Below are 112,660 nucleotides of genomic sequence, written 5' to 3' on the forward strand. Positions count from 1 at the left end.
CAATAATGTTATAACTCAAGCTTCAGTTTTTAATATATAATTGGTTTATGTTTTGTTATCTCTTGTCTTTATTTCATTTTACTCCATTTACTTATGTTATCAACTTTTACTCATCATTTTAGTATTCTATTGTAGTTTAATCTGCACATTTTCTGGGGTGTGTGTGTTGTTTTAATCCTGCTCTAAATAAATTAATTTACGTTTGTGTGCTGGACCAGTTATTTCCCATGCACACATGGTCCTCTGTCTTATGTTGAATTGTGAGCTCTGTGTGTATGTGTGTGTGTGTACGTCTGTGAGCATGTGTGCCTGTGTCTTACTGTGAGCTAATAGAGAGCACACCTGTTCTCCTGTGAGAGTGCAGAGTCAAACATGATGCCTTTTTGGGAAAATGACAGGAGGGAAGAGAATCTAAAAGAGAGAGAGACAACACAGACTGTAAGAGTCAGGAAAATAAAAAGAGAGGTTGAGACAGAATTTGAGACAAACATGAGCTAGGATGCTACAGTGCAGCAAGAGAAAAAAAAGGAAAGCTGAGGTAGGGAAAGACAAAGATGAATGAGACAAGAGAAGGTTGGAGTCAAGGAAGAACAAAAGGCAGCAGAGGAATTGAGGAAGAATTAAAGAGATAAGAGGGCAGGAGAAGATATGTGATGAAGATGAGGGAGAGAGAAAAGAAGTCCTTGGCGTGTCTGGCAAGTTCTCAACAAAAGCATTGGGACCTCAGCTCTCAGTCTGTTTTTCTTTCCCTTCTTCTCTAAAGCACCAGAATAAGTCAATAGCTCATCAACCTTGTAAACACCTGCTGATTTTAAATGTGACAAACTCTTTAATTAGCTAAAGGAAAAATGATGGGAAGTGTTCATTTAACCATGTTGATCATATGTCCTGTCTTGCAGGAAAGTTTTGTTAGAACCTGTCCAGTTTTAATAAGTAAAGTGGCCTTGAAGATAGTGGAGGTATGCAAACAGCTCCGAGAGGTTAAAGGAATACTTCACCCAAAATCGATAACTCACCAATTGTCTCTCACCGTCATGCCAAGGAAGGGTTCGGAGAACTTTCCGAGTCATCAAAACGCTTTTGGAGTTCCAGGGGGGCCCGGCTGGCAATGGATTTTCATATAATGGCACTTTGGATGTTTCATACTGTAATGTTTGTTTTGGACGATTCAAAATTCAAAATACCTCCATACTGCTCGTCCATACCCAAGTGTCCTGAAGCCACGCCATGAAAAAGTTGTTCAGAAAAAATAATTTGATCTCTGTTTTTATCCTTGTTGTAGCAGTAGCTCCCTGTGCCTCTGTTGATGTTTGTGCGCATGGGCGAGATTTGCTGCGAGATGTTCATTCGTCATTGTAAACCATTGGATGTATGATGAAAACACGGAAGAACATCTCGCAGCAAATCTTGCGCATACGCACAAACATCAATGACGATTCAAAAGTGAGCTCTATCCGTCGCCATTATATGAAACTCCGTTGCCAGCCGGACCTTCCCTCCGAACCCTTCCTTGGCATGACGGCGAGTAGAAAATTTGTGAATTATCGATTTTGGGTGAAGTATCCCTTCAGGTTTCGAAAACATCTTCCTTGCAATGTAAGAGATAACGTGGCCGTTGCTAGGCAGTATGACATGTCTTATGAGTACTCTCCATTGTGCTTAAATACTGACTTCAAAACCCTGAGCATGATGATTTTTTTCACCCACAAAAAACAACAATATTATTGTCCTACAGGTTTAGTTTCAATCAGGCTTTTATAGTTTGAAGGCTCTAATATTTAATGTCTCAGCTCTTAGTGACTGAACATGATGGCTTGGGAAAGAGAGTTAGTCTTGCAGTCACAAAATTTATAAGGCTTAAATTAGTTGATGTATCTGAAGCAGTTTAATAGAAATGTAAAAGTCTGAAAGTGTGATTATGGGTTCACAAGAAGGTATGAATTGAAAGAATAACCATGAAAGAGTGCAAATAAAAGGTAATGATGAAGGGAGAATTAAGAAACTTGCCGTATGATGGGAAGAAGAGGGAAGCATATGATGGAAAAGGTGAAGCGTAATGGCTCTGATGAGGCAGTGATTATGAAATAGGTCGGAGGAGGAGCGAAAAACAGGGACTTTTGAAACAGATCATATTAAAAGGAAGAGGAGGAGAGGAATAATCGTTAAATTTGTGAACCTATACGACTGCCTCCCAAAGCTAGAAACAAAAGAGCAGTAAGAGACAAAACTCTGATCTGGACTTGCTCCACTGATAATGAATGGGAGAAATACTTTTTTTAGACACCATGTCAGCTTCCAGAGATTTCTGTGAACGGTTCTGTGCCATTTGCACCATCACTGGGGTGAAAATAGAAAATAGGTGTCGCGAAGCAAGAGGGAAGAACTCGCGAATTAGGATGCCACTGAGTTACTTCGGGAGGGAGTGAGGAAAAGGAAGAGTGGGGTGGGGAGAGAGTAAACAGATTTGGAGGAGGTGGGGATGATGAGAGCTTTATGAGCATGAGGGGGTAGCAGGAGGGAGAGAGGTACTTGTACAGAGGAAAGGGATGTAGGGGAGTTTGGTGGGTATTAGTGATGGTAAGGGATGATGAGATGTGGTTAAGTAAGAGATGATTTGCAAAAAGAGGGGGGAAGATGAGGGGGCAAGGAACTCCTCGGTTTTAATGTGGGGGAGGAGAGTGAAGGAGGTACTCAACAACAGAGAAGAGGACACTGGAGGAATGGAGGGAAGGAGTTGAAGTAGAGGGAGTGAGCAAGAGAGGAGGAAGAGAGGGTGGGTGAGGTGTACGAGTACACACAACGTGCTATTGACTGAAGGCTTTCCCCGTTAATTGCATATTCCCTGTGATTGCACTGTGAATTGCTGTGCTGAATGAGAATAACTTCCTCTCAACTCGTCTTCCAGATAGAGAGACAGACAGGCATAAGTGAAAGAGACAAAACGGACAGAATATACAGAGAAACGTCTAAAAACGCGGGGTTTAGCAAGGGAGATGAGAGTGTTATAGCGTACAAACACAAGGAGACACCTATCTGCTAAAAAAATACATGTTCATTTGTTTGTCAAATAGTTTTTTGCTGTCTGGCTCATGGGGTTGTGTGAGGTATACTATACATATAATATAGACTTACATTACCTGTAATACATTTTAATCAGCAGCCTCCCAGTTAAAGGGATAGTTCAACTTTTTGGCAAATTGGCCCATTGCCATACTACCTATAGTCTGAGGAGTAGGTTTGTTAGTTTGTACCTTTAATTGTCGGTGCAAGCAATTTTTAGAACAGCGGAGCAGAACCACAAGCTGCTCAGAGCTACGCTACGGAGGCTCATGGGATTTCTTGGTTTCCCTCATCAAACTCATCAAATACACAATCCAGGGGCGGTGCGTGGCGCAGTGGTTGGGGCAGCCGCCCCATGTAGAGGCTGCAGTCCTCGGCGCAGGCGTCCCCGGTTCGGGTCCCGCGTCGGGCGGACCTTTCCTGCGTGTCATTCCCCCTCTCTCTGCCTCCCCCTTTCCTGTCTATCTCACTGTGTGCTATCCAATGAGGGCAAAAAGGCCAAAAAATATACTTAAAAAAAAAAAAAATACACAATCCAATAACTCCAAAACGCTCTCATGGACAAGTTGTGACCTGCACATTCACCACGCTATGAGATAATAATGCAACGCTACGAGACGGAGTTGTTTTCGAGGCAAATGCAGAGATTGCTTGCTGAAAAACTGCCCTCGATGGGAACACGCATCAGCGGTTTTGCATGAACTTACCTCAAAAACAACTCTGTCTCGAAAAGTTCCGTTATTATCTCATAGCGTGGTGAATGTGCAGGTCACAACTTGTCCACCAGAGCGTTTTGGAGTTGTTGGAAGAAATTCCTAAATATAGCATGCACTGACAATTAAAGGTAACAAACCTACTCCTAAAACTATAGGGATTATGGCAATGGGCCAATTTGCCAAAATGTTTAACTATCCCTTTAAGAGAGCTGACTGGCAGCACCCGGACTAACAAGGTTATGTGTTAAAAAAGATATGTTTAAAACACATTTAAAAGCACCAACCAAGACTATTCAAGAACATTCACATGGAATATCAGTCATCTATAAAACATAACTCTCCTTTGGTATCACATTTGTTCAACCAATGAACAACTGTATTTCTACACACAAGCGTACAGGGGGCACTGTACTGTATTACGCAGCAGCTGCAGAGGTGCTAGTATTTATTTTCAGGGCTCCATGGTGGTCCCTAACTCAAAAATTTAGGAGCGCAAGCAGAACGTTTTGGAGCACACACTGTAAATCCACTTTCAAAACAAATATTCACATTTCCTTTTCATTCATGATCCTCACACACATTGGTCTAGGATACTGGGGGCCATTTATGGGCAGTTTGGAGCCCTGATTTTATTCTGCACTTGTACTGATGCTGCAATAAAGTTGGCCCAAACCTTTCTGCCACACCCAGTAGAGGTGGAGTATGGGATTACATATAATATACCTGGGACAATTATAGGGCCAACATGACATCTAAATACATAACATAAACACAAATCTGTTTCCCTGTGTAACAACCATAGACTGTATGGTAACAACAGAGAAACTAGATCCACAACACCAGTTTCATAGAAAGAGGACAAGACATATACCACATGTTTTATAAAGTCCTGGAGAGGAAGTAAACACAGGTGTTTTAGAGTAGATCTATACATAATTACTCAAACAATAGTGAGCTTTGTGAAATAAACATCTGTCTACAAAAGTGCTCAGGCTTTATAAACAGCAGGTGCTCTGTGTTCTGGAAATAAACATATGTCCACGAATACCTCAAGTACATTTTCAGCGTGCCTACGGATTTCTTTTATTCTCTAGACATCTTTGAAATATTGCAGAGTATCCTAAACTCTGTAGAGGATGGAGGATTTTGATTTGATTTGCGATTATAATTACAATGTTATCTCTATCAACACAGACACTCACGCACGCAATCAATGCACTAAAAATAAAATTGTTTCTTCAAGAAAATGGCCTAAGGAAATGGTTTAGATTTCAACATCCAGATAAAGACATGGATACATTTATTTTTCTCCCTTTTCATGGTACTTCAGTAGAAATGATGTTCAGCCAGAGGTCAAGAAAATTTCTTTGAGTTTAACCCAGTCAAATACTATTTGACCCAGCAGTAACAACCATCTGAAAATATTTGACCCTTATTAAACAGCATCTGACCGAGCTCACTAAGTGTCTCCCCGTTTCAGTCGATCGGCCTGATGACCCCACTCTCGCTCTAATATGCTTGCATGAACACAGACACAACACAAAGTTTAAACAGGTATACACAACCATGCACCTATATGCTTGACATGACAGCCACCGACACACACACACACACACACACACACACGCTTGTCTCTGAGATCAATTTCAATTTCAATTCTCCAGTTGGGGAGCAGATCAGCAGACGGGTCTTTCATCTCCTCAGCTTCTCTCACTCGTCCTCTACACTGCCCACTTCTCTCTATTGATCTCTGTCACTCACTTGTCTTGTTTTCCGTCTCCCTCTCTCTTTCTTCCTCTCTCTCTTTCTCTCGCTCTCTCTCCTCATGTTCCTTTTCTTTTTGCAGTTTTCTGCCCAGCTCCAATTCTTCCTCTTCAGCACATCTACATGCAACTCTGATGTGGTCTCCGTCTTCCTCAATCTCTCCTTTCTTTCTCCTCTCTGTTGTTTTTGTTTTTTTTACCACGCGCACACGCACCACATTAATAAGTTCATTTCCAATCAATGAAAAGCCATTGACCCTCTACAGAGGTTGCACACATTGTCAATTTATATTGAGCAGGGCATATCAGTCTGCCTGTCTGTCCGTTTGATCATCCGTCTACCTTTCCTGCAGCATGTCTGACTGACTTGTGTGTGCATCAAATGTGATGTGAGTTTATTTCTGATGATAGAAGTGGAATTTATTTTATTCCTGATGTTAGCAGGCAAATTTATTTACCTAAGCATGGTAATCCCTGAGTGTTTTTTCTCTTTTGGCATAACTTCTGGTGATAAGCTGTCACTGCTGTGACGTTTATGCGCTGGAAATCCTTCAGATCACCCATTAGTCAGAATGGGTAACATACAGTGATGTCTTTTTCTGTGTATACTCTGATGATCGTGTTTAAATTTCTGTGGCTGCTCATGCTAACCCTTCCTTCCTGTCCTACAGCTGTCATAAACAAAACCATCCAACGAGAATCTACTGTATCGGAAGAGGAGGCTAAGCAACGGGAATGAGCTCACTTTTAAGAACACAGACCTCATAAAATGCACTTAATATAAAAAGCAACACATCGTCTGAATGTAGAATGAAATGATAACAGTGATGGCACATCAGTTGTCTGAAGCCATTCTACAAAAAAATAGTTAAAGGAGCTTGAGGCAAGATCAAGGAATAACTCCTTAGCGATACAACGGCCGTAGCGGCCGTCAGGGTTACTGCAGCCATCAGCCAAGCTGGTGCGGGAGCGCGCATCAACTCGACACAGCAGTGCAGCTGATGATGTGACAGTGACACTGTGGCTGAATTGGAAACGGCATAACGTTACTATACCAGTGTTTTCCATTAATCAGCCGCCACAGTTTCGTTTGGGTCCGCCGCAGCAGTCTCTCACAGAAAAAAAAGAACATTTTTCACTATCTCTCATCTCTGCCAGTCAGCCCCTCTACCTGCTGTCTCTCTCACGACGCACACACACACACACACACACACACACACACACACACACACACGTCGTGCTTGGCTGTTAATAAACAGTAAATGCGCCATGCCGCGCTCATTGTACAGTGCTCAATTTACGGCGACACCCGGAGGTTGACCGCCCAGGCATCAGGTCAGCACACCGGCCACCGCCGCTGAGCTGCTGGTGCCGCTCAGCTGCTCTAGTGGCTCTGCACTCCTCCGAACACGTCGGAGAATTTCTTTACAGGCGTTGTTTGGATAAACTGACCACGGATGAATCAATCGGCTCATTGTAAAACTATTTATTTATTTATTGAAGTAGCCTAAATATGGTGATTTTTGTACGTACAGATCGAGCCCCAAGGCTGCGCTGCTCACACACACCTGAAGCTTCACTTTTCATTCAAATGAACTAATCCGACTGCCACAGTGCCACTGTTAGATTTCATCCAGCATTTATCTCCTAAAAACAATTCAACCAGCCGGCAGAAAACCTCTAAAAACCTGTGGGGAAGTTACTCGGCTCGTTTTCTTCCCTGGGAGGGAGGACAGCTGTTGCCCGGCCGATGAGCTCAGCTCCCCGGCTGCAGCCTCTGTGACGAGCCGCTGCTGCTGCCGCTCGTGTGTGGCTCTGCACCCCTCCGAAAAATGTCGGAGCAAATCTACTTACAGATGTTATTTGGATAAACTGACAACAGATTGGGAATCTAAACTGTCACTTTCTCGCATGAAAAAATATAAAAATTTAAGAAAGTGACGTTATTTCTCTACTCGCTGCTCACATAACTGTTCAGGCTGCAAGACATCCGCCGACCGCTGGTCGCAAGCGGTGGAAAGCTGTCGAGGACACGCATGCAGCGTCATTTGACGTCACATCCGCGGACAGCGCGGGAAATTCGGACCCAGAATTGCAGCGCATTTTGCAGCACACAGCCTGTTCAAGGCAACGGAGAGATACGCGAGTGGGCTCATTCTTTTTGGTTTTGAACGCTTCATCGCCCATCAGCAGTAAAAAACTTAAAACGCATGTGCATTTCTTCACAAATCTTGCCTCATGAACCTTTAACAACTCGGCATGTCCAAGCTTTGTTTTTGGTAGATAAGAAATGTTTTTGTCTCTGCATGATTTGTGTGTGTGTGTGTGTGTGTGTGTGTGTGTGTGTGTGTGTGTGTGTGTGTGTGTGTGTGTGTGTGTGTGTGTGTGTGTGTGTGTGTGTGTGTGTGTGAGAGAGAGGGAGAGACACTGATGGAGAGACAAATGGAGATAATTTGATAACCCTTTAAACACTTGATGAGACTTGATGAGATGCTAAAACACGAAAAATATTCTTGTATGTTCATGATGACACTTTCATCTTTGATAATATCATGTCAAGAGAGTAATTCATAGTCTGTATGAGCCCACTCTCTGCTAACACTACAATTTCAATCAATTCAATACTGTGACACAATACAATAGGAGTGGTTAACAATATTTGCACCATACTTAGCGGCATACAATATGACCTGTAAGAGTCATACTGTCATCTTGAACTCATGCAGCAATACATCGCAATACATGCTCACAATTGTATGCTGCCAAGTCAATTTCATCTACATAATGACAAATCATTATGTGTGCGTAAGAAGGGTCGTGTCACCTTTTTCATCATTACCAAGTGACAAAATAAGCCTACACTTGGCAGCTACGAAAAACTAGAAATGGTGTTCCCTGCCAGCTTGCTCCACAGGATTGCATCATGTTGCTTTTATGCTATACCAACCATAAAAACAGACATCTGAATTCTATATGAAACGGTTTCTGAAGTCAATAGCACAGCAGCGCTGAACAGAGTTACTTTCTTCCATGTGAATGCATGACTGCAATGGAAAATGAGTGTGGCAAGCTTTTCCCACACAGCACACAGTAAGTAGTGTCTTCTATCCATTTTATCCATACATTTCCCTTCACACTTTCCAAGAGCTCAAAGCGATTTCTTTAAACACCAATGTTAAAATTATCTTAAAACTTAAATGTATATTTGGTATAAAATTATAAAAACAGAGAAAAGTACCAAATTCCCTCATTTGTGAAGTTGGAACCAAATTATCTTGCTAGGATAAAAGTATTTATTATGAAAAAAATAGATTTAAAAAACTTGTCAATCAGCAATTAAAAAACGCTGTCAGATCCAACTATGTGATATTGTCTATTAGACATTTTTGGCATCACTGCGTTGTGATAATCTAATGTGTCATCAAATCAACCAAATTCAACACAAACATAATTCAATACAAAGGATTAAATTTGCTTTGCAAATCAAGTTGATTTGTTTTCACAGAGCAATGATTATCTCATTCTTCTACCACCCATAGATAAAAGAGGACTTACAAAGCAAGATGAGGACACCTGGGTTATAATAGAGCTAAAAACAGTCTTTTAGCAAATTAGAAAATATAATCTAACATGGGTCGATACCCCATCATAGTGATCAATATGAGACATGGCCAAGTAACCTCCTTAACCTCCTTTGGAGCCCACCACAATCATGTTCCTCTCTGATCTTTTTCTATTTATTAGAAAGCAATTTATACTCTCATACGAAATGGCCAGTCAATGGGAAAGAAGTCTCGCGTGTAATGATGCACAAGGTCATACAAACGGGCTTCCAGTGGGAAGATAAGAGGTATGTTTTCATAATATGGAAAAGAGCAGTGCTCCAAAGCATTAGTCACAGAGTGTGTGCTTGTGTGTGCGTAATGGCAATGGGGTTTTTCAGTACAAGTTCACGGCTGGTTAAAAGCATGTGAAGCCGGCAAGCTGACATACACCGAGTCGACATTCACTTGAAGGCACGACGCAGTCTCCACAGGCGTGAAAACAGTTAAAAAACAAAAAGTGAAACATCTTCTTTCATGTATTTTTTTTTTGCTGATGTAATCGATAGCAACGTCGTCTACTTCCTGGAAAGAATTTTGAAATATTAGGTGTGTAGTTTTGTTCGCATTTCTTTCAGACCTTCTCAGCTAATTATCGAACATTTAGCAGGGGCCTGTAGAAGTCCCTGCTGGGTTGAACTAATGGCCCTTGTGCACGAAGTATGACAGCCTTCTAAATTAAACCATTTGTTCAAAGCAGGTCAGCCTCAGAGGTAACCATGAGTGTTTAAAACACAACTGCTGTGTCTCTGCCTTCACGGCCTGAAAGGCTTCAAGTCTGATATCCGTAGAAGACAATTAACAAGATGATCCCTGGTACATGGCTGGACCAGTGTGCTCAGTGTGTGAAATTGAGGACACAGGTGAAAACTGCTGTGGGAGAGTCTGAAACCATCAAGTTTCATTTGCATTTTGTCAGCTGGTTTCAGCCTTTTATCAGCTGCTCTCCTGCTCTCTGTGCTCACCAACATTTTCAAGAAAAGTTCTTCTCGTTTACATGTTTTTCCCCTTCCTGTTGTGAGACAATGAAACATGGCCCATTTAAAACTACATGTTGAATTCCAAGCCATTTCCAAGCTGCTAATCTTGATTTTATAATCATAACATCAGTAAGTCAGTCAGTGGATATTTGTGATTATTGGGTTGGGCCTATTGTTGCAGTGCAGCAAAAAACCTTATATGTGACCATTTACTTTTATATAGGACATAAGTGAACCTCAAGAAATTATTTTTTTCTATTTTTCCTCATATCATGATCATGATTTAAGAACACATTGTGTTTAGTTCAGTCACTCACTTTAAACTATAATCCCAATTTTGCTCTGACCACTTTTGCTTTAAATCACACATTAATGTTTTTCATGAAAACTTAAAGGGATAGTTCAACATTTTGGCAAATTGGCCCATTGCCATAATCCCTATAGTCATAGCAGTAGGTTCGTTACCTTTATTTGTCGGTGTAAGCTATTTTTAGAACGGAGGAGCGGAGCGGCAGGCTGCTCAGAGCTACACTATGGAGGCTAATGGAATTTCTTGGTTTCCCTCATCAAACTCATCAAATACAAAATCCCAAAACTCCAAAACGCTTTCGTGGACAAGTTGTGACCTGCACATTCACCACGCTATGAGATAATAATAGAACGTTACGAGACAGAGTTGTTTTAGAGGTAAATTCATGCAAAACCGCTGATGCGCGTTGCGTTCAGGGACAGTTTTTCAGCAAGCAGACTCTGTATTTACCTCGAAAACGGCTCCGTTTCGTAACGTTCCGTTATTATCTCATAGCGGGGTGATTGTGCAGGTCACAACTTGTCCACGAAAGCGTTTTGGAGTTTTGGGATTTTGTATTTGATGAGTTTGATGAGGGAAACCAAGAAATTCCATTAGCCTCCATAGTGTAGCTCTGAACAGCCTGCCGCTCCGCTCCTCCGTTCTAAAAATAGCTTACACCGACAAATAAAGGTAACGAACCTACTGCTATGACTATAGCGATTATGGCAATGGGCCAATTTGCCAAAATGTTGAACTATCCCTTTAACCATGTGTCTTAGTTTGTGTTTGTAATTGCGCTTGTCAAGTTATGAGGTGACAAACATTTGTGTGGCCCCAGGCAACAATCTGGGATTCTCATGTGGCCCTTCAGGAAAAATAATTGCCCGCCCCTGGTTTATTTGCTATGACTACACACTCTTTCCCCTCCCGTCATAGTCAGTTTGATATTGTAGATGAAAGAAAATGTTGGCACTGAACATGAAAAAACATTGGCAGGAGCTATATTCCAAGGTTTAACAAAATCATCCAATATCAATGCACCTGTTGGGTTGTAAATTCAGTGTGTATTATTTTCACATAATTCATGTGTACAACTCTTTTCAGAGCTTGTGGTCATAACTCTGTCTTGTTTGCCAAAATGGCAGAAAGTAGTGAAGCCCAGCACAGATCTCCAATATTTTTAAATGCTCAGTGGAATCCACAATGAACCGATCTCATATTGGCATATCTGACTGAAATTCATTTGAGCATGGGCCCTGCTGTCTCACGCTCTCTTAATCCTACACTCTTCTTTTTTCTGTACACGTCCTTCATTTTCTACCATTGCTACCATTTAAATGTTGACTGACTTTGATTGCATGCTGCAGCCCCATGACTTAGATGAAGCTCAAACAACACAATCAAAACTTTGCAGATACCGCCGCCCTCCCTCCCTTCTCTCTCCCTCCTGGAGGTTGAGATATTTACGTTAGAGACGGTGACGGTGTTGTTGTATTGCTGTGTTGTTAGAAGTGTCTGCAGTTGGTTTTTATCATAAAGCCGATAACATTGATTTTAAACTGTTCGACTCCAGACTCTGCTCTGATCTCTGTGTCTGCATTACTTTTGCTTGGATTATTTTTGCTTTATTGCGTTGGACAATATTTACCTGTCACTCTCTGCTGCACTAAATATTATTATTGCAGATGTGTTATTTCATTGCACAAAAGAAAAAAGGTACATTCAACGTATGTAACATAAACCACTCCAACAGCCTACAAAGGATCACCACTGTGATTTGTGCCCACAATGGCACGCAGGGAAGTAATTTGAAGATTTTTTTGTATATAAATCTCTAAGTGATGAATTTTCAAAAGGCCCTAGATCCAAACATTCACAGTTTAGTGTAGAAACTGGAGCCATTAAAAGTTTGATGTTTTACTTACAAATGCCTGTAAATTAATTAATGGATCAGTTATGATGAGAGCAGCCAATTAGTTTTCTGTTGGATGACTAATCAATCAAGCTAAAATGGAATTGTGAAATGTTTTGAAGGTGAAAAGCCACTCTTTCCCTACCCGACCATCAAACTACTACATTTTTTGCTGTTTGATCAGTATTGAGTCCCTAACATAATTCCATATGCGCAGACCTCTATGGGGAAAGTAGTAGCGATATAGCAGTGTATCACCTCCCCAAGGAGAGAAGCTCTTCATGCTGAGACAGAGGGCAGTGGAAGTTGCAGTGGGAGACAAGAGACAGAAAAGAAAATGTGAAAAAGAAAATGGAGGTAAACTGAGGACAGGAATGGAGAGAAAACAGAGAGGTAAAGAAGAGAGAGTGAGGCAGGAAGGTAAATTGACTTTGAGGAGGTTAAACTCTGAGTTTATGCCCAGAAGAGACTGATTATGATAAGGAGAAGAAAGGAGAGAGAGGAGACACATATTTCATTAAGGAATGGGAGGAGGGAGGGTGAATGTTGTCTTTTTTTTCCCTTCTTCCTTTTCTTTTTTTACCTGCGTTGTTAGACAAGTTAATTAGGTTAGCAGCTAATTAGCTTGTTTTGATTCACTAAGTCACCTTGACCCACGCTTTGACCTATTGGCTACTAACTGAATAGACAAACACACTGTCAGGCAGACAAACAAACACACACACAAACACAAACAGACAGGCATACACAGACACACACACAGCAAAGCTATCCAAAGAAAAATACACATGTGCGACGCGTGCACACACACAAACACAATCACACGCACGCACACACCACTGGGATTGCGGTGTAAGTAGCTAGCAGACAGTTATATTGGATTTGTTTGGGAGGTCAGGTCCAATGAAAGTAATCAAGTTCTCTTCCACAAGTACAAAAAGTCTCTTGTATGCCTCTCTGTATACACCTCCTGTCTCTCTCGCATAAGCCTGTCTCTCTCTCTCTCTCTCTTATGCTCTTGCAAACACACACACACACACACACACACACACACACACACACACACACACAGACTTCCCAGGTGTTGCATTACTGTAAAGACAAGTTTATGACTCCCAAAGTGTAATAAGATCAGGTCTTATTGTAGGTGAAATCAGATTACCCATTACTGTAATTGGACGACACACAGATTGGATTACACTGTGAAAGAAGTAAGCAGACCACAGCTCAATTATTTTATGGATATCCTCGAGAAACACTGAGTGACTGAGTATAAGACAGGGACACAAATAGTAGGCAACAGTAGTGGTGATAAAGATAAGTTTACGTAATGCATCTACCTACTCACACCTTTTTAAATTATCCTACTCCCTACAACACTCTGTCCCCTAACCATTTTATCCACCTTATCTATGTTTCTAGCCACACTGTATTTTCTTTGTATGTATTCATCTATGTGCTATTGTATTTATATCTGTTTTTGTTTCTTGTTTTTGTCTCATTTCTTACATGTAAGGTGACCTTGGGTTCTTGAAAGGCGCCAACAAATAAAATTTATTATTATTACTGTATGGGATTCAAACCTGTTTCATGGAACATGGGTCTTATTCATGCTAATTAATTAATGCTTCTGAACAACAGAAACAACATATCGCCCATGGGGAACTTTTACAAAGTGTGTGAGACAGATCTGAAAACAAAAGCATGCAAAAAATGATCTGTATCGTCTCACTCATGGTTGATCGGAATATGTGAGAAAAATATATGTGTTTAATTTAATATAGAACTTTTCAAGTCTAAGCCAGTCTTGGTCGTCAACACTCGTAGTGGTTCTGGGTAGATGGTTCATCATCTGGGGCATTTTGGGGTTCAGAATCAGACACTTCAACAGAATTCTGCTGTAACGAGTAGGACAGCCGTTATGGTGAGTTGGGAAGTGGCGGATGCTAGTCGCCACCGCTAGCGGAAGTTAGCAGGTGTTAGCGGTGGTGGATAGCATCCGCCACTAGCACTCACTAGCATCCGGTACAGCTAGCGGAGCTAACAGCCCTCATACTCGTGCTGCTTCACCTGAGCTCTGAAACACAACTCTCCAACCAGAGGCGTCCCCATGCACAACAAAACAGAGCAAAAGACCAAAATAAAGGGGGGTGGAAGACGCTCTGCAGACAGAGTCACCACCACACAGGACTAGAAGCCCATAGGTGATGATTGAGACAGATTTCATTCGTATAAGTGTAGCGTTTATTTTTGAGGAAAAACCTCCAGACTCTACCTTTAATATCTCTGGGTGTATTAGACCTTTGCAGGGAATGAACAATTAATGGAAGAATAAAAAAATCTTCCACACAGTCAACTCTGTAAGATAACATTTTACATACTGTCCCATGACTAATTGTAGGATTTTATCAACACCTTGACTTCTCTTCATTTTGAGAGGAACCTGCTCATATCTCAGATCAACTTAAAAAAAATAATGTGTATCAAATACTCAAAAAAGACATTCTGTTCACCATTTCCTTCATCAGGTCCAACTTTAAAGGGACAACGAGGAGTTTTGGAAAAGCGAAGCGTAAAATTCTTTGACCGGCGCAAGACAGACTCATGTTTTCATTCATCAATAATTAAAGTCAGAGGTTCAAAGAGGTTCACATACCGTCGTAGTTCCGACCATAAACGGCGAATCGGCTACGTTATTCTCATGACTCGCCACGAAGGAAACGCTGGTCGGCTCAACCAGCATTTCCGCCACCACTAATAATAACAAAATAACGATAGAGACAGAACGATATATTTATCGAAAATGGGCCCATTAACAAGTGTGGGTAGCGGAGATTCATCCACATTAACGTGAGACTTTTTTATAACCGAATAGAAACTCCTCGTTGTCCCTTTAACTGACATTAAAATAAGGTATTCATGAAAATGTTGTTGCACACAGCTGCATCAGCTACATGTAATACATAAAACATTAACTTAAGTGGGAATGACCTTCACATTAATAAAGCTGCAACTGACACAAGCATGCACTCATCATCATATGTTTAGTCCCAACACACAAATACACAGTTTACAAATCAAATAATGCCATATATTTCACAAAGTCATCCACTGTTGTGATACTTTCCTGTGTTTGTTTGTATTTTCCAAAATAACGTATGTGTATGCCACCAAAGATAAAATATTTTTAAAATGGAGGCTTAACTGATGATTTAGAGAAACAGCCAGAGAGAGAGAGATGGAGACTGAAGCTATGTAATGATCAGATTTAGTTCACTTGTAAATAGCATCTAAGCAGCATTTGGAGGAGAAAAAAACAAAACAAGACTAAAAATAAGGAAGGGCAGAAACACAGCGGCATTTCACAGGAAAAGTGCCAAAAATGTACTATAAAAAAAACACAAAACTGCATTTGAGAGACAAATTGACAAACTGTTTCTTTTTTCAGCATATTTTGGAGGGGATGGTATGTGTGTGTGTGCTTGTGTGTGATCTACTCAAACTAGACTTCCTGGATCAACTACTCACTGGCACCTTATCACAGGGTTGTTCTCAATCTGAATGCCTCCTAATCCTGCACGACTCCACTCAAGAACTCTTTGAAGATGCAGAAATGGGAAGGGTTGGTACAACATTAGTCAGTGCTGACAGGACATACTGATAAAGCCCCTGCTGCTTTACTGTAGCTGTTCTGTGTCAGCAGGGCGATCCTAGACTAGCCAAGTATTGTACAACCCAAAGCACAGAGTGTGTGCTATTGTATTTGTGACAAAAGCCATTTGACATATAATGCATGTACTTTATGCTTCCCTGTTCAGTTTGATGACAAATTCCTCAGGAAGGTATAACCTAGTTAAAAAAAGAGTTACAACCTGAAAGTGAGAGGAGTGCCCTGCTTTTAAAGAAGTGAAGGGAGATGGATTAATGCCAGCCCCTTCAGTCACACACCCACTGACAACGTTATTCCTCAAGATCCCACTTACTGTAGTTTCTGACGGCATGGCAGGTGAACCACATGCCCCTGGCCTCAGCGATACCAAACATGGACACCATGCCCTGTGTGATCTCTGCGGTTGACTGCACTTTGCACCTGTGCCATCGCTTCCCGAAAATAAAGTCACACCAAAGACCTTGACCGAACTTCCCTCAAGCCATGTTTCATCCGTCTGTCAGCTTAATCATCAGCCAGTTATCTCCATCGTACATCATGTCTTCATCACATCATTTGTCTTCATGCTGACCATTTTGTCTTAGAAAGGGCAAGAACGGAGGTAGGAAACCGCTCAGTGGTGGCAGTGGAGTAAATAACATCCTACAGATCCCAGATCTACTTTTTGCCTCCCTCAAATGACCACAGAACGACTTCATTAGATATAATTTCTATTACCATTATTGTATTTTTCAGTATTTCGACATAGGACTGCAGCTTGTAGTATTCAGTAGAGCCTGTTCCCTCATTTGTGCCACAAAGAAAACAAGTAGCCTTCAACTGTGGTGGAGAAAGACACTGTTGAGCCACCATGAATATTAATTTGGTTGGTAGTCAACAAATAATCTGCAGGTGAATTGAGTGGAGGAGAGTGGAAATCCTAAGAGTCTGTGTAATGCTTCCTGCTTATATTACTCGCACTTCAACTGAATAAATAAAGTTGGATAAGATTGTCCTGCAAAACATGTAAATCTGGTTCCCATCTCTTCCGTCTGGTTTCTTTATGAGGTTTCTTTGCCTAAATAAATTGGATCACAGTGCTGAAATAGTGATGACCAATAAATTGTATTTTCATTGTTATATCATAATATGAACATATGCAATAAACACATCACAAATGACTGACTGAAATGCAATGAATTAGAAAAATCATTTTATTCACACATCCCAAAAAGAAAAGAGAAATAAAAACCCACATTTTGTTTGGGCAAGCTGCAGCCTTTTCTAACACACAGCACAGTGACGACTGACGACAGTGGAGACCAGAACTTTTTAGCTGTTTGGCTGACGCTGACAAGAACTATATGATCATGGTCACAACCTCAGTGAGTAAAAAGGCAGTCACCCGCTCTTATCACCATTTCCTGCAGCACAAGTACGAGAGAAGGAGGAATGACAAATTGTGATTTGCGTTCTTAATTTAGCAAAACTGTCTTTGTACAGCTCAATATTTGTTTAATTATCCCACATCATATTGAACAATGTTACTGCGCATTGCGAATTTTCCTTTCATTGTGCAGACCTATGCTGGAACCTGTTGTCGTACCACGTCTCACCCTACAGATATTGTTGTGCTGCCATTAGTGGGGATCTGGGCCTCTGCATGGTGCCTGTGCTCCTGTCTCAGCATGGACTAAAAACAGCCTTTGTGTGGGTGCTGTGTCTGGCAGGAATGCCAACCTTTGTATAGTGGACCTGTGCCCTATCCTATACATCATTCCCTGACACCTCATTGTGGTCTTCTGTGAGAATCATTATGACAGATGAGATTGTTTGCCAATGCAACCGCCGTATCAGGTGACTGCAGACCGCAAACCTCCCCTACTGTACATTGTCCTTCCACATACATATTATCATCTGACTAAAAGCCCCATTGCAGCTGAATTGTGTGCTCTACACTCTTGAGTAACAGGACATGTTGTATTGACTTGATTTCTTTGCAATAATTTAAGTTTGTTAAGTACGGCTGTCACTCAGCTGTTACCTTCACACACAGTTCTCCAAGAATATAATAACAGCCAGGCCCATTAAATGTAGGCTAAGAATAATGTGGATATGGGTAGGCTGCACTCTAGTACAAGAAAGAATCATAGAGCATATGGTACGATGCCTCCGTTCCTGTATCACTGCCTAATGGAAAAACACACGCACACATACAAAACATGTTTGTCTGAAGGCAGAAGCTTGTAAACTGTGATTCAACTTTCAGCCTGGATGAACAAGAGAGGCCTTTCCATCTGATTTCACTCTTTCATTCTGTCACTCTTTCAGCCTCCCTCCTCTCTTAATTTGTTTTCCTACCCTATCTCCCTCTCACACAGTCTTTGTCTCTCAAACACCTTCCACTCACCCAAGTCCATACCTTTCTCCCTCACTTGGTTTCAATTAGGCATCTTGTCCATTTCTTATCACCTGCCCTTAATTCCTCCTTCTCTCCCTTCATCCTTTCAATTCTTGCATCGTTTTTTAATTTTCCCCATTTGATCTTCTGTTTGCTGGCACAACTCCCCTCTCTCTCGTGCCTCTCCCTTTGCCTCATTATCCCTCTCTCCTTCTCGTCTGTCTGTCTATCCCCGCTCCCTTCCCCACTCTGTTTGTCATTCCTCTCTGCTTCTGTCCACCCCCGTGCCTTGATTCACTATGTAAACATCATTTCTCTGTCACCCAACCATCCATTTCTTAATTCCTTTTTTGAAATTCTCTGCTCAGTAAAGTTTGGTTTTCTGAAACAAAGCAAACCCCAAGTGGAATTTTTGAAACTTGAGAAAACTTTTCTTTTTATAAATCTACTATTTCTACCAGGAAGCAGAGCGGCTCAATGTTCCTCACCTCACAGCAAGAGGATCCTGGGACTTTTCTGAGTTTGCATTTCTCTATACAACTACATGGGTGCTCTACTTTATTCAGAGTCTAAAAACATAATTTAGTGTGGCTGAACTGAACACTTTTCAATGTGTGAAAGCAGTTATTGCCTGTATATGCAGGACAGACCCGTGACCTGTCCCCTGCCATTTTCCTAATGCACATTTGCATTGGTTTTTGCTTTCTCTGACCCTGGAGTGCAAGTAGGTAATCAAGTAGAAGGCTGAATTGCTGTTGGATCTTTCATTAGTTCATCAGATAAAGGGACATTAAATCCATGCATTATTTAAATTCAATAAAATGTATTTCAATTTAATCTTAATCAAGTAAAAAAGTAAATGTGTCTTAACTGCATGGACTCAATTATACTGAGAGGTTTTTCAAATATTTCATGATCCTTGTGTATGGAATAGAGGTAAAAAAAACAACAACATTACAATTATTTCAGAATAAAGGACTGACCACTTAAACACAGTTCTAAAAATAGATCATTATAAGCTTTACAAAGGGAGTAATTATTGCTAGACAGTCACTCAACCTTACACTTCACAAGAGCAAGCTCAGAGTTCAGTTCACGCAGATTAAAATGAACTACAGTAGTTCACAATTTTTAATATTGAACTAAATTCATGGGCCCCAAACCTGAAATTCACATTTAGATCTTCTGCTTTTATTATTGTTTAAATGAGCAGCTCCGGGCTATTGTTTTTCAATACAGTGTTCTCCTACCAATCCATCCTCAGCTCCAATCATTGCCACTTTCCAACCTAAATGAATTATTGTAGCCTTCGAATCAAAGACAGCTTTGATGTAATTAAACAGCAGAGTCCCCTGATCCACTCCACTTCTAAGTCAACAGCAAGGCACTAGCCGAGGCAATGTGCTCGGGCCCAAGGGTAAGAATGGGATGTAATTGTCACCGAGGGACCTGGCGCACATTCAGAGTCGCCAACAACAGTAGTCACCTAAACCAATCCTAAAGCCTTCCACGCAGCGTTGGACACCACCCCTCTATTGTTTGAACAGTCAGTGCTGATGTTCTTTGCTGCTTGGATTTTTTTGTACATTACAGACGCCTTCTCCCAAGAATCAACAACGCTTGTGTTCACAAGTTTAAAACTCAATCATTCAGTTGACCTTCCAACACCAACTTGAGCATGTTCAGTGTAAAAGCTCATTTAGTGCATTGAGGTTGCACTATTTTTGTTTGACACTACACACACACACACACAGGAGTCATGACATGAGTCTGAGGCAGAATGCATCATATTTGTAAATGTTTTGATTGAAGATTGCAATTATTTGCTCCAGCCGTGGTCCTTATCCTAATGGAATAACCTTGGTGATGTAATTTGTACAGCCGCATCAACAAAAGTTGAATTGAAAGCTAAAATGTAAGTTAAAACGCAGAGAAGTGTCAAGAAAATGACAACCAAGAATAATTTCTAACCGGGTTTTCACATGACTGCAGCAGGTAACTGGTGCAGTGACAAAAGTCATACTTTGACTGTTTGCTTTTGAAAATTAAAGACATACTGAATTAAGTGAGGTGAAAGAGGACAGAAGGAAAAGGACAGGTAAAAACAGTATTCTTTTTGTTTTTCCCTCACTTCAAAGAAAGTATGGAAAGTCTGTGGTGCAATAAAGGTAGAAAGTGTCAGTCATTGAACAATATTCAGACTGTGTTAGGTGTTTATACAATATGTCAGGGCTGAATCAATTCACTGTTACAGATAAAGTAACCAGTGATATTTGTTTATCTGCTAATCATGATGTACAATGCCACTGACAAGATCTGTCAACCTGAAGACTCTTCAGTTTTATAATAGAGTTCTGAAGGTTATGAATTATCTTTGTTAATGCAAGAGTTTAATGGGAGTTATGTGACTAAAAAATAAAAAAAGATTAAAAGAATATTTATTTTAAACTAAAGGATTAAAGCAGATATCAGTGGAATGTTTTTGTTAATATAAGTCCTAAATAGTCCTATTTTCCGTCAGCAATCACTTACATGAAGTATTTCAGCCTAAACACGAGTCTCTCCGTCACTCTGCTCTGCTGTAACCCGAGGAGAAAATTTTCCTTGTGGGATACAAGTGTTATCCAATGAGGAGAGAGAACGGCATGAAGGGCTGTGTGTGCAGCCAAGGGATGCGCGTGAATGTGGTGACGTAGCACGAGGACCAATTGATGCCTGACAAGGGCGGGGGCTGCTAACTCATGGTGCGTTCAAAGAAACTCGTATTTTGTGTTTTTCCTTCCTGTGAAGTCATACCAGTTCGATCTGGTACGAGTTCACGGGTCGGAAGTTACGAGTGGCCGTTATAGGGAACTTTCACAGACAACAGGATGGTAAAAACACGAGCTACGGGTTACCTGGAACGCTACCAAGTCGTAGTTGTGACTTGAAGCTGTAACTTACGGTTTCAAAAGCCTGCCTTGAACGCAGCATTAGCCGAAACGGCCGTGAAGCTGATATCTGCTTTAAGAAACTGGTTTTCACAACAGTGCACCTCATGTCCTCATGATATGATACAAACTATTGACCAACTTGATTTGGATTTGGCCAGTGTCGTAACAATGTAAACTTTGTGGGGAAAGTTTTTGTTTGGATTCATTTTTATTTGTATGTGGTTGTTGTTTGAGTTTGATGAAAAGCAAAGTTAATTTACCCAAACCTTTGTGAAAGGCAGAGGAGAGAGAAAAATAGAGAGAGCAATGCAGGTAGACATCAAGCAAAACACTGATTGGAGGATGTGCTACATGAATATCCTATTTGTGTACATCACAAGCTCTATGATATCATTCATCCAAATTCTTAAAAAAAAACAAAAAAAACACCTTCATATCATCGTATGCTGCGAACAAGAAAAACCTGATTCCAAACTCAAAGGCAGAGAGAAAGAGGGAAAGACAAACAAAAAACAGAGAGGTGAGTTAACAAGACAACAAAGCACAACAAAGAAGCTGATGCCATCTGTCTTATCATTCTGCATTACAGCTGTTACACACATACACACCCACAAATGCATCTCTCTCTGCAGGACACCAACAATATTTTAATGTGATTCTGTCCTCAGACGAACAGAAGGCGGAATGTGTCACTTTGGGACTTGATAGAATTGCAAATGACAGTGAGAGTAGACGGAAAGAGTGCAGGGCCGCACTCACAGCCTGCTCATGACTTGATCAGTGGAGTTCACCGAATGTACACGCAACGCCATATGACATTTGCAGGGCTTTTGTTATGGAAAGCTCAGTTTATGTCCTTGTTGATTGAGTCACACACCGAGCTGTTGTACGAACACACACCTGTGATGTGATAACATAACACAAGATACTCTTTTTTTTCACATTTCTCCAAACAGACAATACTAGCCCAACAATCTTTGAGTTTGCTTCCAGTCATGGCTGTGTTTTAGAAAGTAACTGAGAAACTACAGTCTTATAGGAAAAAGCATTGACTAATATGGATATATTAGTTGACTAAAATGCGTTATTAAACATTTGCAGTGCTTTTCTAATGATATGTTGCTGCAATGAGCCAGTTTACAGTCAATTTAGTGGAACCTCACCTCCTGCTGAGAGGAGAAGAGAACAGTAATAAACAGCCTCCTAAGAAGCTGTTGTGTTGCCTGGATTATGTTCAGAGGCAACATATAGCTATTTGAGTGAAGGAAGCAAAACATTTTAATGTACTGCAGCAGAGTCACAGAGGTGGTCGAAATCATACCTGGTGTGGAATCCAAAGAACAAAGTGAAAATGTCCTTTGAGCAAGGACGCACGCACAAGTTTGTATCTTTTTCATTCTATGCATTTGTCTTGCATTCCTTCCCTTGTGAAGTCTTTAATTTAATGAGTAATATTTGTTTAATGCTTCTCTCTTAAATTAAAATGTCCTACTGCCCTTTTTAAATAAATCTGAAATAAATAAAATTCTCTTTATCATTGTCCATGCTCTGCAGTATTTTCCTTTTGTTTGATCAGTGGGGAAAATGTCCACTCTCCAGAACTTCCATTTATAATATGAAAGTGATGCCTCTGTTTACCTGCAGCACGTCTACAGCAGGTTTGGATGTGACTATTAGCTATTCATTCAGCCATGTAAATGCAGAGAAAACACAGCAACCTAGACTCTTCCTCTTGTAAGGTGTTGCAGTGTCTACTATTTTGTTTAGCCATCATTTGTCATCAGCATCAGTAGAAAACAGACATGTGTGTTCAGTAGCAACAAACATGTTTAGCACAGTTTAAATGTGTTCAATTATCCTCCTTTATTGTAATAAATTACAATGTCAATATGGCATGAACATAGCAAAGGCATTTGTGTGGTTCATATCCTGTAGACAGTAGACCCCATGCTGCAACAACATGAAACACATTCCCCTGTGTTGGTGACGGTGCCTTAGAAGTCTATGGTTTCATTGATAATTTACTATTGAGTCTCAGTAATGTCTGAAGCAAGTCTTGAGTCAACAATGGCAAGGTGCACATTGAATCTAAAGCCGGTGTGCATGTAGGTCATCAATTTAAGACTTCATCTCACCCTAAAAACGATGGCATCACTGACCTGCTGCACCTGGAGTAGACTAGAGCAGTGTCTTGCTCAAGGACCCTTCCACATGCAGCAGATTTGAACAACCAAACATGCAATTACTGGAGGACCTAGTGTACCAGCTGACCTTGTCGCCTGTATAATTTAGTGTGAATTGAAGAAGTGAGGCCCAGTGGCAGTCAACCAACAGCCTCACAAATCCAATTAACAATTCTCAATAGCAGACTATTGTCTGACTAAGTCATTTTTTCCCCATTCCAAGACACAGATGGGTTTCATGTATTTCAAAAATTATTATGGAAGTTATCTTTAAATAAATGCACAAAAAACAATTCAAGAGAGCCAATAAAACTTGTGACTGGTTATCTCTACTAAGCAGTCGGATGCTAATCTTCTCTAAATTTCAGTTTGGCTGGCAGAATAATAAACGAAATGTAAAAAGGTCAGTTACCTGCTCTAGTTTTAAGAGCTTATTTTGTGATTAATGGATGATTTGTGCTCTATCAGAGAATTAGGCTCCCCTCTTCTCGCCCGGCTGTGAAATCATATCATAGAGGGGGGGAAACACTGTCTAGTGGGCCATTGAGTGAAGAAATTTAATCATGAGTATTTTGGGCTTTGGTCAAGGTGAATTATAGAGCCACAGCACAGGCTGTTACAGGCCAAGTGAGAGTTCTGCAGTTCTTGACAGCACATGTACAATACTTTCTGGTAATTTAAAAAATACACACTGTGGAGGCTTTCACTGGAGCAAGCACCCAGGATGCCCACAGAAGGGAATCCTCCGCTAAACTACTTACCCACTCACCTCCTGAAACAGTTCAAAAAAAATAAACCTTCAGTAATGTGGTTTGTAAGACTTCCAAAGACGGTGGTGGACAAAATCGGGGCTCCTCAAAGATCAGGATAACAGACAGAAGCTTCAGCTGAACTAATTAACATTGAAACACAGCTACAAGGCAGTGGACTGAAAGCAGGTACGGATGCAGTTCAGACTACAGTTGAGAAATTAGGGACTCGAATGACTGAGGCCAAGACTTCTGTGAAATTCATCAAGCAGCTCCAGGAGAAAAATAATTTATCTTGAAGATACCGGCAGTCGCAATAATGTCCGTATAGTGGGAGTGATGGAAGGTGCTGGAGGGTGAGATATGCAGGTGGGGGGGGGGGGGGTGCAGAAGCTTATCTATGATGCACTGGATATTGAAGTTAACCTGAATTTGGTAATTGAGCGTACGAGGCAGCAGAGGCTGACATTTACCGAGACTAACAGCATGGGGTGGTGGTGTTGCGAGCAGTCTGAGAGAAGGGACAAGTGACTTGGGAAAGAAAATAAGCTTTTTTTTCTTCCAGGATCCGTCACAGGACATCATTCACAGACCCAAGAAGTTTGATGTAGCTGCCGTGTCCAGAGTGGTTGCTGACAATATCCGACACACTTTTACCTCCCCCTGAGGAAGTTGGAGATATCCTTTTGTCGGGAGCCTGATAAAATGCGGGACGGTTTGATGACTGAGGGATCTGGACAAACCGTGTCCAGACCTGGATGTTAGTTTGGCTTTGGCAAAGCTGTAGACTTCAGGACAAATTATACTTTAAAAGCACAGTAGATGGTGCTCATGTCTCAACTACACAAAACCTCCTGGTCACAATGGCACTCATTTTAAGTGAAACTTGTTACACTGAAGCTTAGATAAATACAAATTCAGATGTTGGGGTTTGTCAGTCCTTTGATTCTGAACTTACTGGTTGGCCTATATTGGTGCAAAGTGACAACACAATACAGTTCAGAGTCAAGCTTTATGTGCTATAAGGCTCATAGCAGAGGGCTATTCAACTTAAAGGGTGGGGGTGTCATGGTCTACCATGAAGGGATTGTACCCTTGGACAGTTTTGACCCACTGGACTCTTGTTAACTTCCTGTTTTATTTTGAAAATATTTCCCCATGGTTGTTTTACTTCCTTTGTCTTTGTCTTTCAGATAACAGGTTATGATGAACCTTCTTATCTATTTGTGGTGACTAAAGGGATGAGTATGTTATATAAGAGTGGAAACCAGACTTGGCTTATAGTGCACATGTTCATATACACTGACGCCATACATCATGACAGATGGCTACACATAAAGCAACAGAAGGATCAGATTTATATGGCAGTTGTTATGTTTTATGACAGGAATGCTAAAATATCAAGGGAGCAAATCTGACTGTGAAAAAAAAACAATTTATTTCTACATCTAAAGAAAGTGGACAGCTATCTGAGGAGTGGCAACACTGTTTATCAAGACAAGCAATGAAGGGTTGCTTTCTAGAATTACAGACATTCAAAAAAATATGCATGCATCAAAATTGAACCTTTAACTTGAATTGAATCCTATACTGCAGAAGAAAGCAGCATTTGTATTGATCCAGCGCACACTGAGGTACTACAACCAGTGGGAAATGGCAGGAAGTTCTTGGCCCGAGAGAAAAACAGCAATCAGATGCCAGTATAGTGAATGAGAAAGGGGCCGTGGTGACAGACATGAGGGAGATTAATGAAGCATTTAGAATATTTTATCAAACATGGTATACATCACAGGGCACTTAAGACCAGGAGGACACAGATCATTATCTGGAGGATATTTGGGAGCGATATTACACTAGAGGAGGTCCAACAAGCCATAAAGAGACTACACTTTAGGAAGTCCCGACGGGGTGTTGGCTTCCCCACACATTTGATACTACAGATTTTTTAATACTGCAAAAAATATATATACACAGTGGCCCAGAAAAATAAAAATCTCCTTATGATCTACTGCTGCTCCAAAACAGAAATCTAATACATTACACATTTGTCAACTTCATCATAGCCCTAATGTAACTTATTAATTCAATTTCTCAACATCCACAGTCGCATAAGGACATTTATGAATTTCAAGTAAAGTGTAATTTTAAGTCAAGTAAATGTATGCCAGATTAAAAGCATTAACTTATTACCTCTCTGAAAAAAGACTGTGCTGATCTTCATTTTGTTTCAGACCTCATTCATCCACATTTACAGAGTGCAGCTCTACAACACTGTGATGACCTTGGTGTTTCTGAATACAGTACTTCTGCCTTGAAACATCTTTGCTCTATATAGAAATATGTCCATATATTGTTCTGGCAGACTTAAGACATAAACTGCAGCTGTTCCAGTTTTCAAACTAGATGTGGAGGGACACAATTTTAACCTTGTGTTAAGTAGTGCAGTTTGTAGAGATATCTTTATGAGACTTATCTTTTAGTGTGTAGCAGTGGTGACAACACAGAGACAACCAACGATATGCCTCTGAAGTGTGTGTGTATTGGACCAGGGGGAGGCTTATCTCAATTGATTCTTACCTAAATATATTCTCTCAGCACATTCAGAGCTGATCAACACCCTCAAGCCTATTTAGAGTTCTTGCTGAGCATAATTTTCAAAAAAAAAAAAAAAAAAAAACTCTGTTTGCATCTTCATGATTTCTCAATGCAGTGATCAACAGTGGCAGTGCAATCTTCTCCGGACCCTGAATGTATCTTCTGAGACAGTCCAAAGCTAAATTTGTGAGCACACTTCAATACCAGTGTCAAAGCTATAATTTTGACTGACAGAGGGGTTGAGAATTAACCCATGGCAATGATCAGCAATGTTCATTTATCAAGTGAATGAAGCGCCAAGTTATTGCCTCGTATTATTTATAGATCAAACAGAAGATGAACAACACGACCTCTGTCTGGTCAACTCCCTAACATATGGTATGTCTTATATTTAGTGTTACTTTAGCCTTGGTTTGTTCTAATGACTGCTGAGAAAACTATCTAGGTCCCCAGCTCATAATTTACGTCAGCGCCTCTACACCATTTCACTCTGGGCAGGTATTACACCATCGGGCAGTGTGAGCTTGTGAGCTGGAAGCAGCTGCCCACAGTCTTATGTAAGGGGGACTCAACCAAACACACCAGAAACAATAAGCTTAAAATGGCTTATAAACCTACATTACATGCAGCTGAAGAACGAACAGTGACACCAGCAATGTCAGACTTATAACTTTTCATAAGGAAAGGCTCCTTCTACACAAAACTAAAGTTAGAAATAAAATCAAACTTCTGCATCTTTGAAAGAACAAAGAGCATACTCGTTTCCACTCAGCCAATCTCGGGAGTTTGATTTAACATTTCATTCCTGACCCCACTCCTCCCATGCCATTTAACAGCCTCTGAACAGCCGATTAATAGTGAGCGTAAGCGTAGCCTCTCCATGTGTATCTACAGCAGGTAGTTATTCTCAACACACAGTCCATATGGCTACTAATTATAGTTTGGCACCGAGCATTTCAATGTGCCCAAATCAGCGCCAGCGATGGGTACCTTGTGACTGACCTTTCTGTAGATCTGAGAGGCATCAGCTGTGAATAGCAGTAACACTGCCCTCTGTGACATTACCATTGTGATGTGAGCAACATTTCACAGATCATGGAGCAGGACTGTGGAGCTGAGAAATGACAAGATGCCAAACTCCGTCTCTCTTGTCTGACACAACTTCTTTTGATCCGTTAGTCATCCCCATCCCCTTTAATGAACAATAAGAGATCGTTTTTGTTTTTTTAACATTTTATCTTGCAAATACTCTTGCTTCTCCAAATTAAAAACATAAAATCAGCTCTTCCCTGCCTTGCTGTATGTTATTATTATCAAACTGTTTTGAAACTCAACCACCTGAAGGTGGGGGGAGATACCACCGCCATGTTGACCATATGGCCAGCTTATTATGTACTGGCAGCGCATCTTAATGAGAGTCCACAACCTGACAGAGACATTCTTTCTGAGCCCACACCACACTGAAATGAATGCACACGCACGCACACACACGCACACACAGGTAGAGAGAGAGATGTAGTATTACAGGCATGCAGCCTCACAGATGCAAACAAACACACTCATTCTTGTGAAATATGTACACACAACACTAAAGACATGCATGATGAAAACTCTTTTGCATAGTCCAATGATTCTTCAGTGTGTGTGGTGTGAATGCATTTGTGTTAGAAAAAAGATGAAGCCTCGGCTCAGGCTCCAATCAAAGCTCTGTACTGGCACCCAGTGGTAGCATTAACACACTAAATTTGTAGCTGCCAACAAGGTCGGCACTTGACCTTGACAATAAACTGAGTAAAGCTTTTTTTGTTGTTTTGGTGTTGGAACAATATTATACCATTTTTACAGCACCTAAAATAACATGTTGCCTGTAGAAATGACATTAAATCCGACGGACTATGTTTAGAGAAGGCCAGAGCAAATAGGCGTCAAATAAGGGGCGTCATGACAGCAAATGTTTCCATAGTGATATTTGAGCTTATAAACATTAGGTTAACAACCATACAGAAAGATAAGGAACAGATAAGGTATCTGGTGCTTCTTCAGGGCTGCTGTCACAAACACTTAAATAAAACATAAAATATTAAAATAAAAACACTACAAAACACTACACTGTTCATCTTGGGGCCATATTTAAGGAAGAATAGTGAATCTTGGCACATCAGGACAAAAATGACGAAGCATTTATGAGAGATTAAAAAACAACTCCAGTGCCACCTCCATAGCATCTTTTTCACCTATGGTCATCTTTAGCACAGGGAACTAAACAGTGTTGACTTACTTAATTAGAAACACTTTGGACTGTGCGTGTGTGTGTGTGTGTTTTTGTCATTGCAAATGATCCTTGTACCTTTTTATTGCCCATCATAAATTTAAAACCAATAGACATTTTGGTCAGTGAGACGCTGTGATTACACACCCAAATCCCCAATCACGTACCGTACTGCTGGGTGCTTGAAGTATTTTATGGTTATTCATCAATACCTCTGAAACCTGCACACACTTCCTGGTTTACACAGCTACATAAACTATGACCAGACCACACCTGAGAGGGTTGAACCTGATGTTCTGCATGGGTGTTTCTTTCATAAACTGGTGATAACGCACAAACAAATAAACGAAGGACGAACCGACTGACAGACTCTCAGTTTGGCTGAGGCTGTGACACAACTGGTTTCCAACACCCCGTGTTTTAAAATGAAACCAATTTAAAATACATGCTTTTGTATTCATGACTTGGAATTTCATATCATTTCATTCTACTTTGAATGGTTCAAACTTCTTTCTTGTGGATAAAAAGTTTTCTGACATTTGAGCTTGGAGGACATCTTTTCAAGTTTGAGGCACTGAAGGGAGAACTTTTTTGAAGAGATAAAAAAAAACACAAATGGTGGACTGCCGACAACTTGAAGAATTATAAAAGGTACCTTTTCTCTGTTTTCCAACATTTTAAAATTACTTAAAAATTAAGTAATTGTGTTCTTCATCTTCTATTATACTACCAAAATAAGAATACTAATTCCATGCTCTGTTTGAATTTTCGTCCTTTTTGATACTCAACAAAGGTCACCACAGCCTTATCAGTGGAGTAGACAAGCAAGATGGAGGAACTCAAATACAGAGGAAAGAAGAGAGAAGGGCGGCACAGGTAAAAATGAACCCTTTGTTGCCTCTAGTTGCTTTTCTCATTCATTTAGTTACAGATGAAAAATAAGGATAATAAGCTGTGTTTACTTTGCAGCAAAAATCCATCCGCTTCACTTGTGGCTACGTCTTTACTTTGTCATCCAGCTGTCTTTGTGAGGCTTTTTGGGCAAAAAAAAAAAAAAAGTTCTGTACTATGGAAACATGATACATAAACAGTAAATAACATGGAAATATTGATAACATTTTTTTTTAATTTGGTGTTTTTAACCAACTTACTTCATGTGTATTTCACAATCATGGTAGTAGGCCTACAGCAGTTTGTATTCTGATTACAACTGGGATTAGGTGAAGCTTCCTTTGAATGATCTCTAGGCATCCTTAGAAAATGACTGCGCTGACACTGTTCTATTAAGAGGAATGATCAAAAAAATTTCTCCTCAACATTTTAACAGTTTCATCAAAAACTTCCAAAAACAATTTTCTGGGGGGGGGGGGGGGGGGGCATTGTGTCTGCCATTAGTCTTTGTGTGATATTATCTTAGAGACACTATATTTGTTTACATTTGTGACAGTGTAGATAAAGATCTGATCAAAAAATGTAAACACAGAAATTAAGCAATTTGTAGAATTTCTAAAAAGAAAAAAAAAAAACTTTTGATGGCATTAGGTTAAGATCTGGCCTCTAGATTAACTTTGACACTATACTGCAAGATGGGGAAAAAGCTAACTGGTCCATTACATATTTAAAAAGGTGAATTAAAGCATTGATAAAAGAAATGATTAATAGAGGAGGTCACTGATTGATTGAACCATCTCACTAAGAACTATTATTTTGAATGTACCCCACAAATTCAGACAAAGTTGGATGCTGTCTGTCTCTATAATAATCTCTTCATAATGGAAACCAAACCTCCTTTGTCATAGTTTAGGTTTAGCCTCAAGTCAGAAATTAGTTACCAAATGTTTATCCACATGATCCAGTATGAAAATAGCTGTTTTGCACCGTCATCATTTCCAGAGAGAAAATAAGCAAAGGTTACACTGTTTGGCAACGATCACTACTTGATCACAGCGATTGACTGGAACTGGTACAGGCGTACAGAGTTAGTTTATTTCCTTATTAGGGCCACTTTGGATTATTCTTTAACGAGCGATACAACCAAGTCAACATTTTTCATACCATCAAGTGGTGAAGTTGTGTCTGATTGGCTGTAGCCATGAGACAGATTTAGAGACAAATACATTCATTGTGCATCTTTGAAACAGCCAGCTGCTGCACCTCCACAAGTTTATTAACCTCTTCATAATTATTAGGAGGATGATTGCTAAGGAGATAGATATTGGTAATGGATATAATTATTAATTTATTTGTCCAGTGATATTTCATAGTCATCAAGTACTGTATTAGTACCAGGTTTATATTAGGTATAATTTACAATTTGAGGAAACGGCTAATTTCCCTGGTGCACCACTGTGCTTCTCTTTATTGCTGTGGCTGATATCATCCCAACAGATACAAACTGCTGCTAAGGGAGTGCTGCTCCATTTAAAATGTTAAATACATGCTACAGTTTCAATCACATTCTGCATATTTATACGCCTTAAATCAAAAGACTGCAGGTGTTTTTGGCATCAGATTGCTTTTAATTCATTATATTAAGCAGTGATGTATTTAACAAAAAAGGAACACTCAAAAGGAAAACAAATTTTAATTAGGTATGATTATAAAATAACTTTTAATAGTGTCAGAAAAAGCGTACAGTGTCTGTATAGCCTAAAATAAACACACTGGTGTCAATGAAATCTAAATCTAAAGAGTTTACCATGGAGCTGGCTAAAATTAATTATAACAGGAACTGCACGGACAATTAAATACAAAAGTGTTATGATGGATGCCAGAAGGTCCAGAGAGAGCGTTTAGCAGGATTAAAGATCAATTTCTTTACTGGCATTGCTGTCCAGTGAGTGGATTAGGTAGCATCAGTGTTAGTATTCTGTGTTACACTTATCTATGTGACAAGGTACAAATTCCTACTCTATTATAATATAATTGGTATTGATTATTCAAATTAAAAACAGCCCAGCCTCCAACATTTTAAAAGCTTAGTCCTTCTAAAAAAGAGCAGCATCTCATGGTTAATTACATAATGACTACTTATGCATCACTGACAAAAAGAGTGCATTACTGTTCACACACACGTCTCATTTCACATACGTAAACAGTTTCTGCCAACATGAGTCGTGCCACACGGAGCAGCTACTGTAGGCCTATGCTTGAAGTACACAACTGATAATATGATAGTTGCTATGGATAAGTCAAAGACCACGTGTGTTATCAATTCCTTGTCGAAAATCCAAACCGTCATACAGTAAATGACAATCAGCAAGCAACAGGGAGTGGCTGATGGATAATCAAAACATCCTAAGTTGTGTTTTCTGTGGAGGCTCACTCATCTATGATACCCGAGTACTAGAGTTCCTAGGTTGGATTATGACCCATACGTCATTTACCCTTATCGTCACTGTATTACCTTCCATCTCACAGCAACACAAATAAGCTGTGAACAACAAAGCACACTGACACACAAAATAAAAAAAACTGACAATTATTTTAGAGTTATTTTATATGTCTATCAATTGGTTTCACTAGCCTTCTGTCATGGATTTGCCATCTTGGTTCATTTACTTAACTGTACTGGTAACTCATGACGGTTAATATACGTATGTCCATGTGTACATTTCAGGGATACATGGGATCCATTCCAGCTGAACCCAGTGGGAGCAGAGAAGGAATCTAAGAGAATATGTTTCCAGCTAGCCCAGTATCTGGTGGCTGTAATTGTGGGGATTGCCGTCTTGGCCAGTGCAGTCGTTGCCAAGGTAGGATTATATACCCGTGTAACTGTCTACCTATAAATGGATATCTATTCTATAGAAGGGAGTAATACTAAGTAATACTATGGAGTTACTTTCTCTGGTTTCAGAGGGATAGAGCTTAAACTTTTGGGGTAAATTTTCACCTTAGGATCTTAGCCCTAGTCTTAGTAGGATATTATAAGTGTGTGTGTTTGAGGCTGTTACTGTCTATTTAAGATTATGCAATTCACAGACAAGAAGGGAGACTGAAGCAAGTGTATATCATTTAAAACCCTGTGATTGTCGCTGATCAAAACTGATGTATGATACATTTCTTTAATTGTATAACTTTATGTAGCTGGCATCTGAGAGTTATTGTCCCTGAAATATTCGACCAACCCTCTGAAACTGAATGCTTTTAAAATAAATCTAAGCTACACTCTTAATGTTAGATAAATCAACTATAAATAACCACAAACACCAAAAGCAAAGCACATTTATTTATGCGTTATTTAGACTGAATTGTTTTCAGTGCTGTGATTGTAGTTCATGTTCTATCAGGACTTAAACTGTTTACAAAAACGTGACTTATCTGTCATTGCCTGTCTGTCCACAAAGTAACAAGAATAATATTCCTGCCCTTTATAATAGGGCAGGTCTTACAATACTTGATCCCCTTGTACCCATCTGTCTCCCTTTGTTGCGTTATCTCTCGCTGTTTGTGGATCTGTTTCCCTCTTTGAAGACGTCATCTCCATTTTTCTCTCCGAGTCTTGTGTTTGCTTCGTCTATCTCTGTGCTTCTGTCCCACTCTCTTTCAGTTTTTAATTCTCCCCCTTTGGCCTTGCCTTTCATTCTGAGCCACAGTCAGTCTCAAAGAAATCATCTCCCTTGACACTACATTCTTCAAATGTACTAAAGAAATGTTTACTGCTTAACCTGACAAACTTCCTTATTGGGGTGACAATAAGGCTATTGATTGCCCTTACTATCTACAGTAGATGTAGCCAGGGGGAGTTATTAAATCTTAGTCATATTTATATTGATAGTAGATGGAAGTACTGTCACAAAGAGGACTTTGATCCCTGCTGTGTACTTACTCACTGTCGACTCTTTTTTAACCCACTTTCTGTATTTTAGTGCTAAAGAAAATACAGAAAGAGAAACACATGAACTGTAAAGCTATTATGACTGAGCAAATCCTAAATCTACATTTAATCATGTCTCATATGTGCAGACTTTGTTTTTCTTGTAACATGCTGAAGTTGTTTTTCCAATCAGGGCTCTCTCTTGGTGTTGTCAACGCTGTCCAGTCCGGCCTCCATGCGCAGCCCCAAGGAAAAACAATTCTACATGCTGATGTTGGTTTTCTGTTTGGTTTGCCCCAACTTCCTGGTGTTTATGAAATCACTGTGGAGATGTGCCTTCAAGAGCTTCGTACAGCCCAACATGAGGACCATGTCGTTTGTATGTTCTTCTAAAGCAGACTTATCCATTATGTAAAATGTTTGCATGTGATTATACTGTAGAAAGATTGTTCAAATCAGAAGGATATAATGAAGATGTGTTTTGTTTTTATCTTCAAGAAACACAATTTAGATAATTTGTAAAATAGGTCCACACAGTCAAATACTAGGCTACTACACACAAGTCTGTGTGTGCAAATTAGCACATTTTAACCATAGTATGTCAGTGGAAGATATCGTCATATTGTTCTTAGTCACCGTGTACACAATACACATCAATGAGAATGATGCTTCTTGTAGATTTTCAAAATTATGGCAGACAGGGAATAACCAATCTCCTCATCTGCCTCTATCAATACAGAAAATCGGCGTAACATTGTTAAAAATAAAAGAGAGAAGGAATTAGATTCCCTCATTGTTAAGCAAAACCTAAACATAGGTCAATTTATTCAACCACAAGAGTACGTGGACAGTATGAAGTTTGGCCACAGCTACAATGTTTTGACTGTTTGGATCTGAAACTCCTTTAGAGATTCTTGAGAGCAGACCAGGTATCTCACCGAAACATAATTTAACATAATGGTGTCTTTGTGTCTCTTCAAGGTCTGTGCGATTGAGTGTCTGGTGTCTCTTGGCACCTCAATCCTGGTGCTGGTCGTGATGCCTCAGTTTGACGTGTTAACTAATCTCTTCATCAGTGGAGGAGTCTGCATTGTGTCTGCCATTATGCAGATTGTGTTTAAACTACAGAGGGAAAAGTGGAAAATCATATTCCCAATTTGCTCCCTCATTCTTACAATTGCAGGTAACTCATTAATTGAAATCTGACAGTTTCTCTATTTCTAAAGTGCTTTGAGATCACGTCTGGTGAGAATTTACTTGACTTTACTCCCTAGCCTTAACAAGTCACTGCTGCATAAAAGCATGACATTTACCTTTAAAGGAGCATTATCGCAAATACAGCAGTAATAGCATAAAATAAGCTGACATATGTAAAAGATGGGTCGGGGGGAGCCATAACTAAATTTACAAAAAAAATCGCCAACAGTATAGTGTCCGTGGGGCAAATGCAGCATTTGTCTTTGTTATGATCCAAGCCGGCCCGGCGCTTGCTGCGTTAAAATGCACTCGGAACTCGCAAATCAGACCTCCGAACCGGACAAATATGCAACAGTAAATAGTAATGTAGCAGTGTTAGGGTGCTCACAGTCACTGAATCGCTGGTAGAACACTTTGTCTCCACGTCCCTGTGTCTTTCTTCAGCTGTCCTCTCAGCGTTATTAAGGAGGAGGACGTTTCAGTTGTTGTTGTCGTTGTTGTGGTTGTGCGCGACGTAGAGCTGCCGCTTCCACTAGCGAGTTTTCTTTTTCACGCGATTGCACGTTCATTCAGCCTGGCGAGGGAGGAGGAGGGGGGAGGGAGAAGGAGGGGGGGCGGGGGGGGACTAAACGAGGCTGCTCTCTCTCTCTGACAGCTGCCCACTTGTTTATATCTGATAAGCTCCGCCATGGCTCCATCTAGTGGCCGAATTTTGCGATAATACTCCTTTAAAAGACTGTTTGCTCAAATTTAATATTTAATAGCCACATTGATCCATATACAAAACTGGGACTATAATAGTGAGGGTAAAAGGGGATGACAGTTTGTTTTTCTCTTCTTCCCACAGCAAACATGCAATAATTTGATTCATACTGATGCACTCTCACTTGTTTTGAACACATTTCAGTCATAGTCTGTGCCCTCGGGTTTTTGACTGAACTGAGGTGTCTCTCTAATTATAAGCCCTGTCATTTCTTCCCATTGTTAAACAGAACCATCTGGTGCAGTAAATCTGCCATCCTAATTATGACAACTGTCTCTGAAGAATGATGCAAGATCTACTAACTAGCATAACAACTCTGACAGGCTGTGATGTGAGCAGTCAGAAACTAGTTTCTCATAGGTTGCAAGCTTGAGGTTTCATGGAGGAGAAACACTTCAATAGCTAAAAATGTGTCTATTCTCCAAGAAATTGCATTTAGCACAGTGGAGTCACAAGCAGGGGGGCATCCAAAATATGTCACTGTGACACCAGAGTCTACATCCACAGTCCCATCTCATTTAAGTTAAGCAAAGATTTGTTAAGACTAGGGAAAGGTTGGAGTTTCATTTAAATGTGAATGAAACTTAACTTCTCTTTTTCTGTAATTAATCAGACCATAATCTGTCCCTATATAACCATATCCCAATTGTGTTTTCACAAAATCACACTCTTCTTTATAACTTATTATGCAAATGTACTTTATATTAAAAATAATCTCAGGGATATCTGGACTGTGTAATTTATTGTCCAGTCACCAGCTGAAGTTGTCCCTAGTTGTCAAAGAACAGAACTAACCAACGAACTTACCAACTGCCTCACTACTTCACCAACTAACCAACTACCTACCTACCTACCTAACAGGTTACTGCCTCGTGGGACTCGACTACTATGTCCGTATATCATTATATGTGGACAGACAGAGTGCCGACTGCTTCATCTATGTTGGAATTGGAATTGTCTCTTCACTTCTGATCTCCCTTTGTTGGTGGGAAAATCCACTGCAAGCTACTAACAGCATGCAGGTCCAGTATTTTCTATAATGTGTTCTTTATATTCTCTTTTCACTGCAACAACAGAACTACTACTAATCAGTCACAATATAATATTGTAAGAGAACTGACTAACTTATTATTAAAAAATGCTTTCTCTTTCAACTTTGTAATGTTTTGTAATTGTACTGCCCACACAGCCAACTGTGTTTTTTTGTTTGTTTTTTTCATGTCTTCTGATTCAGCTTCAAGTGAACATCCATTGTGGGTTTGCATCTGGATAATAGTGACTTGACATTAACTGTGAGAGTCTTTTCCTTCCTTCCTGCAGGATACATTGTCAGAACTGGACGGTTTCAGGGACTTTGTGTTTGTCATCAGCAGCATTCTGAGGATACTTGTGATAGGTAATTATCTGCCAAAAATGTCTGTATCAACACACAAGACTCAAAAGCCATGGTTACACAGGGGTCGACAATATAAATGGCCCGGTGGCCCGGACGTACTTTTCAAACCGTCAGGGCCACCAGAACGCTCCAAACACTGGCCCGGTGGGGCCAGTGAAAATAATGCCTTGAAAAAAATATAACAAGTAAATAAATAAATCTAATTTCACATTAAATCCCTGTGGTTTGAAATGATAACTGTCAAATCGTCTCGGTAATTAGTGCTAAGAGATCCCGACCCGATCAACGACAGAGACATCTACTTTCTGTGCGCAGCCAGCGCTGTGCCCTGGCACGTCAGCACCACCTGCAAGCAGCTGCAGCTGCAGCTCACTCACTGCTGCTGATAGAAGGTCGTCACAAGAACCGATAAAAACCTTTTTCTTAACCATGAAACTTCCCTCCTCCTCAGCGCGTCGGGTCGAGTCCTGTCGGGACCGACGCGAACGTTACACACGGGCCAGAGCTCGCGCTGGGGCGCCAGCTGTTCGGTGTGCGCCACAGCGGTGGCACGTCACGTGACATTTAGACCATAATAACAACAACAAAAAAACGTGTGTAAACGCAAAACTGAGCTGAAAATGAAACAATGAGTCAGTTTTGCACCAATCTGTGGAAACAGCCTAAACGTGAATGAATGAGAACAACAGTTATATCACTGAACTACTTGGAGGATAAAAGTAATGACTACATAACTTCATGTTTGTGTTGAGGCATATTTACCATTTTAACTCTGTTTTTACTTCATTGTTAAACCACAGTGGAGGCTAAATATGTGAAACAGTTATTTATTTATTAAATAAAGTAGCCTGATGAATTTAAAAGCACTTTTTTTGACCTTCTTTAATGAAATTGAATGAAAAATATCTGATACAGGATATAAATCCTTTACATCAGACTCAAATAAATAACAACATACAAAAATTAAACACAAATATACCAACTCATACATAATCACTAAAATACATATAACAAAATAATCCCCCAAAATCTCAAGAAACTACAAGATCGTGGTATTGAATAAGTATCAAGAATGTTGGAAATTGACTAGTAATGGTATCAGAAAGTTCCAGCCTCGATGGCGAGACCGCAGGAATTGGCTGGGATATGTTGTTTTTCGTTAATATGGGGATCGATACCTATTGTCCTGGGCCAGTGGTTAGAATGGTGGGGCCAGTGATCTTCAAAAGCCCGGAGGGCCAGTGGCAAATTTCCCTTATTGTCTACCCCTGTTACAGAAACACACACACAAACACACACTCTTGAAATGTATTGTCAATGTCAACAGCCAATGTCAATGCGTTTTGCTTTGCTTAGACGGTGAAAATGTAATTTCCAACGTTCACCATGAGAAGAACTCTTGCTATTTAAAATCAGTACTTTTGACTTCATGCTAATCAGTTTGAACATATTATTTGTTTTTGTTAGTATTTGTGTATGTATATTTATACTGTTTATTATATTACCTTTTTACATCAACGTTTTTTTTTGTAGGTGGCGTGTACCTACTATACAACGTGTTTTTTCAGGAGTCTATCATCTGGAAGGACTTTAATCTGAAGGCAGAGGACTGGGAATTACTGCAAATAGGACTGGGGCTGTTTTTCTTACAGGTAGGAAGGGGAAAGACAGAATAGACAAATTTCCCATCAGGACAATTAAGTCTATCCTATTCTATCCTGATAGCAGTCATAAAGAGAAAGTATACAGCATAAAGTACAATATAACCTTGTCTTCCTCTATTTGGCTTGAAGATACACACATTGCATTGCTCTTTATGTACTTAAAGGCCACACAGAGTTGTAGCAACAAATAGCTAAACTGCGTGTAAGCACATGTTCAGGAGTCCTATGAGAACCCACAAGAGTGCATGAAATGCCCCACAAGAGAACTTGAAGCGGAGCCAACAAGGGCTGTGCTTTCCAGACATGAGTAACACATGCCATGAACAGTTCATCATCACATCTTAATTAATGGCACCTCATGGAAATCAGATAAACTGCAGCTCATTTACATGAGCAGTCCTAGCAGCTGCTAAACTTAAAATTTTCATTTGTGACAATGAATTGCTAATAAATATTTCCTATGTCTTCTGTCCTGTCTCAGGCCTTCTGCTCAGCAGCATGCCATTGGTTTGGGGTGGTGGCCTGTAAAATTCATGCAGTCAGGATGAGTTTTGCACTGCCAGTATGTTGCACGGGACCTGCAGTGCTCATGTTGGGCCTGATACTTTTCATAACCCAGGCAGAAAAATTGGACGGAGCAGATGTGGGAAACATCCCAGGTACATTTTATAATATAAAATCAATGAACATTTTTTTGTTATTGCTTTACTTCGAATGTACAGTGTAGTGCAACGCTTCAGTGATTCCCCTACCATTTTTGTTTATATACGCCAAATACCGTCAATTTTATAATCATTAAAAAATAATCACTTGGATCTGGGAGCCTTTGAGCTGTACTGCCGGCTTTCCTCTCCAGTATTTCAATTTCCAATTTGCACAGTTTAACTTGCACCAACACACCAAAACATAAAGATATGTTTCCATTGCAGCATTTTGTGAAAGCTTAGCCTACCTGAGCCACAAGAACACAACCCCTCTAGTCTTACTTGAGATTACCAGGAGTATCTGTCGGACTTCTCTTAACAGGTATGTATGAGTGAGTGAGTACAACACAGCTTCTGTGCTTCAGCCAACATTTTAAACTAACACAAAATCCAAGGTATTTGGTCATCTGCAAGGGGCGCGTGACGTCAGTCCGACTACCCATTTCTCCGACTTCCTATTTCTCCGACTTCTCCGACCATACATTTCTATATTTTTGCTCCCATTAGTCCGACTTCCCATTTCTCCGACAACCCCAAAGTCCGACTTCCCATTTCTCCGACCACACATTTCTATATTTTTGCGTCCATTAATCCAACCTCCCATTTACTCGATTTAAGTATGCCCGGTGCTCCGACTCCCAGTAATTACGACAGTGTATTAGCCCGACTAATCCGGCCCAGAAGCACCCCTGAACCAGGCTCTACAAACACTGGTGCGCATCATGCCACGTAGCAATGGCACTCATCGCTCATTATTAATAATAGCCTACTGCACAACTGAAAATATTGTAGCGACCCCGCATGTTCTTGTTATGATGTTTAAGTTATGTGATTTCATCGCTGTAGCCTACTGTATGTTCTCTGTGTGTGTGTGTGTGTGTGTGTGTGTGTGTGTGTGTGTGTGTGTGTGTGTGTGTGTGTGTGTGTGTGTGTGTGTGTGTGTGTGTGTGTGTGTGTGTGTAGGTGAGTGAGTGAGGGAGGAGGAGCAGAGGAAGAAGTGTCTTTTTTTCTTTCCGCCTATCACCTGTTTGATGAGGGAGTGATGTTCTTAATCTCAACAACTAAACTATCAAGTCACACACAAAACTGACACACATGATAAACAAACAGAACAAGTTAACCTGTGACCTACAGCGCCGCGGAGAAGTGCAGTTGTGAGCATCTGGGCTCTGGGCTTAGGGCCTGGGGCCTCATTTATCAAAACTGTAAGTAAGCAGTGTAAAACTGCTACTAAATTTTTGCTTAGGCCTATGGCGAAAAGACGAAAATGGCGTACACCCAAAATATTAACACCTTTTTCAGATCTATCAAACTGTGCGTATGCACAACTCTCCGCAATTCCTCTTTGATAAATCACACTGGACCCAAGAATGGTGCGCACGTGAACACACCACATATTCCGCCCCCGGACGTCTAGACACAACCATATATGGTCAGCACGTGCATATTAATTAGTCATGTGCGCTCTGTGGAGCGGCAACAAAGTGACAACAAAGTAACAACAAAGACAACGGGCGGAGGGCGGGGGAAAGAAAGCGAGATATACGGCGACATCGGGCAATAAATCAGTCAGAAAAATGATCTTGCATTTTAATAAGCTACAATAAAAACAAAAACCTCCCAAATCTCAACAAAAGTGAGCAGAAAGAAGAATAATCGTATGTCGAATCTGCCCCTTTATCCCAGAAAAGAGAGAGAGAGAGAGAGAGAGGTTATGTCAGATGAATTAGTCCTCTAACAAACTACAGTTTGACTTGTCAGTAGTTTTTCCAGTAGGATGTAGTTAACGGGCAGGGGTCTGGGTTGTTTACTGCTCCACAAAATGACACAAACAGGAAAGCCGGTGGCGAAAAAAAAAGAAAGGAGGCAAACACATAAGCCGTGAGTCTCCTTCATCTCGAGCCTCTCCAAACTGACCCAGAGCCGGTCCCGTCCAAAATCGGAATTCTGGAGGGTCGGATTTAGCCCTGGTCGCAATATAGGGATTATTTTAGTCGGAGCAGTGGGCAGTCGACCCAATGGGTCTAGAAAAGTCGGATTAATGGGCCGTCGGACTTTTGGGTGGTCGGACTGACGTATGCTCCCCATCTGCAAGCATCTATGTACTCGTATTTTGACCTGAATGTTTATTTATTATTATACAGCCACTACATGCAATGGCCTTTTGCAATGCTGGCACTGGAGGGAGTGTGTATGTGGTTAGGCTTCGTCACATGTACCTACTATGTCTGGAAGATCAAGGTAACACACGCACACACAAACTACCTGTAAGATTTGATATTAGTGAAGATGATAAATTGTTTTCTTTGTAGTTTGGACAAACACAACCCTCCCTCTATGTTTCACAATGTCTTAGGTCCAGCGTATTGAGAGAACATCTCAGCTCTTTGTTCGCCGACTCTATGAATCTGCTTTCATTGACCTGTCTCTGCTACTCAACACCAAGATGAAGGTGCCACGAGCCAAAAACCAAGAGAGGTAAGATGCAGAGGAACAGTCAGGATTACTTTATCGTTTATCACATAATGACACTGTATACACAGTGCATGCAACTACCAGAATTTAAAACTTTTTGCACTACAAAAGGTTTTGAGTGTGTGATTATTACTGTCTGAAATCATTGGCATAATGGGACTGCAACATTCACCAGCCTCCGCAAACTATTACATTATCCTTGAATGTTAAGATTTGTATGTTAACATTTTCTCCCATTCCCTCTCTTCTGATCAACAGCCAGGATGAAGTACAGAACTGTGTGATCTACCTTTGTGCCACAATGTGGCATGAGACCTATGATGAAATGCTGAAGATTCTCACCTCCATGTTCAGGTTTGACACAGTCGCTGCAAATCGTGTGTACCGGTTTCACATATAGGATATGGGTTTAATTATTTTTCTTAACTTAAGTGCAGCTAAAAAATGTTTCCGCTCATTTCCACTGGTTTAAACTCTCATCTTGCTGTAGTGATGTCAAAGTCTAGGGTGTGGCAGTACAAGGGTCACTTCTAGTCAGTGTCCACTGTATCTGTTCATGACTTTAGACATAAAAGATGTTTAAAACACTAAACAAATTTAGATTATCCTACCATTTCATTTCATGCTTTGACAGTTAGTAGAGGAGAAAAGAGTAATCAGTATCTCATAGGCATCTACAGTGTTTTTACTGTCATTTGTCTTTTCAGACTGGACCGTTATCGAGGCGATCCAAAGGAGGAACATAAGGACTGTTTTGACTTTGAATGTCACGTTTATGTGGACGATGCCTTCATGACTGAAAAGGAGACAGGAAAGAGGCTGGTTAACGAATATGTTGACGACTTGATCCGTGTTGTTATAGAGGTTTATAGGTGAGATTATATATTATTACTACTATCTAACTACATACATTTCTATGTCTGTCTTTCTAACCAATCATCTAACCATTCAGGGTGTTTACCAACAAAGAGCCAGATGATGTGTCAATCATTGAGGCTCCTTACGGTGGCAGGCTGATGTTTGTTATGCCAGAAGGCAACATGCTTTATGTTCACCTGAAAGACAAAAGCCTCATCAGGAACAAGAAAAGATGGTCACAGGTATGGAGCACTAATCATGTTTTGAGGATGATGTTACACTGGAAAAGAGTATGCTGTCATAAAACTCATTTTTAAAAATCACAATACATATTAAGTTGGCATCCAAGTATCATAACAATCCCATTTGTGGATTTCCACACTAAGGGTTGTATAAATGTTGGGACTGCAACACATGCAGATTGCATTTAATTTTAATTATGATGTGATTGGGAGCTGAAGCCAAGAAGACAGACTCCTGTACTGGAGAATATGATTTGTAGCCTGGGGTGTGTGAGCTGTGATGCAATGTACACTAAATTGTGACATATCAAAAAGTAACTGCAGCTCTTTCAATATTACATTACAATTTTAATTTATTGGACAACCCTAATTCATATATATGACTTTCAGATTATGTATCTGTATTATCTCCTTGGCTGGAAAGGCTACATCGTCAAGAACCCTCAGAAGATCCCTGTAAGGCTATCCTGCATTTTGCGTGAAATACATGTTCATGTTTTGACAGTAAGCATATAAAATACCGATTTATCTTGTTGCAGCGCCCGAACAACCTGTGCAGAGCCAGTTTGATCTCTTTGGATGGTGAGAGTTTCCTGTTGCCTCAGTATGATAACGACAACAAGAGAAAATTCATTTCAGATGACAACACATATATCCTGGCTCTGGACGGAGACACCGACTTCCAGCCTAAAGCTGTGATTCTGCTTGTGGACAGGTCAGTGACAGAAAAGTTAACCCACTGACTTGTACTATTGTAACTCAGGACTAAGATATCTTTCCACCATCAACAGATTACTGATGGAAAGTAAATGCTTAAGATAGTTTTGTCAGTTATTCAGCCACTATTACGTAAAGCTTTTTTCTTTTTTTAACATTTGATTAACAGGTTGAGAATGTATGACAATGTAGGTGCAGCATGTGGGAGAATCCATCCGACTGGTATGGGTAAGTACTTTTTTTTTTTTTTTTTTAACTGATCATGAATTTATTCTGCAGCTGCTACTTGAGCTAGTACAAAGTAATATAACCAAAGGCCATAGCAGTGCATCTATGAATAGGACTAAAATAATGTCCTTAAATGGTAAATGTGACTTTAAGTCACAACATAGTATACCATTTGTAACACCACATTTCTACATCACTAATAGTTGGTTCATGGGTCTGTTGGTTGCTGAGATGCGAACTATATTAATTGGACTGTATTTTGTGGCACTAACTTAAATGGCTGGTCCAGTCCATAAATCAAGTGTATTCTCTCATTATCTTGTGATTTTTGCTAATTTTTCCCTCCATTTCTCTCTGTCACTGTGTCTCTGTGACTTCTGTCTGCTCATTAACATGTCCGTCTTCTGTCTCAGGGCCCATGGTGTGGTACCAGAAGTTTGAGTATGCAGTAGGCCATTGGCTACAAAAGACAGCAGAACATGTGTTTGGCTCCGTGCTGTGCAGTCCTGGATGTTTCAGTCTGTTCAGAGGGTCGGCCTTAATGGATGACAATGTTTTAAAGAGATACACAACAACTGCGTCAAGAGCGGTAGAATATGTGCAATATGACCAAGGTTGGCACACGGACGCTCACATGCAACAGCCATTTTTACCTCTACATACTTTTATCTGTTTAACTTCATTGTTTGAGTGTTCTTGTAGGCTTTGACACATTTTCTGTCTGTTTATATACTTTTCTAGGGGAGGACCGCTGGCTGTGTACTTTGTTACTGCAGCAAGGATGGCGTGTCGAATACAATGCTGCCTCAGATGCATACACCAACTCACCGCAGGAGTTCAAAGAGTTTTACAACCAGAGGAGACGATGGGGACCTTCTACACTGGCCAATACACTGGACCTTCTGCACAAGTTAGTGATATCTATTTTAGAAGTAGTAGTGGTTCATTACAAAGCTAGCAACTGAATTAAAATGCTAATCTCAATTTGACATCCTGGTTTTATCCATACGGTTTCATATTCAGAGGAACAATCACTTCATGTTTACTATTGCTCTATGAAAGGCACATTGTATTCAAATACACTCTTTTGTGCTGGACTTAACCTATAGTGGTGGAGAGACAGTGAAGAGAAACTCATCCATCTCAAGGCTTTACATCCTATACCAGATGTTCACAGTTGGTTCCTCCATCCTTGGTCCAGCATCTGTGACACTCATGATAGCAGGTAGGTTCTTGTCTAGTTTATTATTCTACCAGCCCTTTGTTACTGGTGGTCAATTAATGACTACAGTGACTGTCATTTTCTCGCAGTTTCTGCACCTCATATCTTCTTCTGTTCAATTATTCCCTTTACCCCAATTGTTATGGGTCCAACAGTCTATTTACATGACCTATAATGGGTAAACAAAAAACTGCTATTTCTCATTGCGTTATCATTTTTTGCCTCAAAACAAATCCTGAACATTTCCTTCAAAACCTTGCAGTATCTTCCCAACAACACTGTTGCTGGAAGTTAAGTTTTTCCCCATGAGGCTATGATGTGTAGTTTTCTATTCAAAACTACTGTTCTGTTATAAAACAACTTTGAAGAGCAGTTACTACAATTACTGCAGGGATGATGTGTTTCAATAGGCTTCACACACACTTTAATTTTCCAGGAAATTTCATCTTATCATGAAAACATGTGAACACGTGAACACTTGAACACGTGAGATGATTTCAGATGGCCCTTTGGCCCTGTGGTTACAACAGTTTATGACACTGATTGGGGTATTGACAACAAGTGAATCATAGCATCACACAGTATGTTTAGGAAACAAAAACTTAATGATCTACCTATGTCTGTGGTCTATGTGGTTATTATGTGGACTCGAGCAGCTCCTATTTTGGGATTCTGGTCATAAATTATCATTGGTTGCCAAAGCGCAGCTGTAATATGGACTTGAAATCATAGACTGTAAAAAGAATGGACGTAGCACCCGTGACGTCACCCATTGGTTTGGGGGAGTCTGTTTTGTGCCGCTACTACGGGGGTTTAAGCCGCGCCATGTTGGATTCTACTTGCCATATTTGGAGCGGTGCGGCCGTTGGCCGGCCGAGGGCCCACCCACTGGCCTCGTAGCAGCGGTCTCCGGACCTGTCACTCAACGGTTCTGCGCCCTAATTGGCCAGAACTTTAAACCTAATAATAGTAAAACGGTAGAGTTTTAAAAAAAATTCACCCCCCTCAGAGTGTGTGCGGGGGTAGAAACTATCGGTTGAGACCAAAAAATTAAAATGTACCAGGCTGTAAATATGTTTTTTTAAGCTGTAAAATCGGCTATTTTAACATGGGGCTTAATTGGAGTTGCTCCCTTCTGGAGCCAGCCCCCAGCGACAGCCGAGGGGATTGCAGTTTTTTGAACGCGGAAGTGAGCTTCACTTCTCAGACCGACAACTGCCCCCTTGCTTGAAATGCATGACTTTTTGTCCCTTCACCAATGAGTACCTGCATCTGCATATTATTTTTCCTTTTGTCTATTTGACCATCTCTGTCTTTGTCTATGAATTTTCCTAACAGGTGCTTTCCAGTTTGTCTTCAAAATCACTGGCACGCTTTCCATCGTCATTGCAAGCATTCCTCCTGTGTTCTACATCATCATCTGTTTTCTAGTCAAGTCCGATAATCAAATTGTCATTGCTGGTATTATGAGTGTTCTGTATGCATTCCTCATGACTGCATCCCTCTTCTCCATCATCGGTATGTAAAAAAAAAAAAAAGAAATACTTAATTTTACTGACATTTTCTCTTCATCTTTTAAACCATTAAATGCACATGCATGTATCACCTTCCCTTTTTAGGTGACATGGTGGTTCAAGAAACCTTCCTGACACCTACTGGCATATTTTTGGTTTCTATGACAATCATGTACATGGTGACTGCTATACTACACCCAGAGGAGTTTGGTATGGTTATATAATCTCATTATAAAGATCATTTTCACATTTTTACATCACGTTATGTTGTATTACCCATTCTATGTTATGCTATAATATGTTAACTGTGTGTCATGTTATTCAAATCACCTTATGTTACATTACATTATTTTATTTTCTTCCACAGGAATGATTATCTATGGTCTGATGTATTTCATCTGTATACCCAGTGGATATCTCCTTCTGACCATCTACTCACTGGTTAACATGGACAATGTGTCCTGGGGCACGAGAGAATCCAAGTAATGCGCTGATCTCATGATTCATCTATTAAATTCCTTAATTTTTAAAATACAGTGATATTTAAAATATGCAGCAAATCCCTCAATTTACAAATCAAATCATCAATAAATCCTTCTCCAATCCTTTAACTGAGCTGATTAAGTGGTTTCAGCACTAATGGCATTAGTGGCAGCAGTAAAGATAACAGTAAAGGGAAAAGTGGTACTCGTGGAAGCAGCAAAAAACAGTATTAGAAAGAGCAAGATTTCAGTATTAGTTATAATTATTATTATTGTTAATAATTATTATTGTAATTCAGTTGTAATAACGCAGAAATCCTCTAGGGGGCGATAGAAGTTACGCACTATAGCTTTAACCCTGTGGTGAAAATTCAAAAAGGAAAGTGTTTATGTGATGAAATCCATGCTCATTATCAGGTAAATTGATTAACAACATTATGTCCCTGAGTATCACGAGTTGATTTCTCAATGTCACAAGCACATTTAGCCAGAGAACAGTGCATTCAATTACATTTAACATTAAAAAGTGGAAGAACTAAAATACCTGCAGCACAATAACTGATAGCCTATATAAAAATATCAGGTTATGAATAACCAACCAAAAGCCAGAACAACTTTTTTAGCTGACTAAATCTACCAATTCATGCATCCATTTATTTTCACTTCTTATCCGATCTGCAGATTGACCAATAATCACCTGCTATGTGTTTCAGTATTTAAATATGTGCATGTTTTTTTCTGTCTGTCAGGGCAGAAGGAGAAGTTAAGAAGAACCAAAATGTTCTGTGTGACAAAAACTGTCAACTCTGCTGCTGGGACATGAAGATACAGGTACTGCCTATTACCAAACAGCTATGGGATGAATTGATGGATGGGTACCGGTAGATTTATTTTATCATTTTTGCTCTGCAGATCACACAGGACACAGAGAATGTGACGCTACAACAGATCACAGGCAAGATAACACAGCAGGTCCAGCCACCAGTCCCCAACCAGGACGTAACTCCACAGCCTGCTGCAAGTAAGGAGCCTCAAGCCAAACCTGAAACCTCCAAAGATGTTGTAGAAGAAGCTGCGAAACCTCCCAAAGTCAAAGCAAACGTGAAGGCAACAAAAGACAGTGAATCCACTGGAAGGTATTTATTAACTTATGGATATCATCGAGCTATTTGGTCACTCCATATATGAATCAATCAGCTGTTCAGTCAATGAACCAAGCTGTTATGTTATTCATCAACACAAACTCAGCTCTACTTGCTGCTGACAGTAAACACAGTTTAAGTTTAAGGTGTCCGAAACTGGTTGTATCTCATTTTGAAAATATCAGTATATCAATATCATACACGTATACATGGGAATTGTGAGGTTAAACCCAAATTTCTAATAAATGTGTGCATGTATGTATGTGTGCAGTAATGATACTGATGAAAAAAAGAGAGGATCAGTGAGTTCATCTGATGAAGATTACAGTGACGATGATGATGATGATGATGACATGAAGGCTGAACTGGAGAATATGCTAGAGCTTCCTGTCAGTGGTAAGAATCATTTTAATTTATAAAATCTATTATGTAGAGCACAATATACACAATATGATCTTACTTAAGTGTGTGTGTGTGTGTGTGTGTGTGTGTGTGTGTGTGTGTGTGTGTGTGTGTGTGTGTGTGTGTGTGTGTGTGTGTGTGTGTGTGTGTGTGTGTGTGTGTGTGTGTGTGTGTAGACTGGGTGACGCCAGTCAAACAAGAGTTTTTGAAGAAGCTGACCTATGCCAACATGAAGAGAAATCTACAAGAACAAATACGGTAAAATATTAAGACTATACAAATGAATGAAATCGCTTTTCACATCTCTTTGCATCGTTACTAATGTCAACAAGCGGACTATGTGTACAAGTATAAGAACACAAGTATAATAAGCTTATGCAATATGACAGAGTTTTTATCTGTGTTTTCTGACACTTTTTATTCCGTGTTCTGTTCTTTATTCTGCATCATTTATTCATTATTTATACACTTCGTTGCCTGATGGTGTCTTTGTGTGTATTGGTTTGGTTTTAGTGGCACCTACAGGAAAGCAACTAGGGATTTTGTTGTTTTATACAATGCCAATAATAAGTCTATTCAATTCTAAGGTAGCCCATACAGAAATTCTTAATAATGAATAGTGTGTGCCTTTTTTATCCTCAGATACACTCTCCGAAACAAAAACCAGGACGAGGTGTGTGAAGAATTGGTCTTAATGTTAACAGATACTCTTAATGGAGAGCTGAGTGCAGTGGGGCCTGAAGACATTCTGTCACAGAACCAGCTGGAGGAGTTACAATACGCACTGGCAGAGCAGGTGAGAACTCTTTTGGTTAAAACTGAAATTATATGTTGTTCTATGTTTTCAAACAATATTTGATGAGTTAGGTGCCAACGGCTCAGCTATTTAGTTTCAATCTTTTCATGTTTATTTTGCCATATTTCGTTTTGCTAAATGTCAACCCCTGCATGTACAATAAGCACTGCTGTATTGCATCACATTTCTAACTCTATTTACATGGCTTTTATTTATAAAATCAAACTATACGGCTGGAGAGAAATAAATTATATAATAATTGTCTCCTAGGCTCGACGTGTCCTGAAAACCAGTCGCATGGAGAGACTAGAGAAGAGAGTAAAGAGGGCCATCGAGAAGACACTCACTGCCCCGCAAGTGCAAAGACTAGATGAGGTAAGATGCTGATTCAGACCCAAGGTCTGTGACAAGCAAATATTTTACAGTAGTAAGTGGCAGAACACATCAGGCCTAGCTATAAAGCTGAGAATCTTTTTCTGTACAGGTAAATTTCAAAAACATCTGTCACGATTAAGAGAGTAAAATGTCTACGAGGGTGGGTCATGAAGATGTATAAATGCTCTGGCATTCTTGGCTTTACTTGATGATGACAAAAAAAAAACAACCATCCAGAAATTTTACTTAATGGTTAAATTGTGATGGCTAAAGACAGATGAAAATTAATATCTGAACAATAGAGGTATTGAATTTAACAAATAACCTATTCAATTTCCATTCTGCCCGAATTAAAACAAATCCAAAATGTGTGTGCGCATGATTCTGTGTGTTTAGGGTGAGCAAGACTTCTGGCACAAATTAATCGAGCGCTACTTGGAGCCCATTAAGCAGGATAAACAACATCAGGCGGAGGTCAGCAAAGAACTGAAGTCACTGCGCAACAAGGTCAGATTTACCATTACTGTACTGTATGAACTGTTTTGCAAATGTTTACCATTTGTCATCTGTAATGTTAATGAGGCTGACAGCAGAAGAGAGGCCAAAGATAACTAACACATTTTGATTCTTTTTTCTTTTAAACATGTCCAAAATAATCTGAACTAACCAACTAATTATCTTGGTAAAAAAAAAAAATCCTGTTCATTTTGAATGCTAGCTAATCATAAATGTGACATATGTTGTAAGTGTCTTAGCATGTGGAGTTACGAAAAAGCTTTAAATTGCTCTTCCTCCCCACAGGCTGTCTTCCTGTATTTCATCATCAATGTGCTGTGGGTGGTCGCCACCTTCTTCCTTCAGGCCATTGGAAATGATGTTATCAGCATCCAGATCCCTAAATACTATCCAAACGGATCTGAATCTGGAGAATACCTCAAGGTGTGGGCCGGCAGAGAGACAGTCCTATACATGCATGCACTGTGCTGCAGAGACAAGAAGGCTGACGTATTTCTGAATGTCTATCAGTGGTGCTGTAAAACCCGCTGAAAGTTATCACCATTACTGTCATTTTGTGTTGACAGGTGGAGCCTCTGAGTTTGATGTTCCTGTTATCTTTTGCTATTCTTCTCCTCGTCCAATTCCTGGCTATGTTATACCACAGGTACAAACACCCACACACACACACACACACTTCAGTCTCATCCCCTTACATTCAGTTTTTCCCCCTTTACTGCAGCTGTAAAATCAGATTTTCTATTTGCCAGATTGACTGCTCGCAGCCTGACCTTGAAAACTTAGTAGGAAACGTTCAAACTTTCAGATACTGCAGGTCTGAGGCAGTGGCAAAGAAATACCAATGTTTTTGAACTTCTACTACTTCTACTACTGATTATTTCTCCTGCCAGGAGCAGGGGAATTTTGATTGATACATTCCTGCCTTGACAGAGGATTATAATGATATCCCCTGCTGTTACCAGAACTGTTGTGCATCTATTGCCTCATTTTCATTTTCATATTTTCTACTTGTGTTTTATCTCGGTGCCTCTCTGTTTGCAGGATCTACACACTGATCCATGTGGTGTCCTATCGCAGCACAGAGAAAGACTATAAAAAGAGAGATGAGGTAAGTAACCACACACATACATACACACACGTATGTATTTATGTGTACACCTAAGCCTGCAGGAAATTGTTTTTTGTGTTTTAATTGGAATCCTTGTCAGGTATTTGCAGAGGCTTGATTATTAAAAAGCAAGAAGAAAAAACAAATTGCCAATGGGAGATTTGAGCAGAACGTCAAACAAATCTAGACTAAAACATTATGCCAGCTCATTCGGACACCCAAATATAGAAACTCTACACTACTCTGTCACAGCAGTGTATGTCGTGCATCCAAAACCTCACTCAAACAGCGATTGGCTAGGGCTTGAGAGCATCTAGGGCAAAAACACAACTGCCACAGCATACTACACACAATTCACACACAGTGGTGTATTTTCAGTTGTATAAACAATTTCACAAAAGGGATTAAATAGCATTTAGTCAAAACAGACGTGAACTAATGGATACTTAGGCTAATGTTAGTGCATGAATGCAAAATGGACTTAATATAGGGATAACTGAAATGTTTCATTCAAGATAAATGGTATGGTAAAAAAATAAAAAATAAAAAAAGTCACATGTAGGCTACTACACAGATGTTACTCCACACCAGCTCCACGCTTTTTGCTGCAGCCCATTAATACCATTCCTAAATTATCTTTCAACTTCTAAAAGCTGCCAGTTAACTTCCACACGTTTTGCGTGTCAATTTAACAAAAACGGTGGTAAAGGAGTTGAAATAAATGAGCAGAAGGATCCTAGTTAACAACTGATGTCATATGCATGCACTAGTTCAGATAGATAGATAGATAGATAGATAGATAGATAGATAGATAGATAGATAGATAGATAGATAGATAGATAGATAGATAGATAACAAGCAACTATCAGACTTTAAAAATTAGCCTAAGCCACACAGTCACAAATCCACAGCTGCTGAACAAGTGTAGGCTGATAAACTCTGTTCCAGCCACCTCAATTCAAGGCATTTGCTGTCTGAGTTTTATCAACCTTTACTCAGGCTACCTAGGATGATAAACTGTTCAGTTCAAGCATTCCAAGTTACAAACCCACATCAGCAACCACACATCCAGAGGCAAAGTGTTATTAGCATACAGCCACAACAGGTGGTCAGCCAGAAGAGAAAGCAGGTAGAGGGAGTGTCTGTCTGACTTACCTACTCCTCCTTGTTGGGAGATGCTTAAAGATGTCCACGTCACATTTTACTCCACCATATCGTCTATTCAACGTCTTTGCTTGCTGTCATCATGTTCACCGTCCTCCTTTATCCGGGCGCGGGTCCGTCGGCCTCCCATTAACTTCTAACTTGAGTCCGCCATGTTGATGCAAAGTTAGGCAAAAAATCCCGCGGTTATAATCATTAGGTGCCGTTGATTGTAGGAAAACTTGTTCATTGAACCCACTTCCCTCCACGGGAACGGCCTCGCACACTTTTTACCGTTTAATTGAAATGGAAAGGGCCATGGTGGCTTCATTTAGCAGTTTTTAACCGGACTTTCGTTAGGCACGAGGTTGGCGTCACTAGGCTAGCTCACCTGTGTTGATGCGTCATGGCGACGAGGGATAACGTGATGAACGTAACGGCCAACGACCACACACCTGTACAGCGACCCCACTATTGCAATACAGGGGGCGCTGTTTCACTAATTTTAATTAAGTGGAAATTTCGGGACGCACTGATCCCGGGTAAATAAGGCCTATACAGTGGTAATACAGCAAAAGACCAAAAAAAAAAAAAAAAAAAAGATTTGATGTTTTTAATGGAATGGCACATTTGACTTTAAAACACTATGAAGTTTCTCTAGGTTTGGGGTAGAAACAAGGGGCAGTTGTCGGTCTGAGAAGTGAAGCTCACTTCCGCGTTCAAAAAACTGCAATCCCCCCGGCTTCCTCTGGGGGCTGGTACCAGAAGGGAGCACAAGGGACCCCCATGTTAAAATCACCGACTTTACATCCTCATAAACATGATCAAAGCCTGGTACCATTACGTTTTTTGGTCTCACAGTCTATGGGTAGAAAACAACATTGCTGTCTGTGGCCTGGGTCACTTGAATTCAGTAGACACACTGCCATTGAGTTCTTAATTCAATTTAATTTAATCACTTTTAATCTGCAGTTCTTGTCAGGATCAACACAAAGCACTATAAAATAGCATGTCTGTCTAGCCAAATGAACAGGGTAAACTCCTGCAAAATCACTGGGTTAGTAGCCTACAGCCTGCTATAGCCCCTGTGGTAGCCTATAAGCAGTTTTTGGGTTTGGGGATTTTGACAAAGAATTTTCTTTAAATATTTAATCCATGCAAATTTGTGCCATAGACATTATTGACACTTACTTAACAGAGAAGCTCATGTCATTGTTTTTTTTGTGACTTTCTGTGATCTAGGAGGAGGAGGATGATGACGGCATGATTATGGAGAACCACTATGCCAATGGACTTGTCATTACGAGTGATGACCTGTAACAGTAACAACAGAGTGAAACCACCAAAATCCAACAACTTGCACAGCTGTTAAAACAAAATGGTCCGTTGAGCTTTGCTTGACGAATTAAAGTGAGAAATTGTCAGGATGTAAAGTCAAGTTTTTGCTCAACGGTTAGAAAGGTCTGTAGGTTCAAATGTTTTGTTCTTAAGACTTGTATTGTACAATAATTAAGGAGGGCTATAAAAGAAAACTTACATAAGAGTTTTGTGATCTGTTGAATGATAATGTTTTTCTTTTCATGCGTGTCTGCACCAAAATCAGTTTTTGTGACTCATAATAATGTAATGGATGTACCGTAGATGGAAAGTTATTTTAACTTGAACAAGTGATCCCCAACATATGCATTACTGTCAGGGATTTTTAAATGCCATATTTGCACATGAAGTAGGTGTGAGGATTACTTTTAGGATTTTGATAAATCTACTATAAATATTTTTAACAGGCCTACTTTAAAGTGTAAGTTACTCTGTCATGTTGCCTTTTTAGAACTGTTGAAAATCTAATCGGTGTGATTATTTGTACCAAATGTAAATTACCTTCACAAATAGAAAGAATTTTCGCAGAAAGACTTAATATTTTGGAAAATGTCATTAGTGATACATCTTTGTATAGGAAAAAAAAATACTATGACCTATCTGAAATCATGTCAAAATAAAGCCTTATATGTTTTCAAACTTTTTAAGGTCCGACTCATATTCGTCTTCCCGTCTAATTCACACACACACACTACTTGAGTGAAAAGAATATTATGTAACTTGACCTGCTACAAGATCTATATTTTTTCTTTCATTCTAATTATGTGGGGACAAGTAGGATGTTAGCTAAAGGAAGAGGGCTTAACTGTGGGTAGTGTGATGGCTCCAAAATCTATGTTATTTGTACTATGTGCTGGATTTTTCCTCAGTAAGTTTTACTCTGACAGTCACATCTTAAAAATTATAAAACTGCATAAATTACATTATCAATTTAAGGACATGCAATCTTGAACCTCCTAAATGTAAAAGGATCTTAAGAAGCATTCTTGAAATATACATCTTAACACATTGTTTATACGTTATGTATTCATTTCACATCCTGATAAAAACAATAAAGATGACCTCAGTTGACCTTTTTTAATGAATAAGTCATATCATTCAAATGAATGGAAGCAGTAGAAACAAATATTAAATAGAGGCAATTGCAAAGCAATTATCCAATATATTTTGGGGAGAAGTTTCAGCCAAGGATAAGGCAGCAACCTGACACTGAGCACAAGTGTAAAAGGTTAATCACAGTTTTCTGTGTCTGCACTACAGTGCAGCTTCATGGTACTTCACACTTAGCTAGTGTTGTCAAGTTCTTATGTGAGGATTTTGGACAAAGGCTCAGGTCTGATTGCTACCAATGTTCCCCAAACACCCAGTATATAAAAACGACACATCACTTAAAACTCAGTGAATGACACATTCAAACTTTCAATCAATGTTATCACATATTGTAAATCGTACTATGGTTTGAGTAGCCAAAGATTTGGATTATCTGCAGTTCAAGACATAGTAGGTGAATTCTTTTCCAATTTATGTAGTTAGGATAATGCCAATTCACGAGATTCATGTGATGAATCACTTTACAGAAACACTGGCTGCCAGTGATACTGTGTTATTAATTATTTAATTGTACACAGAAAATCTGATCTTAAACCGTTTGGATGTGGCCACTGGGAAATAAATCTTGTTCTTTAGATAACATGTTTACTTTATATTTGAAAATTATATTTGTACTGTGCATTTAACATAAGAACAAGATTGACAGTTTACAATTCAGCTTGCATCATGATGGGGATTTCCACCAGCCATACATCAAACACTCTCACTGACAGCCAATAAAAACCACTGCCAGCCCAGATGAGTGACAGCCAGTCTTATCAGTCACAGGTGGGTTCTTCAGTAATCAAAAGCTTGACTGAAGCTGCGTTTGTGTCCTCCTCCTCTGTTGTTGTTGTAGCCACCACCGCCATTTTGGAACCTGTTACCACGGCCACCATTTCCCCCGAAATGCCGCCCTCTTCCACCTCTGAAGCCTCCTCCACGGCTACCGCCGCCATACCCTCTGTCGCCGCGGTTATTGAACTGCTTCTCCTCCAACACTGGAAGCTCTGTGGCTACAGTCAGTTGCCAACGGCGTCCGTCTTTCCAGTTATCCTGTTGTGGGATCAAGAGGAAAAGAGGAAAAACATTACATTATATTTTCACAAATTCAATCTTGACTCAACAAGTATTGGCCTTTTCACTGTTGTTCTCACCTGAAACTCCTTGACTTTGGCAATGGGGACATCAAAACAAACTCCCTGTTAGAAACACAATGAGGGTGAGATGGTGAGTGGTTAAATCTATGACTGTGCTCGAGCCACATGAGATGAGCCACAATTTTTAAGACCTTTTACCTTCACTCAATTAACATTTTAATTTACCCCATGTATTGTGACATTTGACAACTGATAATCAAGGTAAGTAAGTGTATGTACACCAGAAACACTGCACATACCGTTTTGCCTTTGAGGAAGGTCATTCCCTTTATGTGGCTCTCCACCTCTTCTCCAAGCTGTTCTTTGATGCTTTTCCAGGCATACCCCATATTGTGCATCTCCTGAGAACACACCAACTGCATAGTGGTGTAACCCTGGAAGTATAAACAGGTGAAATCAGAGATTAGACATCACCTAAAAGCAAAACAAATCCTTGGACGGATCTAATAGAGAAAGGGTCTACATTTTGAATGTGCAGAAGTGATACCATGCCATGTTTATATACAAGGGTCATTGCTTTTTGGACAATTTAGCTGTTTTTGTCTTTGTGCTATACCCATGGGGTGGCATAGCTGCCATGCTGCATTTACCAGTGAAGCTCAACTAGAGCAGACATAAGGCTTGTGTCAGGTGTGAGCAGTGGTTGTTTTAATGCAAGCAGTGCATCTAGATGTGCTGCTTTGTGTACTGTATACATGCACATTTAACTTACAGCATCAGAGTTGAGCAGTGACCTTTGCTCTAGACTTGTGGCTCCAGAAATATGGGCCAGTGCAGCAGCGAGTGCATCAACAGCTCCTCTCTCTTCAATTAGCTTCTCAGCTGATTCTCTGAAGTACTCGATAGCTGTAACAGGAACAGAGTCCAGAAACCTATCCACAATGAAGAAATGAAATCATGTCAATCATTAAAGTTACTTGACATCAGGAAATTAGTTTCACACTGGGCATGACTATGGAGATGTTAGAGAAGCAGTTTGTTGAAAGTCAATGGAACAGCTTTACACTAAACCAAGTTCTCAGAGTTATAATGGCAGTCCTGTGACTTTCCTGAATAACCCACCTTACAGCGTCCTTGCTTGATGACTTGATGATATCATTGGCTGTGGGAACACCAACTCGTCTGAATGTGATACCCTGGATGGGGACAAAATTAAGTGCATTTAATTAATGTTCAAAAAAAACAAAAAATAGTTAATGCATGACTTAAAATAATGTGTGTTTTCACCTGACCTCTAACCAAGTAAATAAGCAGACTCACAATCAGAATCAATAAAATATGATAATACCAACCATGGTTTCACAACTTCTATAGAATGTGTAATCAAGAAAATGTTCACTGTTTGCCTTGTTTTCAACTAGAGGAAACAAATTTTACTCAAGTTTTCTTTACAGTGCTTCCTTCAACTATGAAACAACTGAGCATGTTTTTCATTTTTGCACCTTTGACCCATTTTAAAAACACATACTGCTTTGGTTTCTACGTAGCGCAGCTGGTCCTCTTCTTTCCTCTGGTAGAAACAGATGCAGACTCCAGTCCTGCCCGCTCGACCTGTACGTCCCGAACGATGGATGTATGACTCCACATCCTGACAACAACCAGGGACAACAAAAAATGGTCAAATGAAGTAAAGGTAACAAGCCTCCATGATTCTTAATTCATACAACTATGTTAGTAAGAAAGTGTGCAATGAACATTTATCCACTGAGAGTTAATTTCCTAATTTTTCATGGATCAACTAATCAACCACGGATCATGTCTACTGTATCAGTTTCCATTTTTTACTCAACTCCACCTGGAGCTTGCAAATGCTCCTTTCTAAATGTGCTGCCTTAATGAGAATCTGCATTTTACAATTAGAAAATATGAATAAACCTAACCTACATCTAAAAGATATGTCACATCTAATAAATCCAAGATGGTTAAAAAAAAATACATCTTTTTTTTTTTTTTAAGTATATATTTTTTGGCTTTTCAGGCTTTTAATTGATAGGACAGTAGAGAGACAGATAATGGGGAGACAGAGAGAGGGGGAATGACATGCAGCAAAGGGCCACCTGAGGATCTGAACCGGGGCTGCTGCGGCAAGGATGATAGCATCTGTATATGGGGCGTCTGCTCTACCCAGTGAACTATGACGCCCCAAGTGAAAGAAAAAAGATTGTATATGACACTGAAAACTTTTCACACCTTTGGTGGAGAACACTGGATCACCAGGTCAACTTCAGGGATATCTAATCCACGGGCTGCAACATTGGTGGCAACAAGAACCTCAAAGGTCCCACTCCTGAAGCCCTTAAGGGTCATCTCTCTCTGTTTTTGAGGAATATCACCATGGAGGCACTGGGTACTCTGAAAACATACAGACAAAATACAATAAGTAATGCACACAAATGCTGTTTCATTTCTCATTTGTATGGAGTTAGGCGACAGTAAAAGTGTAATGTATTGCAAGTGTATGAAAAGGCCATTCATAAAAAGCGGCTTGTGCATAATATGTAGGTATGCGTTATGTCTGTACCTGTTTGATGGACGTATTCATGGAAAGTTCGTTGACCTCTTTCTTTGTCTCACTGAACACAATGGTTCTGCCATGGCTGCCACTGTACACTTGGATCACATCAGCAATCACTGCTGCACGCTGAGACCAATGGCACGCTATGGCCAGGTGCTACAGAAGACAGAGACAGAAAGATACACAGAGAAAGACAGTGAGAGGGACACCCATCAAATACCTATTGCCCTTTTCACCTCGCCACAGACATTGCATAGACTTACATTCATTTCTCTGCAACTCAAACTTTACTCTAGCCTTAACCACTGACAAAAACAAGTCAACCATTGTTCTCAGATGGACAAGCTGTCCCCATGTCAATATTCTGAAATGTGTCCTTAACAATAACCAAAATACAACACACACACACACACACACACTTACTTCAACTGTTGTTGCAGCTTTCTGTGTTTTCTTGCCAATCAGATCAACATGTTTGCATTCTGGTCTCATGTATTTCTTGGCCACCTCATAGACCCAAGAGGGGCAAGTAGCCGAAAACAGCAGAGTCTGGGGGTTGGCCTCACCGTCTGTGGAGGAACATGCATGAAATTGATGATGCATAAGAATTTTTTCTCTAAACATTTTCCACTTTTATTTGACAAACCAGGACATACAGATTTACCATACCTCTACTATATGATGAAGTCAAAATTTCTTCAACCTGCTCTGCAAATCCCATGTCCAGCATTTGGTCCACTTCATCCAAGACTACGTGTTTCACTTTTGTGAGGTCGAGTTTATTGTTCTGGAGGTGGTCTTTGACACGACCAGGGGTTCCAACCAAAACATCAATACCACTACGAATGGCATCAACTGGAGGAGGAGGAAAGGACATGGTCACTATTAACATTGATTTATTAAGTATAGCAAGCTATGATTAGAAGTTCCTTTTGTACATTAATTTGCTGATTTAAGAAAGGAATACAACATTTCTATCCGGAGTCTTGTTCATTCACTTATTAAAGCAGACAAACTGCGGTTTGTACTATCCGAGATAGAATATATATTAATGTCCTCAGAAACAATAAAAGGGAAAATAAGTGAATTTTACAACATTCTCTCAAGCGCAGGTAAGTCATCTTTCCAGATATTAATGAAGTCATGGGAAAGGGACTTAGAGATAGTCTTTGAAGAAAATACCTGGTCAAATATCTGTGAAAGAATATACTTTCCATTCACTAGCAACAAAATTAAGGAATCTAATTTTAAATTCATTCATAAACTATACCTAACACCAACAAAAATGCATAAAATCTCCAAGACTATCTCAGCAAAATGTCCCAGATGTAAAAGAACGGATGGGACATTTATACATATGTTTTGGGAGTGTGACCTTCTACAACATTTTTGGAAATCAATTCACTCCTTTACACAATCTGTTTTGAAAATAAAATTTGATTTAAGTCCCAGTTTGTATTTGTTAAATGATCCATTGCATCTCCAGTTAGATACGAAAAAATGCAGGATATTAATTATGATAACATACTTTGCGAAGAAATGCATACTCTTATTTTGGAAAGATGATTTCCCTCCAACTCTTAAGATTTTTACAGATCAGATTTCAGCTTTTTTACCCTTAGAAAAATTAACTTTGGAAAAACATAAGTGTGGTCATATTTTTCAAGAATTTTGGTTTCCATTACTTTTAGGTTTGGAGGAATTTTCTAAAGGGGACATACAGTGGGGAAAATAAGTATTGGACACGTCACCATTTTTCTCAGAAAACATATTTCTAATAGAGCTATTGACATGAAATTTTCACCAGATGTCGGCATCAACCCAAGTAATGCACACATACAAAGAAATCCGAACATTAATGTCCATAAATTAAGTTATGTGTAATAAAGTGAAATGACACAGGGAATAAGTATTGAACACATGAAGAAAAGGAGGGGCAAAAAGGTATGGAAAGCCAAAAAAGCAGCTGGAGTTTGTCAGTATTTAGAATGTAATCCTGTCTCCTATCAGTCAAGTAATATCTGCTGGTTTAGTCCTGATTGATGCCTTTTAAAAAGGTTTCTCACCACCAAGGTGTCAGACAATAAGTATTGCATGGTGGGCAATGGCAAAGAGCTGTCTAAGAGCTGTCTAAAGACCTACACAACCTTACTATTGCAAAACAGGAGTCAAAACAATAATCAGAAGGGTTCCTTAACAGTCCAGGACACTGGTGGAGAGCTTCAGAAAGACCTGGGATCAGCAGGTACAGTTGTTTCATAGAAAACAATAAGTAATGCACTCAACCGCCATGGCCTCTATGTCTTGCATGGTGTGCGTGCATGGAGGCCATGGCGGTTGAGTGCATTACTTATTGTTTTCTATGAAACAACTGTACCTGCTGATCCCAGGTCTGTCTGAAGCTCTCCACCAGTGTCCTGGACTGTTAAGGAACCCTTCTGATTATTGTTTTGACTCTTCTGTCTGAAATCTTTGGTTGCGTAGGTCTTTAGACAGCTCTTTGCCATTGCCCATCATGCAATACTTATTGTCTGACACCTTGGTGGTGAGAAACCTTTTTAAAAGGCATCAATCAGGACTAAACCAGCAGATATTACTTTGCACTGATAGGAGACAGGATTACATTCTAAATACTGACAAACTCCAGCTGCTTTCTTGGCTTTCCATACCTTTTTGCCCCTCCTTTTCTTCATGTGTTCAATACTTATTCCCTGTGTCATTTCACTTTATTACACATAACTTAATTTATGGACATTAATGTTCGGATTTCTTTGTATGTGTGCATTACTTGGGTTGATGCCGACATCTGGTGAAAATTTCATGTCAATAGCTCTATTAGAAATATGTTTTCTGAGAAAAATGGTGACGTGTTCAATACTTATTTTCCCCGCTGTATGATTGGTTGAGCCCTGAATCGGTGCCCTATAGAGCAGGGCAGACCTTAATATTAAATATATGTATCACTGTAAAATCTATGCGTATATTTGACTATGTGGATGTACATATGTGTAGCGAGCACGCTTATGTGTATGTTTGTGCAGGTAAGCACATATATGTGCAAATACCCACTAATGTCAGTGAAGACAGATTGCTGCTTTTCCACTTATTTTTTTTAGATTTTTTTTGTTTTTGTTTGCTTGTTTTGTTTGTATTTTGTTTCCTTGTTTGTCTTGTATATATATATATATATATATACACACACACACACATGGGTTAAACAAAAAAAGAAGAAAGAAAGAAACTGTACGAGTCACCCCATCATCGATATTGTTTCAGGATGGATATTTTTGTTGTTGTATCCTTTTTGTTAATTTATTGGAAATAAAAACATATATTAAAAAAAAAAAAAATGTTGCTTACTCTGTGGCATGTATGAGCTTCCTCCATAGAAACAGGCAATAGACAGTCTTTTTGCGACGTCTTTGAAGTCCTTAGCGACTTGGATAGCCAACTCTCTGGTCGGTGCCAACACCAGGACCTACAGACAGACAAACAGACTTGGTCACACATAAATATACTTTGAGAGCCACTGTCGCTGGGGCTGACTGATGCTAGTTTTCAGTGACTGGTGTTTGTGTGTGCACCTTGGGAGCCCGGCCTCTGATCGGCCCAGCTGCATCCTTCTGGAGCTTCTCCACCAAGGGAATGGCAAAGGAGAAAGTCTTTCCTGTTCCAGTTCGGGCTTGGGCGATAACATCTTCTCCATCATACACAGGATTGAATGTCTTCACCTGAATGTCAAACAGGTAAGAGACTCCCCGAGCTGAGATGATGATACAACGTGGAGTCACAGGGCAGAGAGAAAGACAAACAATTAATCAGTGACTGAGCAAAGTTCCTAGGATCATTGATAAACATCCAGCATACATTTTCATTAAAGAAAAATAAAAGGAATTTGAGGACCAATCTGTGACTGGTTCATTATTACAGTGATCGCCATCTGTCCCATCACTTCTCAAAAAAATACACAACACAAAATGACAACTACCATTAAAAAGCCTGACGGGGTGTTCCCACCAAACGCGATGACGCTTCATCGCGCGTCGAGATTACATGTAAAGTCAATGCAAACACGCGATTAGTCGCGTCATCGCGGCGGGCGATGCGATGGACGCGATGGACGCGTTGGCCGCGAAAAATCGCCTCCATCGCGTCGCCCGGCGCGATGACGCTTCATCGCTCGAGTTCAAATAATTGAACTTTTGCGGCGAATTCGCGTGAAGACGCGCCGCGACAGCCTATCAGCTTTGAGATCGTCACCGACGTGCTGACGTACGGACGTACTGGTGTTCCCTTGGCAGTTTAGTCAGAGCGAGTCTATTGACAATATTAGAAGTTTTCTGGTTTAGTTTAGTTTATTATTCAGATCTCCATTAGCTGCAGCAAAGCCACAGCTCTTCAATGTTGCTTTTCCGGTGCTGTTACAAACGTTTCTGCTTTGGATATTCGGACCTGAAAGCCCGTTATCACTGCTGTTTTCAACCAGCGGGCGCTGCGAGCCAGCCGCCCCGTCCCAAAGCACTCAACAGGCGGTCAGTCACACAGTAGTTCACGGAGCTGTCTCCTCCTCCTGCAGCCAGAGACCCACACCGCTGTTCCTGTCCCATCTACAGGGACAGGAACAGTGCAGCGACGGTGGTTATCTCAGCCAGAGAATGAAATAGTGGGAGAAATGTTGTTGTTTGGGCGGGCTCGTCGCGCGACGCGATGCCGCGACGAGGCGTTTTTTGCATATTGAACCAGCGTCAAAACTGGAGCGTCTAGCGCGACGCGATTTCATTTGACGCGCGATTCAATCGCGTTCATCGCGTTTGGTGGGAACACCCCGTGAGTAGTCAATAAAAGCCAAGATAATAAATGTGCTTCTGATTTAAGTGCAACAACTGTCTTGTCAGCTTTGCACATGTAGAAGCAGACATGTCAAATGTCGGACTGCACATCTCTGGTTTTCAGCTACAGAGGAAAAGATTAACAATGGTATAATTGCAATTTTTACCTTTTAGTTTCTCAATGGTGACCTGAGAGATCCTGAAGTTGGAGAAGGCCCCTTCCCTCTGCTCTGGTGTCTCCTGCTTAACAGATGAACAAAGAGGCAGTCTATTTGATTTTATGTTTTTCTGTCTACAAAAGAAATCAAAAATGTAATATAACCACAACTAGTAAACTCAATAATCAATCAATAATTCAAATCTGTGAATGTTAAACGCTTGGAAACGCAGAGTTGGAAAATTAGCTTCTAAACAAAACAATTACAAAATGCAATTTTCCATTATAATATGATAAAATGATGAATATCTTAACAAAATGTGACACAAGACAGAGAAGAATAAGGAACAGTTTCCTTAGCGCAATCATCATACATTCGGTATCAATACAAACTTTCAACTTCTGAGAGGAAAAACTATTTACAATAAGCCCACAAGTCGTACCGTTTCTTTTTCGCTGTCGCTGGCTGACTCCTCACTCGACTGTGCAGGCGTCGGGATCGGTGTCTGAACTGGGGTGTTTGGGGTGGAATGTCCGTTGGTTGCTGCCTCGGCGATTAATTTCTGTTGCTTCTTCTTTTTCTTCTAAACCCAAAGATCAGAGTGGAAACAGAGTTTGACCAAATCCGCCAGACAGTTCATAATATCTACAGTACTACCAACAATCTTATCTACTTTAAATGTTTACAATTTAACAGGAAGGATCACCCAGTGTCCCACAGAACAACCAAGATCAGACCTTCTCATAAAGAAAATTATACTAATATTTACATATATATCACAACACTGACCTCTTCACTGTTCTTTTTCTTTTTTGGTGTTTCAATTTCATCTGTGTTTCCATTCATGTCTGCGGCCTCATCCGAGTGGCCGTTCACTTGATCCGCGGTCTTGTCTTTTTTCTTTTTCTTCTTAGGTGTCGGAGGTTCACAGCCTGGGTCCTCCTGTTCCTCCTGGTCCTCCAACTTCTTCTTCTTCAACTTCTTGCCCTCTTTGGTCTTGTTCTTTTTGTTCAATAAAAGCAACACAAATAATGAGAGTTCAAGTTGAAACAACTGTTGAAATACTGCACAGCTACTTTTGCTTTTATTAAAAAAAAATTAAAAAGTACTTAAAGTGTTATCACATTTCATATTGAAATGTATTTAAAATGTTAAAACATTGACATTGCACTTGTTATGTCAAAAACATAATTTAACTATATTTGAGTAAAACAAACAAGGATACACTCGAAATTTGTAAAGAAATGTTATATAATTTAGTATTCCTTTTAATTGATTATTCATCAAAGTTAAATTAAGTAATAACTGCTTTTATAGTGACTTGTTCAAACTCCCGTGATGTTGGGGGGAAATGTATTTGACGATGGAAATAATGCGTGGAAGTTGTCAAAATATTTTCAGGAAAAATCTCAATTATCATAAAAAGTACAAGTAATTTTACACCGGTGAGCTATAATTGATTATGTAACAACTGCTTTCATAATGACTTGTTCAAACTCCCGTGATGTTGGGGGGAAATTTATTTGACAATGGAAATAACACGTGGAAGTTGTCAAAAAATATTTTCAGGAAAATGTCAATTATCATAAAAAGTAGCAATAATTGTACATTGGTGAGCTAAGTTACTATCTTGTGTATTTGACAGCTGACGGAGCACATCGTGTTCACAGCAGCGGAGAAAACTTGCGCATGTAAACAATCTGTTAAAGACCCCTCACGTTTTTTCACCCCCGTTCCCCCTCATGTTCTCCACATCAGTACAGTTTTACACGTGGACAGGCCATGTGACCACACGGCTATAGATGCTAACATGGCTGTGCTAACGTTACCGGAGAAAACGTCCGTGTTTACCGTCATACACCGTGTCGTGTGTGTCGCAGGTTATTACATTTAGACCAACAATGTTTTGACTCCTAGTGTGTGCGTCTTTGTCCGCAGCGTCGGCGGTGTGGCGACAGAAACATCGGTAGCTGCTAGCCGGTTAGCCGAAGTTTCGTGTTAGCATGCTCAGCCACATGTTGTCAAACAGGGAGCCGCAGCACAGACACACACACAGACACTTATAACAACTGACACGACCCCGAGTCTGCTCACCTTCAGGGTTTTAGCCTCAACGACGGTGTTGACATCTTCATCCATGGCTTGTTCTTCGGTGTCAAAGATGATTTTAGACGGCATTTCTCTCTTCAGATGTTTCCCCTCTGCGTAGACACACAGGCTAACCCACGGGCACACGGGCGGAAAGGAGCGCGCAAGATGGGCGGCGCGTGGAAGCGCGTTCACGAGGCACACATACATAGAAATGTAAGTAACTGAGACGATGCACGGCAGAGCAAGGTACAACCATAGACTGGTACAACCAAAGTCCTTCTAGGCTGGTACAACCCATAGACATATGGTACAACCCATATGCAGTATATGGGTACAACACGTCAACACACCACTGTCCACGACACTGCGAGCTTTAAGGGAGTCAAAGAGCAGTTTTTTTTATTAATAATAAATAATAATAATAATAATCTTTATTATGGACTCGAAAAAGTGGTCCACTCTCATACACATAGGCTACACACTTAACATACAAGACAAAACAAAGCAGACAAACAACCAAACAAATAATAAAATAATATAAAATAGGCTACAGTAATTTGTCACTGTTAGTTTAAAAGAAACAGTGCAAACTATTGTGCCAGTGCTTAAGAAGCCTGAATTGTTATGCTACGGCTTCCATGAGAAAAACAATGCTTAAAATTATGTTATGAAACAGCCTACATGATGAAAACATTAACCAAGCAGCCGCAAAAAATAGAGTTGTGTTAATAAAATTATAACCAGACAACAGAAATGCCATTTTAATAGGTAGTCTCCTCCAATAGTCAACATCAAAATGCTATCGACACCTGGCCAGCAGATGGCGTAGGCCTATGTCTCACTGTGTTGGTATCAGGCATATTCCACAAAATAAATAAATAAATGAAAAACTAAGTTAGTCAATGTCAATGACTGTTCTCCCCTCCTCTGTCTGTAATAATAAATAGCTCAAATAACAACAGTGTAACAACAGTGCCCTTATTACCCTATGTTTTAATAATGTAAAGGATCACAGAGGACTGGACATGTTCGGACTACAAATTCTAGCATGTTGAATATTACCCTAATGTAATTTTGAACATTTTAAAGTCATAGATCAAATTTGGATGAAACTGTGAAGGAGAAGGCTTCACACACTTAGGTGTAGGCTATAATCAAATAAAATACTGAATGGAAGGCCTGATACAGCACTGAGAATTTTTATGGCAACAAAACTAGCTCAAAGACTAGCGGTGCTCTAGAGCGCAGCTAATGGGGATCCGAACAAATAAAACAATCAAACAGACAGGGACAAATGCCACCTCAGTCCTGTTTTACTGGCTAGCTAGATTATCAGAATTTTGTTCTTTTGAAATCATAAGAAAGGAAAGGCCAGGCCAGTCATCAATCAACACATAAAATGTGCCTTGAGTCAACAATATTTTAAAGCTTTCAGCCTGCAAAAAGCAGGCATGCAGCAACTGAAGATTCCTCACTTCCATATACCACAGTGATTCATTGGAAATTCTCACAAAGGATGTTGAAATTTTGACTGCCTTTCCTTTTAATTCTTCCTCCTGTCACTAACTCACTATTATTTTGATACTCAAGTTTAGCACAAAAGGGCAAGTAGCAGGCCGTGAGGAAAAAAAAAAAAAAAACGTAGCAAACAATGAGTTTTTAAAGTTAAAGCAGAAGTAAGTGATATATTTGTGTTAATATAAGTCTTAAATAGTTATATCTTCCGACAGCAATCACTTACATAGAGTGTTTGGACCGAAACACGGGTCTCTCAGTCACTCTGCTCTGCTCTGAGCCGAGGAGAAAACTTTTCTCGTATCCTACAGTTTTTATCCAATGAGGAGAGAGAACGGCATGCAGGGCTGTGTGTGCAGCCAAGGGATGCGCTGAATGTGGTGACGTACTGTAGGGACGAGGACTGTTATGGTGCGTTCAAGGCAGCCCGTAACTCGTATTTTTCCGACCTGTGAAGTCATACCAGTTCGATCTGGTACGAGTTCACGGGTCGGAAGTTACGGGTGGCCGTTATAGTGACTTTCACAGGTAAAACAGGTCGGAAAAACACGATTGGGTTGCCTGGAATGCTACAAAGTCGTAAGTTGTGACTTGAAGCTGTAATTTACGGTTTCAAAAGCCTGACTGGAACGCAGCATTAGCCAAAACGACCGGATCGCTTACTTCTGCTTTAAAAAATTGATCGATTGATAATCGTTTAATTTATATTTTCAGGATTTTTTTATTACACCAGAAACAGGGTGGCTGCACTTAACAATGGGATGAAAAAAAAAACACAGGATGAGATTCACAGGTTGCTCCCCAGTTTGTTAAGCAAACACTCCCTGTGTGCTCTGTAGGTGGCTGTGGCGTCGGCGACATGTTATCTTAGCTGTGTGTCCACGGTCCAAACAGAAACTCTGCTATTTTTTAAAGCAGTGTATATTTCAGGTGTAATGTACAGTAGGCTAGTCTCTTTTGAGACGGGACATCACTGACCTTTAATAGGCTACACACACAGACATCAGTGGTCAAGTCACATGTTTCTTCGATTTTTTTTTCCCAGGGTGGGGTGTGTCTTATCTTGGCGTTACGCAGTGTTCAACTGAAAATTATTCAAAGCAGCTTCCTGGGAGTGGGGACCAATAAAGGAGGTCTCAGATGCAAAGGCTCTTCACCTTCTTTACAGATTGCCCACAGCTAGCTTTACCTCAGTTGTCCTGCCTTGTTACAGTTGCCCCTGTGGAAAAACTGATGCCCAGAGGGCATATTATAGCCCTTTGTATTGTAAACACAACAATACTTGTTGGTTGGTTGGTTTTAGGGAAACATACATATAGCTCTGTATAGTGTTCTGTGTAAGTCTACCTATTTCTATACAAATGATGGAGCAAAGCGAGGGCTGGTGTGGGGGTTGCTAGGTTGGGGATCATTGACTTTTAAAAACTGGTTCAGCTAGTTTGACCAGTCAGGATTTCCCCTTTACTTCCTTAACTTTCCTTCAGGAGCAACAGACAAATGTTCCGCAGAGCAGTGACCGTTCCCTCATTTTTATATATGGTCCTATGTAATATCTGCTTTTTCTTTTCATAAACTACTAATAGTGAGAACACTAGATGTCACACTTGGTCATCTCTGTGCAGAGGCTCAGGTCTTCCTTGACTTTATACACTTTACACATGTGTTTGACAGAACAATAGTAGTAGTTTCAGTTAAAAAAAAAGAAAAGGTTTTAATGTCTGCATTACTCTTGAGGGATTGGTCCATCAGTTTATTTTCTAGTCATTTGCTTCCTGGTTGTAATATCGGTCCACCACTGCAGCCCCTCCCACTCCTCTTCCTACTTACATGTGTTTGATTCTACCTCATGCTTAGTTCAGGCTTCACCTGTTAAGCAGTTTGCTCTGTAAACACATAATGGCGTGCTCGTGTTAGGTTATTTTGAGACTGAGCATACAACCACAAACCTGAATTCAAAGAATGAATATGTATCTCCACATTTCCAGGACCCATGTTACAGTCTTTGTAGCTTTTCTTCTCGCCTTTTTGGGGTAAGTCTTTCATCTGTAATATCTGTATAAGACTATACAAAACAGTCCTACATGTCTTTCTAAAAAATACCCTGTAGATTCTACATTTAGGTTTAAATAGGTTTGATCTGTGATAGGAATAAATAATTGTGCCTAGTGGTAACTGATTCCTTAAATAGGTATAAGTATTTTGCTACAGGATTATATTGTGGTCTGCATGCTTTTGCACATTTCTCCTGCTTGTGTTAACACATAAGACAGGCACTGTTGAGATTTTATTGTTAGAGTTTTAGAAAAAAATCCCACGAGATTAGCATAACAAGCTTTCTTATTAAGTGCCCGTCATCATGTGCAGTGGTAAATGATTCAAGTAAGGGTCAAGGGAGAGACTCAAAGTACGTCTCAATGAGCTGTAGCTGTACACCTGACACTGGCCTCAGGGAGCAAATGTGAATTATTTGGGGGAAGCCAAAGATCAAGGAGCATTTACTTGAATGAGCTTGAGATTCAATTTGAGGAATGGATAAAAGTCAAGTTTGCAATGGTCAATATATAATAATAATAATAATAATAATACATTTTATTTGTTGACACCTTTCAAGGCATTCAAGGTTGCCTTACACATAGATAACAGAAAACATTAGAACAGTACAGTACCAAATTATACAAATAAAAATATACAAATAGCAAACAAGCAGAACATACAAATAACAAGATAAATGTACAAGTAATAAACATACAGAACATACAAATACAGGTGGCTGAACGGATAGATGAACTACTGACTCACTGGTTCCATCTTATGGGACGGGTCTCACCTAGGACCAAAACTAAAAGGCACAGGGCTAGTTTTGTCCCTGCAGCCATCATACATCTTAATAAGAGTTGATATCTTGACGATGGTTGAGGTGTTGGTGATGTTGATGATGATGATGATGTTGATGACTATATGTTGATGATGATGATGATGATTTGATGTTGTGTGCCACTTATACCGTGCACTTTGAGGTATAGCCACTTTACATGCACTTTATGAGGCAGCATAGAATGATGATGGGGATGATGATGATGAACTGTGTAGGTATTTTTACTGTTTCTTATTAGGCCCGAGCGGCGAGTAGCACTCGCCGGAGGGACTATTGAAATCGCGTTGTTTTTTATTATTATTATTATTCTTATTATTCCGTCACCTAAATGCCCCAATTTGGCCCCTTTCCCGACTTCGAAAATGCGTGAACTTTTGCCCGGACGTCCGGCCTGATCCGAAATTCGATATATGTGGCGGTCGCACATGTCCGACGCGACATGGCGAAATAGCGCCCCCTACAAATTTTAAAAAGTCCCATAGACAATTTTGCTTACTTTGGCGTAGACCAACAAAATTCGGTACACATATGTACCATACCCAGATATACAAAAAAGCCTCTTAATGTCATGGTGAAATGTCAACAGGAAGTCGGCCATTTTGGTTTTGATTTTTCCCGCCTAAAACTAACTCCTCCCACAGCGTTCGCCCGATCAAGTTGAAATTAGGTACACAACATCGTCAGACCTAGCCGAGCTTATCTTGTGCTCCGTGAGTCCGTAGGTCAAAGGGCGTGGCTTCCAGCGCTCAATTAACTTTGGCGTGCTCGCCATGTAATACGATTGGCTCTCACGCCCACATACTTCATCCAATCAACTTCAAACTTGCTGGACATGATGATGGCTTCGCCCTGAACGTCCCGATATATTAACTTCCCACGTAACTCATAGCGCCCCCCGGTGGTAACAGGAAGTGAACTAAAATTCATTAAAAATACATAGTTGACCCCATCAACTTCATTCCACTTCTAAAACATGCAGAACCAGTTGGTGAAGCTACATTATGAAGACTGTGAAGCTACGAGTAATGGCGTCCCTGTGGGGGCGTGGCTACCATCAATTCCTCGCCATGAAAATACGTTTGGCTTTTTGATGGCTTTAATGAACTCGTATCATCATGAAAATTGATACACAGGTCCAGGGTGGAGACCTCTTCCATCTGATAGGGGTGTCGCTCATGTGGCCCCCTAGTGGAAACCGGAAGTGCCATTTTTTGCATCAACATTGTCCGATTTCCACGAAACTTCACATGTGTGATGAGGGGCTGACCCTGAACACACCTGCACGCATCCCATTACTGCCCCCTAGTGGACGGACTTTTAACTGCTCATAACTCCCTCATGCTTTGTCCGATTTCCACGAAACTTCACATGTGTGATGAGGGGCTGACCCTGAACACACCTGCACGCATCCCATTACTGCCCCCTAGTGGACGAACCTTTAACAGCTCATAACTCCCTCATGCTTTGTCCGATTCACTCCAAACTTCACATGTGTGATGAGGGGCTGACCCTGAACACACCTGCACGCATCCCATTACTGCCCCCTAGTGGACGAACCTTAACAGCTCATAACTCCCTCATGCTTTGTCCGATTCACTCCAAACTTCACACGAGTGATGAGGGGCGGCCCCTGAACGCACCAGACCACATGCGGTGACTGCCCCCTGGTGGATGAACGAAACATTGCATTTTTGGCCTCCTTCCAGGTTTTTTCTCCATTTCTGCTCCGCGCCACAGCGTGCCTCAGGCCCCGCGGTGGCATGGGCAGCGAGGGCCGCCATCGCCGCTTGCGGCTTTAATTTATTGTATTGTTTTTGTGTGAATATCTCTCACTGCAAGCCGAATTTACCTGCAGATACAAATAAAGGAATCTAATCTAATATAATATAATCTACTGGGATTAAAGGGAGTAGGCAGTTTTGAAGAGGTGTGTCTTGAGGTGTGACTTGAAGGTAGCAGATGAATCGAGATTACGGGTGTGTCGTGGGAGAGTGTTCCAAAGTCTGGGAGCTGAGCAGCAAAAAGCACAAGCACCAAAAGAACTAAGTTTGAACAGGGGTGTGGTAAACGGAGCAGCAGATGAAGAACGGAGTGGGCGAGGGAGGATATATGGGTGAAGCATTGTAGAACTTTCCAGCAGCCGTTGCTGTTAATTCATTGTCACGCGTGATACGTGTTAAGTGCACTCCCAGACCGCGTGCGTAGGAGCATGCGCAGTGTGCCACAAGGCATAGCCCTTTTTTTTCTACCTCATTTCTGAGTGAGTTATTGTCAGGACCGGTACGCCTCGTCGGTGAGTAATGTTCAATGTAACTGTGGACGAGAAATCATTTAATATGAATATCTGTATAATGTTTACAGTACATTTTGTGTTTGTGTTTACCTTTTAGGTTTACAACCTAGTCGAAACAGTCGAACCTATTTACTAGTCGGACTGCTAGTCAAACCTAGTCAAGAGCTAAGAAAGCTAGTCAAGCTAAACCCACGGTGAAAAGTTAGCTGTAGCAAGCAGGCTAACCATCGATACTGTGTGTGAAATAAATAAAAGAAGAAAGAAAAGAGACTCGAGTTGTTTCCGCCGTACTGTCCTGGCCATACCCTTCCAGAGGGGAGTTTACTAGAGAAGAGATAGCTCGGTAAAAATCTGGACAGTTGTAAACCGCCGTCGGAGCCGTGCAACGGAGTACACAGCGCCGAGCGGAGGACGGTCATCGTTGAGAACTAGCGCCGGGACCGGAGACCCGGAGCCGGGTGAGCACGCGACCGCAAACAACGCCACTACAACGGACGAGCCGGAGCCGAGAGCTAACGGGGTCGTTAAAGTGCGGAAGAATCACCGCAGCTGTAAGTAAGGCTGTGTGGATTGTATAAGAAGCTACAAAGCTGATAAAGTGACTTTTTCTGAGTGCTACTTCGTGCTAACTTGCTACGCTAAAGGAGGCTAAAGTTGCTACTAAATAGCCACAGAGACTGTGATATTGTGATGAAACGTTGCTACAAGCTGCCGCTAACAGGACTGTAATGTGTGTGCAACACGGCTTCCAGCCATAACAGCCGGTAAAAGACGTAAAGTTCGTGTGCCGTTCCGGACGAATTGTTCGTTTGAACGAATCTTTCGAACTGAGCCGTTCGTTTGGATGAACGAATCTTTTTATGAATCGAACGATTCTTTTTGCGAATCAAACCGAATCGAACGATTCTTTTTGCGAATCAAACGATTCTTTTTGCTGCTAAAGTGATTCTAGTGATTCCTGAGTGGAAAACAAAATGGCGGATGACAAGTCAAACATAGAGAGCCTAAAGCAAAAGCGTTCAAATGCACAACGGAACTTTACAACACGGATAAACCGCCTTAGTGTCAGTGCTGGCCGTTTACGTGAAGTTGACCTCTCACAAGAGTTAACAAGATTGAGAGACGATTATGATAAACTCCTTGATGCCAGTAACGAATACATCGAAGCGCTGGGGCAGATAGACCCAACAGGTGACGACAGTGAATCACAGGATGCCCTAACAAGGAGAGACGCTAGTGAGCAAAAGTTCTTTGAAGGTGAAACCATGGTCATGGAAATACTGTGGTCAAAGTATGCAGCGCCAGACATAGATGCTCTTGTCGCACAGTTCAAGTCGGCTTTTGGTCGGGCTGAAGCACTCTGGAAAGACAAAGTAGTGCCATGGACGCAGCAAGGGGTTGAAAGTGGTAAACTAGATAGAAAACTCCATGAGCTCAGAAACACTGTGTATACCTGGAGGGACTATCGACCACATGGAAAAGATAAGTGGACACTCTTTCTGTCGTTGAAAGAGGACAAGGAGCAACTGATGGACGAGTGGACATGCCGACGGGATACAGAGGAAATGAAGAGGCGCAGCACTGGAAACGACGTGGAAGAGGATGAAGATGATGGGGGTGATAACGCGGTTGGTGTTAGCGACAGTCTTACAGCCATTGATGATATCACTGTTACCCAATCAGTAACCCTTGCTACCGCTACCCCACCTGATAACACCCAGCCAGTTGTTGTTACTTCGCCCAGTGACGGGCAGGGAACTGTAAGCCCTCCTCCGTTCATTTCCACTGACAGAGCAAGCATCATTACCAGCGCTCCTCAAGTGGTCACTATCAGTAGTCAACCGCCAAGCAGCTACGCAGCACCTGCCATACTCAGCACTCCCCAACGGACGTTTCAGCCCAACCTGCAGTCAAGACAATTGGACGGTGGACTCAGTGTTGGTTTTGCTCTACCTCCAACCCTCTCCAGCACGCCACAACTGCTGAGCACTCATGTAGCTCCACCCGCCGATCTCAGCATGGGGCAAGGGAGTGACGGGCCACATAGCGGTTCTGGTGCGTACGCCGGGGGAGATAACAGCTACCAGTGGGCGCGACCTAAAATAAGACTCACACCCATAAGCTTGCCTAAGTTCTCCGGGGATAGGAGGGACTATTGGCATTGGAAGACTGAATGGGAGAGTATCCAGGCACAAGCGGAACCTTCGGGATCACGTGAATGTAAGAAACTTCATTTGCTAGGCAGCATAGATGAGACTGTAAAAAGTGAACTCAGACTGTTGCGTTGCAGAGATTCAAACGATATCTTCAGAGAACTAGAGAACCATTATGGCGACAAAGCGCAAACAGCCGAAGAGATCGTGATGGAGCTACAGTCCCGGCCTGCTGTCAAGAACCACCAGCCACGAGAGACGTTGGAGTTAATCTTAGCAGTGGAGAGGGCAGCATTGGATCTTACGGACCTGGGATGTGTAGACGCTTTGCAGAACCAAATGGTGATCAGGTCTCTAGAAAGCAAACTCCCTGATGTCATGAAAAGAGAGTGGTTGATGTGTGTACGAAACCCTGGTAACAATGTCCATCCAGGAAACCGTTTCGACAGGCTCTTACTGTTCCTGGAAGACCAAAAGTCGTTACTCGTGAGGTTGGAACAGCTGCTACCCAGCAAGCCATGGTCGGCTAACGCTCCTGAAAGACCAAGCTACCGGGAGAAACCAAGTGACAGAAGGAGAGAAAAGAAGTCGTTCACAAAGACTACAGCGAGTGAAATTAAGAGAGACTCCTCGCTGTTACCATGTGCTGTGTGTGGTGACGAAGAACATGGAGGAAAACTGTTTCGCTGTAAAGTTTTCAGGAAAGCCACCGTTCCAGAGAAGAAAGCACATGTGAAAAAGGCAAGAGTATGCACAAAGTGTCTGGATGTTCACAGAGTTGACGGCACCTGCACTTCAAAGTTCCTCTGTCGCAAGGAAGAGTGTAGGAAAGGCGACACTCCAGCGGACCACCACTACTTCCTCTGCACTGAAGCACCAACAAAGAGGGATGCTGCTAAGAGGGAGAACAAAGCAGAGGAAAAGAAGGGACCTCGTGGTCCAACAGAGGAGCAAGAGGCCGTGTTCGCCGAGTTAGGACTGACTCCCCGCCAGCTGGAAGCTGTCCGCAGAGCCTGTACAAACAAGGCGACGTCAAGAGTGTTTACTGGCAAGGATCCGATAGAACAGAGCGGCTTAAAGGAGCATCCAGTTCTCATGATGCTCGTACCTGTCACAACAAAGAGAGGAGACAGTCTTGGAGCCTTGGTCGATCTCGCCTCAGACACTAATTACATCACACATCAAGCTGCGGAGAGACTCGGACTGACCGGTGTACCGATCACGCTTGTTGTGTATGGTGTTGGCACGATGAAGGTGAAAGTTGACACAAAAAGGTATCTTGTGACAATAAAGGTGTGGACTTCACGAGGGACCTTGAAGCTTCATGAGATGATCTGCTACGGGATGGAGAACATCGCCAAAGTGGATCGAGTGGTGACATCAGAGCGGTTGGAGCAGTTCTTCCCGGAGGTGAAGCCAGGAGAACTGTCCCGTCCAGAGAAGATAGATCTACTGATCAGTACTCGAGAAGGCAGATTAGCCCCACAGAGACTGCAAAGAGCTGGTGACCTGGTGCTATGGGACGGTCCTCTGGGCAAATGCGTGAGTGGTGTGCATCCAGATCTTTTCGAAGAGGTTAAAGTAACCACCTGGCGCTCAAAGACGCACTTCGCTCACTCCATGAAGACAGTAGCCGTTAAAGTTGAAGAACACTTTGCGGGAAAGACAGAAAGCCACCAGGAACAAGAAAGCAGCCTGGGAGTCCGGACGACAGCAGCTTGCAATAAGGAGGTTCTTGAGTGGTTAAAATGGGACAGCATCGGAGCTGCCTGTGACCCCGCCTGCGGAGGGTGTCGCTGTGGCAAGTGCCCACCGGGAGGAAAGGAGATGTCGCTGGCGGACGAGAAGGAGCTGGAGATAATACGAGCAGGCCTGACCTACCGGGAAAGTGACGCTCACTGCAACAAGCCGCACTGGGATGCGAAGTATCCTTGGAAGGAAGACCCAGCCTCTCTTCCTAACAACCGAAAGGCTGTGGAAGCAACGTTCTTGAGGGCTGAGAAGCGGCTCATGAAAGACCCCATGTGGAAGGAGGCCTACATGAGGCAAGTCCACGAGATGGTGGGGAGGGGGGCTGCTGTTAAGCTCACCAAGGACGTGATGGACGGCTGGAAGGGTGCCGTGTGGTGGGTGAGCCATCTAACCGCACCAAACCCCCACTCAGTGACTACACCAGTGCGCCTCGTCTGGAATAGCAGCCAAGAGTACAGAGGGGTGAGTATGAACAGCATCTTACACAAAGGCCCAGACGTTCTTAATCCCATCAGGGCAGTGCTTCTCAGGTTTCGGGAAGGAGAACACGCAGCCATCGGAGACATCACCAAAATGTATAATTCCGTATGGCTGGAGGAACGAGAGGTCCATGTGCACCGATTCTTGTGGAGAGACTCTCCAACAGATGAGATTGAGGACTACGCTGTTGTGAGAGTGAACATGGGAGACAAACCGGCGGGGTGCATCGCGCAGGTAGCCATGCGAGAGACCGCCAAGTTACCCCAGTTCTCTGACATGGAGGAGGAAAGAAGAGTCATCGAGGAAGACTCCTACGTCGATGACCTCCTCACGTCTCACAATGACCCACAGTGTCTAGACAAGATCCTAGAGGGAGTGGAGAAGATACTGAGAGCAGGAGGCTTCTATCTTAAACCCTGGGTCCGGTCCGGTTATAGTGGGAGGCAGGAGGAGACAGAGTCCAAGCCGCTGACTCTAGTATTGCCAAACCAGCTAAGGGAAGAGGATAACAAAGCCTTAGGGGTTGGCTACCTCGTGCAAGAGGACAAACTCTTCGTGATGGTCTCCATTAACTTCTCCAGAAGGAAGAAGAAGATGAGAACAGAGGTTGACCTCACGGAAGAAGAAGTGGAAATAAAGACACCAAACCCACTGACTCGCCGTGTCCTACTGAGCCAGATCGCTGGTCTGTACGACCCAATCGGTCTAGCATCACCTGTGAAACAAAAAGGAGTGATTCTTGTGAGAAGAGCCTTCCAGGAAGCTGGCAAGCTCACAAAGGACACCTGGGATGAACCTCTTTCTGACGAGCTCCGAGGGAAAGCAATCGAGCTGTTTAAGGAGTACGCTCGTCTGAGCAGCATCAGGTTCCACCGAAGTCTCACGCCCTCCGGCTGGAGGGGTAAGCCTTGGGGCATCACGTTTTCTGACGGGAGCTGTGAGTCCTATGGTGCTGTACTGTACTTGCGATGGGAGACGTCAGATGGTGTGGTTGTCAGGCTCGTGGAGTCGAAAGCCAAGTTAACTCCGCTCGATCAGAAAGGTGACGCGGTCAAGGCTGAGGTCTGTGGGGCTGTATTCGCCACACGCCTAAAAGGGTACGTGTTGAAGCATGGGCGACTGGACGTGGAGAAGTGGTTTCACTTCATTGACAGTCAGACGGTGCTAGGAGCTATCCAGAGAGAGAGCTACGGATTCCAGACGTTCTTCGCGAACCGAATCGGAGAGATTCAGAAAGCTGGGCCCGTAACTGACTGGTGGTGGATCCCAGGAGAAGTCAACATCGCTGATCTAGTCACAAGGGGATGCTCTCCTGAACAGTTGGATGAAAACTCTGTGTGGCAGAAGGGTCCTAGCTTCCTGTCTTGTCCAGTCGAAGATTGGCCCATGAAGTCCGCCTCAGAAGTGGCAGCTAACGCCAGAGAGATGGTAGTTAAACTCCAGAGAAAAGCGTTTTCGGCAGTCCTCACCAGAGCTCAAGCGAAGAAGCTGTTGAATGCTGACGGACCTGGTGGTGAAGTTCCAGTGGTCACAGGTGAAGCTAGCAAGTCTCCAGAGTCCTCAAGTGACGGAGTGAAATTGACCTCAGAGGAGGCCAAGAAAGCAGAGGTGCTGTGGGGAGCCTTGCTCATAGCCCAAGTGGATCCATCAAGGTACAGCTCTCTCGCTAAACTCGGTGGAGTAGTCGGTTATGTTCGCAGAGCTGTGAAGAAGTGGTTGGCCTGCATTGGGAGAACCCCTATAACATCAAAGTGGGAGGCAGTGCTGACAGTGCAAGAACTCGAAACTGCTGTCCGAGGACATGCCAAAGCTGTCCAGTTACCAGCGGACAGTCCAAGAGAAGCCAAAGTGTGGAGAACTTCCCATCCACCATCCTCCACAGGGACGTTAGGAGGCTGGTGGTTCTATTACCAGTGGAGGAACAAGTGCAAGGTCCCCGCCACATGGTGTGTTTCGGTTATGGATCCCCTCCATGTGGTGTGTTTCGGTAAAGGATCAAGACCCCCCCTCCACCATCCTCCACATGGACATTAGGAGGTTGGTGGGGTGTTTCGGTGAAGGATGTGACAATGTCGTCAAGGACATAGTGTTGTTTATGGACATTAAAGTACCTTGAACTTACAGTTCGGTTAATATTGACACGTAATTCATATCTAAGAATGTTATGTGCATGATTATATAGGTAAAGTTCATGACTAAAAGTTTACTTGTTTGAGCTAGTTATAGTGGCCTACTTGGATTCAAGAATCAGTAGACCAAGTGGGAGGTGTAGAACTTTCCAGCAGCCGTTGCTGTTAATTCATTGTCACGCGTGATACGTGTTAAGTGCACTCCCAGACCGCGTGCGTAGGAGCATGCGCAGTGTGCCACAAGGCATAGCCCTTTTTTTTCTACCTCATTTCTGAGTGAGTTATTGTCAGGACCGGTACGCCTCGTCGGTGAGTAATGTTCAATGTAACTGTGGACGAGAAATCATTTAATATGAATATCTGTATAATGTTTACAGTACATTTTGTGTTTGTGTTTACCTTTTAGGTTTACAACCTAGTCGAAACAGTCGAACCTATTTACTAGTCGGACTGCTAGTCAAACCTAGTCAAGAGCTAAGAAAGCTAGTCAAGCTAAACCCACGGTGAAAAGTTAGCTGTAGCAGGCAGGCTAACCATCGATACTGTGTGTGAAATAAATAAAAGAAGAAAGAAAAGAGACTCGAGTTGTTTCCGCCGTACTGTCCTGGCTATACCCTTCCAGAGGGGAGTTTACTAGAGAAGAGATAGCTCGGTAAAAATCTGGACAAGCATGTTAGAGAGATAAAGGGGGGGCAGATTATGGAGAGGATCTTGTATTGTATCCGTTGCTGGACAGGGAGCCAGTGGAGCTGTAAGAGTCTTAATTGACCAACGACTGATGCACTGACAACCTTTGAAGTGAACTATTCATACCTCTTTTATTATTATTATTATTTTTTTTAATACTCTTTTTATTGGTTTTTCAGTTTTATAAGTACAAACATTGGAACAGAACAAAACAAGACACAACAGAACATCAAAAAGAGAAAAAAGAAAAGAAAAAAGAAAACCCACCCCAAACCAACAGTGAGCGCTGCACTGTACACATGCGTAAAGTGAATAAGTAAATAAATAAGTAAATTAAAAAAGACGACAGGAGACAGGTAAACGAAGAGCACATATATGGAATAAATGAAAGAAAAAACAGGCAGTCCTCATCTTCCAGGGACAGATGCTGAGTTAAAGCTTCTGTAAGAAGGAGTGCAGTGGTTCCCAGATCCTCCAAAACTTGTCCGATTTGTGATTAAGGTCATGAGTCAACTTCTCGAGAGGAATAAGAGCAGAAATCTGTGATATCCACATGTCGACTGTAGGGACCTGGGGAGCTGACCACCGCAGCAAGATACATTTTTTAGCCAGGAACAAAAGAATTATCAACAGAGATTTGGTGTCTGTGTCCAAAAAAATGTCTGGAGCATCATGGTAAAGTAAAAAGAAAGAAGGAGTCAGCCTGAGCTGTTTACCAAGTGACCTCCTGGATTACAGAGTGAACCCCCTTCCAGAAAGTCTGGATGTGGTCACATGACCAAAACAAATGGATAAATGTACCTTTGTGTGTCTTACATTTATAACAAAGGTTGGAAGTGTCAGGAAACATTTTCTGGAGGCGAACAGGAGTGTAGTAAGTTCTGTGAAAAAATTTAAAGTTCTGGGGTCTCATTTATAAAACTGTGCGTGGGATTGTTACTAAAAGTGTACGTACGCCCAAAAGCCAGGTTTTGCGTGCGCCAGTAAATATTCAGACTTATAAAACCCTGCGTACGCACACTTGCAGGCAAACTTCCCTTTATAAATCACAGAGTTCCTACAAGTGTGCGCAGCTGAATCCGCTTCACGTCCCTCCCTGTACACGCCCTGTTTTAACCGTAGATGGTCAATGCAAACCACCACATGAATGCGATCTGCATGTCAATGAGCCTGACGTGCTCTTGTTCTGTCGGTGTTGTGAATCAGCTGCAGGTGAAAGTGGCGACGTGACGTGTTGCTGCAGCTGTTAACGGCGTCAGCGGCTCAGAGCGCACGCTGTGTTGTTTTGGTGCGCTGCGCTGCCTCTCACATGTTGGACCCAGTTCGGCACATTTACAACAATGACAACAGTTTTAATCTGAAACGAGTTATTAACCATTTATCATGGTCTCCCTCTCCCTCCTTTCTCCTCCAGCGGTGCCGTGGTGCAGAATTACGCACGGGGCTCACCGCTGTATTATTTACAGTAATTAGACTGATCGATAAAACTTTGAATAATTAGCAGAATCAGTTACATTCTGAGGAATGATCAAACATGACACTTCTCTTAATAACAAGAAAACAGAATGTATTTGTGCGAACGATTACTGGATTTTTTCCCAGGGTTTGAGATTTAATTGACTCTCGATCATATGTTCACAGTATAGGAACATATAGTTATTTACACCATGTATTTATCCCATGCAGCCGCGCTGTCCTCTCCTCCTCCTGCGCTCTGGGAGTGGACAATATGACGGAGAGATGGTGGTGATTAAATGTAGAGAAGAAATTTTGATTTTGAATTTTAAGTTACAGTAGATTCAAAGAAGACGTTTCTGAAACACCAGTCCGATGCAAAATAAGGACGCTGTTGAATTAAATCACCGTGGCAACATGGATCTAACGCATACGGGTTGAAATTAAATGTGTGACGGCCGATAATAAAAACATAATCGTTCTTCTCAATCATCATTTCCTGAGTCTGACTTCAGTTCACCACCACACCGTCTGTGTCGCCAATTCCCCTTTTCCTCCAAACCATGCGTACGCATGGGTCAGAGTTTGCTTAGAGCTGCGCACATTCTCCCGTCAAGTCTGTTTTTTATAGATCACAACCTTGGCGTGAAAAGTCACGTACGCCACTTTCAGCCCCGTTTTGTGCGTACGCAACGGTTATAAATGAGACCCCTGTTTCATGTATAGAGATTGAGGTACATTTAGGAAAGGTGCCACTGCAGATCTTGTCCCAGTCTACAGGATTAAACGTCACCTCCAGATCACGCTCCCACAACAGCTTCAGAGAGTCATAACCTGAAGAGTCAGAGTAAAGCAGTGAAGTATAAATCTTGGAAATCAGTCCTTTAGGAGACTTTGCCAGAACTATAGTGTTTTCCAGCTCTGATAGTCTCATGCGGACCCCGCCTGTCTTCAAGAGAGATTCTATAAAGTGACGAATTTGGAGGTACTTATAAAAATCTTTGTGGGGAATATTAAAATCAGCCCTGATTTGCTCAAATGATTTAACCGAGTCAGAGTCCAACAGGTCTGCAAAATTTGACAGGCCCTTAGACGTCCACTCCATCAAACCAATACTCCTAATCTGTGCTGGTAAATCTGGATTCAGAGCCAGGGGAGAACAAAGAGAGATGGCAGGGGCAATGTTTAGGTATTTCTTCACATCTCGCCAAACCAACAGTGTGTTATAAATAATTATGTTATTCTTGAGATGATTTAACTGATCTATATTATTGATAAAAGGAAGGGAGTTAAGCCTTCTGGGATAACAAAATAAGGATTCAAGACCCAACCATAAGGAACTTTCCTGTTCATAAACCAATTTGACATTGTTTTAAGTTGTGCTGACCAATAATATGATTGTAGATTGGGCAGGGACAAGCCTCCCAGGTCCTTTGGCTTGGTAAGTAAAGAAAATTTAACTCTTGGATGTTTGTTATTCCAAATATAACGAGAGATATGGGAATTCAGTGACTTAAAAAAGGCAGGGGTCAAATAACATGGGAGATTTTGAAATAAATAATTCAATCGAGGAAGAATATTCATTTTTATAGTGTTGATTCTCCCAAGGAGAGAAGTTGGGAGGGAGGCCCATTTTGTCAGATCATTTTTAACCTTTTGAATTAGAGGCGAGTAATTAGTTTCAAACAGATTGTTTAAATCAGGGGTGACAAAGATACCTCTTTTATTATTAATTAGTTAATCTTTAAAACAATGCAATTCAATACACGCACTAAGTGCTGAACTAAAAGAGAGTCATTGTGAAGTGTTTATATGCCATACGAGGTCATGCAGTGTTTCAGTCATTCTGTACCATATCTCTCTGATTAAGATAGAATTACTTTTTTAAATGTTTGGAAAAAAGAGAGAAAATCAGTCACAATCAGTCGGGGATAGGTCCTCAATTTAGGTTTAATCCCAAAATTTTCCTTGCAAAATAAGTGCATGCATTTCACTCTTTAGACCATAACACATAATACTGCATGACTTTTTCTTTCTTCTCATGTTGGTTTTGTTAGTGGATACTGGGCTAGATATTTCACAAATTCTTTACTTTGATGTATTTACACACATAAAAATAAAAAATGACTCTAACATGTTTAACAAGGCATTCACAAATGTGCATTCTGACAGAATTTTAGCCAGACCAAGAACTACACTTGGGCCCTGTCCTAACTTATGCCACTTTCAGGCGATTTGTTTGAATGCCACATTAGGGCTGTACACTGTGGGTGAAGCAAGGTTTCACAACTAGTACCCAAACCGGATTGGTTTGCCCCTGATAAACTTGCTGGCCATTATCATGCTTCCATCAATTGTAAGCTGTTTTGTTTATGACATCATCTTGAAGGAGTCATTCAGTGCACTGAATATGGGCTGCACTTTGAAAGGCTTGTCTGTGGCATTTGACATATTTGAGGCCATTATCTCATCAAAGCAGTTCCTTCTACTTTGCATTTCAGACGGCTTTAGACATCAGGGTCATTTGACCAATACATGTGCCTCCATGGCACAGAACTGGAGCCAGATGTGAGAAGAAACGGAACTGTTGTTATTCTTAACTAATTACAGAATTTTGAGTCAATCATAAACCCACTTTCATCACAGGGACAGTAAGGAAAATTTGGTTTGATTTACCATAACTGTGGCTATAGCTCATATAGCAACTATCTGATATGCAACATGTGTTTCAGAGGATATGGAACAACAACAAAAGACAAGTGACAAGCCTACTATAACTGATTAACAAGCGCTTCCATTGCGCACACTGCTCCAATACCTCTAATGTCAAAACATTCACACACCCACGCATAGGAAAATCGTACAAGATAAAAAAATGTATTAACTGTAAAGCACTCGTGCTGTGTACATGCTTAAGTGTCCGTGCGGTATGGTAGCCTATATACTGGGCAGATAAAACGATCACTCATCAGGATCGCTGCTGAACATAAAAATGCTATCCACACTAAATACCTAACTTATGCAATGGCCAGGCATTATGATCAAGCCAAACATGGCTCAGTGCTAGCTACCCTCAAATTCTGGGGGATCGAAAAAAAATCCCCCCACAACCGAGGGGTGCTAACATTATCAAAAAAACTCCTACAGAGAGAGGCTTTCTGGATATTCACCCTGAACACCTCTAAACCAATCCAATTCAATCCAATCCAATTTTATTTATATAGCACAATTTAAACAAACACAAGGTTTCCAAAGTGCTGCACAGCAAGATAAAAATACAATAGCCTAAGTAACACAACAGAAGCACAATAAAACAATGGAAACAATAAGATAAAATAAAATACGATAAAACAAAATTAAAATCAATGAGATAAAAGAGATAAAAGATAAAACACAGTAAAATCAAATAAAAACCAGAATTTGTCCTGTTTTTTATGGTGCCTAGACGTGGCTTTTATCTCTGTATTCTGTGTATCAGATCGTGTTCTTATCTCGTATCATGTCTTTGTATATTATGTATACATACATCATTTGTTTTATTGTTTGATGGGTTTGTTTTTGTATATACATACATAATTTGTTTTATTGTTTGATGTGTTTGATTTTGTGATGACTTCATTCCCCTGCTCTCCCAATCAGAGAAGCAGGCACAGGTTTTAAACCCCCCCATTCACAAAATAGCTCTGTTCGAGACTCTGGTCCAAACGTCAGCAGCCACACCTCATTAAAAAGCTTTTACTGACAGTGTGCTCCAGCGTCCTTCCTCTGTTCCACTTTGATATCTTACAAGTATTTAGAAATGTTTTAATTTAGTGATGGAAATTGGAAATGTTTTCTGTACACATCTGTCACTATTTAACTCATCCCTGTGTCTTCTCAGAGCCACCTATATCTACTCTGGATATTCCATGCCGCCCCTCAGGTAAGGTTTCCCTACGACAAAGAAAACGTATCCATTCATGTGCAACAATGAAACGAAAATAATCCGTCAGTGGTGAGTTAAACCCACTGAACTAGTTACTCAAGAAACACTATCACCAGAAAGTAATAAAACACCCAACCCCTACAGTGGAAATCCAGTGGCTGTCATGTGGAACTTTAGAGATGAAATGGCACATTGTGCATTGTGTAAGGCGCTCATTAATCTGTCACTACCAACCAGGAAGAATTCATTTGGTTAATTCTCACACCTGCCACCGGCATTAAAGCAGAAGTAAGCGATCCGGTCGTTTTGGCTAACTTCCTGTCAGCCGATGGAGTTAGCAGTCCCCGCCCTCGTCCCTACGTCACCACATTCACTCACATCCCTTGGCTGTACACACAAAGAGGACCGCCCCTTTATGCCGTTCTCTCTCCTCATTGGATAAAGGTTGTAGGATACAAGGAAAGTTTTCTCCTCGGCTCAGAGCAGAGCAGAGTGACTGACAGACCCGTGTTTCAGACCAAACACTCTATATAAGTGATTGCTGTCCGGAAGATATAACTATTTAAGACTTGTATTAACACAAATATTCCGCTTACTTCTGCTTTAATTCCAATCTGTCAATCATTAAAGGGACAGTGTGTAAATTTGTCATGGTTTACTGGCAAAATCTGAATATACTACCAACGAATATATTTGTATAAGTGTATAATCACTAGATATAATTAGTTTGGTTTTCATAGCCTTATAATTATTTTTTTTATACATAGCAAGGGTCTTGCTTAGAGAGTGTCGCCATCTTGCGCCGCCATGTTTGCACAGAATAGAAAATCCAGCCAGTTTCAAGAGTTTCACATTCATAAATAAACAATAGAATTATTTAATAGATAAATAATAGAATCAAAATGCTACGTCACGGTTTTCCCCTCACAATGGACCTAATAATGGTTTTGTTTTGTGTTTCCATTCTAAGCATGTGCCCACCCTGTAGTGATGAGAAGGACGAAATGGGAACAAATTGTAATGGATGGAGGATTGGAAACTTAAAGATGAAAACTGGGTGAGAATCCACTTTTCTTTTGATGAACAAAGAAGAACAGGTGTTTCAATACATGTTTACACTTGGTTTTTTTTATTTGATTTGATTTATTTGTCAGTAGAAAAGAAATACAAAAAAATAACTGACGAGGATAACACAGAAAAGTCCAGGACTTATTTCCACTGTGGTCCTCTAAGACAATCCGAACTGTGATAAAACGTTAACATTGAAATAATTACTACTAAACAATCATTTACAGTACAGTTAAATAAAGCTTTGCAATACACAATACACAAAACGAGGATTATGTGCATTTGCAATACACCTTAAGGAAAAAGTGCACACCTAAGTTACTCTGAAGCACGTTGCAGGATGATGGAGGAAATACTCTACTGCTTTAAGCAGTCCATCCACCACCTCTTCACTGCTACTTTAAACCTGTGTTTCGAGCTGATTAATTTAATTGAAGCAGGGAGACTGTTCCACGCTAAAGCCCCACTATAGGCAAAAGTGCTTTTCCCTACTGCTGTTCTGAAAGTCACTGTGTTGACATTATAAAGACTTGCCCTGGTCCTGTAATCATGACTATTGTTAACCCGCCTGAAGTAATCTTTAAAATAAGAGGCTGAGTTATTAAATAGGACATCGTGTACTGCTCTGCTTTTGAGCATGGACACTCGATCCTCTACCTTCAGCCATCCCATGGCTCTGAAGTGATGCATCGTCAGGTGGGTACGGGGGTGAAGTTTTAGGGCCACTCTAATAAGTTTATTTTGGGCAGTTTGTAGTCTATGTCTTAGGTTTTTTGAAATACTACTAAGCCAACTTGTGCAAGCATAGTCAAACTGGCTTTGTAGAGCTGTAGCAAGAATCTTAAGTGTAGCTACGTCTAGGTACTTTGATTTTCTAGCAAGAAATTTTGTTTTAGTATGTATTTTTTCTAGTACTTGTAGTGCCATGTTCTCCCCAGACATAGCACTGTCAAGTTTACAGCCCAGGTAATTTACGTTACTTTTAGCCGTTATTACGGTTCCTTGAGCTGTGACATGAAAAGTGGGCTCGTTTCTCATTTTGAATTTTGAGCCGAACAGAATGGCCTCCATTTGCCTACGTGTAAAGATAATTTGTTGTCAGCTAACCAGACACATATGTTATCAAGTTCCATGCTGAGAGTTTTCTCCACTGTTGCTTTTTCTTGGTGTGAAACAAGCAAGGCAGCATCATCAGCATATAAAAAAAGATGACAGGAGCTAGCAACACACAAATCGTTAATATACAGAAGAAATAACAGGGGTCCTAACACACTCCCCTGGGGGACTCCACAGTGAACCTTACTAGCATTGGACAAAGTTCCATTTACGTCTACACATTGCTCCCTATCTGTGAGATAACACTTTATCCATTTGAGGCTTGAGCTATCAAAGCCCATAGCCTTCAGTTTGTACAGCAATATATCTTGGGCGACTGTGTTGAATGCTTTCTGGAGGTCGAGCAACACCATGCCACACCACTTCCCCAAATCAACTTCCTTTCTAATGATGTCTGTAAGGTAGAGCAAGCATGTATCGGTGGAGTGGCATTTTCTAAACCCAGATTGAAAAGTATAAAGAAGGTCTGCTTCATGAATGTATTTCTTGATTTGATTGTGGACTATTATTTCCAAAATCTTAGACAACACGCTCAGAATTGAAACTGGTCTGTAGTTGCCATGCTTAACTTTGCTGCCCTTCTTGAATAGTGGCACCACCCTGGCAGTAAGTCTAATTTTGATAGAATTCACTTTATGCACAGCTACACTACTTCCTGAAATAAGCCAGCTCGTTTAATTCCTGTTTTACATTATTGGACCAACTGATTAATCCAGGTGTGTCTGACCACTGTGACTACTCAGACACACCTGGATTAATCAATTGGTCCAATAATGTAAGACAGGAATTAAACAAGCTGGCTTATTTCAGGAAGTAGTGTAGCTCTGCATAAAGTGAATTGTGGCTGTAAAAGTGCGGCCTTTGGACCTGGTGTGACTCTAGTTGATGTTTCTCCACTCAATAAAATGTTTACACAGTCTTAACTCCAAAAGATATTGTGCAATCCAGGATCTGTTTCAGGTCATGAAGTATGAAGAATGTAAAGCATGTGGATGAAGCATACGTTTTCCAGCTTTGTTTGTTTTCACTGTTTCTATGTGCAAACTTGCTCCACCTTTTTCTGTTGGATAATCATCACTAGAGTTTTATGTCCTACACTGGCACATAAGGCACACAAGCCGGGACAGGCCTCTGAAGTCCTTGAATAACAATGGACAAATACATGGAAGGCTTGTTGGATAGAAAGATTTAACAAATAACTCACAGAAACGTGTCACCATTTCTGCTTTATAGTATTCATTGTTTATCACTATTACTGTTTTTACTATTTTCTGCTGTGTTTACCTCTCTGACCAAATTAGTTTCCACTAGACTGTTTAAATTGGATTCAATGTTTTCTTTTTCTTTTCAGATTGCAATATGCTCAACCAGACACGCAAAAAGGGTAAGATATCGAAAACATCTTAATTCTGCTGTGTGCATGTCTGTGTCTGCTCTCTATCTGCTGTTACGTTTATAGAGCAAAGACTTCCGTTTTATATATTCTGTTTAGCTCCGTGTTTATACAAGCACTCACTCTTACTGAAACCCAATATTGTCCAAGGTATAAAGGTTTCACTAAGACATTCATCAGGATTTGTTTGCTGTCAACTCCTGCCGACCGTAGCAGGATATGATGCTGGTGAAAACCGTCACAGTGTGTGTCATACCATCAGATTTACACCTACAAGTAAATTCTGTAGAACAGATGACAATAGTGAGCAGACTAAACACACACAAAAAGCCAGATAACAGAAACCACTGGTATTAGGGTTGGGCACCAGTTTGGCGGGAACACAAGAGAGGACATAAATCAAGAATAGACACACATTAACTAAATGTGTGATTAAAATTGCTTCAGCGTTGATCATAACATTGGTATTTGTGGCCTGGCTCACTCATCAGTCAAATGACTACAGTATTATGAAAAGCAATGCCAATTGTTCCTTTTTAATGAACGTAATAATGGGTGGACTGTGTAAATAATATATAATATAAAAAGCACCTTAAGGTGAAAATATAGCAGATGTTTGGCATGTAGTTTGTATAGAAGGTTAAAAAAAATGTCTACGTTCTGTTGAATTATGAATGTTCATGTAATGAATACATAGCTACCATTAGCTTGATATTACATTTGGATTTATTGAGTGCATACAATTTTTATGCGTGTAGTACACCTGTTCTTCTCTTCTTCATGTACAGACAGCATCTGAAGAGCAATATTTGGCCCAAATAGCTACTGCTTTATAGGGTGAAATATGTGCTTATGTTAAAGGCCCCATGGCATGAAAATGTGATTTTGGTTATTTTTTCGTGCTTGGGGAGGTCTCTGGGCCACATATATACTGTCCCATGCATCAAACTGGTCATAAATGGAGAAACACACACCGCCCATTTGTAGGAACATTCTCTTTAAGACGAGCAGATAGCACTTCCTCCTTTCTGTGATGGTAACTCCGGCCACCGTGACCAGTTTGTTTGTTTTTTTCAATTTTTATGAATGCAGCTTAGGCTTCAGTTACTTGCCTTGTCAGCCAATCAGAGGAGATGTTCTCATTCTCTCTTCTGATTGGCCAAATGACCTGTGCCTGCTAGAGCTCCAGAAAGAGGCAACAGAAAGGGGCAGTATAAACGATATTAAGCAGATCACCAATCTCAAAACCAATGATACATCTTGTTAGGGATATCAGCAGGTAAATAAACCCAGAGAAAAGTGCACAGCATGGGGCCTTTAATTACATTCAGACTGTCTGCCAGATTTGGCCGTCTTTCTTTCTTTCTTTCTTTATTGGATCCCCATTAGCACCTGCCACAGCATCGGCTATTCTTCCTGGGGTCCTTGTCTGTGGATGAAATATGACATCTGTCATGCCACCATGGCCTGCGAGATATTATTATATTATTATTTTCATAGACACACACGCACACACACATTAATACTGACGATCTAGGTTTGAATCCTCAATTTCTGTGTTTTCTCCAGACGCAGAGATGTGAACTCGGTGACAAACTGGAATGCTCCTCTGGTTTGGGAGGGAACTTTTGATCCAGTTGTTATTGATGCCATCTATAAAAGAATGAACCCACGAGTTGCTGTGGTGGTGTTTGCTGTTGGCAAGTAGGTGCACAGGATTTCTCACAGGATATAATGGGTGTGAGGTTCGACCCACTGACCCACTGCTTGAAGCTGAAATTTGAAATCATAAACGTGAACCTGAAAATGTAAAGCTACCTCATATACTGTATATCCTACTGACCTTCTGTGTTGTATTGTGTTGTCTTCTCTTGTCCTGATGAATCTTCTGGCTTTCTTCTCTCCGTCTGCTCAGATACACTAAATTCCTGAAGGGCTTCCTTGAGTCGAGTGAAAAGTACTTTCTTGTTGGCTTCAGAGTCACTTACTACATCTTCACAGACAACAAAAAAGAAGTTCCTGACGTGAGTTGTTGTTGATTAATATGTACAAAAATAGCTAGGGGGCTAAACATACACTATTTAACGACAAAGCTGTTGAAGCTGAAGGTAAAATAAAAGTGAGTGCTTGGCTTTCATTTTACTTACTACAGTTTTTTTTTTTTTGGGGGGGGGCACTTATATTATGCAAAGTAGAGGGACAAATGGAAACAGAACAAAACAATGTTAACACTATTATCTTCATTGTGTAGAAATACCCCCTACTGTACAACCAAATGAAACCTATTGTCAGTTGTGTGCCAAAAAGGTGTTTTATGATGGCATCTAATGAGAGGACAGTAGTTTTACCTCCATGAGAATTTCATTTTTGTTTTTTTGCACAACTCTTCATCACAAATTACAGATAAACCTGGGGAAGGACCGGATTATCTCTGTTGTGCCTGTTCCCAGTGCTATGCGGTGGCAGGACGTAGTGCTTGGCAGGATGAAATGGGCCACCATTACCATAGACAACCAGGTAATAAACGCCATAGGCCATAGGAGACTTTTATATGGTAACCCAAATTGATGCTTTAAAATCTTCACTGCTCAAAGGATCCATCTCTCACTGAGAGGTGCATGAAGATAAAATATGGTGCTCTGAAATAACTCACATCTTAATGTATTCAGTCCAACTATGTCTCTTCTGTCATGTTATCAGATCCGTAATGAAGCAGATTATCTTTATATGATGGACATCGACAGTGTCTTCCACGGCCATTTTGGAGCAGAGTCTCTAAGTCCGTTATCTGCTGTGCTTCACCGTGGCTACTACAAGGTTTTTATTCCTTTTCCTCAAGTATTTCTCATCAGTTAATTGAAGCTTTTACTTTATCTATGTTCACCATAAAGCAATGTGATGTTGTTTTTTTTAAATGATATTTGTTATTGACATTATCATTGCCTTGTTTTCTGATCAGTTGCAGTGTTAACTACCCTCACAAATCACTCATATTTTTTTTCCCCTTTTCCGCCCCAGGATACACACAGGGAGAAGTTTCCATATGAGCGTCGGCCCGAGTCCAAGGCGTATATTCCTTTAGGTGAAGGAGACTACTACTACACCGCTGCTGTCTGGGGTGGATATCTGGAGGAAATGTACAAACTAGTCAGGTACCCATGGTTACTTTTGTGCTATTTCTAATTAAAAGACAACAGGCAGAGTGATAGTGGACAATATTATGGATAATTAGATTAATAGATAGATTATTGCATACAACCTTTCATTATTCAGTGTCTTCCTTACACACAAATGTGACCATTATGCAAGCCTCTTACAAAGTTTTGAGGTTAATATCTAACTAGTTTAACTAGCTTCATCACTCACTTCCTAAAATAAATAAATCTAGCAACTGTGTCCTCCTGTTTCAGTTTTGCTTCTTTTATTTGACCAGGTACTGTTATGAGCAGTCAGAGAAGGATGCCAAAGTTAACATTGAAGCTATATGGCAGGAGGAAAGTCACCTCAACAGGTACAGTTTCTGTTTGTTTGTTTGTTTGTTTTTTTGTTTGTTTGTTTTATTTTTAAAGAACCGGTCGGACCATTTCATGGATGGATTGAGGAGGAAAGATGACATATCTGAAGTATGGGACAAAAGTTCACGTAGCTTGTCTGCCTGTTGTTCTGTCATGCAGGTACCTGTTGTACAACAAACCAACCAAGGTGCTGTCTCCAGAGTATCTGTGGTCGGACTACGACCCTGTACCAGCGGATATCAGAGTGGTCAGGGTCTCCCAGCTAATTAAGAACTATGAGGAGGTGCGGCCCAATGGCGGACAGTGATTTTGCTCCTCAAAGTTGCTTAGTGCCAGTGAAGGCGATACAGACCCCCTCAGGCCATGACAGAGGTGTCATTCAACTTGTTGTAAGTCGATGTACCATCACAAAAGTTATGAAAATATTATATGAAGCTTGAAAAGTTCCTTAGTGTTGGTTTAAGGTGTTTTTATTTTGTTTTATTTTATTTTTTAAAAAGATACTCAGCACATAATTTATACGTACATGAAGATTGTCCTTTTTTAAATACACTTTCATTTTCATTGTATTTAAATGTTTTCATTGCCACCTAGGGATGTTTTACTGCACCTGCATTTTCTGGATTCTCTGGGATTTACAGCATGTTATGAGTTTATTGCATTCATTTACATGTAAATATTTTTCAAACATAAAATTATGTGCATTATGGTATTACAATGATTGAAATGTAATCAAAATTATTGATGAATATGATGAAAAAAGGTGTTACTGTTATGTTTTGTTTTTTACAAAAAATAAATAAATAATCAAGTTCAGTTTTATTGTTTATGGTTATTATTTATTCTGGGGAAAATGTCTTTATGAATATATGATAATATTTCAGATATTTGTTTGTATGCACATTTATCTGTGTGTGCCCTTTTCCCAGCAGTGTTAGGGTGACTTTTACCGTGCAGTGATGTTCCTCTATCCTCCAAAATCTGATATTTACTCATTTATTTTATTCATCAAAAGCAAAGAGATTTATTTTAGACAATGGGGCTCTGTATCCAATGACCTGAACAAAATCTTAAAATAGTGGCAGGCAGACCATCTGTTTTATGATTTTGAAACTCAATTTCAACATGAATTTGTGATGGATTTTTAATTTAATATGTCAATGTCAATGTCAATGTCAGCTTTATTTATATAGCACATTTAAAGGCCGGAGGCCAGCCAAAGTGCTTTACAGGATAAAAGTCAGCAATACAACGAGCAATACAAGCAAAGCAGTATAATAAATGAACAAATAAGCAATACACATGAGAAGAGTAATACAGTATAAATCCAAAATACAGTGACTTAACTCAGCCAAAGGCCAGAGCAAACAAGTAGGTCTTAAAGCAGAAGTGAGTGGTCCGGTCGTTTTCGCTAATGCTGCGTTCCAGGCAGGCTTTTGAAATCGTAAATTACAGCTTCAAGTCACAACTTACGACTTTGTAGCGTTTCAGGCAACCCACTCGTGTTTTTCCGACCTGTTTTACCGGTGAAAGTCACTATAACGGCCACTCGTAACTTCCGACCGGTGAACTCGTACCAGATCGAACTGGTACCACTTCACGGTCGGAAAAATACGAGTTTCCTTGAACGCACCATAACAGTCCTCGTCCCTACGTCACCACATTCACGGCGTTCCTTGGCTGCACACACAGCCCTGCATGCCGTTCTCTCTCCTCATTGGATAAAAACTGTAGGATACGATAAATGTTTTCTCTTCGGCTCAGAGCAGAGCAGAGGGACTGAGAGACCCGTGTTTCAGTCCAAACACTCTATGTAAGTGATTGCTGTCGGAAGATATAACTATTTAAGACTTATATTAACACAAATATATCTCACTTCTGCTTTAAGGTGCGTTTTGAAAGTAGCGAGGCTCGTTGCAGACCGCACAGAAAGTGGCAGAGAGTTCCACAGTGTGGGAGCCGCAACTGCAAAGGCTCGATCGCCTTTGGTTCTAAGGAACGATCGGGGAACGTCCAGGACCAACTGGTCAGATGACCTCAGGGCTCTGAGGGGTCGATGTACATTAATAAGGTTGGACAAGTATTCTGGGGCCAGTCCATTCAGAGACTTAAAAACAAATAAAAGAATCTTAAAATCAATCCTGAACTTAACCGGGAGCCAGTGAAGGGAGGAGAGCACCGGTGTTATATGCTCGCGTTTCTTTGTCCCAGTTAGGAGCCGGGCTGCTGCGTTCTGCACAAGCTGCAGACGGTTTAGTTCAGATTGGCCGATGCCGACATACAGGGAGTTACAGTAGTCTAAACGTGATGAAATAAAAGCATGCATGACTTTTTCAAGATCAGCCCTTCTAAGATAGGGCTTGACCTTAGCTAAGAGCCGAAGCTGAAAGAAGCTGGCCTTGACCACAGAACTGATCTGCTTGTCCAATTTGAACGCCCCATCAATAATAACACCAAGGTTTCTAGCCTGGGAACTTACGTAAGGTGCTAGTGGGCCAAGGGAACTGGCAAGGACCTGGACCAGGTCAGGGTGACCAAATAGAATGATTTCTGTTTTGTTTTCATTTAATTTTAGGAAATTAAGGTCCATCCATGTTTTAATGTCTGCCATGCAATTGAACACTGTATGGAAGGATTCTTTGGAGGTGGCCTTCACTGGTAGGTATACCTGCACATCATCCGCGAAGCAATGAAAGGTGATGCCATGTTTCCTAAATATCGACCCCAGGGGTAGCATATAAAGGGAGAACAGTAATGGGCCTAGAACTGACCCCTGGGGGACCCCGCAGGTCAGGGGGGCCACTGAGGAGGAGAACTGCCCTAATTGTACACAGAATGATCTGTCTGCAAGGTAGGATTTAAACCATTCTAGAGCAGTACCTTTAATGCCCACACAGTGCTCGAGGCGTGACAAGAGAATGGTGTGATCTACTGTGTCGAATGCTGCTGTGAGATCTAGCAGCATTAAAAGTGCACAATTACCAGAATCAAGGTTTAAAAGAAGGTCATTAAAACTTTTAAAAGAGCTGTTTCGGTGCTGTGAAGGGACTTAAAACCAGACTGAAATTGTTCACCAACATTTGCCTGATGTAGGAATTCTTGCAGTTGGTTAAAAACAACTTTCTCTAAGACCTTGGAGATAAACGGGAGTTTGGAAATTGGCCTGAAATTAGAAAGGACCAAGGGATCCAAATTTTTCTTTTTTAAAACAGGCTGTACTGTGGCATGCTTGAAGGAAGCTGGGACGCAACCAGAGGTGAGACACAAGTTAATAAGAAACAGAATAAAAGACCCAACTGAGCTGAAAACCTCCTTAAACAGATGGGATGGAATGCCGTCAGATGGGCAGTTAGCAGGGCGTAGGTGTTGAACTATTTCAGTGAGAGCAGGAAGTAAAACATGCTCAAACTGGTGGAAAACAGCTGAGCTTGCTATAGGAATTGCGGGGTCCTGAGCATGCTGGGGGAGTGAGGATCTAAGGACCGAAATCTTATTGACAAAGAATTGCAAATATGTGAACATATTTGTGATTAATTTCAAGTGAATTGAGCACTGAACACTTTTTCATGTTGCCTCCTTATTGTAAAAAACCTCACAATCCACCAAGGGGCTCTCGCTTTGAGAATCACTGACAACAACAACAACAAGAAAAACATTGTCTGCATTGTCAGCCTAATAAGTGAAGTTATTATTGCACAAACAATAGGCCTAATTAAACAAACCAGGGGGAGTTTTAATCTATTAAATAATGAGCACAAATGAAGAGTTTTAACAGCTATTTTGTTATTAAAGTCAGATATATCTTGGATGTAGCCTCTGCTACTGTTCAGTTTTATTTTTAAAAGCTTTAAATTAAGGTTTTGAGTGACTACATTTTGTTTTTATGAATATGACATTTCCCAAAAATGATCAGCAAATTGATTACATTGAACTCTTTCTTTTTTGCTATGGAAACCAAACAGTAGCCTACATCTTTCCAACACAGAGAAAAATCAAGTCAATCTTGCCCGGGACATTTCTGTCCAGAATATGACAGTAGCCTAAAGGGACAGTGCCAGAACAGGTGCATCATTGTTTCAGGTTCAGACTCACACAATGAGCAATCCGCACAAATGTCTAGATAATGCTTGGCAGGGTGGTAGTCTACCTGTGAATTAGTTTATAAGACACCTCCCTCACTTTTTGTTGGTAAGGGGAGGTATTTATATGGGAGGTTCCACACACGATCCAATCAAGGTTGCGCTTGACCGACGTAGGCCTCTGGTTGAGCTGCGTCATTACGTCAGTGTCGTAAAGCGTCATTGTTGTGGTCGCAAATTTGACCGGTCGTCCTCTGAACTGAGCTTCCAGACAGTCGCCCTTCAGCATCGAAACTCTGCCATTTTCGGTCAAAACACACACCGTCCTAACGTTAAACCATGGCAGGGATACTTGCACGGAAAGCTGTTGACCACCTGAGGAGCAAAGAGTTCAGGGAATATTTGATGAGGTACGTGTTAGCATCTACTGAATATCTCTGTTAGCACACATGCTAATGTACGTTAGCTTCTTGGCCATGAAGTGACTGGAGTTACACAGCTTGGCAACGTAGTCAATGTGAAGCAGCCCGCTGAAGTTACGCTTTAGTAAAACTCTAAAGTATCCTAAGTATATGTGGTGCCGACTGTTGCATTAGTTGTCTTTATTCTCCTTTTGCTTTCAAGGATGGTGGTGTTGCAATAGCAGCTTTATGTAAGTTACTGTAGCATATTGTAAATGCAGAAGAGCAAAGTCTGCATAAACCAGTATTTCTGGGTTATAACTATGCAAGAGGGGCATAGTGTCAGTGATTCTGGGGAAACAACCAGGAAGTGGTGCATTGCTTACATCAATGCAATTGTGACTATTGCCAAATTCTGGTTCTGGTAGTAAAGTGCAGGCAGGGAGAGCTGCTGTTATTTATTCAGGTGACGAGAAGACTGATTAGTGTGTACAACATGTGCCGTTTAGTGTGTGTTAATGTCACAGGAACAGAGTAAAATCTACAGTATCGTGCAGGACATCTTTGTTTACAGTTGTCACAGATTAAAGTGAAGGCCATGTCCGAGTGATTGATGTAGGAGGCCATCTTTGTTTACGTTTGACACACATGCTGACGAGGGTATCTATCTGTGGGATATTATTATTATTATTTTTTTTTATAAAACATTTTAAAAATACAGTGTGGTCGTGAAACAAATGCACTATAGGTGGTTAAGGCTCACATTATGATGACTTGTATGACCTTCAGGGGGTTTTCTGACAGGGCACGTAATATTTTGCTATTAGAGAGTGTGGATGTCACTGCTCTTTAATTGTTAACCATTTTCATCCAAGGACTTGATGTCGCAGCAAGACCATTCAAATGATTTGTACATTATTTTTAATGATTTGTGAATGGCTCAGAACAGACCTGTGGACTGTCTTGTGTGACCTGGTTCTTGTCAGTGTGACTTATCTGTATTTTTTGTTCTTTTCTCCTCCTTATCTCCCCTGAAAAACAAAACATTAAACAGCACGGTAAGTACTAATAATTCTGTGTCTGTCTATCAGTGTCTGTTTCTAAGTGTCTCTCCTCATTTGTGACGGCCTGTTGGTCTGTCCTCCTCCCTGTCTGTTTTGACTTTGACTTTAATGTGGGTGTTGTACATTGCAGCCAATGCCATATCTACTGTATTTTTCATTTTTAAATCTTTACTAACATGCTTTTTATTTTATTTGTCAGCATTTCTGGGGTCCAGTAGCAAACTGGGGTCTTCCTATAGCCGCCATCGCAGATATGAAAAAAAGCCCTGAGATTATCAGTGGCAGGATGACCTTTGGTAAGAAAAAAAGTACAAATGCACACAAGTCACAACACCTCTCTGCTTTTCTGGTTCCCAATGTCACATTGGTAGGGTAAGGGTTGTAATTTGTACACTTTGTAGCTGCAATTTTTGTTATTTCCTGGCCGTCCCATTCGTTTGTCACATTCCTTGTCGTAAGAGTGTTTTCACTTTGACCTCAAAAAGGTTTTAAAGGAACAGAAGCGTGACAGAAGAGTTTGTACTCGCCACTAGAGCTGCAACTTACGATTATTTTAGTTGTTTGGTCAATAAAATGTTTAAAAAAATGTCAATCAAAAATGCCTTGTTTTGTCCACAAACCCAAGAGATATTCAGTTTATTGTCATCAAGGAACAGAGAAACCAGAAATATTCAACATTAAAGAAGCTGAAATCAGAGAATTTTAACTTTTTTCTTAAGAAATTTCTCAAACCAATTATTCGATTATCAAAATAGTTGACGATTAATTTAACAATCGATTTTTGTTCCATTAATTGTTGCAGCTCTACTCCCCACTTAGCTGCAGGATTGTGCTGTTTCAATGTTTTCAAAGCTAAACATATGAAAATGTGAGCTGTTAGTTTTGTGGCTAACATGCTAAACTATTTAAGCATGCCTTGTTTCAGCAGTGATAACAAGAGCTCATAATTTTGTATAACTGTTGGTTAATGAATGTCTTTTGTCTGTTTATATTCTCTCAGCTCTGTGCTGCTATTCACTACTCTTCATGAGGTTTGCCTACAAGGTGCAGCCACGCAACTGGCTACTGTTTGCGTGCCATTTGACCAATGAGAGTGCACAGCTCGTCCAAGCCAGTCGTCTCATTAAATTTAAGTAAGTCATATTCTAATCAGTTTTTTTTCTCTGTCGTTGCCTAAAGGAGATATACAAATTGTTGCTCTGGGAGTTATTTGTCAATTTTCTCGAAATTACCAAAAAAGGTGTGTTTTGTTCTGGATTGTTTTCACCACTTTGCCTACAGATTCCAGTCCTATTGGTTATTGAACCACTAGACTTCTCTTTTCGTTACTGATGTCATTACAGTCTTCAGTTGTCCTGTAAAGCTTCACTTAAAGAAATGACAGTGATTGAAATGATTGAAAATATCTGGTGCTTCCCTTTGCATTGATGATGATTGATCATGAGGTTAGAATATACTGTAACCTTGTGGACTCTGACTGGTTCTGTATCATTTCAGCGTGGAGAAGAAGAGTGGATCCTAGTGACGGACTGTAGCAGATGGCGGACGTTCACTGCAGAGTGGCACCATGTTGCCACGATGACAGCCACCCAAACCTGGACATGAAAACATTTGATTTAATCCTTGAAAACTGTGGCACTTACACCATGATATATTACCATGATTGATCATCCATGTGAAGTTTTAGTCACTTTTTAATAGACAGACAAAATAAAAGCAGAAGCTTTCCTAGAAGCTTAAAGGTCAAGTGCTCCGGTTTATTTTTGCTTTCAACAAGACACACAAATATGTAACATTTAACTATGTTTTGCACACTGAATCCATTCGGGCCATGCACTTTCAAACTGGCTAAAATAATCATTTTTCACCAATCATCTCATTTGAGGTTATTAACATAAACATTTTTATTACAGCCATACCTCCTTAGTCATTGAAGTATTTGTTCGTTAGCCTGTGCAAACATGTCTGCACTATAGCATATACGTATATATCACTGGCTGAGCATTCATTCATTAACTTTTACTCAAACAGAGTGCACACAGAGGTGAGCCTTTTATTTGCTCTTCTTATGCTGTATATTGAAAATGTAAAGGTCACAAGGATGTAATTTAATGAACAGTTTTATGAGAGTATAATTGATTCAACTGATTAAATCATGCAAATGTTGAATTTGCTCACATAACTTGCGAAGACAAGCTGCTTCTGTCAGTGCTGACCAAACATGTACCCTGTGTCATTGCTACATGTCATTCACATTAATTTATTGCCACTGCATAATTTACATATTTTTTCCCTGATTAACAAATTGATTCTTTGGGTTTGTTTAAATAAACTGGCAATAACCAACTTGAACACAATTCAGTGAGTTGATTTTCTTCTTCCAAAGTTCAGCATTGCAACTTTATTTTTTTATTCTTTGCTTTGAAGCCCTGCTACTGCCCTGCCCTGTTATTTGGAGATACGCATCATGGTAATGACAAACAGGCCACTGCTCTTTATTTACACTCAAGAATGTGCTCTGCAATCTAACGCCCTCATGATGACACTTTTTTCAAACTTGTTTGGAAAGGAATGGGGGCTACTTCAAATGCAATTTTTGAACCTTATGTCAAAATTTTAGAAAGTTTTATGAATATATGAAACATATTTTCATACTTATACCATTTTCTGTGTACTCACCATTAAATGAATAGGAGCCAAGTGACATTGTCAAAACCAGTGGGGGATGTAGGATTGCTCCCATTTAACTTATAGTTAACCTGCAATTTAACATTTAATATTGCAAGGGTAAAGATACTTGCACTACACAATTTTACTAAACTAGAAGTGCATAGCTGTCGTGGACTCATAATTATAAATAAAACATTAGATAATGCTTTGTATTATTACTGAGTTTAATATAATGTTGATATATACTGTATATATATAAGATGTTAGATTAGTTAGTAACATTAAATCACTTTTACATACAGTTGGAGTAAAAAGTACAATATTTATGCATGTAGTGGTGTACAATAATAATAATAAAAAAAAGTTCAAGTACCTCATAACTGTACTTAATCACTATTGTAATTTGTAAAGCAACCGGTTATCACTGAAATAATGCCTGGAGGAAAAGATATAAATTAACGTATAAAATACTGAATCGGCTGCAGTAACTGGTTGTCACCGCTGGGCGGCGGTAATGAAATCAACACCGATCCAGACGCAGCTGAGCGGAGCGTCGTAGAAGAAGACACCGTCATGGCGGCTCTCAGCAGCGATGAGTGGAGAGCAGTCTGCGACAAATTCACCAACGCCCAAAATTTAACAGAAGTAGAATCACGAAACGACCCAGAAAATGACCCGTTCCGCTCCAAGTACAAAGCCAGGGAGCTGCTCAGAGAGATTTACTGCTCGCTGAAGAGCTTTGAAGCCGGCGACGGTGGGGAGGAGGAGGGCGGCAGCGGCGGAGCAGGAGGAGGAGGAGAAGGAGGAGGAGAAGGAGGAGGAGAGAGCGGCGACGAGCGGCCGCCCGAGCCGCCGGTGGACGGGCAGACGGAGGATGTCTTCGGTCGGGGCTTCAGCGGCGACTCGCCAGCCGGGCTGCGGGCCGCTAAGCTCGGGGCCGTGGAGTACTACCTCGGCGTCAACCACGTCGACACGGAGGAGCTGTCAGCCGGACAGGAGCATCTGATGAACTGCATGAAACAGCTGGAGAGATGCGGCGTGTCGAGCGACAATGTGTCACTGTTTATCCACGTCAGGGTAACGTTGACTAGTTGTTACATGACTGTTTAGCTCCACGTTAGCAACAATATTGACAACCAGCTAGGCTGCTGCCACAGCCGTTAAGATTAACATACACCTGTATTTATGCGTATTTGTTAAAAGACTGAAGCACTAACTGCTGAGCAATCATCCGTAAATCACGCCATCTTAAAAAAAAAAAGGGTTATATAACTTTATTTAAAGCAGAAGTAAGCGGAATATTTGTGTTAATATAAGTCTTAAATAGTTATATCTTCCGACAGTAATCACTTATATAGAGTGTTTGGTCTGAAACACGGGTCTGTCAGTCACTCTGCTCTGCTGTAAGCCGAGGAGAAAACTTTCCTTGTATCCTACAACCTTTATCCAATGAGGAGAGAGAACGGCATAAAGGGGCGGTCCTCTCTGTGTGTGCAGCCAAGGGATGCGCATGAATGTGGTGACGAAGGGACGAGGGCGGGGACTACTAACTCCATCGGCTGACAAGAAGTTAGTCAAAACCACCGGATTGCTTACTTCTGCTTTAAGGCATTTTCAGTTATAAAGACAAAAGTTTACATCCACACACATACTGTACCATTCTCGTAAATTAAACATAATCCCGTACTAGTACCCTCCCCTACTCCCTCCCTTGGGACCAAGAGTACAAGGGGAAAAAAAGAAAAGATCCAATGCTGCATAAGTTTAACATCACTGGGCTAGTCAGACAGGTTGACAAGAGAAAGTACTTAGATAACATGATTAATTCGAGATTGAATGTATTCATATACTCAATAACAGGAAACCAAACTCTAGTGTATGTGTAAATCACATCTCATCATAACGTGTGTGTGTGTGTCTGTGTGTTTTCAGAACCAGCTGGGCATCCTGTGGGCCGGCCGAGATGAGACAGAGACTGCTCAGGGATTCCTTGAAACAGCTGAATCCATCTACCAACGTTACATGAAGGAGGTAAAGTCAGTTTCCTGTTTGGCTGTAACACTGAAGCTGCTGGTAATAATCAACATGCCAGAATAGAAAGACCAATGTCTTGTTGTGTTTTTGATTTATTGCCAGGGCTCCAGACTGTGCAAGTACATTTTTCATCTACTTGCGCATGTGCAACCAGTAAATGGGTTTGTTTTAAACTGGTGATATGTGAAAGGGGCGACTCAAAGAATCTGGACTCTGTTACTACAGGTGTCAGGCACACAATGTGTGTGAGGATCATGAATGGAAAAGAAATGTGAATATTTGCTATGCAAGTCGATTTATGGTGTGCACCCTCTAAACTTTCTGGTTGCGCTCCTAAAATTTTTAGTTAGGGGCCACTGTGCTCCTAGTGAAAAAAGTTAGCCTGAAGCCCTGATTGCACTTTGTTTTTTTTGTTTTTTTTTAAGATGAAATATCAATACAGTGCACCATGAAGCCAAAAGGGAGCAATATATTTGACAATGTTGTCACTTGCCATAACTGTGGTGACGCCAACATTCAAGGGTAAATTGACAGAAGGGGAAGAGTTAGGAGCAAACATACCACAACTTGAAAATTACACACACAACATTGTGCAAGTCCATTCCTTCTTCTGCAGCCATGTTTGTGGTGTTTTCCTTTTTCAGGATGGGAGTCCTCCCACCAACATGACGGAGTACTTTACTACTGAGGAAAACCTGCTGACGCATCAGGACAGGACCAAGAGGTCAGTAAACACACACACTCACACACACACACACACTTTACAGATTTAACTTCATATCTATTATAGTAATATTATAGTTACTTCACTTTGCCTCCCCTAATACTGTATATCTCTGTTCCCTTCTTTTCCTCTCATCTTTCCTTTTACATTTTCTATACTTACCAGGTTTGAGCTGGCCTACACTCATACCATGTACTACCTTGCTCAAGTCTATAAAAACCTTGGTAAGGCTTGTTGTGTTTGAATCATCTTATGTAAAATGTCTCGGATATAACTCCAAATACTCTGTCAGATTTAAATCTATTAACATCTACCTTTTATTATGTATTTATTATTGTGTGAATATACTGTAGTCTGTTGTTATAGGCTTTCTGCTTTTTTTTAAATGATAGTTATAATAACTATAATGTTTTGTCATCCAGGTGAAACTGAGCGTGCTGCCACCTATTGTCACAGTACGCTGCAGAGGCAGTTAAAATTAAATCAGTTCAATCCCATGGAGTGGGCACTGAACGCTGCTACACTATCACAATATTACATCACTAAGGTAATCTCATATTGATTCAACAATCAGTTTCAAACCTCAAACCTTAATATTATCACCCAAAATGTTTCATCTATTTTGCCTTGGATGCAACACACTTTTGCTAAAAATTAAAAGTTACAATTTCCTTGTTGAAAATAATTTTGATTTCATAGTTGTATTTATTATAATCAATATGTGGTCTAGATGTTCATTAGCACAAGTAATAAGAGATGTGTATGTGTGTAAGATTTTAAAAAATATATATTTTTTAGGGCCGATACATGGAAGGCAGACATTGCTTGTCAGCAGCTACTGTCATATCAGGTTTGGCCGGAGAAGTTCCCTCTGAGGCTGCAGCACAGGAAAGTAAGTATCCATCTAAATATTTAATAAATACACATTTCAGCATAAGCACATTGAGTTACTTTTCCTTTTACATGGGGTTTCTGTCTACATTGAGTTAAACAGGAGATACCACAACTGTGAAGGAAGCATTGTTGCAATTGTGTGCCCACTCCTACCTCCTCTCCTCAGTTATTACCATCCTTCCTCTCTCTGACCCCCCTCTCAGTTCATGCTCCTCCTTCCTGTCAACATCTTTTTCTCCTTCTGTGTGACACAGGTGAGACGGAGAGTGAGCGAAGGGAGCAGCTCAGGCAGAAGAGAGCAGAGATAGCGAGATGTTGGATAAAATACTGTCTCAACATCCTGCAGGATGCTAAGAAGCTGCTAGAGGTACTGTGTGTGTGTGTGTGTGTGTGTGTGTGTGTGTGTGTGTGTGTAGTTGTACTTGTGCCTGTGGCGGGTTTTAAATGTGTTAGGCTCATGACTTGGTCCCAGGTCACATGACTCAAGTCTTATGAGCCGTGATAGCCAGTGTGACTGAGCATAAAGAGCACCACCCACAAACAAACTTAACTGTATCAACTAAAAACCCAAGGAACAGAAAGAAGTGGACAAAGTTAATTAAGATTATGTAATGTTAGATTATGCCGAAATAAAAGACGATTTAGGATAATGATCATCACTGTAATAAATCTTGTCATGCAATGTTTATTTGTGCAAAAATGTTTGTTTGTGTAAATTATCTTTATATCTGCTCCTGCTGAGCTCAGATGAAGTTAATTGTTCTGTGTGTCTTGTGCTTGTTTGTAACCAGGACAACATCGGGGAACTGGATACTGATCGTCAGGAAGAGCTGAAGAGAGAGAGAAGACGCGAGGAGGAGGAGGAAGAGAAGGGCAGGAAGAGCGCTATGCTGTTTGGCTCCGAAGATACCTTTGACTCCATTGCTAGTCTGGAGGAAAAGGTCTGTTGGATAAGACCTCTACTATTTCTAGCAATGCTGTTGATAAAACCACTGTTAAGAAACATGTAGTATCTTCATCAACATATTTAATCACCATAATGTCTCCACCAGTAGCAGCAGAAGTGTTTCCCTTTAACATTTTAACACGGCAGTGTCTTCACGGCAGATATAAGGAGTGAAAGGCCTTGTTGTGATAGCATCAGTCAGTAGATCACAAGCACAAACAACCGAGCAAAGAGCTGGCAATAAGCTGAAGACTTGAGAGTATTGTGCCACTAGAAGGCGCCGTTGTGTGAATAAATACCAACCCATTCAAATAGATGAGCTTTACGTTTCTACTTTTATGTTTTCTAGGTGGGCTGTTTGATTCCACTGGACTTCACTGAGGCCAGAGCTGTGTTTTTAGTGGGACAGAATTATGTTACACAGGTATGCACAACACCACATGCACACGCACACACACTTGCTTGGATAGACAAAGAGGCTTGAATGAGACTTAAAAATGACTTCAGTAAAACGTTACACTGGATTTCAACTTCCTTTAGAAGCAGCAGAGCTTTGGGGCCCACTGAGATACTGTGTGATATTAGGATCTATAAAAGAAACCTCACATGAATTGACACAGAAGTGAACGCACCGTGATATTTATAGTTGATTTCGACTGCGTTGCACACTCTGCACTGATGCTCAACACTCAACTGATCCTTACAGTATTCAACCACGTTGTTGTCTGAAGTGTACATCTCGATCTCATCACGGTGTTGCCAACGTGAGGTTATTTCTGTGCCGCTTTGTACCGACTTGTCATCTTTATGTCAAACTCATTCAATTTGACAGACGACTACAATTAAAAAAGGATTTATTTTTGAAGTAATAATTCACAGTGATAAAGACAATGGGCAAAGACGCTTTGCAAAATTGCAGCCTCGGAAAGTATGACAACGTTTTTATTAAGTGTTTACTGATTCAGTAAAGAATGTGATCTGATTGGGTGGGGAGTCCTTCATCTTTTATCTTTACACACCCAGCCCAGTTTCAGCTGTTAAATGTGGTGATTAAACCTGAAACATGTGGGTGTTTGAGATCCAGTGGTTACAATCAAAGATTGATTATGCAGAGTCATCCTCTGGGCTTTTTGTTTTCTTCGTATTGTCTGCAGTTTTTCCGTATTTGCAACATCCTTTCATTCACTCTTGCAGGCCAAGGAGTACTTTCAGATGGATGGGTATGTGACGGACCACATAGAGATCTTGCAGGATCACAGTTCTCTGTTCAGGGCCCTGGCTTTCTTCGAAGAGGATCTGGAGCGACGCTGCAAAATGCACAAGCGAAGAGTTGATATGTTAGAGCCAATCTGCAGTGGTACTGAGATCATTTTCTGCTTTCATTTTTTTTCATCCTTTGAAAAACGTTTGATCTCTATGTATAATACTGTTGAAAAATATCATATAAAGTCAGCATCAATGTGAGGTGACACCAGAATTGTTAAATCTGACTTTCCTCTCCTCCTGTAGACTTGAACTCCCAGTACTACCTGATGATCCGCAGACAGTTGATGTTTGAGTTGGCAGAGATCTATAGTGAAATGATGGATCTGAAACTGGCACTGGCCAACAGACAAGCAGACACACAGTCCCTAGATAATCATACCATCAAGAAATTCAACCACCTCTGCTCCGCCTCCGCCAAGTAAGTGAACATATATGTGTGTGGAGTACCTGTGTGTGCATATTCATTATTGTATGAGTGAGTGACTTGTGATCCTCTCTCTCTTCTCCAGGTACTTCCAGATGTTCCTGGACTCTCTACGTTCTCCAGAAGGGAAGTATCCAGAGCACCTGGAGGAGGAGGTGCTCAGACCGGCACTGGTGGCCCGCTTCAGAGTAGCCAGACTGCACAGCCGACTCATCAGCTCTGTACCCTCTGTTCAGCTGGAAAACCTCAACAGATCTCTGGAAAACTACAAGTATGAAAATATGTTTCTCCATTTGTTGTGATAAAATGTAAACTTTTTCTTTATCGTGTATTGAAATACTTGCTCCCTTGCATTACTCTGCTGGATGAGAGTAACGGGTTGACATTAATACAGAAGCACGAGGAAAATGCTTCATTTTAATTAATGGGATAAGGATGTACTCTGCAGTTTAATGTTGAAGGCACTATGATGTATTGACCATCGCTTTCTCCCTCCACCTGTTGTCCAGATACGTGGTGCAGTACTGTGAGGCTCACCCTGATGCAGCACCGGCTGCGGAGACGGAGTTGGAGCTGAGTAAGGAGATGGTCGGCCTGCTGCCTCTCAAAATCAACCGCCTCAAAGCAAGGATGGCTGCAAACAACTGAGGGATGGCTCCGCTCACTGACCGACATGGTTCACTAACTGTATTAAATGCATCCAGATGAGAGAAACTGGGTGGCACATAAACTGACTGTCTTCGTTATTATAGTTGTATTGGTGATGGCCTCAAGACCTTTGAACACAGTATACACTATACTTACGTGCTTACATTTATGTAGTAAAATGTGTGGTCAGTTTAGTTTTAATTCACACGACAGAAAAAATATATTCCTCTCAAAATCAACATGGAATTGTCAATTACTGTGTACCGTCTTCACGTTTTTAACACAGAATTAATCAAAACCTGCTTGTCACTCAACATTAATGCTTTACACGACATGCATAAATAAATTAAAATGTGGGTGTATGGCTAAAATGTCAGATGACACCTTTGGAAATGATTAATGCATCATTATAGCTCATATGTACATAAAAGAGTTTTATTTTGTCTCATTCTGTTTAACTTTATTTTACTATTCAAGCATCTTCTCTGACTCTTTCTGGTTCTTTTTTTAATTGTTCATCATATTGATTTTCATTTGATAGTGCTTCATTTTCTTTATTTAAACACTCAGCACATTAAAATTCAGTTTCTTCAGTGACTTGAAATCTCTGAAAATAAAACTAGTGTTGAAGCTCACCGTAACCACAGCAACCAGACAGTAGTCAGACATGTTTTTGACATGTTTTACTGCTTTTTGGTTTTGCCTCTGAGAAACAACCATCCTTAACCACACTGATGTCGGTGTATTAGATGTCATAATTTTGCATGATGCCTGCTTCATCTGGATGAACATGTGTATTATCTTCTTGTCTCTGAGGAATCACAGTCATCCTATCTTATGTACAGTCGATATTAAATGTAATGATGGTAAAGCAATGAAGTACTACACACTCACGCCACAATACCAATATGTGCTTTTGTACTTGCGGAGACAAGTTGGGGATGAAATGGCGCCACAGTCTTTTCTCTGGTGTAGCTCTATATAACAGGACTACTGAGTAGATTTAATGACTTTGAGTCTCTGAGTAAAAGGCTTAAATTGTCTCAGTTTGGGCTCCAGATGAGTATAAGAACCTGATTTTCCAGACTATTAAACTGCTTAATGCAGAGAAATGTCTAAAACTGTGTCTATTAAAACCAAATTATGTCTTAAACTGTCTGTGACTGTGTCTTGATGTCCTATAAAAGTTACTGTATAGCTCACCCTACATCTTTTTATCAACCCTCAACACTTGTGTCCTACATGATTCATTATTGAAGCACTCTTGTGTACATTTATCACATGGTACAGCTGAATTAAAACTATGCACTCTCATGTAAGAGCTTTAGAGATAAAGACACGTTTTGTTAATTGCATTTAATTGAGGATATAAGTCAATTCTCAGATACCGTTAGATGTTTTCGCCAGGGAACTATTTGCAAAAGAGGTCAGATGTGTGGGCTGCTGCTATTTCCAACAAACCATGAGGTCATGTCACCTTGCCCTTCTAGGTGCTACTTCCTCCCTGAGGCCTTCAGGGTGTGTGCGGTGAAGCTACTGGGTAGACAATCTAGTGACATCAATACGCACTTGATCAAAATCATATTCATCTACATCACCTAAGGCTACAACAGTCTTGTCACCCGACAATATCTGTGTGGATAGATGACAAAAAAAGGAAAATAAAATACATAAATTATGTTTTTATAAATGTGTGACATGATGAAGAGAGCTTTCCAACACCATCATCACATCAGCTTACCATACATTTATAGCATATGTTTAAATATATAGTTTGGATGGTTGTTCCAACACCTTGTTAAGAATTTAGACTTCAATAGGTTCTTCTTAAAACATTACACGTATATTCAAGTGGACTCACATTACATATACACAATTCAACATACTGACTGTGACATAAATTGTTATAAAGACTATAGAAAAACTATGGGCTATATTGCAACAGGAACTATTCCAGAGAAGAGAAACCTAAAATTCCTGTTTTAATCTCAATTTATGTTCCAAGTAACTTTCCTGACGCTTGTTAAAATGTGTATGGACATAGGCTCACCACACAAACTATTGAGAACTGGTCAGAGACAGCCTACTGGGAAACATATTTAGTTCATATTCATGTGCATAACTCAAGTTCATATTGTGGTTCTCTGCACAGTTTCACATGAAATTGTAATGTTTCAATAAACTGGTAGTATACCCAAAAAGTATTGTCAGACAAAAAAGTTCTGAGGAAATCCAATGAGTAGATGGAAAAGTGAAAGTCAAGTCATTGCAGTTTGCCATATATGACAAACATCAGCACAGTTACGGTTTGTAAGCTAAAAAAAAAAACTAAATGCATCTAGCCCAAATACATCAACTCTTACATTTACTTCTTTACAGAAACACTGCTGACGTTAGTTTATTGTGGTTATCAGTCACTGCCAATGTTCCCTGTGGAGTACCAACTAGTTCTTTGCCCAGACTGGTGATTGGTGATAGTGTTTGCATATATGTTAACGACTGTGTGTGTGTGTGTGTGTGTGTGTGTGTGTGTGTGTGTGTGTGTGTGTCGACTGTGTTTCTGAGAGCGGCGAAGTGCTGTCTCTACTCCCATAAACTCTGGTTGCTCAGACAATAGACTTGAATCCCACATAATGTGACAGGCGTGGGAATAGAAACCAAGCTGGCTATAAAAACAGACTTTTATAGAGGCGGGAACATAGCTGCAGCAGGTAAACATGTTTATATCAGACATAATGGGATATATCAGTGATTGTGAAAGTGGTATAGGCCTTTTAATTGCTCAAGTATTGAGTACTGTGGAGGAGACAGTAGGAGCATCAGCTGGAGACGAGCTACGAGTGCAGTGGTGTATGTAAGTGGGTATTGCTTCATAAATATGTCACTTCCAGTATGTGTGTGTGTGTGTGTGTGTGGAGGCGAGGTTGGGCAGGCTAGTGTGTCATTTCCTGCAGGAAAATGATAGCAACTGATCTCACCACTTCCTTCACAGCATCGTACTGATATGTCAGCTGAAATAAATAGTCCTCTCTCTCTCTCTCTGTCTGTCTTCTTCTCTTCTTGTCTGACAGACAAGGAATAGGCATGAAAAAGTTGCATGTTGGCAGAAGAGGACACACCATCACAGCAACTAAACAGTGAAAGGAATGCACTATTCAGTTCACAATAGGACAAGAACTCAACAAATATTTGGCAGAGTGCTGACGGTAACATGTACACACGCACGCACACACACACACACATGGGCACACACACTTACGAAAAACACACACACACGTATAAGGAAACACACACAGTGTGAATGGGTCAAACTCTTAAAAAAACACCTAAACATCACAGACCACAGTTTGTTAGCTGACATACTGTGGTTGTACTACTTTTTCAAGTTCCACAGGACACGGAAAGTACTGACATGATGAACGATGGAGAAATAGCCCAATATTTAATGATCATTTACAAGTGATGAGATTCCAGCCTTTAACCTGTGGGTAATGGAGGCGGGACTAGATAAGCTTTTGCTTCTCCCGCTTTCCCTTTCGGCCATGTGTATTGTATTATTTGAACTAAGATGAAGTGTGATGATGATGATTTAAATTGACATGCCCGAAATAAACAAATTGATTGATTGATTGAATCAATGTTTCTATTCAAAAGTGTCATGGTTAGGTTTGTGCATCATAGGGTGTGGTGTGTATAGGGAAGGATTATCACTATAACCTCTGATAAACGTTAAGAGGTGCAGTCAGATGCTGTGATGCGAGAATAAACTGGTGATTCTCATAGTCACAAAACCTCAGACTTTATCAGCTAAGTTGCTCTCATCACTACTAACGGATACCAGTGAAATGCACATCGAACCACAAAACTCACGCTATCATGGCTGTTGATGTATCGACATAAAAGGCCAATGAAACAGCAGAATTTTTTTCACATTTAATCTGTTTTTTTTTCAACCTCCTTTGAGAAAATAGAGAGAAATTAGTTTTAAAATGTGTAAAATAAAAATGTCAAGGTCAAACTTGAAAACAAAAAACTGGTTCATTCATTTTAGAAATGTTACAATAATTTCAATCAATAATTTTTTTTGGAAAGAAAATACCCAATAGGCTATTCTGTGATATTTTCTATGCACTTTTTGCATTTAACACAAGCAAACCTTGTGATACACCTTATCACTGCAGCTCACAGTTTATGCAAGACTGTGATAGACTACATAAATAAATACAGCATAACATTATTGATGACTGAGAAGAACTTGACCAACAGGCCCAGCATTGCAGGTGTTTTCTAGTGCTCACTGATTACTATTCAGTGACTATATTTGCAACTCCTCTATACACCGTAAATGCTTCTTCTTACTCTATCCTGATATCAGTCCCACCCTTGAACGCTTCCCTAAAACTACAGGCACATTACATCACATTTGCAAAATTTGTCAAAACACCACACCTCTTTAAAGTCCTACTTTTGCCAGCTCATATAAGCCCAGGGGCAACTTACTTCTGAGCAATGATCAATGCAGTTAATCTTATAAATATGCTTTAACTGCCTGAGGCGCCATACCAGGTGTCCACACTTGAAATGTCTCGACTTGTGTTTACTGGCAGAGTCTGACATCACAGGCAGAAGTACAAACACTAACAATGGAGGAGCTATTTAGATCTTAGTACAGTATGTGAATATTCAAATATTTACTTGAGTAAAAGTCAAAATTTAGAGTTTTATATTCATCTATATCATCAATTGGAGTTTATCATTTCAGGACAAAAAAAAAACATTTTAAAAGGAGTTAGGAAGTTTATCAAAGTTGGCCATATATTCCATGTGTAAAGCATATTTTCAAAATGACACAACTAAGCTGTGGCTGCCAAATAAATGCAAGCAAGTGCAATGTAATGGAGAATATTCAAGGTACCTACAATATAAATGTTTTATTACATTCAAGTGCCAACAAACACAAGGCATATGAGCTATAGCCTACAATTTACAGGAATATGAAAAAACACAAATGAAACATACAATGAAAAATAGGCACAGACACACAAAAGCGTGCCCTAGAGTCCAGTCA

At 40.6% G+C, this 112,660-nt stretch overlaps 5 protein-coding genes across 6 annotated transcripts; 4 read left to right on the forward strand and 1 right to left on the reverse strand.

The window, feature by feature from the left end:
* Positions 1–29,933: 29,933 nt before the first annotated feature.
* Positions 29,934–54,197, forward strand: chs1 (chitin synthase 1; the record flags this gene model as incomplete). Its single annotated transcript, XM_084001535.1, has 34 exons — positions 29,934–29,980; positions 32,724–32,859; positions 34,117–34,302; positions 34,905–35,106; positions 36,745–36,905; positions 37,204–37,279; positions 38,813–38,931; positions 39,425–39,602; positions 39,873–39,969; positions 41,792–41,888; positions 42,004–42,125; positions 42,381–42,476; positions 42,830–42,994; positions 43,075–43,222; positions 43,613–43,678; positions 43,762–43,937; positions 44,109–44,167; positions 44,581–44,781; positions 44,909–45,077; positions 45,277–45,392; positions 46,728–46,907; positions 47,009–47,113; positions 47,271–47,385; positions 48,135–48,216; positions 48,298–48,521; positions 48,799–48,923; positions 49,106–49,187; positions 49,572–49,725; positions 49,996–50,100; positions 50,497–50,607; positions 50,902–51,039; positions 51,183–51,262; positions 51,658–51,724; positions 54,110–54,197. 34 exons carry the CDS (start codon positions 29,934–29,936, stop codon positions 54,185–54,187), a joined length of 4,263 nt encoding a protein of 1,420 aa, XP_083857661.1. The 3' UTR covers positions 54,188–54,197.
* Positions 54,198–55,306: 1,109 nt separating this feature from the next.
* ddx21 (DEAD (Asp-Glu-Ala-Asp) box helicase 21) lies at positions 55,307–66,258 on the reverse strand. Of its 2 annotated transcripts, none has more exons than XM_083969224.1 (16): positions 66,090–66,258; positions 64,785–64,997; positions 64,438–64,578; positions 64,005–64,077; positions 62,593–62,771; positions 62,369–62,486; positions 59,678–59,863; positions 59,432–59,577; positions 59,015–59,164; positions 58,684–58,845; positions 57,962–58,081; positions 57,556–57,629; positions 57,206–57,365; positions 56,733–56,867; positions 56,491–56,535; positions 55,307–56,389 (listed from the first exon to the last, which is right to left on the reverse strand). In XM_083969224.1, the coding sequence occupies exons 1-16, from the start codon at positions 66,171–66,173 to the stop codon at positions 56,132–56,134; spliced, it is 2,244 nt and encodes a 747-aa protein (XP_083825350.1). In that variant the 5' UTR covers positions 66,174–66,258; the 3' UTR covers positions 55,307–56,131. The 2 variants fall into 2 exon arrangements, with proteins under 2 accessions (XP_083825350.1, XP_083825351.1); XM_083969225.1 differs by having other exon boundaries at positions 64,005–64,080; positions 66,090–66,216.
* LOC310984105 (globoside alpha-1,3-N-acetylgalactosaminyltransferase 1-like) lies at positions 65,780–92,764 on the forward strand. The gene is made up of 11 exons (XM_083969226.1): positions 65,780–65,961; positions 85,306–85,347; positions 86,321–86,407; positions 88,886–88,918; positions 90,497–90,631; positions 90,843–90,951; positions 91,331–91,444; positions 91,628–91,744; positions 91,946–92,079; positions 92,361–92,438; positions 92,602–92,764. The coding sequence occupies exons 2-11, from the start codon at positions 85,334–85,336 to the stop codon at positions 92,747–92,749; spliced, it is 969 nt and encodes a 322-aa protein (XP_083825352.1). The 5' UTR covers positions 65,780–65,961; positions 85,306–85,333; the 3' UTR covers positions 92,750–92,764.
* Positions 92,765–96,731: 3,967 nt separating this feature from the next.
* Positions 96,732–100,343, forward strand: mpc1 (mitochondrial pyruvate carrier 1). Its single transcript, XM_083994013.1, has 4 exons — positions 96,732–96,935; positions 98,186–98,282; positions 98,987–99,119; positions 99,484–100,343. The coding sequence occupies exons 1-4, from the start codon at positions 96,861–96,863 to the stop codon at positions 99,506–99,508; spliced, it is 330 nt and encodes a 109-aa protein (XP_083850139.1). The 5' UTR covers positions 96,732–96,860; the 3' UTR covers positions 99,509–100,343.
* Positions 100,344–101,212: 869 nt separating this feature from the next.
* kifbp (kinesin family binding protein) lies at positions 101,213–108,725 on the forward strand. Its single transcript, XM_083969338.1, has 13 exons — positions 101,213–101,733; positions 102,589–102,687; positions 103,335–103,414; positions 103,580–103,638; positions 103,837–103,961; positions 104,213–104,306; positions 104,563–104,675; positions 105,100–105,249; positions 105,604–105,678; positions 106,449–106,611; positions 106,764–106,938; positions 107,030–107,215; positions 107,454–108,725. The coding sequence occupies exons 1-13, from the start codon at positions 101,230–101,232 to the stop codon at positions 107,590–107,592; spliced, it is 1,962 nt and encodes a 653-aa protein (XP_083825464.1). The 5' UTR covers positions 101,213–101,229; the 3' UTR covers positions 107,593–108,725.
* The last annotated feature ends 3,935 nt before the right edge of the window (positions 108,726–112,660 follow it).

Source organism: Trachurus trachurus (assembly GCF_905171665.1).
Source record: "Trachurus trachurus genome assembly, chromosome: 3".
NCBI classification, from domain to species: Eukaryota; Metazoa; Chordata; class Actinopteri; order Carangiformes; family Carangidae; genus Trachurus; species Trachurus trachurus.

Coding starts and splice junctions, on each gene's coding strand:
- ddx21 (XM_083969225.1), bottom strand. CDS start 66,173: ATGCCGTCTAAAATCATCTTTGACACCGAAGAACAAGCCATGGATGAA. Junction 64,998..66,089: donor TTGAGGCTAAAACCCTGAAG/GTGAGCAGACTC, acceptor TTGAACAAAAAG/AACAAGACCAAAGAGGGCAA. Junction 59,578..59,677: donor GACTTCATCATATAGTAGAG/GTATGGTAAATC, acceptor GTTCCTCCACAG/ACGGTGAGGCCAACCCCCAG.
- LOC310984105 (XM_083969226.1), top strand. Junction 86,408..88,885: donor AACTTAAAGATGAAAACTGG/GTGAGAATCCAC, acceptor TTTTCTTTTCAG/ATTGCAATATGCTCAACCAG. Junction 90,632..90,842: donor GTGGTGTTTGCTGTTGGCAA/GTAGGTGCACAG, acceptor CCGTCTGCTCAG/ATACACTAAATTCCTGAAGG.
- mpc1 (XM_083994013.1), top strand. CDS start 96,861: ATGGCAGGGATACTTGCACGGAAAGCTGTTGACCACCTGAGGAGCAAA. Junction 96,936..98,185: donor GGGAATATTTGATGAGGTAC/GTGTTAGCATCT, acceptor TTTATTTGTCAG/CATTTCTGGGGTCCAGTAGC. Junction 98,283..98,986: donor CAGTGGCAGGATGACCTTTG/GTAAGAAAAAAA, acceptor ATATTCTCTCAG/CTCTGTGCTGCTATTCACTA.
- kifbp (XM_083969338.1), top strand. CDS start 101,230: ATGGCGGCTCTCAGCAGCGATGAGTGGAGAGCAGTCTGCGACAAATTC. Junction 101,734..102,588: donor CACTGTTTATCCACGTCAGG/GTAACGTTGACT, acceptor GTGTGTTTTCAG/AACCAGCTGGGCATCCTGTG. Junction 103,639..103,836: donor TCAAGTCTATAAAAACCTTG/GTAAGGCTTGTT, acceptor TTTGTCATCCAG/GTGAAACTGAGCGTGCTGCC.